This window comes from Anastrepha ludens, chromosome 2 (assembly GCF_028408465.1).
Source record: "Anastrepha ludens isolate Willacy chromosome 2, idAnaLude1.1, whole genome shotgun sequence".
NCBI lineage: Eukaryota > Metazoa > Arthropoda > Insecta > Diptera > Tephritidae > Anastrepha > Anastrepha ludens.
Genome location: NC_071498.1, coordinates 33,825,521 through 33,968,420, shown reverse-complemented (window position 1 = coordinate 33,968,420; position 142,900 = coordinate 33,825,521). Strand labels below are relative to the sequence as shown.

The 142,900-nt window shown below is 38.0% G+C and overlaps 1 protein-coding gene across 4 annotated transcripts; it reads left to right on the top strand.

The window, feature by feature from the left end:
- Positions 1–60,243: 60,243 nt before the first annotated feature.
- LOC128868159 (GATA-binding factor A) lies at positions 60,244–140,196 on the top strand. 4 transcript variants are annotated; one of them, XM_054109966.1, is made up of 4 exons: positions 60,244–60,857; positions 137,673–138,284; positions 138,395–138,626; positions 138,709–140,196. In XM_054109966.1, exons 2-4 carry the CDS (start codon positions 137,811–137,813, stop codon positions 139,710–139,712), a joined length of 1,710 nt encoding a protein of 569 aa, XP_053965941.1. In that variant the 5' UTR covers positions 60,244–60,857; positions 137,673–137,810; the 3' UTR covers positions 139,713–140,196. The 4 variants fall into 4 exon arrangements, with proteins under 4 accessions (XP_053965941.1, XP_053965930.1, XP_053965908.1 ...); XM_054109955.1 differs by lacking the exon at positions 60,244–60,857 and adding an exon at positions 109,552–110,211 and having other exon boundaries at positions 137,673–138,275; XM_054109933.1 differs by lacking the exon at positions 60,244–60,857 and adding an exon at positions 109,552–110,211 and having other exon boundaries at positions 137,673–138,275; positions 138,380–138,626.
- The last annotated feature ends 2,704 nt before the right edge of the window (positions 140,197–142,900 follow it).

Below are 142,900 nucleotides of genomic sequence, written 5' to 3'. Positions count from 1 at the left end.
CTTACGCGTTTTCTTTCTCATGCTAACCGGCGACAGCTTATTGTTCCGTCTCTAACGACATTCGCCGTCGTCAAAAAATGAAAAATCTTCCGCAGAAGTTTTCTCTAAAGCATTCCAAGTGACGCCTCATCGGATGTCGCCATCGTCCAAGCACTGCGCCATACCATATGACGAGCAAGATGAGAGCCTTACAAAGTGTTAGTTTTGTTCGTCGAGTGAAGACTTTACTACTCAATTGCCTACTTAGCCCAAAGTAGCACTTGTTGGCAAGAGAGATTTTCCGACATTGTTATCGGTGTTCATGCTGGTTCCTAAATATACGAAGTCTCTTACAACCGCGAAATCATGACTGTCAACAGTGACTTGGGTGCCGATACGCGATTGCGCCGATTGTTTGTTTGATGACAGGAGGTACTTCGTTTTGTCCTCATTCACCAAAAAAGCATCAACAACGAAATAAAGAAGAGAAAACATGGGTAGGGATATTATTATATGAATAGGGATACTATTAGAAAGGTTAGATTAGGTTAGCCTGGTTGGCAACAAGCCACGCATAGACCTTTTGGTCCCTAGCGACCTCTATGAATACCGAAAGTAGACATCATGTTGAATGTCAGCGCTTTTGGCGAATCTAAGCAGCGCTGAGAGATCCGCTTTTTAGACGTCCTCCAAACCCTCAAACAATGGAGCTCCCGGGCATTTTAAACGCGTTTTTAATAATGCCGGACAAACGCACAGAAGGTGTTCTAAAGTTTCCTTAACATCCTCTCTGCATATTATTAGAAAGCTTTATGATGAAATACCGCATACCGCCTTAACTTGGAATCCGCAAGCAACAAGATGAAGGGGCAGACCATTGATGACTTGGCAAAGGAGTTTTCGCAGTGAATCTGGAAAATCGTTTAATGAACTGAGACTATCGGCTAAAAGGAGAACTGTTTGGAAATCGTTTGTTGAATCCTTAAGCTCCTAAAGGATATGCGTCCTGTGTCCTTATGGGGACTATCCATCTCTTCTCATCATCAGATGGACAACTTTTTTATTTCTCCATTGATGTGTAACTTAGGCGAAACCACTCGGTTTCATCAGTTTGAATGTTGTCACGAGCAGCGAAGCTTGTGGTGTGGCGTGCTGTGATTAATTGCATATTGCTAAATGAACTCTTGTTGGTAATTTATGTATATTTAAAGCAACTTAGTAGGTACTTCTGAAATCTATATTTGAAAGGCAATCGGGTTTGGATTGTCAACATGTCAAATCAAATTGCAACAACAAATGCTCTACGCTATCCTGACTTAAGCTGTATGCCAGGATGTATTACATATTGTACTGGTCCAGGAGATACCGAGTAAGTTCTTGCTCATAATCGCACCCTCTTGTTTTTCCTACAATTCTTACTTTTCCTTACTTTTACTTAAAATTTCTAAAGTTAGCAACCCAGTGCCTTGCTAAGGGAGCTAATTTGTCAAGAGGGAACGAGAAAGTTGCTTACTGAGCAAACCTTTTTAGTATTGAATCATGTAGAAAAACCACATAAATGCAAATTAAAAAAATGTCAAAAAATTTTCATCGTTCGTTATATGGAGGAATTGAACTAGAATAGAAATTTTTTTAAGTCAATGCGGTTTTTTATGCATTTTTTATACCAAAATTCAATGAGCTGTAAAACTAAAAAATTTTATTAAAAAGTGTTAAACTTTGATGAAAACTTTTGGATGTTTTTTAAATTTGCAGAAAGGTTTTTACCTATATGGTATTTGTAAGAAGAAAATACTAAATTTCCATTAAAAATTAATAACATTAAAAGAGGAACAAATAAATTTTCAAAATTTATCAAAAAGTGCTGTGTTATAGTTTTTTAAAGCAATGTCTATTATGCGAAAACTTGCTTTTCCATGGCAAAAATAGTTTTGAATATTGAAAAATTGGTAATCTGGTTTATTCGTGTGTTTGCTGAGGTAATAGAAATGGACAATGAATGCGTACAGCAAATTTTATATGTAAATTTGAACATTCAAAAGATCTATGCCGAACTGGCTATCTATTAATTCCAATGCGCCGGCTCATTCCGCCTGGTTTGTCAAGAGATTTCTAGCGACATACAGGAGCTTAACCCTCTAGTGCATATAACCGCCTACAGGCGGGCAACACTTAAAAGCAAAAAAAAAATAAACTAAAAACACGAAGTGCTTTTTTGTTTGTCATGCAGCTTACACGATTCATGTTCTTCAGTTTACCCTTGATCGTGAAAGCTGCATGTGCTCATATTACAAAAATTTGCAAGTGGAATTAAAAGAAGTGATCAAATAACCGAAAAAAGTATTTTTTTGAGAAGGTGTTTTTGTGAGACTTCGTAAGAAGTGCCCTATTGGAATATTGAGTTAAAAAAATATTTGGTAAGTAGATTGAGAAATGTAGAGTGAGATAAAGTGATCTCCAAGTTTTTTTTTATGTACATTGTGCCACTGTGTGCTTCACGCTGCAACCGTCTACAGGAGGCCGTATGCAGTGCGTTCAAAAAAAATGTTCAGTTATTTTGGACTTCAAGTTCACATATTATGCTGATTTATATTTTTTATCACTAGAAAAATGTCGCGGTGGGGACGCAAACGCAAATACGACTTGTCGAAGATGTCAGATGAGGAGTTCAACGACTTTATGGACTTTTGCGAAAACAGTGATGAGGAAATTGAAGGCGATGATTTCGATAGTGACAACGACGTGAATGACCCAGATTTTGTGGTCCCCAATCAAAATGATTCCTTTCTACAAGAAACAGCAAACATCATTTCTGTATCTGATCTTTCTCTTTCCCGTGGAATTTATTCGCTTGGAACTTTTCGAGCCAACCGTGTGAAAAACTGTAAACTATCTGCCGATGAACAGCTAGTGGTGAAAAAAGCTCCTCGTGGATATTCGGAGGATTTCGTTGCCACCGCATTTGGAGTAGATATTTCTACTGTTGTTTGGAAGGACAGCAAACCAGTTCGTTTAGCGTCAACGTATGCAGGTGTGCAGCCATTTAACTCGAATAATCCGAGCGACCGAAACACATTGTCCCGTCGCTATAACCGCAATAGAAAACAGTATGAATATGTGAGCTGTCCAAACATTGTCAAAGAATACAACCGGCACATGGGCGGAGTGGACTTGATGGACAGTCTAATTGGTCGCTACAAAATTCGCATGAAGACTCGTAAATGGCCATCTCGTATATTTGAGCATGTTATCGACTTGGCAATAGTAAATGCTTACGTTTTATACCATCGCATCAATCGTGAAAAACGTCAGCGTGTCGAGCTTCCACGATTTCGGGAAGAAATCGGCGAAACTCTCCTGCTCATATCGGAAACGAAAAAATTTGGTCGCCCCACTACTGCAGAAAAACAAGCCGAAGAAGTACCAAAAGGAAGCAAGTTACTGTACCTACCACCACCCAATATAAGGTATGATTGTCTCAATCATTGGCCAAATTTCTGCGATAAAAGTAGTAAACGTCAATGTCGTAACAAGCCATGTAAATCGGAGACTCAAGTTTATTGCGAAAAATGCAACATACCACTTTGCATGTCTGTCAAAAAATCATGTTTTAAGGAATTTCATGCTGAATAAAGGACATTTTTGAAGATATGGTGGGAAGTTATTTCTAAGTAAATGTATATGTACATATATTCGTTCTTCTTAGACTTTGAACCAAACTTAACAATTTGTATACTATTTTATATAGGACTATGAATAAGTTCGTTTCGGTTTTACAACAGATGGCGTAACTTGATTATTATTCCATCGATCCACATTTCCAAACATTCATTGGAGAGCTACTGTCGTAAGGCACAAACGTCAGTATAAGTTTTTTATTTGAAGCGTAAACAACAATATTTTTACCACACTTGAAAATGTCGAATTTCGTGCCAAATAATGTGTTTTTGCGGGGAATTCTTCTTCATTATTTTAATATGAAGAAAAAAGCAGCCGAAAGTCATCGTATCTTGGTGGAAGTTTATGGTGAGCATGCTCTATCTGAGCGAACGTGCCAGAAGTGGTTTGCACGCTTTAAAAGTGGTGATTTTGGCTTGGAAGACGAAGAACGCGAGGGTGCGCCGCCAAAGTTCATGGATACCGAATTGGAGGAATTGCTCGATCAAGATCCGGCTCAAACGCAAGAAGAGGTTGCAAAAACTTTGGGAGTTGATCAATCAACCATTTCCAAACGTTTAAAAGCCATGGGAATGATCCGAAAGGTAGGCCATTGGGTGCCGTATGAATTGAAGCCAAGAGACGTTGAACGCCGTTTTATGGCATGCGAACAACTGCTTCAACGGCACAAAAGAAAGGGTTTTTTGCATCGAATTGTGACTGGCGATGAAAAGTGGGTCCATTACGACAATCCAAAACGTCGGGCAACGTATGGATACCCTGGCCATGCTTCAACATCGACGTCGGCGCAGAATATTCATGGCCTGAAGGTTATGCTGTGTATCTGGTGGGACCAGCTGGGTGTTGTGTATTATGAGCTACTGAAACCGAATGAAACGATTACGGGGGATGTCTACCGACGACAATTGATGCGTTTGAGCCGAGCACTGCGAGAAAAACGGCCGCAATACGCCGATAGACACGACAAAGTTATTTTGCAACATGACAATGCTCGGCCACATGTTGCACAAGTGGTCAAAACATACTTAGAAACGCTCAAATGGGATGTCCTACCCCACCCGCCGTATAGTCCAGACCTTGCGCCATCCGATTACTATCTCTTCCGATCGATGCAACATGGCCTGGCTGACCAGCACTTCCGTAATTACGATGAAGTCAAAAAATGGATCGATTCGTGGATTGCGGAAAAACCGACCGAATTTTTCACAAAGGGAATCCGTGAATTGCCAGAAAGATGGGAAAAAGTAGTAGTAAGCGATGGACAATATTTTGAATATTAAATTTGTAACCATTTTACGTCAATAAAGTTTCAAATTTCGAAAAAAAACCGCACGAACTTATTCATAGTCCATTATATATTACTTAAATTTTTATAAATAAACGTTTTCTGTTTACTTGTTTAAGTGGTATTGTATTTTTAGTAATTTTTTTTAAGCTACCTGCATAAGACCGTCCAGAGGCGGGGTGCTAATTTCCAGGGCCACAGAGCGAATTCGGGTCGTACAAATAAAAATAATATTATATTTATGTTTTATGGCCTCTAATTAGTACAAAACATAATTTTATTATAAAAAATCTTTTCTATGCACTAGAGGGTTAATATTAGATCATCCGCATTAATCACTCTGTCTAGCGTCCTTCGCCTGTTTTTCCTTAAAAACTAAAAACTACATTGGAAGGCACAAAATGTTAGCCCCTCCATTTCTTCGAGGGAAGATAAATTTACACGCGTTTTAAAAAAGCTGACAGAAGAAAGCTTCCACAACTGTTTCGATTAATGGAGTAAGAAAATATTTATGTATGAAATTAAAATAAGACGTGTCAGTAAATTTATTTAATAGCCGCAAATATGGAAATATCAATTAGAAGTTTGTTTGGTTGCGTCCGATTTGAAGTACAATTTTTTTTTTATTTTCCATTTTTGTTACCTTTTTTTATTTTTTTTAATGTTTAATTTTTTTTATTTAATTTGAGCATTAGTTATGCCACTCTTGGGAGTGAAATAATTTGAGAAAATCTTTGTCCTTGTTTTCCGAGCCGAATTCCTACTGAAATATTTTCATTCCTTGGATCTCGAAAGTCCATTTGGCATTAAAATATTTGGTAGACACCTTAGTTGGCATCTAAAAGTAAATAAGTTATAAGCCAAATTATCGTTAATGACATAATTTATTAATTCCCAAGTGAATGTGGAGCTCTGCGTTCAACAAATGCCAACTTCAAGTCTTCCCTCGACTTTTGCTCGTATTTCATTGTCAACAATTTGGCAGCAACCAAATTGAACCGAATTAATTTTAATGACCACGGCAAAAAGGGTCAACAAAGCAACAACGAGAACAGCCAGAACAAAAGCAAATAAGAAGGTAAAAACAATACACAATAACAACAACAACCACAGTAACAAAAGGCGCGTTGAGCGTAAACAATTGGACAGACAAGCGGATGGACAGACACACACACTTGGCGGAGTTGTGCGTAATAAAAATTGAAATTCTAAATAGCGATTTGGTGTCATCTCTTAAAAGCCTGGCGCAAACACGACCGTTCGACGAGCGGTCGTACATATTAACAGACAAACAAACGGTCGTACTTCCAATGCGTCCCTTTACTCTTCCCAGGTATACACACATGCATTTGTATGCACTGTTGTTGCAGTGGTGGCATTTCGCGATCAACATCCAAATGTATGCGTCATAACGCCACCAACGCCAATGCGAAAATCAGCACAGACACCACCAACATTGCCGATGAATTTGTGCCGACTTTGATGCCGTAATTGCTGGCACAAAGATCGTGGCGTGGAGCACAAAATCAGAAAAATACTAGTAAAGAGAGTATAAGAGTTGGTAAGCGGGGAGTTCGGCTGGCGGGTTGAAGTATGTGAAGGGTGTCAATCGCAGGACTATTGCAGCAACAAAAATATTAAGAATTCTTAACGCCATGGTGCGGTGGCGTACGCGCGATCAATTAGGCAAACTTGTTTTACGATCGTTTTAACGACCGATCTTATGCCTGCTTAGCGCGCCCTGCCGGAGTTGGGGACTTTCACGATGCTCCATTTAGCGCGTTCGCAATCGCATTCCCTTCGCTGACGTTGTGGAATGGAATGTTGGCTATGTGTGACATCAATTGTTGTATGAGGTAAATATTTTTTGTTGTTGTTTTTTTTTGTTTTTGTTTTTGTTTTACATTGTTGAATTTGTCACAAAATTTCAGGCACGAACTTTTACTTAAGAGAAGCAAATTTTGTTGTTTTTATTACTATTTATTTCTTATGCTTATTAAATGCAATAGAGGAACATTAAATTAGAGGTCGACGGAGTCAGTCACTTTTATTGTCTCAACCGCATTTGAATTCAGCATCATGAATGGAGTTGACGCAAAAATGAGAAAAAATGTATCCCAGCCGCATAGCCGCAATTAGTTCGGCAAAATAATCAGTGAATGGGTGGGGTGGATATTTGTGACCAACAAATGGGAGGCTATCGGACATTTTTTAAAACCTGAAAATGAGCACTAAAAGCAATAATACATTTCATAGACTTTTCCTGCTGTAATGGTTGGGAAATCTTTGTCGGAGAACCGCTAAAATATACGCACGATTTGTTAAGTATTCGACTTGCGCTAGCTAAGGCTTTGGTGGCATAATACGAGGAATGGTACTCTGGATCTGAATAGGATGAGGTTGATGCGATTTCACGTTTAAAACGATACCGTACAGCCGACTAACCGTGCACCAAAAAGCGACTGGATGGCTTTAGTCTCTGTTCCGAGGAAATCGACGTAAAGTCAGCCTGTATGTGTCGTATTAAGGAGAGTAAATCGCGTACACGCACACGAATTGTTTTAATCTTCGATGAAATAAAAAAATATTAAAAAAGTGTCATACGTGCCTAGATTCTTTTGAAATGAAGGTAGACTGAGATGCATCAAATGTGCTACTCCTGAAAATGTTTGAAGGATATTAAAACACCAAGGTAGGTAGGTGAGGTGGCTGTCTCAATAACACAGACCATTATATCTTTTATAGGTCCATTGTGATACCACTGGAACTTATCTTTACCCTATGGGCTCCTTTTCGAACCATCCGGTAGCTTTAATAAACGAACAAATCTTCGTTAGTCTTAGATGAGCTATGTCCGCTACATCAGTTATAAATGCCATATCAAGAGGGAGGAGCCTCCTTGTAGCTAAGCTTTCACACTCACCTAAAAGGTGTCTGATTGTTTCTTCTTCTTCTGGCTACCTATTAGACAATAACCAGTTAATACGCCTATCATTTTTCTTATAGCTTCTCTGTTAAATCTTAACAAGCTTTTTGATCGACCACCGTTCCATTTCGGCCATGTCTGTTTGCTTAGTTCGCATGATGAGAGGTTTTGCCAACTTGGATTTACCTTATTGATGGTTTCCCTATCTATAAGTAGTTTACAAGTAGCTGTAGACATGGGTATCAGCGTCTCATCCCCTTGGAGGTCGGACGTTGTACCGGTTCGAGCAAGTTCATTTGCCTTGCAGTTCCCTGCTATATTCCCGTGGCCTAGCAATCAAATAATGTCTACTTTCTAGTATTTTGATACGTCATGTAAAAGTTTAAAACATGCTATGACTATTTTTAACGAGTGTGCTTTAGATTATAGCGCTTTTATTGCTGCTTGACTGTCCGGGTATATGAAGATTTCATTCGTTTTATTATCGTACGTCCCTCCTTTATGGCAGTGACTTCCGTCTGAAATACACTGCAATGAAACTAAACTATGTCCAAAGCACAAACTAAAATTTTCTGGATATAACTTGATAAGGAAAGATAGGTCGGCCGGCATTAGAGGTGGTGGCACAGCAATACTAATCAAAGAAAACATTAAATTCACCAAAGTCTTTAACCGCAAAATTGACCAGCTGTCATGCCTTGAAACTTGCATAGTTAAAATACATATGCCCCCGAATAATATTTTATATATAATAGCAGCATATTACCCAGCAGGAAATAACAACCATGCATTTAAGACAGAGTTTAACACAGTTTTCGAAGCCTTAAATCTCGAGCAACTCAATCACTATTACATATTAGCAGGGGACCTTAACAGTAAACACATGGACTGGGGTAATGCCCAAGATAATCCTAAGGGCAGAGCTTTAAAAGATTGGCTTACTACAAATGAGTTAAAATTTAGATGCAGTATGTATGCCTCTGTATCACCCTCATACATGAGTGCAAGCTCATTTTTAGATATCTGCATTGCCGACCACAGATTAAATATACTAAAATCCAACGACACCGTCAACTGTTTCAAATGCCTTCACTATGACAGCGATCACAACGCCATAGAAATTATAGCTCGCAGAGTCGATAACTTTTTCACACTACTGGCCAACACAGAAGAAGGAACACTGGACTACAAAAAAACCAATTGGAAAAAATTCAAAAGCACCTTGACTTCTGAACTCCAAAACGCAATCCGAACACCAGAGAACAGAAACCTAGCTAATATTGAGATCGACCACCACTTGGACAAGCTAAACAATATTATACTTACTGCCATAGAAAAGAGAGTCCCGAAAACAAAAACTAATAATATTACTCACAACCTAGCCAAAATATCGGTGTTAAAAACATTACTTCTAGAAAAAAGCAAAACTCTAACTAATATAAAAAAATATAACCGGTTACAACTATAGTGCTCTCTCAGCAACATACAACAAGAAAAGACAAAACTAAAACTAATCAAGAAACTTATTCAGGAAAATATCAAAATATATATAAACAATCAATTAGAACATAAACTCTCTCACATTAATACTAGCGATCCTTCAAAAACATCCACTGTTAAAAAATCGTTTCTCAAAAATCAGGACGAAACCATCAGTCACCTTTCTATCCCTTTTGCTTCATCCGAACTGATACAAGAGTCGCGACTAGATAGCTCTTTAATCGAAAAGAATCTGACAACCAACAGCTACATTATTAAAAACAACAAAGACGTAGTTGATGTGATTGGCGTCCACTTCGAAGCAATCCACTCTTCAAAACAGAATGTGCGTACTAATCTAGTTCACTCACAAGTAGATGCATGCTTCAATGAGTTTTTAAGAACAAAAACTTTATTTGATAGCATCGAATCGCAGAAAACAACATTTAGCAACGAAAAAAGAGCTAATGACCTTCACGAGGAACAGACTGAAAGCGTTTTCATTCTACCTAATGACCTCGCTAGGGTATTCGCAAATTTAAAAAGTAAATTGTCAGCAGGTTTAGATAAAATACCAAATATCATTCTAAAAAATCTTTACTCAGAGATAATTTTAGAATATTGTACTCTATTTAACAACATGTTGAACAATGCATATTTCCCACCTTGTTGGAAAAAGGCGAAAATGATTGTTATACCCAAAAAAGACAAAGAAAAAAAATAGTATTAAAAATCTTAGGCCAATCAGCTTGCTTCCAAATATTAGCAAAGTCTTCGAAGTGGTAATAAATATGAACATCAATAGAATACTCGAAAATAACAACCTGATCAGCCAAAAACAATTTGGCTTTAAATATATTATTATTATTATTATTTATTAGAGCAATATGAAATATAACACTAATTGATAGAGCACACTAGCTACTTAGGCCTACGGTACTATTGTTTTAAATATAACTTTATGTGCTATTTTACACGTATAGAAAATTGTTAAGCTTTTTTAATTCGTCGATATTGGTTAAATGCTGTTGATTAGGTTGGTATCTTTTATGAAATTGAATATTTTAAGTACATTGTCTACGGTTATGTTTTTTAGGAGTTTGGAAGGTTGTGTGGAATTGAAGTGGAGTTGTCTTTTGGTGGACAGAGCTGGACAGTTGTCGAGGATGTGTAGTATGCTTAGGTTGTTTCTGCAATATGGACAAGCAGAAGGGGGTGTGGATGAGAGGAGGTGTTCGTGAGTTAGTTTGGAGTGGCCAATTCTTAGGCGGGTGAAGATACTGGTTTGCGTTTTCGATAGTGTAGATGGGAAAATTGACTTTTTGCATTCAGGGTTGAAGTTAGTGTAAGGGTGATTGAAATGAGTCCAGGTGTTATGTTGCTGTAAGTAGAGGTAATGAGTGATAAGCTTGCGGAAGTCTTTTTGCATGAGAGGGTTGAACGTGATGACGGGAGAGAGGTGTAAACTTTTGGCTGCAGAGTCGGCATGTTCATTTCCGGGCTTTAAATATAGACATTCGACTACTCATGCTATCAACCTTCTAGTCTCGGAAATAAACTGGAACTGGAATAAAAAATACGTCACAGGAGCTTGCTTCCTAGATATCGAAAAAGCGTTTTACCAAGTATGGATAGAAGGACTTATAACAAAACTTATCGGATACAAATTTTCCTCTCCATCTGATTATATTAATTTACAATATGCTCTGTAATAGAACATTCTCGGTATGGATAAATAATATAAAAAGCAGTCGAGATTACTATATAAAAAATGGACTACAGCAAGGAACTGTAAATGCCCCCACCCTCTTTAACATATACATACTAGACCTACTGCATAAAATCGACAATATAATAGCCTTCGCCGATGATGTTGTTATTTACCACTCAGACAATACAATTGCCAACATAAACACACATCTCCAACTTAAATACAATACTGTAGAAGAATATACAACGGACTGGCACCTCAAATTAAACACCAACAAATGTGAAAATATGCTATTCCGTCCCCCTATAAAAAAATGCAACACTAACATAAAAAAATCTTTCTCTGATACTTTTCTCTCTCCCTCCTTGACTATCTACCCCCTTTCCAGAGCTTTAAATACAATGGGCTTTTTAGCCTGAGTGTTTTAGGAGCCACCAAATCTCCTGGTGCTCCTTGGCTCGGCCTCTTCAAATTCAACATAAAAAAAAACTGGAAAAATTTCAAAATTAAATCTGAGAGCACAAATACCACAATTCAATAAACCGATAAAGTCAAATACCTCGGCATATACTTAGATAAGTTATTGTACTACAATCACCACATTAACAACCAAATAAAGAAAACAACTAGAGCATATTATGTTTATAAGAAAATGTTCTCGACGAAATTTCTGCATAACAGGCTAAAATCAATTATGTATCAGGCATTGGTAAGACCTATACTCACATATGGGTGTCCTATTTGGTATAACTTGTCACCATCTTACATGGAAAGGATAAGAAAACTGAAAAGAAGGATTCTAAGATCATGCACTTCCTTATATAGGACAGCAAAAAGCAACTACAAACCAAATATGTAACGAATGCAAAAGTATATAACACAGCCAAAGTACCCAGAATCGATTGTCATATAATAAATCTAATTAGGAGACACATAATGCGCTGTCTTCACAATAATAATAACACTCTAATAAGGGCACCTTACCATGAAAGCGATGAATATTTCCTGTCAACCATTGAAAAAGGATTTACACCACCGGAAACATTCCTCTATCTTGATAAGAACGGTTTTATACAAAATAAGGACCATATACCGATAATTTATCACATTCATAGAAGAGCCAACGTTAAAACAATCACTTCAAAAGCCCTTAACAGAGAAAACCAACGTTTTGATACATACATCTCCCCCAGAGACAAAATAGAAGCCCTTGATATTAATAAAAAATGCTGGTGGCTAAACAATACACAAACGTAAACACTATTTCATGCCGAATACCCGACATAACTTCCTTTTAAACCATTTTATCTTCTATTAAAAAAACTAAGCATGCACTGTTTTTACAGGTTTTTTTTCTCTGCAATATAATCATAAAATATTATAAAAGCTTCAAATTAAAGCAGACACACTTAAAATACCATCAATTAATAAAGTATTACTAAATATATCTATAAGAGCTCGTCATGTACTTGAGAACTCGTCTAGAGTCATTGTATAATCATATTATATACTTAAATCTATTGTTTATTTTAGTACATAACATTATTAATAACAAATAAATAAACAACTTAAAAAAAAAATGCACTGCAATGATCAGGTAGGCGAAATTATTGGCTAACTCCAAGTTTATCGAAGTAAACCCCTCCACCTACTCTGTTGTCTAGTTTTGAGCCATCATCTATGCAGTTTATATCATTATCTTTAACAAAAAGCCAATTATCCCATTTCTCTTCGGAAGTTGATATCCTTGATCTTACAGAAATCCGTTGTAACCGGAATGCAGGGGAATTCTTCTAAAATTGAAGAGTGTCCTCGCTGGTTTGTTCTGAGTAGACCGATTTCTCTTAATCTGCGAGCTGCCTTGGCAGCTGTTTGTTTGCCGAATTGCTCTGTTGGTAATAGATTAAGACAATTTTTAGTGCCTCCGTGGGTGTGGTCCTCAGGGTCCCGCAGATGCAAAGACTGGCCATTCTTTGTACATGTACCATGGTTTTTTTAATATATAACTTATCTAAAGCCAGCCACCATACTAGTATACCGTATGTTAGGATTGGTCTTACAATTGTTGTGTAAAGCCAAAATATGATAGATGGGGAAAGACCCCAACTTAATCCTATTAGCGAAGATTAGTACTTACTTAAGTACTATGAATGAACCTTTTTAATACAAATTTGTGCTTAAGACTTTTTTAGTACGAGTAGGTCATTGGAACGAAAAATAACGCTAAATGTTAAAAATATCTTTTTTTGTTTTTATGGAAGTTTTAGTTTGATTTATATATAAAGAAAATAAGTGCATTCACTTTTCCCATTAAAATATATTATTAAAAAATTACAAAGCAAATTTTTAACGCCATTTCCTTTATGCGCCATATCCACTCCATATACGCGGAGTGTTAAAAAGGTAAAGTGAATTTTCATTTTTTTCAAAAAATACTCATTTATTCACCAATTTCTATTTTATGTCCTTCAATTTATTAAAGTATTTCCCCTCTGTTATAATACACTTGTGCCAGCGCTTTTTCCAATCCTCGAATCAGTTCTGATATGCACTTTTTTGTATGTCTTTGGCGTGCTTTTTTTGGTTTTAGTTCTCCTGGACCCTTCCATTGGGACGATTGGGCTCTGGTTTCGATGTCATAACTGTATACCCATGACAATTCCTGAGCGATGCTCATGCGGCGTTATTTTTGGTCAAAATTCAGCAATTTTGGAACGAGCTTCATGCCCAAAATTTCCGAAAAGAATGCATGGCATGAACTAGCCGATAAGCCAAAATCTTCAGCTACTTCTCTAATTGTGATTCGACGATTCTCCATAACAATTTTCTTCACTTTCTCAACATTTTCATCTACTGTTGATGTGTTAGGGCGTCCAGAGCTTCTCGACCTTCTGTGAAAAACTTTTTTTTTGACTCAGAGTACTCGCACCGTATGCCACTGTCAACATTTCAATTGTTTTTGAGCACTTAATTCAATTTTTTCCAAAAAGATTGATCCATGTTTTTCGATAGCGGAAAATCGCCGAACACGCAAAACACTTGTCTTACCTATTCCTCTCACAAACAAACTAAAATTTATTTTGCTAAAACCGTGAACATACCTTGGAGACGAGTGTACCAACATAAAAAACAAAAATATTATCGAAAGTCAAATATACGAAGCCGCGAAATTTGAAAAATCAGCTTATTTTTTTAACCCACCTCGTACTCGTAAAAGGCTTCTAACCATGTGCTTTATATAAAGGAAAATTCTCAACAACGCAGACCAAAAAATTGTCAAAAATTAGCACGGCCGATGCCGTCACAGTGATGAAGTTCGCAAGTCGTTGTTGTTGTTGTAGCTGCATAAATATTCCTCATACATATACATAAAATGCTGCTGAAGTGACAGCCCTTGGCCGGACATAAATCCGGGTCGTTCCGGTTACGTAGAACCGACTGTCGTGAGAACGCAAGTCGTCGTAAAAGTCGTTGTCGGCAAGATGTCATTAAGAGGAAAGGAAAGATTTCCTGGAGATTCCGGGAAAGCTAGCCACTCTGTATGTTGCACGCGTAATTTTAAAATTAAACAAAATAAATCAGTTTCAACGAATTCTATAATTCTGTAATTCCGAAAACCTAAATTTGCTCCAACCATTTGTTACTCCTACAAGAGAAATTTGCCGATCGCAAAGGGTTACTTGGCTTTAGTCTTACATTTCATTAAAATAAAATTGAATGGGATATAAAACTGCATGCTCAGAAAATTTCAATAAACTCTTATTGAAAAGTTGGATTATAATGAAATTTTTTTTGAAATTTGTTAAAATTTTGTTGAGTTTGGAAGTTTGATTTATAAGGTTTTTGTTACACGTGAACTACATTTTTATCAAAAAAGTTAGCTTAAAAGATATTGCGATTATTGTAAAAGGATAAGGTGAATTATGTGGGCAAAAGTATGGCTTCTCTTAAAATTTGTGAGCCCGAAATTGAGTTTAGAGCCGTGCTGTTATAATTTATTTCTTATAATTTTACGAATTCTTCGATATCGAAAAACTATTTGCATACAAATCAATCCGCCCGAATATATATTTTGTGTTCTAATTTCTAAAAAAAATTATGAAATAACAAAACTATGTTAAAAATCAGCGTCTAAACGTGTAATCACCTTCAATATAACGTAATAGCATCAGCCTGCTTGCTACTGGCGCTTGTCTGCGCACTTGCATACGCGCTGCACATCCGATCGATTCGATGCGCTGATTACTTAAAATTCTTTTATCTATGCTGAGTGAAGGATTTAAAGCGAGTTTTCTTGTCGTTTGTCGATTGGTAATTTCTTGATGGAATCACGGCGATCGAAACTTGTCCAAATAATGGGAACGAAGTATGGGATGTTATGGTGGCACAGCCGCGGCGCTATTGTCGTTTAATCTTTTAAGTTGCTTAAGTGGCGCCTAAGTGCAGTTGAGTGCGCTACAGCTGTGCGCCAGCGCAGAGTTGGAGTCCAGCTTTGACGTGCGCGGCTCTGTATGTGTGCGCCAGAGTAGTAGAGCAGTAGAGGAAGGCAGTGAGTAGCCAGAAAGGGAAAGGAACGTGAAATTTACGTTTGGGGAAAAAGTGAGCGTCGCGTATAGGTCAAGAAATATTTATTGCTTCATGGTGGCCACTTAAAAGTTTAATGAAATGCAACGGCGTTGACAGTTCATTCTTTAATACGCCTTTTAATAGTTTTAATCAATTTTTTTGTTAACCAAACTCTCGCGCATGCGTACATACGCCCATACATACATACTGATAGCAGCACTGAGTTTAGCGCCATGAGTCGAGGCATTTAATCGGTCACACTCCTCCACAACAAGTAACTAATTGCTGCCGCGCTAAATCGACCATCTTTGCTCGTAGTCCATGCCGGCCAGCGTTCTGCGTCAAATGCGCCATCGAGGCTCAAATGCAATTAAGTTAAAAAGCCATTGTGGCGACAATTTAATTCAGCGACAATCCACTTTAGCGCCACTCGATGCGGTGTGCAGTAAGCCGTGAGTGCGGCAATTGAATTGATTAAAACTCGCTGACCGGCTTGCTGGTGAATGAAGAAATGAGTGAGCGCGCGTGCAAGCGCACGGGTCTCCCTGCACATGAACTGGCTGCTGCCAGGGGCGACAAGGAAATGTGGTGTGCCATGTGCTGGCCCAAAGCAACTTGTCATAATTTGCGATAAAGTTGAAATTTTTATGACAATTGGCCGTTTGAAAAATGCAATTGCAACAGGTGAGCGTGGGCAATAGTGCCGCACTCCACACAAATGCATGAACATGTGTGTACACACATATGCATATATCAATGTAACTATTTTTTCACAGAAAATTCACAAATCATGCCACGGATACGAGTTGGCAGTAGCAAGTGTGCTGCTTATAAAATGGTTGCTATCACTGATTGCCTCCATTGTGGCATCTTATTTCAGGGGAAATGTAACAGCAAGCACTTTACAGTTACATTTATGTTTAATTTAACACAAGATTTTATTGGCATCATTAAAAACCCGAAACAGGTTTCGATTCCCATTGAAGTCAAAAATATCAAGCAACTGCGTTCACCACTCAGCAAGCAAGGAGAAATATCTGCGTGTATTTTTGCTTTGAAAAAGTGTGTCATTACAATGTGGGGGAGCAAAATTAATCACCCCATCGAAAGATTTATAATATTTGCAAACGACGTCGTACCTCAATCATATTGGACACTTGTAAATTGCGGCAACTGTCTGCTGTGTACAGACAGACAAGCAAGATAGATATAGGCCCCTATTATGAGTTGCATTCGATCTTCGATATTCGTTGGTTGTCGAAGATCGAAAATCGAATGTCAATTTGGTATTATGAGCGGTTCAACGCTGTCGAAATTTTCGTTGTATACCGAATTTAGAGTCGAATGCAATTTTGCTTTCGATTGTGTAGCGTATTGTGGGAAAGCTTGTTAAAATGTAATTTGTTTGCGATTATTTATTGTTTTATAGTAACCAAATAATAAATATATACTAATTTTGTTAATTTTTTGCAGGTCGAAAGTCGTGAGTACCAAACAGCAATTAGAAAGGCTAGTTCCATTAATGGAAGAGAATCCACAATTCGCAAAAGGGATTTCCACCGAAGTATAGGGGTTTTCAGTAAGTGCGCTTCAACTTTTGAACTTTTTTGAATAAAACACAAACGGTTTGACTTTTTAAACTAATTTTTTTTAGTATCGAGTTTGAATATATACATTTAAGTATGAAATTCGATTTCTTTTGCATGACCACCGCGTGCACGTTTTACGAAGTCCAATCGTTGAACCCAATTTTCGACCACTCTTTTGCATAAATCGGCCGAAATTCCAGCAATTTCCGTTCAATATTGGCTCTGAGCTCACAAATCGTCGCCGGCTTGTTACTGTAGACCAATGACTTCACATAACCCCAAAACGGGACGGCTTGTTAAATGGACCGTAAAACGGCCGTAATGCTCTTAAAGTAGCAGCAACAGAACGATTATTTTCATAAAAAATTTGCACGATTTGCAATCGTTGCTCACGTGTGTAGCGTTCCATGATGAAATGTATACTAATGAAGTTTACAAATGACAAGCGAAAAATAAAAAATATTGCGTCGTTCGCCCTCCCTATCGGAAAACAGTTGAAGCGAACCTATTGAATAACCCTATACATTTTTTTTCGAATTGCGAATAATTGAATAAAGAAAATTTATAACAAAAATAAAACAGAAACTGTGGCGTAAAGGTTTCTATTTAATGCTTTTTAGATTTTTCTATAATATTCTAAGAATTTCATTTCTTATGTTTTCTGCTTCTCCGTTATTTGAATCCACTTCAATATCTTCAGCATCATCGTTGTGGGTCTCATCGGAAAACTGTAAGGAAATTTCTGTAATATGAAGTACGTCAACACATTTTGAAAATTCTAAACTTACTCAGTGGAAGCCATTTCTAGGGGGTTGGATGCGCCTCTCAACTGTTTTCTACTTCTAGCTAGTTCCACTAATCTTTCATCGTCCGATGAATCGTCGCACCACAACTCCGTTGTACTCATTTTCACAAAAAATACTTTTTTTAACTTTTAAAAATGTTGTTAGCAAAGAATTTCAACAAAATCGGTTTTTCTTTTATTTTGATATGCTGTATCAGCTGAGAAAAAATTATCTATTGTAAATGCGTCGAGCGATCGAAATTCACAATAGTCCTATTCTTCAACGAATGAGCACCATAATACCAAATGAAAATTCGTTCGATCAGCACTTTCGACTATAGTCGAAGATCGAATGTTGCTCATAATAGGGGCCATACAGATTTCCTTCACTCAAAATAATTTTTTTTATTTAATAAAAACTGTTTTCAAAAACAAAATTGAATGATTCATTTTGCTTTCATATCAGCATCATCATTATTTCCACTCTCAATTACGATCAACTCTAAAACTTCTTCCGGCAAATGCTGAGCTCTTTTTTGTGGCAATACTCTTTTGGTAATATAAAGAAGTCAGAAGTCTTTTGAATATGTCTTCAAGTGAATTTTTTTGCATTTTCGAGAAAAATGCTCTCTAAAACTGTGGAAAACCTTGTTTCGAGCTTCCTGAGCTTCTGTAGATAGTTATCCAATTGGTAACAAGACGAATAATATTATCTCTGGCTCAAGGAAGAAATATTTCTAAAGTGTTGGAGGCATATTATATCATACTAAGAATAACATTCAACAAAATATTTTGATTCTATTTCTGTTTTTACACGGTCTTTTTTTACACGGTTTGAAAATAAAATATTTTAAATTTTTTTACACGATTTCATTCCATTTAGCACGATTTAAAATTTTGTGTGCTTAAATTTTTTTTTTGTGAAATTTAATTTTTGCGAAATATGTTCATATCACAAATTTAGGGGAATTTACTGGTCAGAGCAATTGAAATTTGTTAATATTTTGTGAATTATCAATGCAATCAGACGTGTTTGGTAAAGACATTTTTTATTGGCAAATTTGTTTTTTCAACGTTACATTAAATTTAACGCATTAAGATAAAAGGTAAGCCAAAAAATATTTTATATTTATTCAGTTACATGAAGCAATAATTAAAGGTGATGTAAGTAGCCTAATTTTCACCCTGTGTTAGCCATCTTGAAGCTACTTAATAAATCCGTGTTGTCCTCTTGGAAAAGCTACTTTTTATTTCAGAGCAAATTCTAAAGAAAAAGTACTCAAAAGCGTAGAAATTAAAATTTTTGCTGAAAAAGTTAGCAGGCAATACTGTTTTGCCTATTCCATTTTGCTTAGACTTTCGCATCTTTCAATTCTATTGAAAGTTCTGTGGAAATTACATTGCTAAATAGCTGCCACATAGCCACATTTAGGTAAGTCTTTTGTTGCAGATTTTCAATCTGATTTTTTGTTAATTAAAAGAGTCCGTTGCTGCCACCAATACTTTGCGTTTAATAAAAAAAAAAGAACCCAGTTTTAAATAACAGGCATTTATCCACGTAAGCATGATTTCTGCGACAAAAAATAACACTGACACTTAGCATCATTTGACCACAGAAACATACGAGGGTTGCTATTAATATAATATTTCTGGTCTACAAAGTTTTTAGCCGTTTGACATTTAAAAAAAAAATTGCTTTATCGGCTTAATATATTTATTTAGTAATCATTTAAGTAAATTATAAGAAAAAAAATGCCAAAGAATAAGAAAATAAACGGAAAAAAAGATTTCTTGAAGTGCTTTATTTTTAATAGCTTAAGATTTTTCGTTAAATAACATTTGAAGTAAATTAATAAAATTGAGATTTTTAGAATACTTTGTTTTCTTTACTATTAATTTTTGGATTGAATCTTTTAACAGAAATATGCCAAAACCAAGCTGTGTTTTGTGCCACAAAACGTGGACAAAAGAGAAAGTTAAGTTTGTTCATGTTCCCAAAGGCGAAGTGAAAAGAAAAAATTGGGTAAAATCATGCAGGAACTTCGTTGAAGCCAGGCGAAAAAGTTTGCATGTATCACTTTTCGGCAAAGGATTTCGAGATCGGACCAGATCGGAAACGGGCTAAATTGTATAGTGATGCTCTTCCGATGCCTATCGAAGTTTTGAATTGTTGGAATGAGCCAGAGACAGCCCCTCATTTAGTTGACGCTTCTACGCAAACAGAGTAAATTCTTTTTTATTTGAAAAGTGTAGTTTTATTTAAACGAATTTTGATTTAGATCATTTACCGATTTTCGTGTGTCTCAACTGGAAAAAGAATCGGCCCATCTTAAGGAACGACTAGTGAAACTGGATGAATTCAAATCAAACGTCAGTCAAATACTTTCTGAGGGGCAAATTAAAAAGTTAGAAGACCCGACCAAAACAATTCATTGGGCTTGGGACGATATGGCACAGGCTATATCCTTGCATTCTGCTGGGCGAAAGGCGTATAATTATTTATACAACAAAGGATTACCGTTGCCTTGTGAGTCGACTGTCTCAAAATGGCTGCAAAAACTAAAATTTGAGGACGGTATTTTAAGTTTTTCATTGAGCATGATGCGCAGCGTAAACGATGCCCCGTTAGAAGATAGGCTGTGTATAATAAGCTTCGATGAAATGAGAGTGGAATCGGTATTTGAAAACGATTCTTTAACTGATACGGTGCGCAAACCATGTAAGAACGTGCAAGTAATGATTGTGCGAGGGTTAAAGTCTTCATGGAAGCAGCCGATATTTTGCGATTATGATTGCAAAGTTTCTAAAAGCATTTTAGAAACGGCAATCAGCAAATTATATGACGTTGGCTATACGGTTGTTGGAATTGTTTCGGATATGGGTTCCGCAAATCAAGCCCTATGGAAGGACCTAACATTTCATGTGGTACGTGAAGGTCGTTTAAAAACTAGGATTGATATTTTATAGATACTTATTTATATTTAGATCAAACATGGTTTGCCCACCCAGCGACAGACGGAAAGGTTTTCGTGTTTGCAGATGTTCCACATTTGCTGAAACTGTTAAGAAATCATTTCATCGACACCGGGTATTTATACAAAGGCACGCTCTTAACGGCAAGACCTGTCGCTCAGATTCTTGCACAAGCTAACGGAGCTGCATCTAACCGTGCATCATTCAGGCCGCCAGAAGGTGAAGTTAGCAGCACAGTTGTTTTCGCACACCACAGCAAGTGCAATCCGAAGGTGTTATGCGTTGGGGCTCGATATGTATCAGCCCATGGAAACAGCAGAGTTCATTGATACGGTGAATGATTAGTTCGATATTTTCAATACAAAGTTTTCGAATTTTCAAACTGCTGCTGCAAAAAAGGGACTTATATCGTTATGTTCAGGAAAAGTACTGCTTTCAGTACATTCTGACTTATCGATTAAATCAGGATATAATGGAGCATTTTTTCGGGGCGATGCGTGCCAAAGGCGGGTTGTATGACAATCCTAGTCCTATGGAATTTAAATATAGATTACGAAGATATTTATTAGGTGAATGAATGCATATATTACTCATTTCTGAATAACTTATAATACTTATAATACTTCAATATTAGTTGATCGTGGCAATGTTGACTTTGATAGCTTACACGAAGATGCCCTTGAATATATTGCCGGTTACATAATACGCAAATTAAAGTTGACCGATTGTTCATGCAATGAGCCTACATTTACTTGGGTTGACACTTTATCTAAGGGCGGATTAGTATAAACCAAGCACCGAGTTCTTGGACAAAATTAAAATGATGGAATCAACGTTTAACCAGTTCAACGGCAGGGAGCTTTACGGTGGGATATCATTTTTAAAAAGATTGTTCAGATTAAGTGAAAACGTGAGTTTACGCGATGACGTTAAACGATTTTTTTTAAATGCCGGATGCACTTTCGAATAAAGCATCTTAACCGGTGCAATAAACAAAAGAAGAGAAAGAACAATGAGCATTCGATAAGATAATTGTAAGTAAAGTATGCAATGCTTTGGGCGTCTACTTGTGTTTCTGCGTATATATAAATTTATCTTTTTTTAACACAGATTTTATACTTGTAACTTTGCAGGTAATCTCGTTAAAAAATCAAATGTATTATTAGCGGACGTGACGAAATAAAAGTGGTTTTTCCTCGTTAAGAGTTTCCACTATTCCCAAGTTGTTTTATTTATTAATATACTTCAGTGTAGGTTTACAAATGGCACATATAGATTCCAATCCGATGCATGGTCAAAATACATATATATATGGCACAAATCCATGGGAATAGTTAAGTTAAAAATATAAATAATTAAGTACCACTTATAAAATAACATGAAATTATTCTATGGCTTACAACGACCTTTTTCAATTTTTTACTACATTTTCAGAAAGGGGATAAACTTATGCCCTTTTTTCCCTTGCTTCCAAATTGCATCAATGGATTAAGTAGCATCCGAAATCAGTTGTCAAACTTTACTTAGCCTTGTATAATTGAATCATGATTCAGTTATTTATATTTTTTAATTTTGTGAAATATTTTATGTATCCCTAAAAGAAAATGTCAAATACAAAACTAAAACGTAAAGAATTTTCTTTAGAAACCAAAATTGAAATTTTAAATCGCCTTCGAAATGGAGAAGGCTCAACATTTCTTGGCAAAATGTTCGGTTTAAATGAAGCCACAATAAGAACTATAAAACAAAATAAAATTTCAATTAGGCAATCGGTGATTTCTGGAACGAGACTATCTGTTAAGTCTTCATAATACACTAGAGATGCTACTAGAGAAAAAATGGAGAAAGCACTCATAATACGACTTGAGGACAACGCACAAAAAAAAAATCCCTTAGAAGGAAACAATATCAAACAGCAAGCATTAAGGTTTTATAAAATGATAAAAGACGAACAACCGTCTACATCCATACAATCAACTCATGAGAAAAACTACGTATTTTCTGCAAGCACAGGATGGTTAACGGGATTTCTCCAAAACATGCGCTTTATAACATAAAAATCAAGAGCGAGATTGCTTCTGAAGATCAGATAGCCGCCAAAAAATTTCCACTAAAACTTAAAAAAATAATAGCCGATGGTGCATACAGTCCAGATCAGGTTTTTAATGCCGACGAAACTGGTCTTTTTTGGAAAAAACTGCCGAGAAGAACATAGGTATGTGACCAAATCGCAAAAAAGCGCTGGTGGTTTTAAAGTTCAAAAAGATCGAGTCATATTTTTATTTTGCAGTAACGCTACTGGAGATCGGATGTTAAAGCCCCTGCTTATCAATTGTGCACTTAAGCCTCGAGCAATGAAAGGTGTCGATTTTAGTACATTGCCGGTTAATTGGATGGCCAATAAAAAAGCATGGGTGACAACTACAGTTTTCACAGAATGGTTCATTAAATATTTTGTACCAGAAACTAGAAAATATGTGAATGAAAAAGGCTTAGAATTTAAAGTTGTGCTGTTGGTAAACAATGCACCCGGGTATAGTCAGTTGGAACACGAAAATGTACAAGTTTTGTTCCTGCCACCGAATACCACATTCCTAATCCAATCACTGGACCAAGGCACATACATACTTACGGTGTATACCAATTTCAAATGTTTATTAACAAAAAATGGTTACAAATTTAATCTTCAAAATAATAGCCATCGCTAGCGACACATTTTTCCTATCCCTCAGGCAATTTGTGGATGCCGCGCCAAAAACATTGGCCGTCTCTGGCCATAAACCAATCATCGAGCCATTTTTTTGCTTCTTCGTGAGAATTGAAGCCCTGCTCGAAAAATGTGTGGCCCATCGATGCAAACAAATAATAATCGGAAGGCGCCAAGTCTGGTGAGTAAGCCGCATGCACCAGCGGTTCCCAGTCGTACGTCTCCACCGATTCCCGGGTCGCTCTTGTTCGATGTGGCGGTGCATTGTCATCAAGAAAATCATCAAGAAAAATTACTTTGTGACGCCGATCGACATATTCTGGGCGTTTTCGTTGTATAGCGCTGTTCAAATCGGCCAATTGTCGTTGGTAGCGTGCACCGTGAACTGTTTCACCTGGGTTTAATAGCTAGTACCAAATCATACCACGCTGATCCCAGAAAACACACACCTTTGGCTTGCGGCTGAAGCGATTTGGTTTGGCCTTTGTTCTTGGCTTGTGGCCGGGCGGACCATACGATCGTGTACGCTTGGGATTTGAGAAATATACTCATTTTTCATCACTCGTAACGATTCGATGCAAAAAAGACTTCCTTTTGAACCGGGAGAGCAGCATCTCACAAGTGGTTTCACGATGTCCGCAAATCGTAGTTTGAAGGTACGAAATTCGACATTTTTAAGAGCGACACAAATGCATTGCTGTATGAAACGCAACAAACAATGAACTGAACATTGATGACAGATGACAGACGAAAAAACAAGACATTAGGGAAGGTTTAAATATACTCTTAGCGACATCTATGGACTAAAATCTGAAAGTCTCATTTCATAAGTATCTACCCGTATGTTATGTATGTGTCAGCTGGGTTTTCACGTCATCATCTTTTGCACACATATCCAGTGTTAACTTTTGATTCGGGTCAGCAGGAGTTTTTACTGGATTACAATCGAGCATACGAAATCGTCTCAAAATATTTCCAATATACTGCGATTGGTCGATTTTTATGTCACCATTCACTTTATTTCTTGTTACATGCATGCCCAAAACTGATGATACTTCGCCAAGGTCTTTCATCTTAAAGCTCTCCTTTAACTTTGCTTTAGTTTTGTTTAGCATTTGCACATCATTTGTAAATAATAACACATCATCAACGTATATTGCAACGATCATTATTTGATTCTCCTCTATTCTGAAATATATACATTGATCAACGTCGCTTCTTGTAAGTCCAATATCAACTAAAACATTATTAAGAGTTTCGTTCCGTATTCTGCTTGATTGTTTTACACCATAAATTGATTTCAAGAGTCTACATACCTTGCGAGTACCGTCTTCAAACTTACGTGGTTGTACCATATAGACCTCTTCTTCAAGTTTTCCGTTTAAAAATGCGGTGACAGCATCCATTTGGTGTATCATCAACCCATGGTTCGCAGCTAAAGCTAGTAGGAAACGAATCGATGTGTACCTGACTACCGGTGAAAACGTTTCTTCATAGTCAATGCCCTTCTTTTGACTATAACCTTTGGCGACTAATCTGGCTTTGCGGCATATCACTTCACCATCAGCATTTATTTTTGTCTTGAAAACCCATTTGGATGAAATTGCCTTTTTGCCGGCTGGCAAATCCGTTAATTCCCATGTTTTATTTAACAATAAGGAATCATACTCTTTCCTCATTGCTAGTTTCCACTCGTCAGCATGTACAGATGATAATGCCTGCTCCGGAGTATCAGGATGTTCAGTAATTTCCATTTCTTCAACATCACATGCAAAATTCGCTTGTCTATTTCTGGTGGAACGTCGAAGTTCTACTTCTGCTATGGTGACATCTTCTTCAGGAGTGTACGTAATATCATTCGCGTCATCATAATCACTGATTTCATTATCAGTACTCGTTTCATATGACTCATTTTCAGTTTCAATTTCTTCTATATTATCTTCATCCTCGTCCACTTCTATAATTGACAATTCTAAGTCTCCTTCCCTTCCTGAATTGTCTATTTTGTTTTCATTTATAACAACATTTGGGAACGATGAAACATTTTTTTTTTTATTCAAACACCCTTTCTCATTTTCGAAAAAAATAACATTTCGGCTTATTATTACTTTACTCGTTGCTATGTCAAGTAAACGATATGCTTTTGATTCTTGACTATAACCCAACATTATACATTCAATCGATTTAGCATCTAATTTCAATCGTTTCTCCTTAGGCACGTGAACCATCGCCTTGCAGCCAAATACTTTAAGATACTTCAAATTTGGCTTTCGTTTTGTCCAAATTTCTTCAGGACTTTTATTATTTTTTCTACATGGGATACGATTTAACAAATACGCAGCAGTATCAACTGCCTTTGCCCAAAAACTTTTATTTAACCCAGCATCAAATAGCATACAACGAACTTTTTCAGAAATGGTGCGATTCATTCGCTCAGCTACTCCGTTTTGTTCTGGTGTGTATGGAGAAGTCTTTTGATGAAGAATACCGTGCTGAGACATATAATTTTGAAACATATTGTTCACGTATTCTTTCCCATTGTCAGTTCTTAGCATTTTGATTTTTTTACCAGTTTGTTTTTCAGCCATATTTTTGAATTTTAAAAATTGATCAAATACTTCTGACTTTTTCTTAATTGGGAACGCGAAAATTTTCCGCGAATAGTCATCGATGAAAGTTAACAAATATCGTGCACCCGAGTACGATTCAACTTCTAATGGTCCCATTACATCCGAGTGAATAAGCTCCAATAATTCACTAGCGCGATGACCACTTTTAGGGAACGGCAAACGCGTTTGTTTCCCTTTTACACATACAATGCATTTCTCATCGGTGATGTTTTTTACATTTTCTAAGCCTTTCGACGAATTTTTAACTGCAATTAAGTTTTCACGGCTTATATGGCCTAACCTTCTATGCCACAGTGCAAAGTCATCATTATATTTACATAGCATTGTACTTTCTTGGTTAATTTTACAATTTAATTGATATAAGCCATTAACCAAATTCGCGTTTGCTATCAATTTATTTTCGTCGTTAAAAATCTTGCACACATCATTTTCGAACAATACTTTATTTCCTCTCTTTGTCATTTCACTCACTGACAATAGGTTTGCACAAATATTTGGTACATAATCTATATTATGTATAGTGACGTTGTTTTTGTTAGGCATAATCACATTAGCGGTACCTGTGTATTCAACTTTCAATTTACCATTGTTTGCAAGTGAAATTTCTTTATCGCTCTTTCGCATATTAACTAATATGTTTTTGTTATTAGTTAAATGTACAGATGCGCCTGAGTCAATGTACCAATTACTGTTTGTATTTGAACGGTACTTTTCATTGTCTGCAAAGAGAGACGCAAGAAATCCGCTACCATTAGTATTGTTGTTCTTGTTAGTACTTACTTGCGGTTTTTTATTTGGACAGTTACGACTTATGTGACCAAATAAATTACAAGAATAACAGCGAATCTTCTTCTTGTTGTTGGTTTTTTTCACATGCATTACATTATTTTCCGTATGCGTGTCAAATTTAATATCTTGCAACATCAAATTTTTAACGACGTCGACGCTCAGCTGCGTTTTAGAATTGTCTACAGCTAAAACAAGCGCCCTATATTCACTTGGCAATCCAGCCAACATTAATGATGCGACAATTTCGTCACCTATCTGCAACCCAGCATTATTCACCTTCAATGCCGTCATTACCATTGCGTTGATATAATTCTGCGTAGACTCGAAATCCTCCAACTTTATGTGAACAAGTTGTTTCAGCAATTCCACTTTTCTCGTCAACCCGGTATCCTCATAAGCAGCAACCAAAGCATCCCATGCTTCCTTTGCAGTTGTTGCTGTTGCAATATGGGAAAAATTGCACGATTCGATCATCATGGTGATCTCCGCCAAAGCTTGCTGATCCCTTTCAATCTCCGCTGCCGTCGCATTGACACCTAGACTTTGTTCGACCGGCTTCCAGCACTTCTTGATGATTAAATAAGATTTGGCCAGCCGCTTCCACGTGCCGAAATTTTCTCGACCACGCAGCTTTTCAAAAACTAAAGCTGGTGCAGCCATTTTATTTAACTTCGTTACCAAGAGATTAAAAAAAACCAAACGCACAAAACTCTAATAAAAGTGTATAATTTTCGCGTGTCAAGTGGCCCATAACCTAATAAAGCGGTCTTTCTCGTTTTAAGTCTTCTTCAGCAAAGACAATTCGCTTTATTCATAGAATTCATATTAACGTACGCTTTATGTTACTAAAGCAGGTATGTTATTATTACATGTTTCCTTATTCTAGTATTTTCCAACATATGCTACTAAGCAGGTATGTTATTATTACATGTTTCCTTATTCTAGTATTTTCCAACATATGCTACTAAGCAGGTATGTTATTATTACATGTTTCCTTATTCTAGTATTTTCCAACATATGCTACTAAGCAGGTATGTTATTATTACATGTTTCCTTATTCTAGTATTTTCCAACATATGCTACTAAGCAGGTATGTTATTATTACATGTTTCCTTATTCTAGTATTTTCCAACATATGCTACTAAGCAGGTATGTTATTATTATATTACATGGTTGCTTATTCAAGTATATTTCAACAGTACCTCAAACTTTGAACTTATTTATCTCCAAACGACTTATTTCGGCCTGGTAAAAAAAACACTATTCAACCGAATCCTCTGAAATTTTAATATGTTGTTCACAACATCAATGGCTATCGCCCGTACTACAATCATAATATTATTTCAATTATTTCGTATTTTTTTGTTAAAAAACTGAAAAACCCCGATTTTTAGAGTGTCAAATTCGAAACCGCGCCATTTCGTCAATTTTTTTTGTTTGTTTTCTAGTAGCGGGACATAGCTACAGTCATACTGATTAATAGTTATTTTGGTTTTTGTGTTTCGGATAAATAGAGGAGCCCAAAAGGGACAGCATCACCCAGGTCCAATTTTTCGGCATTTTTTAAAGTATTAAAATTCAAATTTTTTTTTTCATTTTTGAATGTAAAAGAAGTTAAAAAAAACCCTAAAAAATTTAAATAAATTGTAAAAAAAAATCCTGAAAACGCCCTAAATTTTCGAGCTCTAGACCACCGGGACCCCTTAATTCAATTATAACTCTATTTGCCAACGTCTGCGAGAGCGAGTTTTTAGATACTGATTGGTAAGAAGATTTGGCACACATTTGTGACAAGTGGTATCAAGATTGATCAAGGCCAAACAATTACTCTATGTATCGACACATGTTTTAGAGACTATCACATGCAAAATAAGCCAAAAGACGACGGTATTTTTATTTATACATAATATTTTGTGAGTTTTGTATCTCTCAATCAAACTGAGTTACATATATAAAACCCTACTGTTTGCCTCTCACATAAGAGTCACCCTGGTCTATATCAAAAAATATCTACTATAGATCAGTCCAGCAAATATGTGAGAGTATTAAAAAATTATTTCTATATCGGGTTTGGGTTTGTATTATAAGATACCCAGTGACAAGCAAAACTCACACTACTAGACAAAAATATATATATTTCTAGCTGGTCTGTGATGACCGACTGCTTAAATCCTCTTGATAGCGAACGTGTTAAATTCTTTTTGAATGCGTGTTTTATTTTTAGAAATTAATCGTTTCTAAGGCATATAAATTATTTACTAAAAAATATAAAAATTAAAATTTAACTTCAAGTATTTAAAAAATTACATATGCGTTGATATTATTTGAAATAGGAAAGCAAAATAGAACTCTAATTTGAAACAAACCAATACTAAGCCGGATCTTCTGCATTTAAAATGCTGCTTATCGTAGCGTAGGATATAAACCAAAGCAAAAGGACATTAAATCAACAACAAACACAATAACAATACTTTTTCTGTTTTTTCTTTTATTTTCTGCCTCGAGAAATCCTTTTATGTATATTTGGCCAGGCAGTTCATATTAAAGAAAGTGAAAATGAAACTAGAATGTCTAAATATTATAGAACTGAGGCCAGTTTTGAAAACAAATGCTGTTTAACTCACAACTTTAAGTCTGCATATTCATATGTCCGATAACAACATATTTTAGGGCTTTCGCTCAAATGAAAAATAAAATACTTAGAGACATGCAAAAGTGAAATATATTCACGTTTTTTTATTAAGTAAGTGAAAAGCGGCCGCTGTAACCGAATGGTTTGGTGTGTGACTACCATTCGGAAGCCATTGGTTCGACACTTCATGAAACGCCAAGTGAAGAAAAAGTTGTTTCTAATAGCGGTCGCCCCTCGGCAGGCAATGACAAACCTCCGAGTGTATTTCTGCCATAAAAAACTCCTCATAAAAACCATCTGCCTTTCGTAGTCGGCTTAAAACTGTGAGTCCCTCCATTTGTGGGACACCATCAAGACGCACGCCACAAATAAGAGGAAGAGCTCGGCCTAACACACATAAAGGGTGTAAACCCCAAGGTATATGTAGGTATATACAAGTGAAACAGATGGTTCCTTTTATTAAATTTTACCCGTAAAAAATCGAATAATGTCGAAAAATTTAAAAAATTACTTGCATATACCACTGTGTAGCCAACAGGAAAGAATAAATGTGCATTTTTTATCGAAATGAAAAATGACGTGTAAGAAAACAAATTCAAAACTTAGTACAGAATTATCCGCAATTGCTGTTTTCCTTATCGAACGTCCGGAGGAACAATGCAGTTCAATGGGTGATATCAGAGAAACTGTCTCATCATCGTGCATTTTTTTTTTAAATCTATAGCAAACTGTGAACAACAACTAAAACATAATTGATTTCATTTTTACACAGAAAAAACTTATTACATTCTTTTGGTGATACGTCTCATCAGCCACCTGCTTAATAAATTCCGAATTCTTTATTTTACTGCCTAGCGAAGCGTACTGCTGAACTTCCACCAATGAAATCTCATAATTCATGAATTCGCAGATTTACTTTCTGTCAATAAAACATACACGCGTGTGAGCGCATGAGTTCCCTATACTTTGATTCCAAACAAATTCTCCAATCGCACTGGGAAATCCTTCAACGAAGCTCTAAAAGCAAGTAGTCAACATCAACGGCATTGTAAATATCTGTCGCCAAGTTTGTATGCACTGAGTCGTACATATTATACCTTTGTTTACCAACAACATAGTAATGCTCAACGAAATAATCATTATCATCAGCTTCATTACCGCCATAGGCGACACAGCAAACAATAGCATCGACATCGGTATCGGCATCGGCATCGGCGTCAGCGTCAACGTTAGCTTCTACATTCGCCTGCTGTCAACCGAGTAAATTATCTGCCCTTTTAATTCCGAGAAATCGCAACGAAATTCTAGGAAAAATCACTAAAATTCCAAGAATTAAACAAAATCTTCTGCTGCACCAGGTACATAGCTACAAACGCATGTGTGTGAGTGTGTGTGTGAGTATGCATCCATTTGAGAGTGTTTTGCGCGTACCTAGGGTATTCCCTAGGCAAACCACGCTTCGTTATCAACGGCTGGCACGATGTTATTTCTGTGTCTCCACCAATTTCCATTATCAGTCTGTTGCTTCGCTCTCAGTTTCGGTCATTCGCTCGTTCAATTGATAGGGATTTCGGTTAAAATTTGTGTAGCTGTTGTTGTTATTATTGTGTGAGTAAGTAATGGCCACATTCCCTAACAACCAAACAACCAACCAACCAGTCAACCGGCATCCCATGGAAGCGACATCAGCGAAGATTGAAGATGCGACGCTTATCTTCGGCGTAAATAAAAGAAAATACGAAAAGAAACAGTCACAGATCAGTGAAAGAGTTCAAGCGCTGGCGGTGTCGCAGCATCTACTTGTACATATACATACATACATATGTACATATGTATGGGTATGTTAACTTGCCGCCTATGCGCAGCGCAGCGAAAAGGGTATTGCTTTTCCACTGGCGCTTATCGAAGAAATTTTAATTTTTTCGATTTTGGTTATTTGCACTCTGCTTCGCTTAAAACGGCGTTCCGCATTTTAAATTGAGTCGAAGAACAAAATGGATGGCAGCAGCCGTAGTCGTGGAAAGGAATCCCGTCTGACGCACTATCAGGGCAGCGTGAAGTGTATGAGTAGGTGAGGTGGCGCGGCTGCAGGGTAAGATTTGTGGCGCCCCTGCGAAGGTGACAGCAGCTAGCAAGCAAAAAGGTAGAGAGATAGAGTGTCAACTAAGAGACACGGAATGGCAATTGTAACGAGAAGAGGGCGACGCAGGAACGGTGATGGTTGGCGATTGCCGCTGAAACGGCACTACATCAGGCCAACAATCTGCGATGGCGATGGTGATGATGATGGTAATTTAAACGGCGCCTCGCACCATGTCCACGCTAATGTGACGGTGGGAAAAAGGGCTATATGTAGCAGTGGCAAACAAAAAAAGGCGCGCGCCGTGTTCTCATACCAAAGGCGCTGTATGAGAGTGCCAATCCATAATGCCGTATGCACATATGGAAGCTGCTATTTGGGAAATATTGTTTTTTTTTTCATTTTGCCTGCAGATACTTTTAAAATGCTGCAGATTCCTCGGAAGATGATTTCATGCCCACATACTTGCAAACTTATCAAACACACGAAAATATTCTGCCGAATTAATTATTGCACTTTTATACGATTGAAATAAATTGGTTTGCTGATCTTTGCTATCACTTTAAGGCTCATCAATCAAATATTTTAGGGAATTGTAAATTTATTAAAATTTACTTTGAGTTATAACGCTGCGGTGCAAAAAAGGATTGATTTTATATCCGCGTGCAAAAGTGTGGATCGGCTCTTATTGACATAGAGACTGTTTGTAACAACATAGCGGACTCGTGATGCATATAGACTTGAGGCATTGAGATTTGGATTTAGTCATATTTCTCAACTCATACTTCCGTTTGATGGCGTTTATTGAATAATGGAGATGGAATTTTTTACAGCAATTTTGGGTGTCATACTTACACCAAAAATGGCACTCGGAGAACTTTTGAATTCTAGAAGCAAGGCAATCATGAATTGCACCTGGAAAGACCATCTAATTAAATCGTCACTATCGCTAAAAAATATATGGAAACTTTTTCAATCTGTCTGTAGATCCATACAATCGTATGTTGTCCAAGTTTGGCATTATACTTTGCAGAATGAAGTCGACAAACAGCAAAGATAATTCTTAAAACGGATTCTAAGAATACCAGACTTCACGCCAAACTATGAAATTTTGCTGGAAACCGCAGCTAAGGCAGCCACTCTTTTTCATTGGGTCTTCACATGATAAGTTTTCGACCTTTCTTAGCCAAAGTTTCGAATTATTTATATTAAAAAATTAAATTATGTGAAGTACATATGTGCCACTGGAAGCTACAACTTTGCACCATCTCTCGGGCAGCACGGATTCCTCTGACAAAAAATTAGAGTTCTTTTGACTTGATCCAGTTTGCAATGCCCTCGTAAGAAGTGAACCGCTCTGCAATAAGAGCTGATTGCACTGATCGGTAATCGGAACAGATGGTAATCCGAAAGTGCAATGCCTGGGAAATACGACAGATGGGGCAAGATTTCCCAATTCAGTCCCTCTAAATATGGACCGATTTATCCACGTGTGGCTTGGCATTGCCGCTCATGCAGCAAAATCAGTTTGTCATGTCTACCGTCCCATTCCGGCCACTTTTCCTTGAGAGCTCGATTCAAACGCATTTGCTGCAGTCGGTAACGATCGCCAGTGATGGTTTCAGATGGTTTAAGGAGTTCATAATAGATGACACCTTTCTGATCCCATTAGATGCACAGCATAACTTTTGAAGCTTGAATATTTTTTTTTCGCTGTCGATGGACCTGGCTCACCTGGCAGACTGCAACATTTTCAACGCTCAGGGTTATCATAATAAATCCATTTTTCATCACCAGTGACGATGCAGAAACCCTTTTCTGTTCTGCCGTTTAAGGCGCATCTCACACGTCACCAAGCGTCTCTCGATATCCCTCTCCTTCAATTAATGTGGCACCCTGTTACCTGTTTTCTGGACCATTCCGATCGCGTGCAAACGTTTACCGACGGTTGATCTGTCAACATCCAACTCTTTAGACATATCCTCAAGGGTTTGACATGCGTCTTCATCCAATAGTTGTTGTACCACTTTTTACAAGTTGTATTTGATGGAGCGTAATTATCATAAATATTCATCAGTATACGCCACGTTTCAGGTGCACTTTTCTTTAAAAAGTAGTAATGAAGCATGACTTTCCGCAAATGTTGTTTTTTTGGAACAAGCGTAGACATTTTTGATCACATAAAAAGGATATTTACGCTGCAAACGAATGTCGTATACAGCAATCGAGACCTCACATATACACCTTCAAATCACCAGTACATATTTTACTAGAGCAGAGACAAAAATAGTTGCAGTAGCGACACCTCTTTTGCGAGGGCGGAAACTTTTTCCCATGCCCAATATATTTTTGAAACTTTATATGAATATACAAAAAAAGAAGACTGCCGCATGTATTGTCGCAGTATGTGATACGAAAAAACATTTTCTGGTATAAACTTTCGGCGAATGCATCAATAGTACGCAGTGACACTGCCTTTGCATACAGTTGCTGACAGAATTAAAGGTCAAACACACTAGAGAACATAGCGAAAGGCGCTTGCAATTGCATCACACATACACAAGTACTTAGACCAAACAAAGGGTTCGATCTACATGCGGAAGGAATGCCGATTGAAGATATGTATCTCAATGTGATCTGCTTGTGTTAAATGCCAATAAATTCGGAAATGGGCTAAAAATGTGCAGCCTCTGCAATTTGAACGAAGAAGAAAATGGGAAGAATTTTATTGGATGTCCTGTACTCGCTGAGTTGAGTTATATTTATTTAGAAAAACAAGAATTACCAGAAAAATAAATTATTAGCGCATTAAATGGAGAAAACGATGAAAATTGGGGAACAATTTTAGGTTTTTCCTATTCAGGTTTACGCTATAGAAATTATATAATAAATAATATATTACTACTACAGTCGAGTCCCGATAATTCGAAATGGCAAGGGGAACAGTTTTTTTTTTTGATTTACACAGAAATTCCAATTACAATTTACACAGAAATTCCAATTATCGCGATTTCCATTAAACGAGGCACAAAAAAGAAAAATTCAAACAAACGAGGCTTTCATATTTCATCATGTATACTTAATAAATTTAATTTAAAAAAATATTGAAGTAATTCAATTGTACGTTTTTCTTATTAAATCATAATTGAACAGTAAATAAAATTCATAATTTTTTAATAACGTAAAATTTGTTTTTAAAAAAATCTGTTATTTTCGATTGCTTGACACTTTTTTCTTTAAGTTTTTCTATTTCATTTTCCAAACCAATAAGGCTATCAAAGACACTGTCTTGAATATCATTTGTTGAAAGAAAATGTTTCAATCGATGAACTAACGTTATGGCTTGTGTGGTTGTTAAAGTTTAATCTCCTTCGGCGTAATCATCGTCCTCGTCCCTTTCATTACTGACATGCAAAACTTCTTCCAAAATGTCATTATCTGTTACCATACCAGTTACAGCAATGTCATTGTCAACGATAACATATTCCTCGAAAGATCCGGCATTTTCAGAGTATTCAGATATAGCTTCCCACAGATAATCTATGTTTAATTGACTGTCTTCTAAATAATCATCGTTCAATGTTTTATTGAAACCACAAGCACGGAAGCAGTTTTGAATGCACGAAATGCTTACATTTTTCCAAGCTTTGTAAGCAATTTGTGTAGCTGTTAACATTGTGCAACTAAACTTTTTCTTTTGATCAATGCTGTTAACTAGATTAATAACCATTTCCTTGTGGTATAAGGATTTAAAATCTTTTATAATGCCCATGTCAAGGGGCTGCAGCTTGGATGTGGTGTTAGATGGGAAAAACTCAATATTTACGTGGCTCAGATGAGAATTTACGCTATGCGCCGTACAGTGTTCTATAAATAACAATGTCATTCGATTCTTAGCTGCCATGGTGTCATTAATATTTGAAGCAATTCGTTAAAAATTATTGATGTCAACACTTATAAAACAACCCAGTTTCATCTGCATTAAATATATCCTGAGCTTCGTAGTTTTTAATCATGTCACTCAACTTTTCCTTCCAGTCAGAACAAACGCCTTCATTAACAAACGCACTTTCGCCGCATATTTTTTTAAAGGAGATATTGTTTCGTTGTTTAAAAGGATCTAGCCAACCCCTGCTTGCCTTAAAATCTGTTATGTTCATAGCTCTGGCAAAAAACAAAGCTTTTTCTTTTAATAGTTCTCCGCCATTACTCTCACGGCATTGCGTAAACCACAAGAGTACAGATTTTTCTACATTTGAATGTTCAGCATGTTTCTGATGTTTCAGTTTACTATGAGATGATGTTTGCAGAATAAACTCTCTTTTATGTAAAATTGAGGTGATTTTTGATGGAGCGATATTAATTTTTTTTGTTCCATGGTCTTATGCGTACGTCTATTTGCCATTTCTAAGAAATGATGTTGCGCTTAGAATAAAACTCGACAAACTAAACGAAAACAGTGCGAGAAGCGCAACTTCAACATGTGCAGCGATATTAAGGGGTCATAGCTGTATGCAAAATGCAACGCTAATTTAACGACAAAAAGTTTCAAATTGCAATACGAATTATAAGAGGTTTTGAAAACAAGATTTCAATTTATAAGAGGTTTAATATTCTATGAGTTGTCAAAAAGATTACGAATTAAAGAGGGGACCAAAATGTATGGAATTTTTAAAAATTAACGATTTTTTTTTTTCAAGGAGATAGAATTTTTTTCGATTTAATGCGATTTTCGATTTAGCGGGTCACAAATTATCGAGACGCGACTGTACTATACCAAGTTTCGAAAGCGGAAACAAGAGTGATGTGAGCAATTATGGACCTATTTCCAAGCTTTTGACTATCTCTTAGTGGTACGAATGCATTGGAAAAGATAAGATGTTTTTTGTTAATTTGTCCCAGCCACCACGTCTTCATCCCTGATCGATAGATTGACTGTTGCAAATTTCGCTGTTTTCTCAGAAGATTGCATATTAACTTTTCAGAAAGATTTGCAGGCCGATGCTGTATATATGGATTTCTCTAAGACTTTCGTTAGAATTTTACGTTCAATTCTTGTTAAGAAATTAGCATGCCTCGGTTTCCATTCCATATTTCTCCGTTGGTCGAAGTCCTATCTCTTGAATCGTATTTCTGTAGTTGTTGTTGACAATCATGAGTCATATTTTTTATTGTGCCATCTGGAGTCTCATTTGTATTGTAGTTCGACCTCTGGGTCTTTTGCGCCCTCTACTTATCACAGTACCTCATCCAGACGCAGTTCCCTTATTAAACTTAAGATAAAGCTGAGTTGGACTGAGCATCGTATGTTCTTTTCTTCTAGCTGCAAATGGCCGATATGTTCTCTTTTGTCAAATGAAAACGTTTTGAGAATATGTAGTGAATTTGTTTTTTTTTTGTTTTTGTATATCTAGATCATTCTACTATAAAAACCATTAAAAGACAAATTTTCAAATTTGTGCAAATTCAAAAATATTTAAAAAATGTCAAGAAATTTTTTTGCCAGAATTAAAAAAAAAAATTTTAAATATACAGGATTCTTCTTCTTCTTAACAAAGTGCGCTAGACATTTCTTTGAAGCCAAGTCCTTCTACACCTGATCTTTCCAACGCAGAGAGGCCTTCCTTTTCCTCTGCTACCACCAGCTGGTACCGCATCGAATACTTTCAAAGCCGAAGCGTTTGTATCAATTCGGACGACTTGACCCAGCCAACAAAGCTCGTAAAGCTCATACATGCTCTTCGTCACCAAGATACAAAGGTACAAAAATCTTCCGCAGAATCTTTCTCTCAAACACTCCAAGCGTTGCTTCATCGGATGTTGTCATCGTCCACGCTTCTGCGCCCTATGTTAGGACGGGCATGTTGAGAGTCTTGTAGAGTGCTAGATTTGTTCGTCAAGAGACGACTTTACTACTTAATGGCCTACTTAGACCAAAGTATGATAGCACTTATTGGCAAGATAAATTTATCATTGGATTTCAAGGCTGGCATTGTTATCAGTGTTAATGCTGATTTCTAAATAAACGAGGTATTTTACAACCTCGAAATCATAACTGTCAACAGTGACTTGACAGAGCGATTAAGTTCTGCGGCTAGCACGATCTTTTCAAGCGTCATGCTGAATGAAGTCTTAGGACAGCGAGTCATCCTGCCTGAAACCTAGCTTGGTATAAATTAGCTTGGAGAAGCCCTTCCCCATTCTGACGGCGCTGCAGGTGTTGAGAAACTTCAATTTTTATTGCCGTATTATTTATTGTTCTACGGGAATACCAAAAACAAACATCAGGATTATAACTCATTAAACTCCCGTTCATCGAAGATAAGTTTGAAGTGGCTAAGGACTCGCGTTGATTTTTTTAAATTCTTTTAACTGACGGTGCTGTGTGTTTTGTATTTGTTTCCATACACAAAAATTTCCATATTCGTCAATGAATATAATGGAAAGTGGCCGTTTTCACTAAGTTTTATAACTGACGCAAATATAATATAATGATCAAAAGAGCAAATTTCTTGGTCTTGGCTGAAACCGCCAGATGGTTGAAAAATAATGCATTATTTTGTGTACTCTGGGACTTTCGGTTTTAATTGTTTTAAGAAATGAACTCGCTCCCCTTTACTTTACTTTTCGTAGCTTCTCATTAAAGCTAAGATTGAACTAGGCAATTTGTTTTAGCGTTAATGCCACACAAAATGGTGATAATGTCATTTACCCAAAACATTCACAATGCAACAACAGCTACTTAAAGCCTGCAAGTGTATGGTCGCAAATGTTGCAGCTCGCGCCTCTGCAAGAATCTATTAGGAATGCTAAAACTATTAATTAGAAGCTGCGACCGGGAGATGGCCGATGGGCAAACTACTTACTTAACGAGGCATAGCGCAAACTTGTGAAGCGGTTTTTGATGCTATACCAAAACATACAGTAGATATAGAGACACACATACGTTTGTATGTATTTGTAATTCGTGTATGTACGTACGTGTGCGTGCGTGTAAATGGACTCCAACTGCAGCGAATATTTTAATGGTGTTTGATTGGTTAGAGGCGAAAATTCAGCACAGTGCGGATACTGGAAAAATACACACACACACGCAGATATATACGCACACACATACATGCACCTTTGCTACAGCCGGTACATTCAATTGCGAACGATGTTGCTGCTGTAGCTTGCCTCGAGTGGCTCTGCTGCACGATTTTGTTGCCTGTTGTTATGCGAAAATTTATACCAGCGATATGGCTAATGAACTGCAGCAGTAGCTTTGATTATGCCATTTTTGGTTAAGCCATATTGTTGTTGTCTATACATGTATATTTTTCTACAGCTACGCTGTATGGACAAGGTGGCGCAAAATTAATCACCCTATCGCAAGACTTATAATTTTTCGAAATGGCGTCATATGTCAAATATATTTACACAGCTCCAAAGTAAAGGGTGATTTTTTAAGAGCTATAGGAAAGTTAAAAAAAACACAAGTAAAATTCAGAAAAATGCAAGAAATTTATATTTAAATCGATAGTACAGTCCATATAATTTAATGTTTGAAGATTATTTCATGCAAATGAAATCCGCTTAGTCCAATTTTGGCATACTCTTTCCAATGTTTCGGCCGGTATGTCACATATAAATGCTTTAATGTTGTCTTCCAATACGTTAATTGAAGCAGGCTTGTCTGAATAGACATGAGCTTTCACATAGCCCCACAAAAAATTATCTAAAGGCGTTATATCGGACGATCTGGGTGGCCAATTGACAGGTCCCGAACGTGAAATAAAACGTTCACCGAACTCGCCTTTCAACAAGTCCATTGTTACGCGTGCTGTGGGGCATGTGGCACCGTCTTGCTGAAACCACATGTCATGCAAGTCAAGCTCTTTCATTTTGGGCAAAAAAAAAAGTTGGATATCATTTCAGGGTAGCGCTCACCATTCACAGTTACGTTACGATTCGCAGCATCTTTGAAGAAGTACGGTCCAATGATACCTCCAGCCCATAAACCGCCCCAAACTGTAACCTTTCTGGATACATTGGTAGCTCTTGTAATTCTTCTGGCTGATCTTCACTCCAAAATCGACAATTCTGCTTATTTACGTACCCATTGATCCAAAAATGAGCTTCGTCGCTGAAAACAATTTTTCGATAAAAAAGTGGATCTTAAACTTTCTTAACAGAACACGCATTTTTATAATAAAATTTAATGATTTGCAAGCGTTGTTCATTTGTTAGACGTTTCATGGTTAAATTATAGACCAAACTGAAAATGTTTGACAGTGAAACAAAACACGAAACGTGCGTCAGCTGTTTAAACCAACTGTTTGAAAAGATAGTCGCTAAAAAACCACCCTTTACAAGCATACACGCGAAGGAGTGTGTAAAGAAAGATAAAAATAAAGCTTTCCATTACTCAAAATTATTATTTTTATGTTATTTAGTATAAAAGTTATTCACAAACAAAATTAGATGATTAATTTTGCCCCACCTTGTACTCTGTTTGTCAACTATAGCTGCTGTTCGCGATTGCTTTTGATTTGTTTTTGCTTATATTTTTATGTGATATGTCAGTTTGTTGTTGTTTAAATTTATGAATATTTGTTCGCCATAATCAGCCGCCGTCGGAATTTAAGTCACGTGAAAATTCATTTATCAACATCAGCGAAATCACATTCGAGACTAAATGTGTACAAACATACAAACGCATATTTTATTGCACTTTCTTTAGCTTTATACGAGGGTTGTTTTTATAGGTTGCGCTCAATAATGAAAACACAATAAAATAATAATAAAAATGACTTCATAGTTTTTCAGAATATTCTTCTTGGAAGGCAATAAACATCTGCTTTCGCTTAAATCAATTTTCAAAGCACTTTTGCGACTCAGAAGTGGGTTCTTCTAAAACGAGCTGCTTAAAGGCTTCAACAGATTATTCAGGCATTGAAAAACGTTGACCTTGGATTTTATTTCTGATGATCGGAAGCAAAAGAAAAATAATTATAATTAATTTTAAGGTGGCTGACCCATTGATTCGATCTTTTAAGTGCTCAAAACCTCTCTTGTGTGAACCGATACTTGAGAGCACGCATTGTTTTTGGTGAAGGAAGATTCGTCTTCAGCGGTTGGCTTGCCTTAATTCTCCGAAAACTTCAGGCAAAGAAATGGTTGCATACCACTCAGAATTAACTGTTTGAAGATACTCAAGTCATACAGTTGCGATATGACCATTTCAGATTTTCCGAGCACGTTCGAAGCAGATGACTTTCTGTTTTGAGGTGCTTTCTCCGCGAACAACTTTTGTTGGATTAAGCTCGTCTTGCAACACCCATGCCGTCGATTGGTGTTTTGTTACCGATTCATATGCATAGGTCGAAAATCCGCCACCTGTTACAATGTCATAGACGTGCTTTGAACCAACGCGTCTGGATTTCTTTAACATTTCTTTACATCAACACACGCGATTTAGACTTTGGGGTATTTGGGTAATTGTCAAATATGAGGTATTTAACGAGAGCAAATTTTCTGAACCAATTGTTCATGCAATATTGAGTGTATTCTGGTCCCACTAATGCCCAAGGGTGCTGCGATCTCGCGATATGTCATACGACAATCTTGCATTATCAATTGACGCACGATGACCACACGCTGGAACTCATTGTACCAGCGCTTCATAGTGGCTAAGTGTGGTGCTTCAACGCCAAAATTCAAAGTAATTTGTTCAATGCACTCCTGTCTCGATAATTCACGTTAAAAACCGTAATAAATCATCGCACGAAAATTTTCGTAAGTTAATTCCATCTTTTGGGCAAAGATCAACGTCTTGCTAGGATAGGTACTTGGACATCAAGGTCATGACGCCAATGAACAGGCGCACTGATTAGCGAAATTGGATGCTACATTGAAATTTCATGGACCAGAATGCTTTTACAAGCTTGCCAAAGTAAACATAAAGGAAATTATAAGCCACTGAGAAGACAATGAATTAATGCAATACTGGGCTGAACGTCCAGAGCAGAGGCAGGCTAAAAAGTGTACAGAATAGACACCTAAACTTAGATGGAGTGGCTCTCACCAGGACAAACTCTCACTCGATACTGTACTGGGCATAGCAGTGTTCCTTATCGTTTCAAAAAGCTAGGATTAACAGAAACAAGCGTCTGCCATTTTTACGAGCTGGACGATGAATTGCCAGAGCGACTCCGTTGAGAATGTGTGGCTCTCGCAAGAAGCCTCCACTTATAGGCTTAGTGGCAAGCGCAATAAGCCACATTATATTTATGGCGCAGTGTATGAACATATGTATAAATGCGTATACCATACTTGTATCGGGTGTATCAATACCGATAACTACGGTTTGGCAGCTAAGAATGACAAACTCTGCTGACATTTCTGTTTAGTAAAGTTTGGCAAGCCATCATGAATCGTTTAACCCCAGAACAACGCTTTGAATTGTGGAAATCTTCTTTGAAAAAAAATTATTCTGCTCGTGAAGATCATGGATCATTGGCGGCATCATCGGTCCTTATTTCTTTCGACGTGAGGAAAAAGCTGCCGTTATGGTGAATGGCGGGTGCTATGCACCATTCTGACTGAATTTTCGATTCCAAAAATTATTCAGCTATGCATCGACGACATTTGGTTCCACCAAAACTGCGCAACTTGCCATGCCGCGCGCTTAACAATCCATTAGTTGCAGTATTCAGGCCACCATTGACGCCATACGGCCAGATTTATTGAAAAAAGTAATCAAACATTAGGCGGATGAATGGACCATGTAAATCGTGGTAGCGGTGGACATATGCCGAATTTCAAAAATGAAATGCCATCAAATTATCTACCAGATTATAATAAAAAAATTCATGCCAACAACATTTCTGTTTTGTATTATCATTTTAAATTTAGCTCTTAAAAAAATGCCCCAATTTTTGTTTTTTTGTTTTTGTTTTTTCATTGTCCACTCTTCATAGGGCTTTGACAAGACTCAGTCTTGCGTTGGTTTCGTTAATCTATTTTGATTTCTGGCAGAGTAGGGGATTAGCCTGCCGCTACAAGTCCTAAATAGTGGGAATGCCGACCTGTCGTTGCTTAGGAACAACGGTTTCTTATTGCTTTGGAGCGCCATCTGTGTTTCACATTTTTCTGCCAGAAGGATCGCACAGATGGTTGAGGACTTTGCTAAATTTGGTGTGCCTGCGCTATTACCGCGGTTGTCCGCTTCCTCTTGCTGATGCCACTGATGCAATCAATATATATGTAGATGTAAAATCATATATCCAAGATTATCGCATCGAAATAAGAAGAAAATCTTAGCCTATATGACTCACGTGCTTTTTTGCGGAATTATGCCCATGAAACTAAAGTGAGCACTGCACGACTTGTAAAGGCATTAGCTTACGGAGTTGGTTAGCTCATAGGCTGTTAGTTATTGGTTACGTCTTTGAGGCTCCCCGCGCCTTAGATCATTACGAATATGTTTCACATGCACACAGACTCTATTCCATTTCAGCTGATTGCATAAGATTTACAATGTTTTCTAAGTTTTTATGATGTTAAAGCATCCGGGAGCATAGCGTCGGCATTGGGACAAGAAGTGAGCGAAATCTTCTTCACTCTTCGTGCAGATTGGGAAGTTTGGTGATCTGTCATTTTCAAATTTATGAAGATATTTTCGAAATATCTCATACCCTGAAGGGAATTGAGTTAGATGGTAGTTTTCCCACATGGTTTCCTTCCCTTTCTAGTTAAGCCGTAACGATGGGTATTCATTCATGCGCCCATCTACGTTTAGCTAATCTGTTCCACCTTTCTTGTGCTGCAATATTTTTACGCTTTGCTTTACCGTCGTGTTCGGGTGTCTACCAAAATGTCTACTAAGATTAGTCCTGCAAGGTCGAAGAAAGGGTCGTTAGAAATTGTACGGAAGCCGCAGATAGTCGCCAAAGCGCTTAGCCGTTAGATGGATATCAGTTTTTTTTTCCTGCTTGGTATTGCGTACAAATGAGCCAAGCAGATTATTTTAATCTACAAGACTATTTGTCTGTGGGTAGGACCAGCATTTTTTGGTACTACTTATAAAAAATAGAACTGCACATTCGATGCCTTCTCGAAGCATGCTCTTGGCGCGTTTTAAAGTTTAAACGACTATCACTCATCACCCTTATGTATTTCCAATTCATTTCAAAATTTTCATTTTCAATTGATAGTTACTGTCCATACCTTTGCATTCGCAAATGCTACTGGTTTCCTGTTTTATGCTCAGCTAATGCAAAGTTCATAGACCTCAACCAAGCATTGGTTCTGATTACTGTCCAACTCATGTCCAACTTTTAAACGCCGTCATACATCGGCTCTATATTAATGTACCTAAGACCATACCTTGGGAACTCTTCATACCGTGTACTACTCAAGGTATTTCTATGACTCATACGGTATAGCCTAAGATATGATTCATAATTCTGGCAAGTTTCGTTAGAACGTTTTCAGGGGTTTTGGTGGAAGGAGTCTACATAAAAATTTAAGATGGCCACCACTACATACTATATATGGAGGCAACCATGATTTTTTATTGAATACCTCTTAAATTTATTTGATAAAAACAAGATATTTTTAAGCTCATCCCCTCAAATGGATTTTTTCATATGAAATTTAATTCGTCTAAGATCAAACATAAATCAGATATACTTCGCATGCAATACCTTAGTTAGGTTAGGTTAGGGTGTAGCGGTTTTCCACTATGGGACGCACTCAGGCTCATAGTCCACTGTAACGCCGCGTGGAGCACTTGTCCCTATGTCTCCTAAAACCAGTGCGAACTCTTCAAAAATTTTAGAAGGTCCCCGATTTCCACAATACTGAGATCTTTTAGCACATTAAAAAATTGTTTACCTAAAATGGTGAATCTTCGTCTGAATAGATCAAGAATATATGTACCTCCTCTGCCGAAATCATGTGATTCCACTAGGAGGTTCTAAGCGTGTCTGACTATGATACAGTACCCAGTTATTGTAGAAATCAGTTTGCTGAGAGTCGGCCATACTTATTGAGCGATTCTGCAAGTGGAATTGCTACGCCATCTATCGCTTGCTATTCTTAAAAATGTCTGAAAAAGAAGGAGCTTACTTGTCTGTGCCATTGTCTGAGTACTCAACAGTCAGTTTGGTGCCGCGTCCCGCTAGGCTAGAAACCCACATTATCTTTAGGTGACGTTACTCAGCAATCTCGTCAAGAGATGTGCGGCATTTCTTGGCTACCTTGGTTGTTGTCTGTTGGCTGCTTTGTGGGACATTTCATCGCCGTCTGATTATCAGTGAAAATATAGGCCTCTTTTTGTTGCTAAGGCTTAGCAAGTGGCGAATAGATGAAGCAAAGGAATATATGTCGACAACACGGCAAGAGAACTGTCTTAAATTATATGTGCTGGTAGGGCAGTGCGGTCTAATGAGCTATAGCCATACTCGCTAGTGGCGAATCTTACTCGATAACTTTGTTGTTGTTAATCGAGCATAGAAATAGCGAGCGGGGAAATGGCTAATAGAAGAGGCCTTATATTTATCAACTCTAGGTATCACATCACACTGCACGAGTTATCATCACAGTTCGGGGGGAACCATTGCTTTCGTTACAATTCGCCTCCACATTACTCGTTCCTTAGCTTTTTTTTTCATATCAGATATGCTCTTAGTTCTTATGTCGTCTTATATGTCATCTCTCTAACATTTTCTCTAAGCTTTTAGTATTGTCATCAGTTCAACCTGAAAGACACTGCAGTAAGAGGAAAACTAACTGCAGGGAAGGGGAAAACTAAAGGAGATTATCAGATGTTTAGAATATACACCCCCCGCCCACCTTGACCTCGAACTGTGAGGCATCTGTGTAAGCAGGGATGAACTGAAACTGATTTACATCGTCCTGTTCGTACTCTTTTCTTGAGGATAGAATGGTTGTGAACGTTGTAATGAATGCCAAAGGCAACCATATGGGCGTGTCGATATACTGTGAGCCATTTAAAATTTACAATAATAAAGATGATTCGACTTCAAAATACAGTATATATAATATGTTCATACATATATACCACAGGTAGTCTCTGCCTAATTAAAACAACTTTTGATGGCGCTAGATGCCGTGTGCTGCACAAGGGTAAGCTATCGGAGCCATTCGGAGTTCGAAGCGAAGCTCGCTAGGGATGTGGTATTCCTCTTAATAAAAGGAGACGTCCTCGAAACAGCCCTCTTCCCAACTGGAGTCTTAAATGGAAGATGACACTTCGATTATGCTGCCGACATATAAGTATACGGCTTGGCACACCGCCTAACCGAACTGAAGGAAATGGGTTCCGCGCTTCATAGGGAAGCTAGGTCTGCAGGCCTTAAAATAAATTTTAACAAGACGAAGGTGGTGACAAGACGATGGCAAATAAAATGGGTGCATGTGTGGAGATTACAGGTAACTCTATCGAAATAGTGAATGGATTTACTTACCTCGGCAGCAAAGTTGCTCGTGGTGGTGGTACGGATGTGAGACATATGCTCCCGAATCGGAAAAACCAGAGCGTTTTCGGGATGTTGTACTCTGTATGGCGAAACAACAACCTGAGCTCCAGCTTAAAGGTGAGGTTCTTCAAGTCGAATGTGCTGTCGGCATTGCTCTGCAGTAGCTTACAAGATTTTGTCAACCGCTGTCTATGGATTATATTCCGAATTTTCTGGCCAAAGAGAATGCTAAACAAGGAAGTGGTCGAAAAAGCAAACATGGAGCCATTAGACATTTGGATTAGAGAACATCAATGGAAGTTGATGGGTTACACTTTACGCAAGCAAAACGGTAACATAGCGAAGAAGGCATTGGAATAGAACCAACTCACAGTGAGAGGAAGACCGCCTGGTAGGCCAAGGGAAACCTGGAGAAGAACTATGGCTCGCGATAAGGCTCAGCTTGGGTTAAGCTGGAAGCAGGTGAAGAAGTTATCCAGCAATTGGATTGATGCCCTATGTCCCGCTAGGGATTCAAGGGATCAATGATAGTGATGACATATAAACATATATATGTACTCACAGCTACACTAAAATATCATTAAAACTTACTTCCACAATTTAGTGCAATTAAACATTTAATTCAATTAATATATTGGATTTTTTATAAAGGAAAAAAAAAAACAACAATGGCTCCCACAATTCAACCCTCTGTCACCCTATGTTTTTTGTTTTGCACATCATTGCATTGGTAAAGTATCCTCCATTAAATATTGGTGAAGGCAATTTACCTGGGTTCGCGATTGCGACCGCGACTGTTTGTGCCATAAGATGCGTATCGACAGGCCCACAATAACGATCAACAATGCCACATACATACATACATACAAGCATATCAAGCATAGATCCATACACACATTTGTACATACATTCAATATTTATAGGCCATGCAATCGCAAAACATCTGTCTGTACGATGGTGTGCCTCTCATGAAGTACATCATCCGTCTGTCCGCTCCACTGGTATGTGCTCGTATTTCTTTATGCCAACTGAAGACAAAGTGCTGTGGCGAATGATTGTTGTTGTTTTGGTGCAACTTGGTTACGACATGTTGCCACAAACTCGTTTCGTGTTGCATGGCAATTTTCATTGCTGTCCAATATTGCTGAGCTGCCTTCTAAGGCATTTAAAAGGTGGAGTTACCAACAAACACAGCTGCACTCACGAACGCTGATTGGTGGATTTGATGCTATTAAAAGAGTCTTTTTCGTGTTGTTTTATTATTATTACTTTTTATTCGATTTCATTAGATGGCAAAGTTGTTCGTGTTTCTGTTTTTGTTGTTCGGTTTTTCTTGTTTTTTGTATTCTTACAGCCTTTTAAGGGATTATTAATGAAGTTGGGCGATGGCTGCCACAGGCATACATTTTATTGCATGCCGTTGTCACGAGGTGGCACTGGTATTGGTAAGTGGTGGGTTTGTAGTGATGGTGCATTGCGTTCTACGCGTATTACGCACATTATTTCCTTATTTTATTTTCATTTTATTAAATTTTATTACATCGTTAGTGGGCAAAAAAAATTTCTTTAATTAAATGACTTTCATGTATATATGTTTGTATGTATGTATGTATTATGTATATATGCATGTTTTTTATGTATGAGTGTAAAATACTTTGGTTATACTGCAAACAGCTATTCAATTCCTCTAGCCATTTTATTTGAAGGTATTATGAGAGTAAAAACAAAGCACCTTAGCATTTTTTAGGGTTTCTAAACAAGTAATTCTCAGTGGTAATTTTCACAGGGTTTAGACAAATTTATGTTTACTTAATCCGATATTCTATGGGACTGCTGTAGCTGAGATTTCGGAACCGTCAATATAACTTCTTTTTTATTAAATAAAATTTCAAATTTAAGCTCTGGCGTCAGAGCCGAAATATTAAAGAAGCAACATTAATACATTTGTGGACGCGAATGATATAGGAAACCATTTTAGTGTAGTGCTAAATGGCGTAAATATTATAGCTTTCAAGTTCTAAGACCATTTACCACCAATTTCAATTTATAGCACCAAAAGTCGCGTCCCAGGTGGTGGATAGGGAAGCCCTGACATCACACGAGTAGGGATGGGTTCAACACTCGTGTGATGACTCAAAGTTGGCATAGAATCAGGGTGCCATCCGCGAACCAAACAGGCTAGGGAGGAGTCCCGAATATTACTCCAAGTGGAATCCACACAAGTGGCAATCCACTTGCTTCGGTCACAGGCGCATGGATTCTGGAGGCCCAAACCATTACCCAAGTCTCTCAGCTCTATGAGCGAGAGCGCATGCAATCCTCATGTGGCTCTGCCGGCCCTTCTGCGTCTGTGTCTTCCAAAAGACCTCGGTCGGCGAAAGTGACACCCACGGAAGCTACCGAAACCTCGGTGGGCACGAGCGCTCCCAAGCTGTCTCGCTCTCAAGGTAAGCGGAGAAGGACGGTGGCTGAAAGCAGTACATCACCCTGCCCTGCAGCTGCCGCTAATGACTGAGCCACGACCCCCCAAGATACGAGCGCGGCCTTAGCGCCCTATCGGCGAGTCGACAAAAAGTCCGAACAGCTGTCTGCCCGGCTAAATTTTCGTTAATGGAGGAAGAGGAGCTGGACCTTTGCCCAAGCACATCCAAGGGTGCGGCCAAGCCATCCTAGAGCGGGAAGACTGCTGGCCCACGACCTGTGGCTGTGATTGGTAAACTGGAGGCCGACCATCAGCTGATGGATGCAGAAATCAAATACTGCAAAAGTCGGCTGATGCGTCGAGTTATTGCCTTCGGTCCTGAAGCCAACGCGAAGAGCTATGAGACAAGGGACGGCACCACAAAAGTGACGTGCGCGTCTCTGGCCAACTTCAAGTGGATCGGGACCGTGGTCAATAACGTGCCCCCATGGGACCACTCGCTTCGCAGTCCACGGCGAAGAGAGTGTACCCTTCAGGAAAGCCATCTGCTGGATTCCGGATCCAGATCTGTCTACGGCGGATGTCCTATCCTGTCTACGTGCCCAGAATCCGGGCATCCGCGCGAGGCTTTGGAGAGTCCTCTCGTACACCAAGAGCAAAAACCTGGAAGGAAAGGAAGTGGCTGGTCTTGTGGTGCGAGAGGATGAAGCCAGTGTTGATGTCATGGGCTCCCGGTACGGGAACTATCTGAGTCTCTTCTTTGGGATGGTACGTTTTCACGTCTTTCTCAAATGATTGGCTCGGACGGTTCCTGTAGCTTCCGTCCTTTGACGGTGACGCAGATTAACTTGCAGCATTCCAAAGCCGCTACCGCACTACTAAGTAGTAGACTTACCCAGCTGCACACATTACCCCACAAAGCCGCCTCTGTGGCTTAAGCGCGTTGAAAGGGACCACGTTATTATATGACAGGAGTTCTAGTAGACCTAGGACCGGTCTTATAGTTCCATCCCATCTCACTTTGAAGGGTCTTGAGCAATTCTGTTGCCAAGACCTGGTAGCGGCTGAGGTGTGTTACAGAGGTAGACGCGGATGGTCGATGTTTGGAAGGGTCACCACCAGGAAAGGCCACTAGTCTCGTGACAAACAAAAAAAAAAACAAAAAAAAAAACAAAGCAATTTGCCACAGCTCACAAACAGCTTACTTCGGCTGAATACTTCTCAAAGACGTTTAAAACGCAGAACGGTAGCAGACCTTATGGAGAGCGAGTAGTGATTACTTTGTAAAATGCTTCTTGAAACAAGTTAGTTTATCAAATGAAAATTGCTTATTAGTATCCTTTGCTATCGGCAAATTTCTTTGATGGGAAGACCAGCTAGTCGGAGAAAATTTAGCTTCTTTCTATTTGTGCCTTAGTGATTTAAAGAAAATATATGGCTATTAGAAAGCACATAATTCGTTGAAACTGATTATTTATATTTAATAGTATAGTTTTCTGTTGATCACAACTCTACTGATCCCGGAAATCTTTCTTTTCTTCTTAATCCCATCTTGCCGCCAAACTCTAAGCACCGACTTTTACGATGACTTGCGAATGCAACTAGTTAAATTATGAACGTATACGCGAACGAACTTGTAATAAATTAGTTGAACTCACTGCACCACAAATCCAAAGTTAATATGGAAGATATGCTTTATGACCGATGATGTTGACAGTAAAATTACATAAATTTTTCAAAACGGCCAACGGCCTGACCAGATTTTGTTGCTCTTTCCTTTTTAACACTTTGAAATATAGTTTTTAAGTTGGGCAACTTTGTTTTGGAAACCTTTCTGCTGTACTCTGCTATGACTTTTCTCTGGTTTTATTGTATTTACCCCCAAATGCTTCCCAAATAATCACAGGCTCCAAAAGACTAAATTAAATCGTGCATTGACTCAGTTGTGCAGGACGAGGCAATATGTGGGTTTTTCTATTTTTAGAGGAGGTTGCAGGAGGCTTAATTGAGCATCGCATTTGACATAGCAGCAGAAACTTCATAGTCAGAATCCATTTTAATATTAAAATGATAAAAATCACCCCATTTGTTACAATCTGATTTTCGACCATGAACAAAAGAGTTAGTCTTGCCATAAATTGCTGTGATGGTATTACAAAAGAGCAAGTGAGATTTACGAATTGCTGAAAAAACTGAATATTTCGAGAAGGTTTGTTTACTGCACTACAGAAAAAGAAGTGGTGTGTTTGAAACCAGTGCAGCCATAAATGTCGTTGACAAAGAATTCGCAGAAATCCCCTTAGAAAGCAGAAAATCATGTCCAAAGAAATGACTAATTAGAGATGATCTTCACATGAAAACCTTCTGTCGCTCAAGTGGTCAACCTTTGAAAAAACAACGCGCTTGAAAAAACTTAGACTCGACAGATGCAAGCAGGTTCTTCGGTGGCACGCGGTCAACGGCCATGAAAATATTCTTTTCACAGATGAGAAAAGTTCACTGTTGAAGAAGTTTTTAGAAAGCAAAACAACACAATCTATGCTAGAACTTCTAAAGACGCAAAAAATATTGTTCCAAGGGTGCAGCGAGGCCACCATCTAGCCTCCGCAATGGTTTGGGATGGGGTGTCTTGTAAAGGCGTTACATCTCTTCAGTTCTGCGAAAAAGTGGTTAAGACCGGAGCAAAAGTATATAACAGAAGGTTGTCTTTGAAGATGCGGTGAAGCAGTTGAGCAGTACTTTTTTTCTGTGAAGAGCGTTCGATCTTCCAGCAAGATTCCGTTCCAACCCATAAGGCAAAAACCACCCAGCATTGGCAAAAGAACCACATTCCTGGTTTCATAACCGCAAAAGATTGTCCGGTATGGAAGACCATATGTGAATCCATTGGACTATAGTTTGTGGTCAGAATTGGCCTGTAGACGGCCTCACAAAAATTTGGAGAGTCTCAAACAATCTTCGGTTCGAGCAGCGACGTCAATAACCATGGAAACCATGCATGCTGCAATAGCTGAATGACCTAATGATTTGAAGGCTTGTGTAAAAGCAAATGGTGACCATTTCGAATGAAAATTTAGATTTTTTGATATTTACATAATTAAATAAAACTAACTTCATTAAAAAAAGTATTATAATTTCATATCAATAGCGGACCTAACTTGCAACAGAACTTATGGCAGGGCCAAGTACTTATATATTGGTTTGGGGAAAAATAAATCCATTGTTATGTGTTCCAGGGTGAGTTCCAGGGTGTTATTAATGGCATTCTTGATGTTAAAGAATAGATGGCTAATGTGAAAAATGTCGATAAGATCACAGAAATAATCGAACTTCAGCGGCATCGCCCAGGAGCTAAAGATCGAGAGCTGGGATAAACTTTCGCCATATGCGCAATTAGCATTAAATACGAGTAAAAAAGGTATTTTACTGGGAAATTATAAACGAACAAGAAATTACAAGAATCACATTCCCGTTATTTTAATGGAGCTCTTTCAGCGGTGAGTGCAGGTGCAATAGTTGAAAAGTGGGACTTTGCTGGGCGTTATTATTCTAAAACGATGGCCAATTGCACCATTGAATCGGAACTTTGCAACCAAATACGGAAAGACGACAACGTAGAAACTTGTTGAATTAAGGGCGATAAGGAAGAAAACAAAGAAGGCCACTTTCTGCTATTAGTACGCTTCTATGCGACAGCTTTCCGACGAATATCTGCAAGAGCACAAACTATTTGCGCAAATGCTGCAAATTGTGAAAACCGTTATGGAAAGCCCACAGCTTTTCGCTGATGCATGTTGTGGTCAACGCCGGTTACGTCGATGTTGTTTGAATGGCTGTGCTTCCAAAACTGGGTGAAGCTTAAATTGCTTTTGGCGCCGCTTGGCGATGCAACATTTCTCCTACAGTATTTCCTATAGCCAATTCATTGTGTGTAGAGAGAAAAGAAGAGGCTTTGATGCTAAACCTTAAATTTTTTCAACGTGTTTGAATACTCGTAATGGTTTACCGAAAACTCGTCATCTTACTCGTGACAACGCCGGACAATTGAAAAGTTAGTGAAAAGCAGTTTCCTTCTCTACAAGTAAGGCATAAATTGTTGTGTGTTTAACCTCGTCGCGTGCTCACCTAACTTCTGTGAGTACCGCGGCTAGTGTAAAAATGTCGAGTCGACCATACCCAGGCAGTTGTATGACGCCGGTTATAGATGGAGATTTTAAGCAAGCACTTCCAGTTGTGCCTCATTCTGGCCGCGCTATGACAATTAAATATTGTAATATATTAAAACCCATGCTTTGATTGCTTTATGAATGCGAATGGAATAGTTAAGTATGAAATACAATTTTGCCATTCTTCTTCTTCTTTATTATAGGATTAAATCTTGTTCTCCAACCACTTTCGTACAAGGGATGCAATTTGTTTGGATTATTTTGTATGCAAAATAGTATTAGGTATCGATAGAGCTGCATGTCCAACACTTATTCTAGCGTTTGGGAGAGCGTCCGGGTGACCTCTTAATTATCGGCTTTCTCGTCATTACTGATTTGGCCAACCTATTGTCGGACATGCGTAGCACGTGATTTTTCCATTCCCTTCTTCGCCTTCGGCGCCACTTAACATTGTTTTGCGTTTCGCATATCCCTCTAATCTTTGTCCTGTGATTGTGGTACCGAATTCCATGACTTGTTCGATACTCTTTCCATATACCACGAGCTTATACCTGAGCGGCTATTTATATATTGTCATGTTCTTCGCCGTGGCTCCCGATATCTGCATTAAATGCAGAAGCAGAATTCTATAAGGCATACAACATCCGCTGAAGGTCATCTTCGTTGTCCGTTGTTATAACTGCGTCATCGGGTAGCACATTATCTTGGCTTCATTTCCGTTTTTTCGGGTAGATTTTACAGTAGGTATTATCTCGTCCATAATCAGATTGGATAGGATAGGATTTAAGCTGTCACCTCGCCTTATCTCTGTTGCCACCGGTATTAGGGCCGGTATTCCATTATTAATTTTGACGAAAGTGGTGTTTCCGGTGTTGAGATTTCTAATTACTGCCAGAACATTGTTGTCAATATTGAGTTTTTCGAGAATTTTAATTACATCATTAAGCAAAACTTTATAAAATGCGTTTGTCAGGTCAATAAAACATATAAAGCGGTTTCTTTTATATTCCAAAGCTTTTTCGACGAATTGACGCAAGATAAAGATGGCATCTACTATCGATCTGTTCCATTTGAATCTTTGTTGCTCTTCTGCAATGCCAGTTTCTGCAATATAGTCAGCTGATATTTTAGTAAAAAGTTTTAGCTCGGAGCTAAGCAAGGTTATTCGCCACGTAGTTATCTAACAGTTTCTTATCGCATTTTTTTGAAGATAGGAATCGTGTAGCTATGTTTCCAGGCCAATGGGATTGTGTGGTTTTGCAGAAAGAGGTTAAAAAAATTAGTACTTTATCATTCCCCACACTTACGACCACAATGGCCATAGGCTTTCGATGCTTTCCTCCTCCACAAAAGAAAAAAAGAGAAAAAGTACTATCCAATGCTTGTGTGGTAATTGCATTGACACCTTGAGCCTTTCGCCTTAAATTTTTCTGCCAAATGGCGACCTGACCTCCTTACAAGCCGTTGCAAATAACCATTAGTTAAGCACTTTGCGAAGATTTTCATTAGGTGGGGCGCCCCAAATTTCATATCAGAATTGCAGCTCGGCTGGAATTACACCATATAATACTGCAGATCTGAAAATATCGACTAATTTTAAGCAAAGTCGAATGGTTGATTTGCCCGTCATATTTCTTCGCTGATGGTGGCATCATTCATTCGTTCTTTTACAAGCAGTCCAAATGCAAAGGACGAACATTTTCATTACTCTAAAATCATATTAAAGTAACTGCAAACCTGCAAATTTTTCCCCCGAACCAGACCACTTTTTTCCTTGTTCACTCATCTAGCGCCTCGAAAAGACTCAGTCTTACGTTGGTTTCGTTAGCCTGTTTTGATTTCTGGCAGAGTAGGTGATTAGCCTGCGCTACCAGTCCTAAGTAATGGGAATACCCACCTGTCGTTGCATAGGAGCAACGCCTTCTTACTGCTTTGGAGCGCCATCTGTGGTTCACATTTTTCAGGCAGAAGGATCGCACAGATGGTTGAGGGCTTCGCTAAATTTTGAGTGTCTGCGCTTTTATCGCGGTTGCCTGCTTCCTCTTGCTGGCGCCACTGATGCAATGAGTAACTGTGTGTTTTTATTTTGTTTTTTGCTTGTTTAGCAGCCGCAGTGCAAATAATGCGCAGACTATTGTGCGGGAGTAAGGATGGGAAGGGTAAGTTTTTGGGGTTGAGTAATGGAATTGCAGGAATATTTTTTATATTTCTTTATTTTTTACAAACAGGGAATGTGGATAAGTTTGAAAAAGTGCGAGGACCGTGCTTTACGTGGGATTCGAACACACAACCTATGGGTTGGCACTAGGCACTTACAGTCCAATGGGCATTCTTTTAATATGTTATAATTTATGCAACGTGGACAGATATTTCAAAAAGTGTTCCTCCCATTGCTCTTGAGGCGCAATAACTTCACCCCCACTTACTTTTTTTCAGAGTCTGAAATAATTGCCATATTTAACAATTTCTATCCCTCAGAACTTACAACCTTTGGCAAGAAATATTAAAATTTCACCAGGTATCCGTGAATGGATTCAAACTAATATGCAAAACAAGCTGATTTTAATAAGTATAAACTGATTTTCATACTTGTCTCGCACAAAACCCATTTTCTTAACATTCAATAGCAATATTTAAATTTTTTTTATAAATATATCTTGAAATTTCTATTGTTTTATTTCAATTTTTGATGTTAGGGCTATTAAATAATAATTTGATTTATTTTTACTTAATTTATGTAAAATTTGAGATAGCATACAATGCCCCAACGACATGGTAAACTGGAGCTATCTTCCACAAATAGACAAGTTCTACTGTATATCTAACATCAAACAGATTTAACTTACCGTGTAATTTGAATGTAATAGTTGCTCTGTGTGATATCATTTCACATTAGTGTTATTTCACACGCCAACTTCGAAGTTTGTTCCGTACCATCCATGAAATGCACCTGTTGTTGAACGCAAAATTCACTTGGAACTAAAAATGCAACTAGCAACAATTTACCACATATCAGCATATGCATAGTATGCCCTCAAACACATAAATTATGAAGGCTGCGTACAAAATATTGAATAAAAATCCATATACATTTTTTCTTTAGCCACATTTAACATATTTACCCTATCAATGATACTCAGTAGCATTCACAGAACCACACACTATCAGCCTAACTAAAGTGGGCAGTCCCCAGCGAGATATGAGCGCCACACTCGCACTCACATATTCTCCCCATCACGCAGTGACGCCTCACACACACACATCCATTTCGATTCTCAAAACCTCATATCTAAACGAAAAATCTCACTAAATATGGCTAACGAGTGATATAAAAAAATACTCAACTAAAAAAGACATCCTGAGAGTGAGCCAACCAAAAACGCAAAGCGTCGTGCGAGAGAAAAGTGGAAAGCGAATGCGGCAACACCCACTTCGCTTTGCATACACATACATATGCTATGCATATTTGATGCTATGCTCTTAATGTATGTGTGCGCATTTATATTTGTTTTGTGAGTTTAATTTAATCTGCGTGAGCGCGAACGGGTCTGACGGCAACACCAATGCCGGCAGCTGGTTGGCTCAACCGGAAGGGCTGCAAAGACGTGGTCTCTTTTGGGGGAACCCGTAAAGAAAAGCGAAGTAGTTGTTGTTATTCTTTTGTTCTTTGCCAGTGTGGACTTTTCTTAAGGGGCTTCTCGTTTTATAAGTCGTTTTTTTTTGTTGTTGTTGTTTTATGTTAACCTTACATATTATTCTTCGGCTCCATCTTGGATGACGAAGACTACGGTCGCAATACTAACAACACCACAAACCCCATCGATAACCGGCGGTTGTGGTTGCTTTTCGTGTGGTTGGTTCGGTAGAAAACTTGTTCAATACATTGCGTGTAGTTGTTTTTTATACTGTTTTTTTTTTTTTTTATTTGTATTACTATTATTTATTTCTTTTGCGGTTAGCGTGCGTGTTAGCGTCTTAACTCCAAACAATTTTTTGTTCGTTCAAATGATTGCGGCAAACGGTGCGGCGCTCTCAATTCACATTTGTGTATACATACATACATAGATAGGTTCGTATTGTTTTAATTCTTTTATTCAATGCGAACCGCCAACTGCTTTCGCTAGCCAACAGCAAACGACCAGTGGCAGCAAAAGCAGTTCGAGTTCGAGTTTGTCGATAACAGAATGCGGAGGAGCCGCGCGCTTGAATAAATATACAATTAGCCGACGCAAATTGAAAAAACGTGTGTGTATGTGTGTGTGTGCGTGGAAAACAATAAAAATCGTTTTATTGATCACTCAGAATTTTAAATGATATTTTAACAATAAAAAGTTATTGATATTTGACCATATCAGATTTTCCGGTAGGCTTGTTTAATATTAAAACAGCAACAACAAGAACCAATTTAAAATGTACATTATTCGTAAATATGTATAATTGATACATTTTTGACAAAATCGGCGGTGAAATAAAAAAAACACAAAATAATAGAAAAAAATTAAAAAAATATATAAATACGTCAGTAACAACACATTTAAATATGTATATGTATGTCTTCTTAAGTGTTGGTGATAAGATCGGAACAACTGCCACTGATATATAGACTTTACGAACTTGTAAAATACATACACACGTATGTATGTACATATACGTAAATATTCAGATAAAAACAATACTCAGTCAAAAGCGATAGCGCAAAGCAGAGTCTACTTTTTTAAATTCTGGCGCACTACAAGAAAAATCTGAGAAGCCAACGAAAAGTTTTTACTACAAAATACTTAAAAAGAATGGATAAAACCACATTAAACTATTTTCGATAAACTGCCAATTAATCCACATGAAATTCGTATTGGCTGAAGGATATACATATTTAAATGTTATATTTAATAACAATACAAATAGTAGCAAATAAATTTTCTAAAAGTAATTCTAAATACGTAAATATAATTAATTAAAATTATTTTCAATATGACAACAAATGCATACAACAAAACTAAAACTAATTATATTCATAGAGGGAGTACCTTTTTTGGATGTTTCGCCGAGCTCCTCCTCCTATTCGTGACTAGCGTCTTGATGCTGTTCCATCAGGAGGGACCTAAAGTTTTATGCCGCTTCCGAGCAGCAGATGGTCGTTTTAGTAGAAGGAGTTTTTTAATGGCAGACATACGCATAAAATTGGTGTTTCGTGCCCGGAATTTCCAACCCGCGCACTTCCGATTGGTAGACACGCATCAACCCATTCCCCTACGGCGACCTAAAAACTAAACTAAAAAATCATTTAAACTGATTAATCAACATCTCCATGTATTCTTCACGCTTTAGTCAACTCGACAAACAGAAAGTTGTGAAATATAGACATAGACAGTTTCAAAAATTGTTTAATAAAAAAATTTAAAGCAGAAACTTAATAAAAGTAATTGCAACTGCCGTGCACAAGAGCGGCCACAAACATCCAAGAAATGGAAACTGATTTGTGAAATAGAAATTAAGCCCCTGCAAAACATCAGATTGGAGGGCAATCTCATTCTACACCCGCTACGATTATTTCTGTCTTTCTTTCATTATTTTTGTAAAAAACAAACTGACACTACGATCTGCGTTTTAACTAAGAAATGTTTTAAATTATTCGACTTACTACTTAAGAAATTATTAGACGCCACAAAATGGATTACATGCATACATATGCATATATCAGGCAAATATTATGCAAATACATATTAAGGAATCAAAATCATCAACAAAAACTTTTCATAAAATTCCAGCGCAGTAGCTCAAAAATCGTTTATAGGTATATGTATGTATAAAAACTTAAAAACAAACTTGATTAGACAAAGTGTTATTAAGATACAAAAAAACAGTAATTTGTCTGAAAACTTAGTCATTTGAAAACAACATTCTTGAAAACAAAAATTTGAGAAAAATCAAGTTATAAAACAAAATCATAATTTCTTAATGACCAGTAAACAAAAAACTTTCTTTTTTGATAAATGCAAGTAGTGAGCGGCTGCCATAGCCGAATGGATTGGTGCGTGACTACCATTCGGAAGTCCGTGGGTTCGCATGAAATACCAAAATTAAAGTTTTTTTTAACAGCAGTCGCTCCACGGCAGGCAAGAGCTAATCTCTGAGTGATTTTTGCCATGAAAAAGCTCTTCATGAAAAATATCTGGCGTTCGGGGTCGACTTGAAATTCCCTTCATTGGTGAAACACCATCAAAACACCCACCACAAATAGGAGAAAGAGCTCGGCCAAACTTCTAACAGAAGTATACGCACCACTTATTTTTTTATATATAAGCAGTGAGCAGTGGGCAAATGAGCAGCAAGTTTTTTAAAATAAATAATTTTATAAGGTAGCGCAAAGTTAATATCCCTTTCGGAAGATTTATAATTTTTGCAACTTGCGTCGTACGTCAATTATATTTGACATTTGTGAACTAGCCACCTGCAGTATTCAAACAGACAAGCAATGGAGAGCGCAAAGGTCTAAATAAAGACTTGCATAACCCAAAATGATTTTTGTTCTTTTATTTAGTAAAAAGAAATTATTAAAAAAAGAAAAAAAAAATTAGATGATTAATTTTGCGCCAAAATAATAATTTCCATCATCCAAAATAATTTTTGTATTTTTAGTTAGTGAGAAAATTAGACAAATTATTAAATAAAAAGGATGATTAATTTTGCACCACCTTAAACAACTCCGATTTTACTACACATATTTATGCACATCGAAAATAGCTATAAAGTAATATTTCCTTATCATAACTGCCTCAGCTCATAAATACGCCATCGCTAGAACTATAGAACAGTACACGCCTATTGCGCTGGGAGTGACACTGAGTCTCACTCTACTAATGACTAACTGCAATACATTGTATTAAATATCAATAAAAAATCACACACTGAACTTGCCTTATCTTAAACGGTTTCTCCACCCACACAACGCAAAGTAGTACTCACTATATGTGTGTTGTGTGCTCTTTTAGCAATGTGCGTCCCTAAGTAATTAATCATCATCAACGTCAAACTCCTGCTGCACAGCAGAAAATAGCAACAAAGTCACAGCGACAGCAACACGAGCAGCCATCGCTATCTTCATCACTAACAACACTCTCATAATTACGCAGAAAACGAGTCAACGAGCATAATTGTACTTACGAGTATTCGTCTCTTACTTATCTACTTAATAACTCGGGTCTAGCTTCTTCCCAATTGTGGTTGTCCTACGGTTCATTGTATTGGTGTATTTTTTGTTTTGGATTTCATATTGATTGTTTTTGCTCTTTCTTCGAACGTTGCGCTCGTGCTCTCGACGAATTGATTAATTGCATTTGCTACTAACAGCGCCGCCGCGTGAGTGAACTCTGACGGTTAGCCTATCGGAGTTTGGTGATAATCACCCATTCGTCTCGCGCGTGGTATAGCTGCATACTTACATATACTTCTACATTGTTGACTAACAATAAGTGCTTAAATAATATTAACGGGATTTGCTTGTATTTAAATACAATTCTTCATCTTTTCACTAGCAAATATACAGACATACAATTTGCTTAGTTATTCCCAGACAATGAAAATGAAAAATAGAAACTTAATTACTTCGTTTTCCGCCATTTAATATTTCCTTTATTTGGTCAATGTAGCAGTGTGTGGTGTCTTGCAGCGATCAATAAAAGTGATTTTTGAAATAATAGAGAACTTCGAAATAACAGTGATCATACAAAAACAATTATATACAACTTTGTGTTTGATTAAGGCTAAAAAAAAAGCAAAATTGTCTGCACATGTTTGGTGAAGACTTCGGCATAAATTAAGACTCCGCAAATATTAAATAAAATCATAAGTGAGTCATGTCAACGCAATAAAGTAACAAAGGAATTAATCATCGCGCACAATAAAAGGAAAGCAAACAACTTTAAGTAGTACAAGAATATTTATCAAAGCAATTTGATATCGACTGACTTTGTTTGTGGTAAGTTGCATAATCACTGAATTTAAACATTTATTTGCTAGATGCGTACAAACTAAATGTAGGGTGCGCGTCTCATGCTGGCTAATGGAATTATTGAGTAACTTTGACAATTATCAACCAAACGGAGTTATTAAATATTTATTTTATATATGAATTCAGAGGAATAGATTCAACGTACCGACAAATTGCATACGGAAAAAATGCGACCTGTTGCTTTTGGGTCTTGATAATCCTAAAATTATTTACAACTGCCATTCAAAAGCCATTATTGTGCCATTCCTTCTCAGAAGCATAGTCAATATTGGAGAAAACTAGAGCTCTTTTTGTTATCGTAAATGCGCGAAAAAGGTATGGACAATTTCATTTCCCAAAAGACGGTGCGAAATGGCAAAATGCGCGCGGAGTAATGTACTTAGATATATAAGGTGTTAGAGGTTCCCGGCACGTGTGGTTGTAATTTTGACTGATAACCACAATCTCTTCAATAACAGATTTGACTCAACCAGACCACTTTTTCTAAGGCCTTTATGAATAAAAAATATTACAAAAAAAGCGAGTGCCATTCAAAAGCAATCGAAGAGCTAAATCCCAATAAAGGTATCGATATTGTTTTTCGGAAATTGTTTAAGAAAAGTTATAAAAGGGCAAGCTTAGTTAAAGAACAAAGTTTCTAAATCGATTGTCAAAGTTATTCGATAATTCCATGCAGCATAAAAAAATGGTGCACCCTGTACTTTGCCAAAATTTATTTTATTTTATTTCTTTGTTTGTATTACTTCATTTTTCTTTGCCTAAAACAATTTTTACTGATACTCTGAACTCGATGCCCTAATTTAAGTAAAATTGCTAATTTGTCTGTAAGAAGTTATTATAAATAAATGTATACTTTTAAATGACAATTTTAAGAAGAACTAGGTTAGGTTAGATTAGGTTGAAGCGGTTGTCCTGTGGGACACACTCATGCTCATAGCCCATTGTGATGCCGCGTGGGGAGCTTGCCCCTATCTCTCATTAAAAAATTGTCTACCCAGAATAGTAAACCTGCGTCGGTATCAGTGTAGCCGCTTTATTATTGCCATCAGTTCAGCCTGAACGACACTACAGTAGTCGGGGAGCCGAAAACTGAAGGAGATCCCCAGATGTTCGGAATATACACCTCCGCCCACTCTGTCCTCGAGCTTTGAGCCATCTGTGTATACATGGATGGACTTGCCCTGTCTCACATTGTCCCGATCCCACTCTTCACTTGAGGGTAGGAGGGTTGTAAACGCTGTAATGGCAAGTATAGGCGGGAGTGCATAGTCCACCAGTCCACCGGGAAGCCCCAAAGTGCCAGCCAGGATTTTACCCTGACCATAATCCGTGTTTGACCACTTGTTTAGAGTGTTCAGCCTTATTGCCGCACTGCGTGCATTATATTATATATTGCCTGCAGATCTACCGGAAGGAGGTTTAATGTCGCATATAATGATTTCGATGGTGTGGTTGACATGGCGCATCAGAACAGATGCTAGTCTTTGCACCTTGTCAAGTTTCTTGATGTTCACACCCTTCTGAAGGGCATCGCACCATATTACAATACCATAGTAGAGAATTGGCCTAACTACTGCTGTGTAGAGCCAATGTATTATTCTGGATTCCAATCCCCATTTCTTCCCAATAAGCCTTCCGCAGGAGTACATTGCGGTCATAGCTTTACATGCTCTGTCTGCAACTGTGAGCTCCCAATTTAGCTTCCTATCTAGTATAAGTCCTAGATATTTTGCCCTTTCTATTACTCTAACTGGTTTCCCTCTTAGGAATATTTGTTGAAGAGCAGGTGTTTTGTGTTTCCTACTAAAAAGTATCAGATCCGTTTTTTCCGGATTTACTTCTAGTCCTCGACTTTTACACCAAAGTAATAATCTGTTGAGAGATCTTTTTTGGAGGTCACATAATGTTGGAAGGTGTTTCCCCGAGATTGCTATTACAATATCATCGGCATATGATATTATTTTACCTCCAATTTTTTCAAGTTCTTGTAGAAGATTATTGACAGTTAGGTTCCACAGAAGTGGAGATATTACCCCACCTTGGGGTGTACCCCTGATCGGAAACTTTTTAATAAATGTGTCACCCAAATTTGCGCTTATCGTTCGCCCAGTTAGCATTCGTTCTATAAACGAGACTATTGCATTGCTTAGTCCCATTTCCGCTAGCGAAGAGGTAATTGCTTCCGGATATACATTATTGAAGGCACCCTCGATGTCTATAAAGGAAGCGAGGGTATATTCTTTGTAGTGAAGTGATTTCTCGACTGTGTGAATTAGCTCATGGAGCGCTGTTTCCACTGATTTGCCTTTGCAGTATGCATGTTGGGAAGGTGATAGTTCGTCGCTAGTCCTTCCTTTGATATGCACATCTAGCAACTGCTCTAAAGATTTTAACAAAAAGGATGATAGGCCAATTGGCCTGAAGTCCTTCGGTTTCGTATGTGTGGTTTTCCCTCCTTTGGGAATGAATACCACTTTTACTTCTGCCCATTTCTTGGGGATATAGTTAAGACGTATCGCTGCCTCAAAAATTAAGGCGAGTGTAGGTGCAATCATATCTTTTGTGTGTTGCAAATCAGCGGGAATGATTCCATCAGGTCCCGGTGATTTGTAAGGTTTGAAGCTTCCAATGGCAAATTTTACTAAATACGTAATACAAAAACATTTTTCTGCACATATTATCGCTTCTAGTCGGAGCATAGGCGAAAACAGCGCCTCTTCAAGGATTCCTGTCAGCCGCTATATGGCTAATTTCGTTCCCGATAGCTCTCAATTAGGATTGTGCGCTTCTAAGTTTGTCGTGAGCGTCCTCAGCGCTGACTTTCTTGGGCGTTCAGCCAGGTCTTCTCTACGGAGAGTATGTCCAATCCAGTTCAAATCGGCATATAATCCTAACATCCTGGCAAACGTTTCAAGGGATCTGCTTATGTGCTCAGAGGTGAGCCAGGTCTCAGATCCATCTGGTATTGAAAATTCTAAGTTTTGTTTTTAGTGGCAGGATACGAGAGCGCCACAGTCGGTTTAGCTTATGGAACGCAGTAAGTGCTACCACATCAGACACTACGCCACCATATTTTATTATTTAGCTACCGAGGTAACAGAACTCATCCGCATCTCCAATAATGATGGCATTTTCGCTTGAAATAAGTTCAAGAAGGAATGTGGTTGTTGTTTGTATTCTCAAGAGCTTTGTTTTGAGAAGTCTATTTTAAGGCCGACTGCACGTAAATTTTCTCGAGTTGCCAAAGTTCTTATAAGTTCTTTCAATTGTGTGCAGAAACTCACAATTTACAGACTACAAAGGTGGCGCCCAGCTCGTACTGCTATTCCGCTTTCAGTGAACTTGAAAGAACCCGTGTTTGTGTGACGTCACATTGGGGGAATCGGTGATTTTAAATAATGCAATTCACTCTATAATTTGTGGCATTTCTTTTTCTTCCTACATTCCTGGTCGCATTTTAATATTTCTGCATTTTCATTTTCTGAAAAGATGAAGTCAGTCATCAAATAAGTTGGTACGCACTTTAATGTGTAGTTTGACCAACATAACCGAATAAAAATTCCAACTTGTTGGAAGCTGTTATCAAACTGCCAAGAGTCCGTTAAGTTATTATGCTTTTATCAATTTTCAGGGAGTGAATATTGTGATTTTCTGGGGAAACTTTAGTGCGGAATGAAATGCTTCGAAAATACTTAATAAAAATTTAACCAGTTTGTTTAGGACCAAGATGATTTTTTTTCTCGGTACATAAATAAATAATTGGCGTACACACTTCTGTTAGGTATCTGGCTGAGCTCCTGGTGTGCGTCTTGATGTTGTTCCACAAATGGAGGGACCTACAGTTTTAAGCCGACTCCGAACGGCAAATGGTTTTTATGAGAAACTTTTTCAGGGCAGAAATACATTCGGAGGTTTGCCATTGCCTGCCCAGGGACGCCCGCTATTAAAATACACTTTTTCTTGATTTTGGTTTTTTCATGCACGGAATCTCGCACCTACGTACTCCGAATGGTAGTTACACACCAACCCATTCGGCTACGGCAGCCGCTCAATTAGAGCTTCAAATATTGAAACCACGAGAATAGTAGAGGCCGCCCACTCGGATAATCCGAAAAGTTTTTTGTCTTTGCACTTTTTTGTTCATCAAATGCAGTACTAGTAAAAATTTGCTTTGGCCGAAGAATCGTAGAAATTATTAATGGATTCATCACTTATGGTAACAATATTTTAAGACTAGAATTCTTCGCTATTCGTATATATGCAAAATGAGGCATCTAATTTATAATAAATAAATTTTATTCGAAATAAAAAAGATATCTAAATTGTTTACTAAATACGGAAATATTAATTTTTACTAAATAAAAAATATATTTTAAGTGAGGAAAATCTTTATCCTGACCTTTACGCAAAGTCATGATAATTATAAAAATAAAGTGGACTTTATGTTTTTGGTCTTTCGCTTTTTAAAACTGATTTTCTGTGTTCGACCATGATTTCCGCATAATAGGGTTTTCCAATAGGAGGTCTTATTTTGATATTCAAAGAAAAATGCTATTTTTTAATATAAATGATCGGATGTTTATTTCTTTATAAAGAGGAAGGTATGCCGTTAATAGTGGAAAATAACATCAGGCAAATGACCACCGCGACCACGTTTACAGGACAATATCCCTTTCATGAAATTTCCATAACCGAATTGCAAAGGGGCTGCCCTATGTCCACGATAGCCTCACGAATTTCATCTTTGAGGTCTTGAATCGACCCTGTGCTGTTGGCGTAGACCTTCTCTTTCACGTGACCTCAAAGAAAAAAGTCACAAGGTGTTAAATCACAAGATCTCGGTGGCCAATTGTGATCACCTCTTCGAGAGATAACATAGTCAGGAAATTTTTCCCGTAAAAGATCAATGGTTTCTTTGCTTGTGTGGCACGATGCCATCCGATTCCGCTCATAAAAAATCGTGAATCATCTCTCGATAGCGCAATACATTCATCTGTAACACCTGTTATTGGAAAACCCTTTATATTGTATGTATGTATATATATTAGCAACAACTCTTTGGATGATGCTGAGTGTAAACAAAGTATCTCTGCGAATTGCTATCTGAGATCAATATCAATTGCGCCTACCTAAATCCCATCAATCTTCTCCATTACATCAACAGGTCTAGTTGACTGTAGATATCTGCCTGTTGAAGGTCTCAAATCGGGGCTTTAGTGCAACTTAAGGAGTGTCAGAGTGGCACTCCAACCATTTCACCTTCTTATTCTTCTTCTTAATTGGCGCGATAACCGCTTACGCGATTTTGGCCGAGCTTAACAAAGCGCGCCAGTCGTTTCTTTCTCGTGCTAACCGGCGCCAGTTGGACACACCAAGTGAAGCCAAGTCCTTCTCCACCTGATCTTTCCAACGCAGAGGAGGCCTTCCTCTTCCTCTGCTACCACCAGCTGGTACCACATCGAATACTTTCAAAGCCGGAGCGTTTGTATCCATTCGGACGACATGACCCAGCCAACGAAGCCGCTGGATCTTTATTCGCTGCGCTATGTCTGTGTCGTCGTAAAGCTCATACAGCTCATCGTTCCATCGCCTGCGATATTCGCCGTTGCCAACGTGCAAAGGTCCAAAAATCTTACGCAGAATCTTTCTCTCGAACACTCCAAGCGTCGCTTCATCGGATGTTGTCATCGTCCACGCTTCTGCGCCATACGTTAGGACGGGCATGATGAGAGTCTTGTAGAGTGTTAGTTTTGTTCGTCGAGAGAGGACTTTACTGCTCAGTTGCCTACTTAGTCCAAAGTAGCACTTGTTGGCAAGAGAGATTCTACGTTGGATTTCAAGGCTGACATTGTTATCGGTGTTAATGCTGGTTCCTAAATAAACGAAGTCTTTTACAACCTCGAAATTATAACTGTCTACAGTGACGTGAGTGCCGATACGCGAGTGCGCCGACTGTTTGTTTGAAGACAGGAGGTACTTCGTTTTGTCCTCGTTCACCACCAAACCCATTCGCTTTGCCTCTTTATCCAGTTTGGAGAAGGCAGAACTAACAGCGCGGTTGTTAAGGCCGATGATATCAATATCATCGGCATACGCCAACAATTGTACGCTCTTATAAAAAATTGTGCCTGAGCGATTAAGTTCTGCGGCACGTACGATGCTCTCCACCATTTCACCTACCTAACTATTATAGAACATCCATCCAAATTAAGCCTGCAGAAAAATTAACTAAAATTGCATTATTTTGCAGTTTTTCCTTTATTGATATTAAGCATCATATTGCAGGTCGTCTGTAAAACTAATGTATCATAAAACAAGAATCTGAAATTTTCTGTTAATAAAGGTAAAGCGTTTTTCTTCTTAAAAAAATATAGTATTGTTTGCTTTTATCGATTGCTCTCAATTTTTAGAGCTGTAACAACTCTTCTCTTTGCTAACACATAAGTCTAAGTTGTCATTGGCAAAGTCTATGCACCTTATAAAGGAATGAGCAAGATGAGAGTATTATAAAAAGGTTGTTTTTGTTTTTTCTCAGAGCGTATTAGAGTAACGGTGATTAAGCAAATATAGCTCTTGCTCTTCTAATGCTTCCTTGTTCTTTTCCTCCAACTTACACTTTTTACAGCCTACTATTTCCCTTTGTCAAATCATTTTCCCTAAACACCTCCATTTTTAATGTTATTTTTAATCTTTTAGAATTAAGCACAAACATTGTAAAATAACTTAAATAATCAAACACACAAGATTAATAAATAAATAAAATAATTTGAAAATCATTTTCTTTTACGGCCTTCTATTTTACTTCGCATCTTTCAGACTCATGCACCGTTTTTGTCAATTTTCACGAGAGTGAGATGCTCTTCTCTAACTCGGGACACAGTGCGATGAACAAGGAATGTATATACTTCTCACACTAAGCTACATTTTGTGTATTATTTCCATTAACATACATATTTAAGTATGTGTGTAATCTTGGAAGCAAGGATTGGAAGCCTTATATATGTATATATATATATATATATATATATAATTGGCGCGTACACCTTTTTGGATGTTTGCCCGAGCTCCTCCTCCTATTTGTGGCCACTCTAGCAGTGGAAATATTAGCACTTTGTAATATTTTTTAAGGAATATCAAATAATCATTATGCTCCAGCGAAAAAATAAGAATAAGAATCATAATCATTACCCCTGATCAGAAACACTAAAATCAACAAGAAATCATGAGCGGAAATGCAAAACTCAATTTTAATATTAATATTTAATTTTGAGTTAAAAAAAAAATCAAATTTTAAAAATAATTTACAAATTTTAATAGAAAAACTCGAAAAATGAAATTCATTGTAGAAATCAGAATAGCGTACGAAAACAAATATGCGATTATAGTTAAAATTATTTGACGGCTTTTAAGTTAAAAAAATAATTTTATTTTTCATCCCTGGTTAGAGAAAAGATGCGGAAGTTTTGAAAAAATTATATGTACAATGCACCTGGGGATTGTGGTATTACAGGGAACGAGTTGGCTGATGAACTGGCTAATTAAGGATCTGTAAGCACAGGCCCCGAAACCTTTTTAGGTGTCGTTTCTGCATCGATTCAACTATGGATTGACGAGTTCATGAGGTCTACCCATAAAAGAAGTTGGTTTGAGTTGGACTTCTGCAGAGTAGCCAACTGTTTTATGATAGAACCAAATTGGAAATTATCGACCTTCCCCCTAAAATTTAGTAGAAAAGACCTGAGTGTACTGGGGGGTGTCATCGCAGGGCACAACACCTGTGGTCAGCATATGGCTACCATGTGGACAGCTGGAACGCGGTAATGAAATACATCGAGAACGCATTACAAAAACAAAAAGATTGACCTCGACACAGTGCAACAAAGTGAAGCCGCACAGATGGAGACACAAGAAGACGAGCTTATAGCATGAAAGCTATGTACAATTATGGTGGACCCAGACGTGGGTGTATAGAATTGGTCCTTTATGGATGCTATTCTGGGCCCTCCCGAAGTAGTATAAAAAACAGTTCCGGGAAGGGTATCTCCCTAGAAGGAGAGGAGGGATCGTTTTAGCGGTCACACCACACGACGCAGAGGACGACGGTCGCTGTAAGTGCGAAGCCATTTTGAACCCTTCCTCACCCATCAACAAGAAACAAAAAAAAGGGAATCATTGGCGGCCAAATATGCCTATCCTGTCTTGGAAATGAGGAGCAATGAGCAGCATTTTCTCCGTAGATGTCCGCCTTTTTCTAGAATCAGACTTAGACTATTGGGTTGTGATGTACAGAGTAAGGATTAAGTTCATAATTTTGCTCTTCCGGATCTATTAAGATGCATCAATGAATACACAAGACTTGCGGAAGAGTGACCTCAAAGCAATTTTTTTGTCCATATTTTCCATCCATATTAGATCTCTCGTGTCTCTCTATTCTTGCATTGTAATCTATCCGGGTGTAGGGCAATGTTCTTCTTCACTGTTTGCTTGGACTTGTCCAACCCCCCCCCACAAATCTAATTTAATCTAATCTAACACGGCGGCCGCCGTAGCCGAATGGGTTGGTGCGTGATTACCATTCGGAATTCACAGAGAGAACGTTGGTTCGAATCTCGGTGAAACACCAAAATTAAGAAAAACATTTTTCTAATAGCGGTCGCCCCTCGGCAGGCAATGACAAACCTCCGAGTGTATTTCTGCCATGAAAAAGCTCCTCATAAAAATATCTGCCGTTCTGTGTCTGCTTGAAACTGTAGGTCGCTCCATTTGTCTAACAACATCAAGACGCACCCCACAAATAGGAGGAGGAGCTCGGCCAAATACCCAAAAAGGGTGTACGTGCCAATTATATACCTATATGTATATAGTACCAGTACACTGAAGACTTAAAACGCATGAGTCTCTGGCAAAGAATTCAATTTGACTCAGCGACAAAAAATCAAAAAGCAATAAAAAGCGGAAAAATAAGAGTAATCTGTATTAAATAAAAAAATTATATATGTATTATAAAAAAATAAAATTTATTTAAAACTAAATTCAATATAAAAAACATTCATTGTAATTCACATTTTTCACAAAAAATTCCAGTAAAAATATTGTTTTGCTGATTGCTGGATCCGGTCAAACTGACACAAGGGATTAATGCTTGTTAAAACACACTGGCGAAATTTCACTTGCCCTTTACCCAAACAAAAAATCAATAAATCTGGCTTTTATTATTACAAACCGATTCTTGTGCTCTCCGGTTTAAAACTCAGTTCCTCATTTAGAAACACATTTATTATGAACAATAAATTCAAATAAATTAACTTGCGATGTCTGGCCAATAAATACAAAATTTGATTATACTTTTGCTTTCTGCCAATAAATGGTAACCACAATAAAGTAATATAGTTTTCGGAAACTTCACGCCATTTGAAGCGCTTTTATGCATCTAATCGGTGGAGATAATAAAATACGCATAAACACGACAAATCATTGAGTAATCTGATTTATTAGCGCAATATAATTAAAATTGCACATTGAAAAAAAAATCTCAAAAAAACAAAGAAGTATGAAAAAACAAAGCAAATAAAACATCACACTAATTTGCATATTCGTATGTATGTATGTATGCATGTATTTCGCATTGGCAAGCGGTCCCCCACTCTGCTGCGGTCAGAAAAAATAGCATAAGCCAGAATAACGGCGGCCAGCTGTGGTTGAATGCAAATTATTGTTGTTGTATTGTTATTGTATTATTGTTACTTATTTGTTATTGTTATTACTTATTTTACTTCTTCACACATCTTTGTTATTGCATCATCGTTTTAAAAGCAATGAAAATACCTCGCAAAACTCATGAATTTTTAATAATTCTTGTTTGTTTTCATTCGTTTCGCAATCTAATCGACGTCATTACATCTAAAACAAAAGAACTTAACACCCAGCGACCTGCGTGTGTGATGATGTGAGCGAGAGGGAAAGAGCAAAGTGAATGGCGGAGAAATGAGCAGGAGAATGGGGAGATGGGCTTTAATGATAATTTTCACTTTTCGCTCATAAATTTTGCGTTTTACAAGTACATATTTCATCTAATCATCATTCAAGCACACAAATGCACACACGCAAACATGCACACATAGATACGAATAACAAGCAAACAATTCCATTGTCTCACGCACGCTTTGTTTGCTTTGAGCATCCAGCTTACTGTGAGGCTATTGCTAAGTTTTTCGGCTTTTCTCTAAGAGGGTAAGCCAAACACATAAAAAAAAAAGAAGAGGAATAGGAAAAAGAAAAAAAAAAGAACGAAAGACTTAGGCGGAAAACTTCTTTGCGCGCTTAAAACGTAAAAAGATATGCAAAATAAGGAGTGAAAATCGAAAAAATAAACCAACTGCAAAGCAAAAATTCGAGTTTTGAACCGGCACAAAGTATGACAGGCGCTGCAATGCGAACGCATGCATTTCGAAAATTTATGATTGCTGCGCTAGCGCCAAGTCGTCATAATTTAATAAATTCACCGCGTAATCCGGTAAAAGCAATTTACAATTCAAACATGCACACATACACAGGCATACAGAATGACTAAGCTACATACAGATGTGTGTGTATACATGCAATGTACCAAACGCATACCAATGCGTTAATTTCCATGTGCACCAGTACCGCTTGGTCTCGCTCCCCTTCTACCCCTACTTCGCGCTCTGTGTATGGTAGTTGCGCTCAATTGCTGGGGGAAATTGATAATTTGCATTAATATTTGCGTGCTTCCAAAGGCTCACATAGGTGTGTATGTATGTGTGTATGTATGCACATTAGCATGCGCGCCACACCTACTCTCAAACTACAAACCAAGTTTCGAGCTATTTTCTTTCTTATTGTTTGTAAGTATGCATGCATGTGCGTGTATGTGTGTGTTTGTATGTATTACTACTGCAAAACAGTCTATCATCGTTGAGTAATTGAAGTGTTAATGTATTTATGACAACCGCTGTATTCACAGTTGCACGAGCATGCGAGGTTGGTGGCAAATAGCAAGTGGCAAGTGGCAGCGGGTTGCATGTGGCATGTAGCATAAGTCGCATGTCTTTCATTGGCATTTACAGTAGCCATTAGCGTTATGAAATATGGAAATTTATGGTCACAAATTCTGGTTAAGGAAAGGAGGTTATCCATTAGCTGTGGATATTCTGCAAATAGATGCAAAAATAGGAAGCATTTTTAGTTGCAATGTTAATCTATATTACGCGAATATTACAATAACAAAAACTCCAAAAAAAACTCTAAAAAAATATAAGTGATTAATAAAGCATATGCAACCATATTCCCGTGTAATGGTGTAAATGTGTAATGGGCATTTCAAAAAGAAAGTGGACAAATAAAATAAGTGCGCTATGATTTCAAAAGAAAGGATTTTGAAGTGCTTATAACACCATGCAGCAGTAAAATAAAAAGGTTTTAAAAGGCTTTAAGGGGTTAGGGGTAGTCAGAGGCCCGAAAAAATGATGATTTTCACGAATTTTTTTTTGCTACTTAATTAATTTATTTAACAAAAATAAAAACATAGCATAAAAACATCATATTTTAACTTGACTTCACCAAAATTTCAAAAAAAAAAATTAATAATTGCAAAAGTTATCGCTGTTTGTGTGAAGCCCGTTTCTCCAGAAGTCCCTTGCGGTGAACATCACAAGTCCTTGCAGATTCATCTAAAACCAATCGGATGAGAAAAATTATTTTATTGATAGATAATCTCGAGCCGGATCGAAGCTTTTTTTTTTTTTTTTAAATGAACAAAATGGCGGCCTCAGGAAATATTGTTAAAAAAAAATCGAAATTTTTGAAAAAAAAAAATCCTTCGATCAGGCACAAGTTTTTTATGTTTTTCAAAAGCTGTATAAATTTTATTGAAATCTACGTAGCGGTTTTTAAGTTACAGTGTTCACCAGTTTGAAAAACATAGTTTTGAGAAAAACGCATTTAAAGTTTTGCTATCGGCTCCGGAGCAGCCGAGCGCCCTTTGTTAATTGTTGAATAACTTGAAAAGTATTTGTCGGATTCACTTCAAATTTTTACACAATATTTTTAAAACATTATACTTTAAGAAAATGCAAAAAAAAAAACTCGATTTTTTGAAAATTCTGACTACCCCTAACCCCTTAAAGCTTCAACGGAGTAAATTAAAAAAAAATGATTTTAATCACTAATACTCGCTCAATGTTATTAGTATTAATAAAGCCAGCTATTAAAAAAAGATTTGCTCTTTACTTTTCGCTAATGCAAATATAGACTTTTGATGGTATGCCTTAGGTTAGGTTAGGTTTTTGCCGCAGTCGGTTTTAAAATTGCCAACTCACTTAGACCAGGTAAGTCCGTTGTGGTACCACTCTGTAACACCGGAGCCTCAGCGCTTCTTCAACATAGAACCATTTAGATGCTCTTATGAAGCGAAGGATAGGATCTATCCCAACAAAGAATAGCTTTATAAGAGAATCAAAGCAGTATTTGCCAGGTTGCTAGGCCCTACTCCTAGCTAAGGCTGGACAATAACAGAGGATGTGTTCTTATATTTATCCCTCTTCCTCGTCTCTACTGCTGCTGCAGTATTCATGAGAAACTGCTCCTAGCCTAGAAGAATGCGCTTACCTAACAGCCAATGACCGGTGACACAAGCCACGACCTTCGAGATGTTCTCTCTAGAGAGGTTGAGCAATCCTCTTGACTTTTTCTTATCGATTTGCCGATAAATTAGCCTGGTTGCCTTGGAGTTTTTTTCAATATCTCTATATCCCAGAGCGCATATAAGACTGATCTTGAATATGCTGCTGATTTAAAATTGCCAGGTATTCCTGAGCAACCTTTGATATTAGTATAACTTCCTCCATTGATTTGATGGCTGCCTGGCTGTCTGAGAAGATACTTATCGTAGTTTTGTTACGGCGCACACTGGGGATTTTTGTACAGAGATGCGGAAAAAAGTATACATCCCAAAAAATATTTACATTTTTACTACTAACGAAGTTGTATATATTTGTGTATGAAAAGAACATGTTTAAAAACTATTTTTTAAAAAAATGTTTTTTAAAATTCATAAATTTTATTTTTAAAAATATATGGAAAGAACATGATTTAAAACAATATTTAAAAACTGTTTTGAAAAAAAAAGTTGAAAATCAATGTTTTTTCCATATAGAAATATATACTACTGCGTTATTTGTAAAAATTTGAAAATTTTTATATGGACTGCCGATAAGTGAATAAATAATGAACAAATATTTATTTTTAATGATGTCATACATACACAAATTATACACATTACATATTCATATAAAACATATTTTTTTGCAAATTTTATTCTTGTAAAAGCGCAATTACTTCCTTGCTTAAATCATTGTGCTTTTTCTTATTGAAAGAAGGTGTCAAATGTGATATCAACGGGTCTGATGTCACCATCATTCGGTGCATGATGTCTTGATTCGTGGCAATTCTGCTGCATTTTCTGGAGTGTCTGAGTCTATACTTTTTGTAGTCTTTGTTTCGACATTCCTGAGCCTCTTCAGACAATATACCCACAGGGAAAATACACTTTTCCATTATATCCTTACTGTGTATGAGAATTTTATGGAGAGTAGTTGGCATATTGACCACTCATACAAAGTAACAAACTATTTTGCTGTCTCCATACAAAAATCTCCAAATTTTGTTGGGCTCACTGGCTCACGTATGGTTATGGCTTCAAGAATAACAGCAAATCTTTTAATTAAATCTTCGTCCAAACCTGTTATTTCAGAAACTAAGGTTGGATTGGCAAAGAATCTTCGTGACGTGTTTCCGGAATTTGTTGTGCCGGATCCTTGCTTGACAGTATCAACCTGTATCCCAATTTTATCTTTTAGCTCTCGTTTTATCAATTGTTTTTTGGCTTCTTTAATTGAGCGAGTATGTGAGTCGACTCGTCCTCGTTTAAATTCCATATTATATTCTACATGCAGAAGACACTCCATCAGCTTGATACGAGCATGGAGAGGTGACATTCCGAATTTCAGTGCTTCTTCATTTACGGGCCTGGATTGAACTTCTTCAATTTTATTCATTTTTGAGGTTGTTGCTCCACAAATAAAACAAGAAGATGCTGCTAATGTTTCTGTCACAAACTGCGCTGTTTTACCGTCGATCATCGAAAAATATAATTCATGTTTTACTTTAAATTCACGATTATTTACTGTAACTTCGGTTTCTCTGAGCTTCGATATTTCCTAATCTACTTTTCTCTTTCCGTTTCGTATAACTTCAGAAGTCTCTTTAACATATGAAAACTATAATGTTCTACAATACTGTATGGAGGAAGCTTTATCATTAATCCACACTGATTGATTTAACTTGTCACTTCGTGATAATTTTAGTGGTACTACAGATGTCATATATAAATGAGAGTCAGACACTTCTTCCGTTGGAAAACTTTGGAGATACTCACTTTGCCCCGAGGCTCCATCAGAACCCCATTTAGAGTATAACGTGAGATTTTCGCTTGTAATTTGGCTTATCTCGTTTATTGATTTAGTCTCTAAAATTCCTTTAGTAGTGTGATCCAAAAGCTTTTGTAAGGGTACACTTGCTGAACTTTCAGTAATAAATATGCCTTCTGGATAACTTTTAGTCTTTTCTTCCGAGAGTGTTTTGTAAGATACAAGTATGTTATATCCTTCACGTTGTAACCAGTGCATAAGATACTCATATTTTTCTTTTGTGAGTTCTAGCTTTGTAAACAAACCAACTGTTTTTTTGGGGCAAAGTTTCTGATCAGCTTTCGAAATATTAAATGTAGAAGCAAAATCAATCACTTTTTGGGAAAACATAGCACGTACTTCATCCCTTTTATATCGCTTAGCACGATCACAACACTCGTCAAAGGATTTTCGTGGACGACCAGTTTTAGAGCTGGTAGAAGGTTCACACTCATTATTACTTAAGTCAATTTCAAAAGTTCCTTCAAGCCAACTTGCGTTCTCACTTTCAAATCGCAATTTTGTGCGCTTAGAATCCAACCACCTTCGTTTGAATTGAGAGTAAAAACGTTTGTATACTGCATCCACAATACGGTCAATTTTATGTTCACTTATGACAATGTATGATTGTTCCAAAAATAATTTTAATTTTCTCCTATCGTTGTCATATTCCAGAAGCTTCGTGCATAAATCCGAGTATGAAATGGTGAAAATTTCCATTATATATTTGTTTACATTGACAAACTCAGTAAACAGTATAATTATTACGATTCACAGATTATTATTAATATAAGCCAGCAAATATTTACGCACAGGATGCATGTAAGTTCATAATTCTGAATTACCCTCAAATGTCAAAACAAAATTAAAAGTGTATCGTTATCATTATGCACACACTAGAAAGCGTTTAGTTATTATTATTGCCAAAAAATAATCAGTGGCGCCTGGTGGCACCTGCAATTGATTAAGGGGGTAGTATGGTTAATTCGGTGTAAAACAAGCATATTTTTCGAAATGTTTTTTGTCGACACAGTTGATTTATTCAAAATTTTAAAATTACTTCATTATAAAGTCATATTTAAAGAATATTGTGTGAAATTTTCATTGATTTTTATGAAGAAATGAGTTGGTGGCAGCGAATCTTCGCGGACGTCTCATAAAAAAGTTTTATTGCGGTGTCCCTCAGAACTCATTACTGGATCAACTAAAATCAAAAAACCAAATTGATTTCATCAGCTAATAAAGTTTCGCAGGTAACAACGTCGAATTTTTATTTTTTTTTTTTAATTTTTTAAAGCGCTTTGAAGTCAAAACACCGATTTATTGTTTTAAAATATGACAAAATTTAAAAAAAAAAAAACTCGACGTCATTACCTCGTGAATAAAGTAAAGAAACAAAAAAATCAAATTTGAAAAGAATCGGTGCAGTAGATATGAATCTACAGTGGACACCGACCGTAAAAAAGGCAAGTGTGAGAAAAACGCGTTTAAAGATTTTCGGCAGCGTGAAATCCGGTTGGAGAGGTAGATACTTAATCCTTTGTGTCTTTGTCAATTTTACTCTAATGCACTTCAAACTTTCACACAATAATCTTAAGATGTTATAGAATAATTTAAAAAAAAAAAAAAAAAAAGTGAAAAAAAAAAAAAATACCATACTACCCCCTTAAAACTGAAAGAGACGCTATTAAGCAACACGTTGATACTAGTTTCTGACCGTAGGTAAATGTAGCTCAACTTGCAGATCCAAGAATATGAAGGAATAAGATTTTTTTTTTTTCGTAAAATTAATTATAAATAGATAATCAAATGCTTCACGGCCTTTGTTCTTCCGGCTAAAATATATAAAAATATCGTACCCTAAATGAAAAATAAAAAATTGGAAGTCGGCTCAAGCAAAAAGAAAAAAACCACCTCGGGTTTTGAAGTTTTTCTTAGTCAGTTCAATACTATAAAAAAATTATACTTTTGACATATCTATAAAAAAAAAACTGTAAGTCGGAGTTTAGTAATTCTTTTTTGATTTTATTGTTGGTTCTATTCTGGAATTTAGAAATACCATTAAACATTGCGTAGGTGGTATGTTGCAAATTTGACTTTCTTCCGCTAAATCCCCAGTGTGCGGCGTGTGTGTTAAAGTACACAGTTACCCCCTTTATTGCCAAGACTTCTACCTGGTAGACGCTACAGTAGTCCGAAAGTCGGACAGATAATTCTTATCCTAATTCTTTTGAAAAACTCTATAGTCTACTTTGTTTTCTAGCTTGGACCCATTCGTATAGAAATTAATTTCTCCTCTTCTCCATGGCCTTTGAGTTTGCCACGCTCTTCTTGACGGGATGTTAGTCTTGAACAGCCTGTAGAAGGTAAGTTTAGGGAAATAGTGCGAGGTGCTAATCTTCATTTAATACCGACCGCTTTTTTCATGTATGCCCCTTAATGTTTGCCTCTTGAGCCTTAGTCCTAATATTAGGTTTTGCACATAAGTTTCCAGGTAAATATACACCTAATAAAACAAAACAATCAAAGCTTGATAACTACTGGCTAGCAACGCCATCTGCAAGCAACTCAAATCGATTCGCAGTACTCGACCAAGAGGAAATCAATCGTAGTACCCCGTCACCTCAAACGCGCAAGGAACCTAGGCCCCCACCGATATTTGTATCTGGAGTGAGCAACATCCAGCCATTTCAAGACCTACTCTTAAATGTTGCCGTAGATGGCTTCGTATTAAAAGTTACTGGAGGAAGTGAGGTTAATCTCCGGCAGTCAGCAAAACAATACACTGCAATAACTGCGGCCCTAGCGGAAAAGAAAACTGAGTTCCATACATATAAATTAAAACAAGAACGTAACTTTAATATAGTCCTTAAGGGGTTAGGGGTAGTCAGAATTTTCAAAAGATCGATTTTGTTTTTTTTTGCATTTTCTTATAGTATAATGTTTTAAAAATATTGTGTAAAAATTTGAAGTGAATCCGACAAATACTTTTCAAGTTATTCAACAATTAACAAAGGGCGCTCGGCCGCTCCGGAGCCGATAGCAAAACTTTAAATGCGTTTTTCTCAAAACTATGTTTTTCAAACTGGTGAACACTGTAACTTAAAAACCCCTCCGTAGATTTCAATAAAATTTATACAGCTTTTGAAAAGCATAAAAAACTTTTGCCTGATCGAAGGATTTGTTTTTTTTTTTCAAAAATTTCGATTTTTTTTTGACAATGAACTGTTGGTTTTTTCCCGAAAATCTGAAAAATATTTCCTGAGGCCGCCATTTTGTTCATTTTGAAAAAAAAAAAGCTTCGATCCGGCTCGAGATTATCTATCAATAAAAATAATTTTTCTCATCCGATTGGTTTTAGATGAATCTGCAAGGACTTGTGATGTTCACCGCAAGGGACTTCTGGAGAAACGGGCTTCACACAAACAGCGATAACTTTTGCAATTATTAATTTTTTTTTTTGAAATTTTGGTGAAGTCAAGTTAAAACATGATGTTTTTATGCTATGTTTTTATTTTTGTTAAATAAATTAATTAAGTAGCAAAAAAAAATTCGTGAAAATCATCATTTTTTCGGGCCTCTGACTACCCCTAACCCCTTAAAGGTATGCATTCATCGACGCCCACAGACGACATTCGTGAAGCAATAGAAAACCTCTGCCACCAAGTGGTAAATATTTGCAATATGCGTCAATGGAAAACAAAAAAAACCGCTTCCAATGTTCTACATTAGCTTCAAAGTAGGCAACAAAAATAAAGAGTTATATGCGATAATCTGCTTTATACAAAAATTAAATTTGAAGCACCAAGAAAACGCCGCGAAATTCCACAATGCACAACATGTCAACGCTACGGGCATACAATGCACTTTTGCAATCATAGTCCAAGATGCGTTAAATGCGTTGGTAATCACTTAACCATTGACTGTCCAAAAAGGGGTATTTCAAAGGAAGTTAAATGCGTGCTATGTGATGGTAACCATCCCGCTAATTACAAGGGTTGCACTATTTCCAAAGACCTGCAACGAAGAACGTACCCAACGCTGCGAAAAACAGAGCTGCCAAATGTTGTGCCTAACTCCGAAATCTCGCAACCCGCAATAACAAAAAACACGCTGTCCTACGCGGAAGCTCCGAAAATCAATAATCGAGCACAAGAAAAACCACAACCAACTACTGAAAAAGGTCCTGTTCAGAAAGAAACTAATAATGAAATAGAAGAACTGAAAAGAATGGTCAGAACTCTAGTCGAACAGATGGGTACTGTACTCAATCTGCTTACAGCCATGCTTCCGAATGTTCCAAAATGAATAGGCCGCTGCTGCTTGCAATTTGGAATGCCAATGGGCTCATCCAACATCGCTATGAAGTGGAAGTATTTCTAGCAGATAAAAATATTGACATAATGTTAATATCTGAAACACACTTGGCAGACAAATGTTACGTAAAAATTCCAAAATATGATTTATACCACACAAATCATCCTGCTGGTACAGCAAGAGGAGGCACAGCCATCTTAATCAAAAATAATATTGCGCATATGGTTCATGGAAACACTAAAAATTACAATCTACAGTCGACTGCTATAACAGTCACAGATGGAAAGAGCTCTCTTGTGATTGCTTCTGTGTTCTGCACTCCAAATCAATCAATAAAAAGCGTTGAATACCAAAGGTATTTCAAATCGTTGGGACCTAGATTTATAGCAGGTGGCGACTAGAATGCGAAACATCCGCAATGGGGCTCACGCTTAATAACTCCAAGAGGGCGCGAACTCCTCAAAGCAATGCAGGTCAATAAATTATTCCACGTCTCAACAGGACAACCCACTTACTGGCCTAGTGACCCAAATAAAACACCAGATCTTATAGATTTTTGCTTATGCAAAGGTGTATCTAAAAATGAGGTCTCCATAGACACATGTCTAGATCTCTCATCAGACCACTCACCTTTGCTGTTAACAATAAACTCTTATTTTCAAAAAAAAGGAAATGACACCAAAGCTACACAATAAAATGACAAACTGGGAATACTTTAAAGAACTAGTCGAGGATACACTGTGCCTAAATATTCCACTAAAATCCAACTCTGATCTGGACACGGCCGTTGATATTTTCAACAACTGCATTCAAAGAGCTGCGTGGACCGCTACGCCGGAAATTAAGCACACTCAAGCTGAAGCGCACATTAACGATCACGTCAAAATTTTAATATCAGAAAAACGCAAGCTTCGGCGCATATGGCAAAGCACCAGAAACAGGAACGACAAAAAAAAACTAAATAAGCTGACAAAACAATTAAAAAACACTATAAGAGACGCAAAAAACTCAGAACTGCATGAATACTTATCCAACTTGTCACCTACGGAAGCTACTGACTACTCACTCTGGAAGGCAACGAAAAAGATCTCACAACCAACGCCTCACAACGCAGCGATAAAAACGTGTAATGGAGATTGGGCAAAAACTGATAAACAAAAAGCAATAGAGTTTGAGTCTATCAAATGTTTTCCAACCATTCCCGAGTCAAAGTGCGGAGGTAGACTCAGAAGTTAACGAATTTCTCTCAGCTCCGTTTCAAATGGATTTTCCGACTGTACGATTTACCTGGAAAGAAGTTAGATACGCAGCAACCAAAACTCTCAAAACCAAAAAGGCGCCAGGTTACGATCTAATAACTAGTAAGGTTTTAAAAGAACTGCCCAAATGTGGATACAAATTCCTCATCATTATATTTAGCGCGATGATAAAACAAGAGTATTTCCCAACTCAATGGAAAGTTGCTGAAATCATCCTTATACAAAAGCCAGGGAAGACCCCGAGCGTGGTATCCAATTACAGGCCAATAAGTATATTGCCTGTTGTCTCCAAGCTCTTCGAAAAGCTGCTTTTAAAAAGGATAAATCCAATAATTGCGCAAAGAAATCTCATTCCAGCCCACCAATTTGGTTTTCGTAAGTATCACTCCACCATAGAGCAAGTTAATTGTGTGTATGATTTCGCTAGACAAGCACTTGAGAGGCGGCAATTCTGTACAGCGGCATTTTTAGATATAACGCAAGCCTTCGATAAAGTCTGACATGAAGGCCTGCTATACAAGCTTAAGCAGGGCTTACCGCACAACTGTTATATGCTCATAAAATCATATTTGCAAAATAGACATTTTCTTGTTAAAGTAAACAACGAAACCACTAAACTTCACGCAATCAGAGCAGGTGTACCACAAGGAAGTGTTCTAGGCCCCGTCTTGTACACTTTGTTCACGGCAGATCTTCCACTATCAAAGAACACATATACAGCCACGTATGCAGATGATACTGTCGTCATGGCCAGGAGTACCCTTCCCTCAATTGCTTCTGATTACATACAAGAAAACCTTAACAGTGTTAGCGGCTGGATGAAAAAATGGCGCATAAAAGCTAACGAAAGCAAATCGACGCAGATAACATTCACTCTTCGAAATGGCTCATGTCCTGCCGTATCTCTTAACAGCGTTCCAATACCACAAACAGATAATGCCAAATATTTAGGTGTTCTATTAGACCGGCGTCTTACTTGGCGATCGCATATATTTTTAAAGCGAAAGCAACTTGGACTGAAATTGCGATCACTACACTGGTTAATCGGCTACAATTCAGCACTTACACTAGACAATATGGTGCTTATCTACAAAGCTATTCTGAAACCGATATGGACGTATGGAAATCTAGAAATCATGCAAAGATTTCAGTCAAAGGTGCTCCGCATGTGTGCCAATGCGCCATGGTTTGTACGAAACGAGATATTGCACCGTGACCTAAAAGTTACGACAGTTTTCGAAGAAATAAACAACCTCAGCCAGAGATACAACAACCGACTTGCCACTCATCCGAATAATCGAGCAAATAACCTTTCCAAGATAAGCTACTCCTCAAGATTAAAAAAATGTCAGCCTAACGATTTAATGCAAAGATTTAAACCGTAATATACGTAAATGCAAAAGTTGTAAAATTGTATAATATATGTATATGTTATATGTTGTTCATTATTAAGTAACGAATTCCACTGGGAATTCTTACTCTAAGCTATTATTATTTAAATTGTAGGTAAAAATAGTACTTATTGTTATTGTTATGACAGATTGTATGGAATAAATGGAGTTTGAAAAAAAAAAAAAAAAGTTTCCTGTCTAATATCAGCTCCAAGTATTTAGCATACCCCTTCAAATGAAGCTCCACGCCCTTGAAAATTAGTGGGGAACATGTAGGCAGGCTATGTGTCCTTGTAAAGAGACTTGGTTCAGTTTCATCGGGGTTTATTCCGAGTCTCCTACTCCTTGTCCAGTTACTAAGCGTGGCCATGTTAGAGCGCAGAATATCCATTTATGCATTTGTTATGCGTTATTTGATAGCCGAAAAATTCCACAAATTATTTATGCATAAAATACAATTGATTCGACTGCAAAAACCACATATATACGAGGTGTGTTGAAAAAGTATCGCGAATTTTGTGTTTTTTCAAAAATTATTTATCTATTCATTAATATTTTTTTTCTCCCCTTCAAAGTAATCTCCATAAGATATTATGCACTTGTGCCAACGTTTTTTCCAATCCTCGAAGCACTTTAAAAAATAATTTTTTTTTATCTTGTTCAGCTCCTCCTTCGATGCCATTCTTATCTCGTCAATCGCCGAATTCATCGGCATCGGTTATCGCTGTCTGTGTGGAGCCCATATCTCACCAGAAGTTCCTTGCGGTGATCATCACAAGTCCTTGCAAATTCATCTAAAATCGTTTATTAATATATAATCTTGCGCCTGATCGAAGCTTTTTTTTTTAAATTAACAATATGGCGACCTCAGGAAATATTTTTTCGGATTTTCGGGAGAAATCGACAACTAATTATTTAAAAAACAAATTTTTGAAAAAAAATCTTGCGATCAGGCACGAGTTTTCTATGTTCTTCAAAAGCAGCATACATTTTATTGAAATCTATGAAGCGGTTTTCAAGTTACAGTGATCAGCAGTTCAAAAAACGTAGTTTTGAGAAAAACGCATTTAAAGTTTTGCTATCTGCTCTGGAACGCCCGAGCGCCCTTTATTAATTGTTGAATAATTCGAAAAGTATTTGTCGGATGCACTTCAAATTTTCACACAATATTTTAAAGATATTATGCTTTAAGAATATGCAAAAATATAAAATTTTTAGAGAATTCTGACTACCCCTAACCCCTTAACACAGCCGGAACACAGCCGTCTTCCTAATCCACATATACTGAAACCATCCTCCCACCGTAATCTAACTTAATCTAATCTTAATATTTGATACTCCTCCCAGTAGCTGGTGAAGAGTAGACAGAGCTGCTTGTCATGATAATTACTTAGTTAACCGAGAGCTCACCTATAAAAATATGATCCAATTTAAACTACTCGCCCCAAGCACTACACCACTCACATTCGCCTCTTCTACCCTATATCTCACATCAGGTTTTGATAAACCTGTAGGTATGTATGTATATACATAAAATTAATGATATGCCAGGTTTAGTCTCATAAACTACATATGTACGTCAGTAATGAAGACTGCAACCTGGCATTCGGTGGCTCATAACTGACGCATGTTCGGTGCGACATCTACTAATAATTTGAGCTTATCTCTACTAAAGTTAAAATTTTAATGCTTGCTCTTCATTATTACAGTTAGAAACTAAATTTGTTAGAAATGACTTGTGCACATATTTTGAAATTTTTACAAAAGCGATTGCGATTTAATACTTCCTTAACATTTTTCTGACAACTGATTAGTTAGACCTCCTTTTCACAACAAGAATGCGATAAAAGATTTACTTTGTATCAACACCACCGACATTCATTCTGATATTCGTACAAGTACACACATACATACACACATATATTTATTTATTTACAAAGCATTTGTGTCGTTTAAGAGATTTCGCTGTAAATAAGACTGCATTCACATCAGCAAAGGCTTCCGCTCCAAGCGATAAATAAATGAGTTATATTAAATAGCAGCGATAAAATGCTATAAATACCGAATATCTTTACAAAAAAATCGCTAACCGAGTAAAAATGTTTTAAAATCATTGATAAAATAATTCTCTAAACCTCCATTGCGAATATATGTAAATATTTTTTAACAAGGAAAAATTAATCAACATCCGCTTTAAGTTTTGGATACAAAAATTGTATATTTCTAAAACATTAAGAGAGAGTGCGAAAACAACGAAATGTCCATAGCCAAGGCGATTTTCAAGCCAAATTCATAGTCAGTTTTTAACATGAATAAAAAACAAAAAAAAATTCTTAAATAGCCAGAGAAAAATTACTTTTGCACCATCTCGTGAAAATGCGAAACGACCGCACGGGCTGTGTTGCAAGAACACAGCAAGTGACCGGAACAGTGTCGCCAAGTGCTCGTGCACAAGACGGGGATGAACGGCAAGAATTTTGCCTGATGCATTGCGGGCGATGCATTTCAGCCAGTTTTCCACCGTTATTTCTATGTGAGATCCAGCGAGGTGCACTCAAGTGACATAAAACATTTATTACATACATACATACATATATACATGTGCATGTGTATGCACATATGTACATTTGTGTAGGTAGGTCAGCGGAGCATAAAATATTAATGTCGCTAGAAATTAGGCTTGAGACTCACAAATATTTACTTACATGCAATTTTGACTACTTCTTTGGCACCTGAACATGCAATTGCCTTGTAGCGCACGACATGAGGTCAATGCGAGTCAAGCGGCGGTGGCGGTCAGAGGTTGGGTCTCGGTCGACGGCAGACGGCAGACGACTGACGGAATTTTTCGCAGTACGCACCGCATAGACTCATAACTCGCCACGTGACATATGGCATTTATTCGGAGAAAAATGGCATTTATTCGGTTTGTTCATATGTATTTATATATAAGTAAGTACAGTACTTCAGCAAGTATTTTAGAAAGGAGAGAAAATTGTGTATGATAAAAAAAATCGTTATGCCTGGTTTATTGGCGAATCGGCTGGAAGGATGTGGGGTCGATACGTACCTGACAGACGAGGAGTATAAAAATTTAAATAACAAGTATTTTATAGAATAACTTACCTGCGAGTGTTTTTATGTCAGGGAAAAAGTTCTCCCTAGGAAAAATTACGAAAATTATGAAGGATTACCGCTTTTCGTGTTGCATAAAATTAGTATTTTCTGAGCAGTAACTATCAGAATTTAGAATCTATGTGAGTATAATACACTAAGCTCTAAATTATCACAATTGTGGCGCAAAAATAATCATCCAATATTGTTCCTGTATATGTTTTTTATTAAATAAATATGATTTTGCTTTATTTGATATTTACGAGCTCAATCATTTGTCTGTTTATAAACTGCAGTAGACTAGTTCTTTTTGATTTGGACAATCCAAAAAGGTATAGACAACTCATAACCTTCTTCTTCTTCTTGGCGCGATAAGCACTTACACGATTTTGGCCGAGTTTAACAAAGCGCGCCAGTCGTTTCTTTCTCGTGCTAACCGGCGCCAATTGGACACACCAAGTGAAGCCAAGTCCTTCTCCACCTGATCTTTCCAACGCAGAGGAGGCCTTCCTCTTCCTCTGCTACCACCAGCTGGTACCACATCGAATACTTTCAAAGCCGGAGCGTTTGTATCCATTCGGACGACATGACCCAGCCAGCGTAGCCGCTGGTTTTTTAATCGCAGCGCTAATGTGCAAAGGTCCAAAAATCTGGCGCAGAATCTTTCTCTCAAACACTACAAGCGTCGCTTCATCGGATGTTGTCATCGTCCACGCTTCTGCGCCATACGTTAGGACGGGCATGATGAGAGTCTTGTAGAGTGTTAGTTTTGTTCGTCGAGAGAGGACTTTACTGCTCAATTGCTTACTTAGTCCAAAGTAGCACTTGTTGGCAAGAGATATTCTACACTGGATTTCAAGGCTGACGTTCTTATCGGTGTTAATGCTGGTTCCTAAGTATACGAAGTCCTTTACAAGCTCGAAATCATAACTGTCAACAGTGACGTGGGTGCCGATAGGCGAGTACGCCGACTGTTTGTTTGAAGACAGAAGGTACTTCGTTTTGTCCTCGTTCACCACCAGACCCATTCGCTTTGCCTCTTTATCCAGTTTGGAGAAGGCAGAACTAACAGCGCGGTTGTTAAGGCCGATGATGTCAATATCAACAACGCCAACAATTGTACGCTCTTATAAAAAATTGTGCCTGAGCGATTAAGCTCAGCGGCTCGTACGATGATCTCCAACATCAGGTTAAAGAAGTCACACGACAGCGAGTCACCTTGCCTGAAACCTCGTTTGTTATTAAACGGCTAGGAGAGGTCCTTACCAATTCTGACGGCGCTGCTGGTGTTGAGCAACGTCATCTTGCATAGCCGTATTAGTTTTGTGGGGATACCAAATTCAGACATCGCGGCATACAGGAAACTCTTTTTCGTACTGTCGAATGCAGCTTTGAAGTCGACGAAAAGATGGTGTGTGTCGATTCTCCTTTCATGGGTCTTTTCCAAGATTTGGCATATTGTTAATATTTGGTCGATGATAGACTTTCCAGGTCTAAAGCCACACTGATAAGGTCCAATCAGTTGGTTGACGGTGGGCTTCAGCCTTTCACACAATACGCTCGCTAGAACCTTATAGGCGATATTTAGAAGACTAATCACGCGGTAATTGGCACAGATTGTAGGATCGCCCTTCTTATGAATTGGGCAGAGCACACTTAAAATCCAATCGGCAGGTATGCTTTCATCCGACCATATTTTGCATAGAAGCTCCTCGCCGTCATGTTTGAATATCCATGCTGGTAGTCCGTCGGCGCCCGCGGCTTTGTTGTTCTTAAGACTCATAACCTTGCCTAACTGAGAATGCTCACATTGTGTTAGCGACCAATTCCCGTAGGCTCCAATGCGCCTTCTCATTGAATGCAGCGCCATAGCGCGAAGGAGGTCGAGACATCTTGGGCAATTACTGCCAGAACAAAAGCACATACGATCAGTAGATGTGATGCTGCGAGGAGTAGAGGGTACAAAATATCATGAGGTGGAAGTGCAAACCTCAAATCAAATTCTATTTCCCGGATATAAGCGCCGTCTAAAACGTACGATACCCGACGCTTATGAGCGGAAACTGCTCAGTAAAATACAAATAACAGTACAATAACAGAGATAATGGCAAAGGTAATGCCGTATATGATTCTACATGCAATAATATTTATTTTTAAGCCATCTGTAAAAGGTTTGATCTCCCTAGCCCATACTTGAGAATGAGAAGTTGGCTTATCCCAGTGTTTTAGATAAGAAAACTATAAAAAAAAACTTAGCATAAAAACCCACTTGGAACTATTTATATAAGGTACTTAAATGGCAGTTGTTGTCAAGCCTTTTACTTTTTTTTTGTCATACACGCATACATGTATACCTACCTATACATATATACTTATATTCTTTAGCAGCAACAGCTGCAGCAGGTATTACTTGCTCTTGAAAAAATAAGATTTATGCGTAATTGCTATCGGAGCGTAATAGCATTTCATTTGCTGTACAAAATTAAAGAAAAAATGTTATTTTCATTTCAATGACTATTATAGTGTCATAAAATTATCATAAATCAAAGGCGCTTAAAGTGCACACACACACACACCTCCTAGCAGAGAGCCGAGTAAAACCCTGTAGGGAAAAGCGAAACGAGTATAGAAAAATTCTAGTTCAGATGCAGTTATGTTAGGTTAGGTTAGGTTGAAGCGGTTGTCCGGTGGGACACACTCAGGCTCATAGCCCATTGTGATGCCGCGTGGGGAGCTTGTCCCTATCTCTTCTAAAACCAGTGTGTGCTTTTCAAAAATTTTAAAATATCTCTGATTTCTATAGATCTGAGGTCTTCCAACTCATTAAAAAATTGTCTACCCAGAATAGTAAACCTGCGTCTGAATATAGCAGAACAGTGGCATAGTAGGTGCGAGATTGTCTCTTCCTCGTCCTCATCTAGACAACTTCTACAGAAGTCATATGTTTGCACACCCATCATTTAGGCGTGTCTACCTATTAGGCAGTGCCCCGTTATGACTAAGATCAATGTGCTAAGTCTGTGTTTATTTTAGCTTAGCAGAGATTCTGTGCGTTTAGCATTTAGAGTCGGCCACAGTTAACGGGCGATTTTGCAGGTGGCTTCATTTCGCCATCTTTCGTTTGCTTTACAATTTCTTCAAGGATGAGTTTACATGTTTGTAAGGGTATCCCTATGTCATTATCTATGCACTCATCAGACAATTCAGTGCCGAGTCTCGCTAGTTCATCGGCTTTACAGTTGCCCTCAATCTCGCAATGTCCAGGAACCCATGTTACCTTTAGGTGAAATGACTAAGCCATCGCGTTAAGAGATGTGCGGCATTTCATGGCTACCTTGGAGGTTGCAGTTATTTTATAGGAAAAATCATACTGGTTCGTCTTGACTAGAATAATACCAGTGGTAAAGGTTGAAAAGGTTCGGCGGTTGGCGGCCGCCGTAGCCGAATGGGTGGGTGGGTGATTACCATTCGGAATTCACAGAGAGAACGTTGGTTCGAATCTCGGTGAAAGCAAAATTAATAAAAAAAAAAAAGAAAACAAAAACATTTTTCTAATAGCGGTCGCTCCTCGGCAGGCAATGGCAAAGCTCCGAGTGTATTTCTGCCATGAAAAAGCTCCTCATAAAAAATACCTGCCGTTCGGAGTCGGCTTGAAACTGTAGGTCCCTCCATTTGTGGAACAACATCAAGACGCACACCACAAATAGGAGGAGGAGCTCGGCCATATATATATTTTTTTTTTTTTTAAGTTCGAGCAGCAATACAAAGCGATACAAAATACTTTGGTAATGTAGGCGATTGTTGAGCAAATAATAACTATAAAAAAATTAGTTTATAATGCCGCCTAAATCATGTTTTCCTCTGAACTTTACAGAAGATTTAATTAAGATGAACGAAAAGGAAATTCGGAAATTCGTACTACATATGATGACAAAAAACAAAAATTCAGAGTGTAAAATGATAAGTTCACTTTCGACACATTTCTGCAATAAGGAGTTTTCTTCTGCATTCTATCAGTAAATGTGTTGGCACCGATATTACAGTGGAGTGCAACTTAGATGGGGCACACGGAAAAAATTGCCCAAGGAACACAAAAATTTCTATGCGTTTTTTTTTGGGGTAATGAACTTTGGCATATTATCGTGATTATCGATATCGATATTATCGTGATTTCCATCAAGAACAACTCAATCATTCCAGCGCCGCTCTAATATTTCAATACCGCTTTTGTAGAACGAACTTCATTCGGTCGAAATATCTTACTGAACTGAACCTTAAAGACATTTAATTTAATTTCAATAAAAACCCTAATTTTGTAGTACACTCGTACACTTTCAATATGAAATAGAAAATTTTAAAATATTGAAATGGAACGTATGTTTTCTTTTATATATTGTATTTCAATTCGTCTCAAACTGGTTATTTTAGAAACATTGGTTAGCTTAGGTTAAGTGGCTACCTTACGACGCACCTAGGCTTAATATAGGCTCTTTGGAGAACAACTGGCACTATCCCATCCTTACTCCCTGCTAAATCTTGTCAGTCTATTCAATTTTATACATGCAACAGCCGCGATGCTGTGCATAAAAGCGTTTCCGGGTAAATTCAACCTTCAACTTCTACACAGATCCCTACACACGCATAGAAGGTGTTTGTCGCTTCCTTTTCTATAGCCTGACAGCCTCTGCAAAACTCAAAATGTGGTGTCTCAATTATACTGACATGCCTAGGAAGAAGGAAGACAGTGTCCAGATAGGACTCCTACTAATATTCTGAAGTCTTTCCTATTAAATTTAAATAGACTGTTAGTGTGACCCATAATCCATTCTGGTCATGTCTGTCTACTAATGCTGCAGGTATGTAACTTTCTCCAGCGATTACAGGCACTACTTAAGGAGTGTCTATTGCAGCTTACATGTTGCCAAGGGCATAGGTGTATCACCTTTGTCTCTTGAGTAATTTGGAACGTAGTACTCAATCTAGCTAATTCATTCGCCCTAAAGATACCCTCAATGTTACTGTGGACCGGCACCCAGAGTAGAGGTATAGAGAAAAACTGTGCGAGAATTCTTGTTCACTGTTTTTGAAGTGTGTTCCCATGATTGAAGCGATTTCAGAGCTGCCTGACTATCGGAATATATGTAGATATTTGAGACATTTTAGAAACATATGCGACTAGAATATTTTTCGGCTAGTAGGAACTGGTATTTTGCCGATACAAGACCCGAAAATAAAAATTTCGAGGGGCATCACCGTGTTGAAAACACTACTTTTTAACATAGAAAAAATGTAAAACCCAAACTGAGTGAGCTGGAAAGTGAAATGCATTTTAGTTCACCATTAATATTTTTGCCTACAGGGACACACACTTAGCCATATGCCATGTTCTGCAACAGCTAAAGTCTGGCCAACCAAATATTGAACATTTTTATATATACGAGTATTGAGTAGTTGGTGTTTTTGGCCGAAACACACCTACTGGGCACAGCGTGCACGAGCAGCGCAGGAGGAGGGCTTAAGTGAGTCCATTGTTGCCTTCATTTACTTTTCAATTTCAGTTTCACTTTACGCTGTTATTGCCGTTTTGTAGTTGTATTACACAAATATTTGAGGGTAATTATTAAAATTTAACTGGTTTGGCAGAACTATTGGTAGTGATTGTACGCCTTATGCCTTATATATGTATGTATATATAAGATTTTACCTTTTATGGTTTTTCTTGTTTATATTTTAAGTTCCATTTATTTTGCGTCTTTAGTCGCCAAAGGTTTAGGCACTTAGTTTTTAGCTGATGAGTAACACGAAATGTAAGCAAAAGTGAAAGTGAAAATGAAAATGGAAAGAAATACTTCGCTTAGCCAGAAGCTTGAATGCAGAAATTCACAAATTTTTTAGTCAGAGATCGATTTGAATAACCTTTGAATGTTCTTTGTTATACTACGAGGACCGTTTGAAAAGGCCGTGCAAAGTCAGTGAGATGGCACTACTGGCGCGCATCGAGGCTAAGTTTAGTTAGTAGCATCTCTTGGAAGAACACACACAAAGTTTCAGCCAGATCGGTTTATTTCTTTGTGTTTGGCATTCGTCTGAATTGAGGAAGTCGAGTGATTTTCCTTTTCCATCACGACAACGCACGAAAATTAATATAAATAGGGTTCCAACACATTTCACATTCCCCTTATCCTCAGATTTAACTACTTCGGATCCCTCGGGCTACAATTTGTTCCCTAATTTAAAGAAATGGCAGATGATATTCAACCAAGAAGGTGATTGCAGCAATGAATGACTATTTTTCAGACTTGGAGAAACTCTATTATTCGGAAGCGAGCAACAAACTAGAGCAGCGTTTGACGTTACGTATAAGTCTAAAAGGAGACTAAGTTGAAAATAAAAGGGGCCAACTCCAAACAATTAAGTAGTTAGGTATTAATTTTTCGAGGCCCTCATGTATGGAAAACTACGCGTCATAGAATACTACGCGTACAAGGAAGCGCTATGTCATCTCTTGAGTTATTTTATGCGACCAACAATTCCCATTAGACAATTTGCGAATTTCAATTATTTTTAAAGTATTGCTAATGTTACAATATACGAAGTAGTAGCTTATAAAAAATTTTCCTTGGAAGAAAAAAATCTCTTCGTGAGCAAACCTTTCAAGAAGACGCTGGTATGTCGATTCGATGTCATTCTCAACTTGTTGGCCTTTGTCCTTCGACTAAGCGGAAAATTTTACGCAAGGATCTTGACTTACCTGCCCATAAAATACAGCTCATGCAAGAATTGAAGCCAAATGAGCAACGGTTGCGTCTCATTTTTGCGCTTTGGACTCTTCTAGATTTATTATTCAAATTTACTGAAAAAAGTAATCAAAACTTGGACGAATGAATGGTCCATGTAACTCGTAACCGCGGCGGATATATGCCGGACATCATATTCAAAAAATAAATGCCAAGAAATTATCTACCAGATTATAATAAAAAAAAATTCATTCCAATAATACTGCTGTTTTGTATTATCATTTTAAGTTCTCACGCTTTATATAATTTTATTTGTCTTCCTGCACTTCGTTTGAAGGGCTTACAGGGTTTGTTAGGTATTTAGCTGAACTCCTCCACCTATTTGTGGTGTGCGTCTTGATGTCTTTCCACAAATGTAGGAACCTACTGTTTTATGCCGTTTCCGAACGGCAGATAATTTTTTATGAGGAGCTTCTTCATGACAGAAATGCGGACGAAAGTTTTTTATTGCCTGCTATTAGAAAACACTTTTTCAATCGTTTGGTGTTCCATGCCCGCACACTAGCGAACGACAAGCACACACCAACCCGTTCGACTACGGCACAAAGTTACGCAAGACGTAGAGAATCTCCCTACTGCTATATAATTACAAGTATTTTTATATACTTCTACGTTAGCTCCAGTTCTATTCCTACTAGACATGTGGAACTATCCCAAGCAAGAAGTCTGCAACTACTGATAGTCGCAATACTACAAGTATTAACAAGATCGATTTTATTCAATGTGTATTATTCAGTCATTATTAGCTCTAATTGTTGTTTAAAAGCCAAGGCTTTTGCAATCAACTTAAAAGCACTAAGGGAGTTTGTCATTGCACTTTTACACTCTCGAAAACCATCAATATTTCAATCCATATTTATATAATTAACTAACGGTCATTTTCCATGGTGTCGACTATCGATTGTTACTGACCTTTACCAAAGCTTAATCAAATGCTTACAACTTGAGCTTAGTTTTTTTGTTTTTGTATTAGTCTCAGGTGAGTTAGTCATTGCTTGGTTAGAGAATTTTTCCGAATTTTTTTCATTCGAAAAAAATTACTCCCTAGAACATTAAGATAGCGATACACATAATTTCGTATACAGAACTTTACATAATTTTAACTCCCATTAAAACCACTAATGCACAACCACACGCGCTACACATTGACGCAGAAGGACAGTCAAGTAATACAAAAAACAAAAAATAAAACAATTCTTAAAAGCTTTGCTCTACCTTTTTCGTGCCAGTTTTCGAAACCATCCATTGGACGCTTGTAGGAATTAGTGCGACACACAGCAAATGTATGCGTGCCGCTAACACGGCGTACAACAACTACAGTGACAACGACGGTAACTACGCTGAGGCAGAGCCGATAAATATTGCAGCGGGTCCCTACTGACCACCACCACGTGTGTGGGACAGGGCAAAGAAATTTGTATGCCCGCGTGCCGAAATGTTGTCACAACAGTGTGGTCACATTTTTATTATTCCACTGCGGCACACTGGGCTGCGTCACACAAATCGATGCTCAAAGTAATTTAACAAATTAGGGAAGAGAAAATTTTGTGATATTTTTATAATTATAATTTTCTTTGTTTTTATAAATTCAAAAAATTATTATTACTATTTTTATATATTGTAGAATTCAAATTAAAAAAGTTTTGGGTATTTATGTAATAGAAATGACCACGAAAATTAAGCATTCACGTTCCTCTTTATTACATCAGAATCTTAAGTAGAACAAAAGCGAACACAAAAAAACTTGGTGAACCAAATTTATTATAAAGGGTATTCCAATAAGAGGCGTTATTTTGATATTCAAAGAAAAATGTAATTTTTTAATATAAATGATCGGATTTAATAGTGGAAAATAACATCAGGCAAATGACCACCACGACCACGCTTACAGGACAATATCCTTTTCATGAAATTTTCCATAACAGAATTGCAAAGTGGCTGCCTTATGTCCTCGATAGCCTCACGAATTCCATCTTTGAGGTTTTGAGCCGAACCTGGGCTGTTGGCGAGACCTTTTCTTTCACGTGGCTCCAAAGAAAAAAGTTACAAGGTGTTAAATTATAAGATCTCGGTGGCCAATTGTGATCACCTCTTCGGTCCGGAAAATGTTTCCCGTAAAAGATCAATGGTTTCGTTGCTTGTGTGGCACGTAGCGCTGTCTTGATGAAAATAAACGTTGTCCAGATCAATACCAGCCTATTCCGGCCATAAAAAATCGTTAATCATCTCTCGACAGCGCAATCCATTCACCGTAACTGCTGATCCAGCTTCATTTTCGAAAAAGTAAGGTCCAATGTCTACGCCGGACCACAAAACGCACCAAACAGTCAAACGTTGAGGATAGAGAGGCTTTTCAACAATAACTCTTGGATTTTCTGAACCCCAGATCCGACAATTTTGCTTGTTGACGAAGCCACCGAGGTGGAAATGGACCTCATCACATCACTCCGTCTATGCCAAATTTTCACTAGTGAATTTTGATAATTTGAATGAGTTGTTTAAGCGAGTATCGTTCCATTTTTATTAATGGCGTAATTTCTACTTGTCAAATATCAAAAAATGACAGCTTCAACAGTGACATCTACTGAAACAGCGGGCTATTTAAAATAACTCTTGTTATTGTAAAACCCTTTATTTAAATCGATTTCCATTGAATTATTATTCTTTAGTGCTATTAGACTTTAGGTTTTTGATTAGATTTGGCTCGTCTGAGTAGTTATGAAATCGAAGATGTGACAAAAGGCGCTCCATTACTTACCGTTATTCGATAAGTTCATTAAAAAGCATCCGTAAACAGAAACTCAAGTACAAAGTGGTGCAAAATTAATCATCCAATTTTGAATAACTTTTTTTCTAAATAAAAAATTAAATGCTTTGAGTGATGGAAATTTTTATTTTGACCTTCACACACCCCATTTACTGTTTGTTTGCCGGATATAAATCGATCGTCTGGAACTCGTATTTACATAGATAAGCTAGAATACATTGAAAAACAGTTTTTACTTTGCACTGCCTCAGGCTGTCGAAAAAGGGAGCACTCAGTCACCTTAATCATCTAGCTGCCAAGACTGGACATTTACAAGGAAAATTCTCAATAATCTCCTTCTCTAAAAAGTCCCCACAGCTTCTATACTGGGGATCAAATAGTCAACCCAGCTTTTCTGCGTGAGTGAGGATCGTCCAATGACCGATAAGCGCAGCTACAAGTTTGCAAATTGAGGGGCGTGGAGTTCCCAGAACTATCTGTATCCAGCGGGTATTGTGCTGGGCCCAAAGCGTTTTCGGAATAGCACACGAAGAAATGGAGCCCCATCTGTTCTGCGCTTTCCTGTGAAATAAGTTGTGCACTTCCTTTTTAACAGCAATCAGTGGGACGCCAATGACCGCGTAGGCGACCCCTGAGACCAATTCCCATGGCAGCCGGTTCTACGTTACCGGAATGACTCGGGTTTTTCCCGACCAAGGGCTGCCGGCCCAGTAAACTAGTCCTGTCTAGTGAACCGTTTATAATCACCAATTTAGTCGACCACTGCCTGGCAAGCTCAGCAGCAATTCTACTTCCCTCTATTTACCTATGTCCTACAACTCATATCACAGAGATGTTACCGGCACACTCAAGAGATTTCATCTCCTCGAATTTGAGTCCGCACCATGGCATCGACAGTGCCTTGATTGCAGCTTAACTATCAGGAAAAATGTTAATATCTCCCTCGCTTCCGCATTCCCTAGGCATTATACAGGCGTGCAGGTTCGCAAACACTTCTTTGATATTGAACCCACCTTTTATCATCAAGAAAGGGATACTATCCCATCGCAGTAAATGGCTAACAAAGGTGTATCTCTAACTTTCTATTCACCTGCTGATTTTTTTCTGTAGTTGAAGATATTTGCTTCTGAACGCTTGAAAAAACCCCTGCCTTTCAAGGCCCAGCGCTAAAATTAAAATAATCCGTCCGTCAGCGAGCTGCGCCTCTCGCGTCAGTTGAGCAGGAGCAGGGCAAAAGGAAAACAACACTAATTAAAATCATGGAGGCATTTCTGCCGGCTTTCATGGCTTACCCAACCACTCGATTTACCTAAGTTGGCATCAGGTTTTTTTTAAGAGTTTGAGAACTTAAAATGATCAGAAATATTGTTGGAGTGATTCTTTTTATTATAATCGGTAGATAATTTCATGGCATTTATTTTTTTAATATAATATCCGGCATATGTCCGCCGTGGCTACGAGTTACCTGGTCCATTCGATCAGTCTAATTTTTTACTCATTTTTCCAATGAATTTCCCTGTATGGCGTCAATGGCGGCTTGAATATTGGAATTACTTTTCTTTCCTTTGTTCAAAACTTAGTTTCAAAAACGGCTTTTGTGCACTCATTTCTACAGGACGTTCCCATTGTGCATAGTTTTGTTGTTCTCCTGGTTTTTATTCTACCTTTCCCCTGCTTTTAATGCTACAACAATAATAAGCGCAACAATACCAACAACCACAAATGTGGCGTATATTAGCGGTCAAGTTCAAAGCGCCGCCACAGACGCCAGTCGGTTTTAGTGGCAAGCGCGACAAGTAAGTGACTACTCACAGATATATCGATATGTCTGTATGCATATTTTGATTATATGAAATTTTGGGGAAAATTGTGTAAGTGACTTGAAGGAATGGTCAATTGAAAGAAAAGCAATGTACTTTGACAAATTGAAACACATTTGTGCGGCATTTGGGGCCTTTGAGAGAATATTGACAATATTGGTATTTCAATTTATTATTAGTCGTCTATTTGTATTGCCTAAGTGAATAGGAAAATGAAAAATTAGAAAAAGTGTAAAACTGTAATAAAAGCCCTTCGTATCGTTGACCTGATAAAACGAGTTCGCTGCTGCAGTCTTTTATTTCCCTCCCAGCCACGCGTTATTAGCGTACCCGCATTATTTTTCAATGATAATTGTCAACAATTTTATTTCAAAAAGGCAAAAAAAAAAAACAAGAAATTATAAAAAATAACTACCTTACCCACCTTCGTACAAAAAAGAAACAGTCGAGGCAATGCGGAAAATTAATTAACTGCCAAGGCGAAATTGTGTACGTAATAAAAATTTTAATGTCCACATATGGACGCCCCACACTCGTAATGGTAATGACAAAATGCGAGCAGGCGCGCATAACGTACAATTTCCGCCATCATTACTTGGGAAAAAAACAGCGAATGATAACAAAAAGCAAAGGCGCAAACACAGGCAGGGAATGGTAAATGAGCGTCGGAGATATTAAAATGTGGAGTAAAGTAAAGCACTTGACTGCAGCAGAGTTGACTTGAAAGCGCGCCTTTCTGCCACACGTGCATATCCGCTGGCTGCCAGTTGTTTTTGCATTTGCAAGCAGCGTGAAAGTGCGTGCTCGAATTTCCCAAATCCCAAAGTTGCCTGTCAACACTTGCGGTGCTGAAATTCTACAATTCATAGCTGCGTTATTTTTCTATGTACAATTCTTACTATTCCTTTTTTTGTTGTTTTCTTTATCTTAAACGTAAATGTCTAATATTTGAATTCGGTGGACTTGCCATGCGCAGTAAATGGTCACCATTGCCAACACCCGCTGTTTATTTAAATTCCCTCATGACTTGGCTCTTGTCGTCGTCATCGTCGCGCTCGATAGGCGTTTTCATGATAATGAATTAGTGAGTCAACGTTCGAGTTGTCAGCAATCAGTCAATGTTGCCACTTCAACAACTCTATTCTCAATTTCATTGTTTCTAAGCTCCATTGTACGTGCACATTTTCTCGTATCCACTTTTTGCTCTATTTTCCGTCCTTTAAAATACATTTTTTGAACTTTATTTCTTTTAGCTTTTTCACAAGCCTCGCTACAGTTTGGCGACGGCAACCAGTAGTCTTACCAGCGGTGGGAGTAGCAGCAGTTGTATGTAAATATCTAACCATATCGCTACAAAGTATTTCTATTTTTGCTTGGGGGGTTTTCCATGCGATAACTTTTTATCGCTTGGTTGTACGAGTTTTACTGTTAGGTTATCGCTTGGTTCCCACTGTACTCGTATTGTAATGTATGGCGCAGGTTTATATAAAAGGCAAATTTTCGAGACGTATGCTAAACATGAAAATATTGCTTATGTATGTATGTATGTATTAATTTTTTATTATTGATTGGCTATTTGTGCACTGCGACCTTAATAAATCCGAAAACTGCTGTAGGCTTAATTTCTACCAGGAGGTTTGGATCTATAGTCCCATTTCCAAGGTAATTTTTTTTTTTTTTTTTGTCGGGACAACTAGCAAGCGCAGCACTCAGGCATTAATTAAGTCCATTGTACTACACTTGGATTCCCTTTTAATTTTCTTTAAATCTACTCGATCTCCGAGGAAATCTGAGTAGATCTTGTGGTGGCAAGGAGCCAAGGTGGTCGCTTCTTAACACATCAGTGCCAAAGACCTGATTCGAGCGAAGGCGGGGCAGACGCACAGGAAGTGGTCCACCGTCTCATCCTCCTCTTCACAAGCTGGGCAAAGTACACTGTCTCAGATGCCCACCCTTTCCATGTGCTTCGCCCACAGAAAGTGGCCCGTCATCAGTCCAACCAGCTATCTGCACTCCCTTCTGACAGAAGGGTTTGCGACAGTCGATCGGACATGACAAGTAGCATCAGTTTAGTCCATCTGCAGCCCCTCTCAGCCTGCCAAGCTCGCTTGTGGGTTGTAGTAACCCATTTGCTAACCATGGCTTTGATGGCCGCAGAAGGGAGTGGAAAAATGGGCTCTGGGCCAAAGAAGTTGACCTCAGAGCCCATCTTAGCTAAGGAGTGAGAGGTCTCGTTACCCGCGATACCCACGTGTCCGGGGACCCATGTTAGCATCAGGCTAGTATGTCTACCGACATAGTTCAACCTGGATTTACCGGACTCGACTACCCCTGATGTGGTTGGGGGCTGTCTAAGGCCATAAGCGTAGCTTGGGTGTCGCTGCAGATACATATATGTAGATCTGCCTCTTCATCTGTTTTCCACAACAAAGTTCATGCCTTCTTGAACTGCATACACATCCGCTTTAAACACAGATGCATGCATTCCAAGAGCAAAGTGCAGATTTGTCCTGCTGGATTCCACGTAGACCCCAGAGCCGGAGCCAAGCTCGGTCCTAGAGCCATCCGTGAAAATGCGAAAACAGTGTTTGCCGAGCTAATTTTTAGAGTTTGACCACAACTGAGCCTACTGAGCAACACTACACTGTATCTCTTTTTAAGTACGACTCTTGATGGCAAGGAGTCAAGAGGCATGTAGAGAATCGTTGGATCGAAGTCCATACCTTCTCTGTTCCCTTGTGGGTTCCAGTACAGTGCCATTCTCGTAATGCTGTCTGGTGGTTTTCTCAGTGCCATTCTCGTAATGCATGTCTGGTTTACCCATCGCCGTTTTCTGCGTTTGTTTTGCCTAAGGATGGGTTCCTCATTCGTTAATCTCCACAGTGCGTCGTTACTGATGGTGTTTGGCCAGAATATTTTGCACATGATGCGGAGGCATTTGTGGACGAAGGATCGTAGCCTCTGTGTGATGGTGTTAGAGATCAGCCATGTTTCGTACAACAATACGAACTTCACGCATGAGCCGAATAATTGTAGTTTAGTGCGCCTGGAGATTTTTGAGCTCCGTCGCACTGTATGCCTTCGCCAGAATGCCGCCCTTGCTTTGTGTAGCCTGCAGTTGACATCTTCATCTGCTCCACCATCTACCGTGATGATACAGCCGAAGTAGCAGAAACTTTCGACAAATTCCATCGGGCATCCGTCAACCAATATCTGCCTTGCGTTATTGTGCTTAACTCTCACATCCTTGGTCTTGGCGATGTTGACCGTCAGTCCGACAGTGCGTGCAAGCGCGACTAGTCTGTCCACCTTCGCTTGGATGTCAGAGAATTTGTGAGAGAGGAGGCAGATGTCATCGGCGAAGTCCAGGTCCTCAGGATGTCTGGTGACAAGATGTCTCATGACGTAATCAATGACGATGGTGAAGAGAAGGGGCGACAGGGGACAACTTTGTCTTATGCCTACGTTAGTAGTGAATGGATCGCTGATATCGCCTTTGTGCAGCACTACCAGTTCGAAGTTCTCGCATGAAGCATGAATATTTTTTTTCACTGTCCATGGGCCTGGTTCACCTAGCAGGCTCCAACATTTTCGATGGTTAGAGTTATCCATTTTTCATCGCTAGTGACGATGTGATGCAGAAAACCTTTTCTTTTCTGCCGTTCAAGAAGGGTTTGACATGCGTCTTCATCCAATAATTGTTGTAGTTGAGAATCTTCGAATGGAAGCGTCGAAACCACTCTTTAGAAGTAGTATTTGATGGAGCGTGATTACCGTAAATATTGATCAATATACGACACGTTTCACCTTTTCTTTAAAAGGTAGTAATGAAGCATGACTTCCCGCCAATGCTGTTTTTTCGGTACGAACGTAGACATTTTTGACGTCAGATAAAAGAGGACCTTTGCGCTTCAAACGAATGTCAACTACTGTGATCGAGACCTCACATATACAAGTTCAAATGACCAGTATATTACTAGAGCGAACACAAAAGTAGTTAGAGTATCGACACCTCTTTTGCGAGGGCGTAAACTTATTCCTATACCCAATACATTTTTTCCTTTTCTAGGCTGCTGCACAGTGTTTTTTATGGGAATAGTCACATGCAATAGCTCATTAAGACCTACTCAATGAGTTTAAATTGATCTGCCAATCGAAGTAAGAATTGAGTATGGAAGGCTGGCGATATATCCAAGTTGAAACCTGCGATCTCTTACCCGCATTTGCTTCTTCTTTCTCTCCTCTTCCTAAAGTTGCTACCCAGTAAAATGCCTTTAAAAAACCTTATTTTTATCCATAAATATCTGTTAAGAAACTGTTTAACGATAATTTTGTTTATAACCTCATCCCTTTCATTGAAGGCAAAAAACTACTAATTTAATAAACCTATCAATTTGTTTCACAATCCGCCCAGCTTCTGTTTACTCTGTTCGATAAAAATCTCTTCGTCAACGCCTTCTTGGAAGGCGCGTGCCCAGACCAACTCCGGCCAACTGCACGGTGGCTCTCGCACAGGTACCGGTCGACTCACATGCGAGTGCGTGTATTTGATTACTCGCTTTTGATTGCTCACCTGCGGCGACTATTTATCGCTGTGCGCTCACGCTGATCAGCGCTTTATGTGGCGGATCTCATTTCAATTGGGGTATACATACATTCACACATGCACACAGGCGTACGAGTATATGCACATACATATATTTGCCGCATTAATTTCTATCAGCGTTAAAAATGAAATTAACACCTATTAACACAGCAGGATGCAGCAATCAACATAAAATTAATAATTCCCATAATGAAGTGTTGAATTGCAGTGGACGCGGAATGAATTTTTTTAATATCCTATAAAGAGATACATATTCCATAAATTTTTGAATGCTTGCATGAAGAATAGAAAGATTTTTTATTTTCACTTCATGTTTAATTGATGTGAGAATTATGTATGAAAATATGTATATAGAAATAGATTTGAAATAAATTAGGTTTAAGTATAGAATTTCTTCTTCTTCTTGACTGACTTAGTGACTACTTAAACAAACAGTACAACGTTAGGGTACTAACAAGCATACAGATGTGAATTCGGTAGTCAAAGAGAATACAATTGCACTTTATTCTGACGGATCCAAGATGGATTGCGGCGTTGGCACCGATGTATATTCGAGAGGCCTCGAAACTTCCAAGTATTTTCGCCTGGGGAATTGATATAGTATTTTTCAAGCAGAAGTTCTCGGGATTGAGAAGGAAAGGAGGATAATTAAAAACCAACCACAACAGCTACAGGAAGGATGTATTTTTTCAGATAGTCAAGCAGCCATCTTAGCTTTAAAGTCACCTAAAACCAATTCAAAAATCGTCAGGCAAAGTAAAGAAGAACTTAATGCTTTAGCGTGCACGACAGACATCACTTTCATCTGGGTACCGGGTAGGAACATTGAAGGAAATAAGAAAGCTGAAGAGCTGACACGACAGGAGGTTTTTATAACGAATCCACGCAGTAGAAATAGGCTTTCCCCAAGGCGCGTGCAAAAGGGAGATCTTCTCGCTATTCCAGAAGCAAGCCGTTGACAAATGGACCAACACGGATACCTGCAAAATAACTAAACAAACGTAAGCCAATTTCAACAAATCAAATTGCTATGAAAGTCATGAACAGACATATTCAGAATAACGCTAACACTAACCGGCCACTGGACTTTGGGAGGCCATGCCAGGAATATGGGGTGGCCCTACAAAGATAGATGTAGAAGCTGCAATCAAGAAGAATCTAACGAAACAGTCTTTCACTATCTGTGTGAGTGCCCGAGTCTGGATGCTCTACGACCTAGAATGCTGAGGGAGTTCTCGATGGTTAAATTGAAAGAAATTGCAGAAAAGAAATTAGACGACATAGGCAGATTCATAGTCAAATTAAGATGATTCGACTAAGAAAAAGCAGTAGTCCTACCAGTGGTGCGTCAAAATGGAATGTTTTGTGATAATTGGATCTGAGCTGTGTAACTCAGACAACACCTCCAATCTCACCAAATAACGCCAAGTCTTTCACTAAGTGAGTCCAAGCCATTCTCTCTTCTATCGAATACCTCAAGGCTGCACGTGCTAACCTTAAAAACTGCCTGATCTTCTTTACCTCTTCTTGGTTGAGGATTTTTGGCTGATTACACCTTTAGGTTTTTTCTTGGAATCAGTTCCAGCGGTCAAAAGTTCTTATTGTTATAGTGAGTCGCTCTCTCATTGAAACCCTGTGTTCGTGGACGATATTTTTAATAGAATTTCCATGGGTTAGTATCTCAAGTTCTTCGCAGTCATGTAAACGTATCGCTGCCTTCCTCAACTCTGGGTTCGTCACCATATGAGAATAGGATTCAAAAGGGTTCAAAAGACCAACATTGCATTGCACTCGTGCAATGATATTTTCATATTTACAGCTGCACATCTGGTATAAACTGTTCGAACATTGAAAGTAAAGTGAATTTTACTTCAAATATTTCCCGGTTATTTGAATAATTATTTCAGTGATTTTCATCAGCTGCTGGTCGTAGAAGCTTTTCTCTTACAATCATAATTTTAATAAATTGTCAAATGGCTATCAATACATTATCGATCATCTGTTCTCACTAAACAGCCAACCAGCTTGCCAGCGAGTCAATAAGCGTGGGCCAAGTACACACTCCACTGTTGAAGGTGCAGCCGTCTATTACGTGCATACATAGAAACACACATACATATCGCGCACAGCATCTAAGCGCACAACTCATTGTCAGACAATCGATAATTGCTTTGGCTCCAATTAGTTTTTTTCCTTTAATTTCCTTTCCTCAACAATTGAATGGGGCACGAAGAAATTAGTTATAGAAAGAACAAAAAAACAACAAAAAAAATACGTTGGGCGGCAGTAACAATTAGTTAAAAAACAAACAAATGTCATGCCACAACTAATTTCAATTAATCCCAACTCGAGAGTTACGCTGCGCGGCGAGAAGGGTACGAGCTATGCGTCTAAGTGCTACTCCACTCACGACTGCTTCATTATAATATAAAAATGTTTGTATGTTTGTATGAAAAGTATCTGAATTCGGTTGGTTTGTGGGTTTGGCGGTTTGCCGCATACGGATTGCGGCTTGCTGTCTACGTTTTTCGAGCACTTGTTGTTGTTGTCTCCACTGTATTCATTGCGGTGACGGCGCTTACCACTTCCAGTTCATTTCGCTGTCAAGTGGATTGGGATGCTATGAAGTGCGTGCATTTGTGTGGTTGTGTGTTTGTATGCATGCATGAGTGCATATGTATGTGTGTGTGTAGAACCTCTCTACCGCAAGTGACATCCTACCCGTTATAGCGCCGCTTACTTTCTTCTCCGCCTCTTACTTACCCCATGTAATGGGGTAGACATTTAACTTTCCTCTCATACGCAGCATTACCTTTGCGGCGTCTTTCGGCTTTCAGAAATTTAGCCGATTATTTGTGTGTGAGTATGTACGAATATATAATGCACTCCATTACCGCTCCACGCTGACTAAGTAGGTGGATAATGCGATCGGTTCATTACCTCTATTAAAAAAAAACAAAAAAAAGAGACACAACAAAAAAAGAACAATGAGCACAGCAACAAAAAGGGTTTGGACGGGGCCAAAAACAACTCGATTCAACCTCAGCGCCAGCCGCCAGCAATCGCATTGGCACCTCTTAATCTGTGCTCTTCTCTACTTTCTGCATTCTACACTCTGTCGTCTGTCGATCTTGATTTGTATCCATGAATTAGTTAATCTCCGTGGAAGTGTAGCTGAGTTGTTGCTTTACTCTGTGCATTTTGCCCAGGCCAGTTCAGCGCTCGGTTCGTCGGCAACTACAAAAATAAAATTGATTTGATTTTTGAGATGATTTTAAGTGGATGCTGTGACCCGATCATAGTCTATTTAAGTTGCCTTTTAGCGTATTTATACGAAAGTGTGTGTGCATGCAAATATGTATGCATGTATTTTATTGCTTGAAGGCGTAAAGTGCGTAAAAGCGCTTTATTGAGTTTTTATTGGGATTTTATTAACTTTACTGTGACTTGATAGTTTACGAGTAATACAAGTTTTATTTTTTGAGCAATTAAATATTCGAAACCAATGTTTCAAAACTAAGATCAGAATTATGCATCTTAGTGTTTATTAACCGCCGTTTAATGCTATTTTTGACTTTGTTTGGAAGACAGGCTTAAGGAAAACTTAAATAACTCAGTCAAATACTGACCGATTTAGACTCTTAAGGTATCGTTGGAGAGATATTTTTCTCCCTTTGAATTTTTTGGTCTCTGGAAAAATTAAGCTTTTTACATTCAAAATCAAAAGTCAAAAATTGCATTATTTAATATTAGTTGGTACAATTTTGAAACATTTTTGTGCGGATCACTTAAGCTAAAACTCTATCACCATCAGCGGTGCTTTTTTGGAAAAAATATTTTCATAACTAATTTTATTTAAAAAAAATCGATCTTTGGAGATGTTTTCAAATTGATCCGGTTGATGTAAATTGTAACATTTTTCCGAAAGTCTTAAAATATAATACATTTTATCATACCAAAAAAAAACAGTACCGAATTTTCTTGCATGATGAGTGTGAAACACCCTGATGTCGCCATCTATCTCGATAAATAAAAACAACAAACAATAAAATAAATAATTGAATAAAAAAATAAATAATTTGGAAAATTAAGAATGAAGAAATAAATTATTAAATAAAAAAAAAAAAAATAAATAAAATATGTATAAAAAAATTAATAAATAAAAAATTAATTAAATAATTAAAAGAATAAAAAAACAACAAATATTAATAAAAAAATTAATAAATTCACTTTATTACTCCAAGGGATGCCTAACCGAATATTTGCATTGCCCAAGCTTCTGCACCTTGAAATAAGACGGGAAGTAATCAAGTATTAAATTATAAAGGGTGGTTAAATTTCAAGGGTCGATGTCGAATGTGAACCACACCTAAACGTCAACGGCACCGTTGGACTTCTTTATTTAGGGTTATTTGAAAGAAAAGGTGTATGTCAATAAGCCAGCAACAATTCAAGAGGATGAAATAATTCGGCACATTAATGACATAGAACCTCAATTATGCCTCAGCGTCATCGAAAATTTTGACCATCGGGTGGAGGTGTGCCGCCGAGGCCGCGGCGGCCATTTGGCCAATATTTTGTTCTATACGTAATTGAGCCATACCAATATTATCATAGTAAAGAGAAATAATAATAATTTATTAAAAAAATTGTATTTTATTCAAAATCAGCACCGACCCTTAAAACTTAACCACCCTTTAGAAAAAAGAAAAAAAAAGAAAAAAATCAACTTTTATAAAATAAATCACTTACATCTCTTTAGTGTTTCCTTAATTAAAAATGTCCCTTCCTAGACTCTTTCCATTAAAATTCTTATCTCCGTAAGTTTCTCTCCGATTTGCTTGAAATTTTGACATTGGCGTCATTGGTAGCGATAAAATAAAAATTTTAAAAGAAGAATACAAACATTTTCTTTAACATAAATTAAAAGAGATATGAACTAGATCTGAGTTAAATTTTCCTTTTATTTAATTTAAGGCCTCCTTATAAGCAATACTTTTAGTTTTGCTGAATGGTGAATAAAGATAAATGTTATACGGATTTCCCACTCGTGAGCATGCGACATAAAATTCACTGTGAGTAAAGCAGGTTTCTTCCAACTGAAAGCGAGTTCCCGTGGCTCCTAGGTTCCAACAGATTGATTAAAATTTGATTTGTTTAAAGATAGAAATTTAATTTGCCTCCAGGAATGACCTGCTCTCTGCGCTTCTGCTTCAACCTGTCGCCTCCAAGTGCCTACGGCTCGCTTGAGGATTCCAGTATAACTCAGCTCTTGTGATATTCTCCTGTGGCTTACGTAACGTATGACCGTTCCAATTCCATTCGCAACGGGATAGGTGTTTGTTTAGTAGCAGCCCAAAGGTCAGCGTTACTTATGATGCTGAGCCAAAATATCTGCATACACTTGCAAAGACAAATTTAAGAAGCATTGCAGCGTTTGAAGGACACAGGCAGTCAAGTTCAAAACCATATATAATATCTACTACTACTGGCTCCACATTGGATACATCGGGATATGTGCCCCTATAAGATTATGCAGGTTCTGCTGTGATGAAGAGGAGTCTATGGAACACTTAATCACCAACTGTGAGGCATTAGGTCTCATGAGACACAGAATCCTAGGGTCTTACCTAATAGAGCAGGAAGACCTACAATTGCTCCCTCCTAAGGAGTGGGTTCGATTCCTCGGTATACTAAATAATTTCAATTAAGTAATTAGGGGCGCACAATAGATCAATCTAGTCGCAGTGCATAGCCTAACCCGTACAACCATTACCATTACCATGTGCGCCTATCTCCAAACTTTATCTAGCAGCTTGTCCTTTTGCTATGCAATTTTATATGTCTGTTACTGACCCGCCATTTTTTGTAACGATGCTGTCACGATACTCATCTACTTCATCTAGGGGACTGCCGCCAATACGGAAAGCTTGCATTTGATGAGCGTTTGATCTTGCGACTTGTTTATCGCCCTGGTGAAGTGGAGCCTCAGAGGAAATGTCAGCCTTCTAAATTGAAATTGAAAACGTTTAGAAATGTATGGGATTCTTGGCTGAAAAACGGCTTGCCTTAGACCGTATGCAATAATAATTTTAGCTATTATATTGGTCATTATTTTCTTTACTTCCAGTCTTGTTCCATTACAACATTTTGTGGATGAAGGTAACCTTCAAAGAGAAATACGCACTCCAATTTTTATATTTAAACTACGAGCGTTGTTTGAAAAGACCATGCGAAGTCAGAGAGATTGCACTACTGGCGCGCATCGAGGCAAAGTTTAGTTAGTAGCACGCACCTCTTGGAAGAACACACACAAAGTTTCTGCCAGATCGGTCTGGCTTCTTTGTGTTGGGCATTCGTTTGAATCGAGGAAGTCGAGTGATTTTCCTTTCCATCACGACAACGCACCAGTTCACGCCTCAGCAGTTGTGGTCGCAAAATGAATGGAAATAGGGGACCAACCCCTTTCACTTCCCGCCCTGTTCTCCAGACCTGGTTCCCTCGTGCACCTCGGACTAGTATTAGTTCCACAATTTGAAGAAAAGATTGGCGGAAAAAGATTTTATTCAAACGAGGAGATGATTTCAGAAACGAATGGCTATTTTTCAGACTTGGATAAATCCTATTATTCGGAAGGGATCAACAAACTAGATTAGCATTGGACGAAGGTTGTAAGCCTAAAAGGAGACTATGTCGCAAAAAAAAGGTTTATCACAAACTATTAAGTACTTTTTATCTTTGCACGTACTTTTCAGACGACGGTCGTATGGAGGAAGCTCCTGAGGAGCTCCCCAGGGTAATGTACACTTTCTGCCAGACGAGTTTATGGGAGTTAAAAGGCTGGATCCCGAATATGGCATTAGACGCTTGAGCTGCGAATGATTTTACACGTATGCAGTTCTACTTAGTTTTCGCTTGCAATTCATTCGCTGGAAAACCATTACGGGAGAACAATCATTAAAAGGGAGAGTAACTCAAGGCAGTTATACCTGAAACCCTTTAAAATTTGACACTCGTAAGACTTAAAGTGGTAGAGAATCCCTGCGAAACTACTTAAAGGAAAAGCAGCTCTAGTTAATTCCATGAAATACTTTCAATTTTTTCTTCTATAGCAACCACTCAGTCAGTCTGTCACATACACAAACCGTACCCAAAAACAAATAAACTAATCAGATGATAGAGAAATAGAGGCGAATCCTTAATTGTTTGTAAGTACCAGCCTACTTTCATACCTTTTGTATTACTTTGCTTTACCTACATACATACATGCATACATACATATGACTTCGCTACCGTTAATCCCTTTTTAGCAGGCACTCCAGATTTAAGTATCCTTAAGTGCCTGTATAATGACCCAATATCCTAAATCATGTATGTATGTATGTGTGTAGCAGTTATGATCGTTTGCAAGTGGCCTTCACAGCGGCTTGTCATCAGGCAAGAAGAGTTCACTTAGTGGTATGGGAAACGAAGTTGTGTTTTGAGCAACTTGTGACTTCACTTGAATCGCACCAAACAAAGACGGAAGAACCTGTTTCGATTTCAACAAACATTAGTTCCAGCGATAGGAATGAAACAAAGTACTTTTGCACTCTCAATTGTATGTATGTGTGTCTGTTTGTTTCCTTGTATGCACCTTATATATGTGACTGCTAAGTGGCAGCCTGTGCCCTATGTGTGATTGCACAATTTTGTGTAAGCGGCGTTCGTTGTTATTGTCAGTTGCTGTGTGACGCGCCACAGGCAATACTCAATACGATCCTTTTTTGCGTGTTTTCCCCTCCTATATCAGTGTTACGGATTGTATGTACATACTTACCTACAAGTATATACTCGTACCTGTCGGTTGAGCCGCTCACAGCAAGAGATACTCAGGGTGAGTATGTGACTGCCTATACGTGCATCTCACTCGCTCTCAATCTAGCCGCAAGCTAGCGGTGGTGCGTAAGATAAAGCGCATTGTTGTCTCTTTGGTTAAAGGCGCTGCGGCTGGCGTCGCTGCTACGGCTGTGCTGACTTTGCTGCTCATGCAGTTGGACCATTGATGAAATTGACTTTTTATGTTGACTTTTACACAGGGAAGTGGTGGCGGTGCGCTGCCGCTTCGATTGCCAGTTTATCTGGCTGTTCGTCTGCTTGTCCGTCCAGATACGCGTCCATTAAGGTGTAGCTGTCGTTTTTGTATTTGGCCTGCTGCTTGCTAGCCTCTTCCGGACTGGATTTTCGGATTAAGTTTTTGTTTACTTTAAGAGATTTTTTAGTTTGTTTGCACACCTCAGAGCTATCAGTTCGTCGTTATCCAATTCGTCGTATTCGTTCGATTTGTGCACCAGAAATTAACCGCTGAGCCTTTGTTTCCAAATTTCAACACCCAGCATTTGTTTTAATTGTTTAATTTCAATTTGTAAAATTGTGCACTTTGATCGTTAGTGATTTTCGTTGGTAAACAAGAATATTTGAAACCAATCACTTCACTTGTTTGTGTGTTTGTAAAATACTGTGGTTTTTATTGCGGTTATAAAATCATTTCTATAAAAATTTGTCTCGCACTTTTCACACCACGCGCCAGTGAATATTTTTAAATACATTTGTGTGTGTAGTGTGAACGAATTCAAAAAATTAATTAAACCAAATGAAATAAATTAAGAAGGCAGTAGCAAAACAATAAACCTGCAAAGAGTAAAGTTTATTACCCTAAAACGATTTAAGTAAAATATCGCATGCGACAATGGGCATATTAATGATTGCAAATGACGACAACAACGTAAGTGAAAACAAAACAAAGCAAATTAAATCATTTCAACAGACAACAAAAACGTAATGAAGATCGCATGAAGTTTTTCCTATTCAGAAATGGATGGAAATGCGGAAATGTTGTTGTATATATAGAAGCAATACAAAAATTTGCGTAGACAACATAAGAAAATTGTATTCATCTATTTAAACAAACAAAAAACAAAAACGGTTACATAGCATAAGAAAATTTTCTTTATACAATATGTTAACAAAAAAGAAGAACAAAAACAAAAAAACAAATACACAATTATGAGAGAATGAATTTTCGAATTTCGCTAAGCGGTTTTAAGGGCAATTTTTATAAAGTCGAGAATTGTATATATAAATAAATAATTATGTACAAGTTGGCGCAAAATTAATCACCCTATCTCAAGATTTATATTTAAGGGGTCTTTCAAAAGTGACGCATAGATGTCAGTAGTGAATAATTTCTAGACGTTACTTCAAACTTATTATAAAAGTGGTCGCTCTTTAAGAACAACATAACGCAAAATTCGTGAGTTTTTGTTTTGGTGGAAATAATAGTTCGAAGGAGTCTACAATTCAAATTATATAGCTCAATTTTTTCCCCTTGTTCACTCCTCTCGGGAGCATAGGAAGACTCAGCCTTGCGTGACAGGGTGGTGGTTGATTTGTAACAGGGTAGGTGGTCAGCCTGCCGCTAGCTCAATTATTTGGTTATAAAAATATAGTTTATACCAATAGAACGCAAAGTTTCAAACTTTATACAAAATTTATAAAAATTCGACAAATCTCCATTAAAATTTCCAACTTTTTATTCAGTATCTTTAGTTGAAATCTGTGTATACACTTTTATAGCTGATTGAATTTTAATAATGCAGTGCAAGTTTCAAGTGGATCAAAAATCTCATTGATTTTTGATAATCTTTTTTGTTTTGTTTGCTGGCGATCTTGTGCATTTTCTCCATTTAACACATGCTCGACATTTCTCTTTTATGGCTTACGACCCAAACTAGTAGTAATATGTAAGCTTCGCTGTGGTGCATAATCTATATTGCTCCTCAACAGATCTTTCAGAACAATATTTAGATATAAATTCCATTTTCCAAAGTCTTAAAAATAATAGCTCATCTACCGATCATGAAGGTTCTGCCCCGTATTTTTTAAACTCGTCTCCACCTCAATAGCGAAACCGATCTCAATTCTCTTCAATAAATGTCTAAACAAATCGACTTTCTTAGATGCTTGGAAAATATGCTCAATCACGCCAATTTATAAGTCAGGAAGCCGAAATGACGTATGCAACTATCGCCCAATAGTTAAACAAAGCACCATTTCGAAATTATTTGATTCTATTCTCAAAGTTAAAATGTTAAGTCGTATTAGTGATCTTATCTGCGAGTACCAGCATGGCTTAGTCACAAACAATATTATTAACGCTTTTGTAAATCGCGCACAACTAGATGTAGTTTACACGGATTTCTCAAAGGCATTCGATAAAGTCGACCAATCTATCCTCATTAAAAAGCTGAGTGCATGCGGTATTAAGGGAACACTTTTAAAATTCTTTTTAAGCTACCTTACGGGAAGGAAATTATTTGTTAAAATAGCACCGTCTAAATCTACATTATTAATTAATGCTTGGTCTGGAATACCCCAAGGGACTCACTGTGGGCCAATTCTTTTCCTAATATTCATTAAACGACTTACCTAAAATATTTCAATATGTAAAATGCTTAATGTTTGCAGATGATGTTAAGTTATTTTTACAAATCAGCTGTATTGAAGATTGTTCCAATCTTCAAAGGATCTCAAACATCTTCAAGATTGGTGTACCATGAACCACCTACACATGAATACCGACAAATGCTGCGTGGTTTCATACAGGAAGAAACCTAATCCATTCATCTATACTTACTTTTTGAACAATATTACACTTAGTAGGAAAGAGGAAATCAAAGACTTGGGCATAATCTTCAATTCAGGACTTACGTTCTCGAAACATATTGATTATATTATCTCTAAAGCTTTATCTATGTTTGGATTTTTACGTCGTAATACGCAAGACTTTTCAGATTCCTTGACTTTGAAAGCACTCTACGTCTCCTTAATTCGAAGCCGATAGGTTATTGTTCTCTAATATGGAACCCATTCTACCAATGTCATATAAATAAGATTGAAAGAGTCCAAAAAGTCTTTACCAAATATGCGTTATGTAAGCTGCGCTGGCCTAAAGGGCTCCCTAGTTATATAGGCAGACGCAAATTGATTGGACTGCAAAGCCTTGAGGACAGACGAATCTACTTTTCGATTCTCTTCGTGTATAATCTTTTAAATTTCAATATAAATTGCTGTGAGTTGCAGAGTTTAATTACATATCAAACAAAGCACCATGATTTAAGGCAGGTTCGTTTATTTGTAGAGCAACGGTATAGAACTAACTATGCCCTCAATGAACCAATGGTGAGATGCATTCGATTCTGCAACAATTATCCTAGCCTCGACTTTAGACTAAGTTTATATAATTTTAAGCAACAATTGTTTATAATCTTTAAATAATAATTAAAAATTGTCTAATATAGTCTGTAAGAATTATTTGTAGACGAATAAACGAAATAAATAAAAAAAAAAAGTACAAAGGGGTTAAATCGGACAGTCTTGGTGTACGAATTGCTGCAAAAATTCATGAAATGATTCTTTAATTGCATTAAATAAATTGCATCGTGGCCTGTGTGACATGCCGCGTCGTCTTGTTGAAATCGCATATCGCCAATATCCGTAATCTCAACAATAGACAAATAAAAAAAGTTGTTGACATATCTCAGTATCAGAGTCCGTTCCGTAAGCTGCGTGTTTCCAGCTGCATTTTAGAAAAAAAATTGCTCAATAACTCCACCAAACCAAATTTTGAAATGAATAGCTGGAATGAGCGGACACTGCCTTATTTATGCTTAATGTCTTGCCCAGCAACTTAAATTATACGATTAACTATTTTATTTCAGGCCTTTTTGGTTGATCAAAACCACCGAAAATAATTTAAAAGAAAAACTGTTTTTAGAAGGGATAACAATAGAAATAAATATACAAAAATGTATGCATTGTTTATTAGTACTTAAGTTTTATAAAAAAAATTATTTTCATTTTTCTTTACAAAAATTAATATATAAAAAATCACGTGACCCAAAGTGCAATGAAAAAACAGTTGCTTCACAGTCTGCATCATTTCTCCTGGATGGATCTGTAAAAATTAAAAAAAAAATCTTTTAAAATAAGTTGTTGTCGAGCCGAAGCTTTGAATGTCAACAAATTTTGCAATTTACGGCATTTAAAAAAAAGTATACGTTCTACGTCATAAATGCCACATTTTAATTATGTTTATAAATTTTTTAATAAAAATATAAAAAATCAAATCTATAGAGAATATTTAGAAAAAAACCGCATCAAAAATATTAAAAACTGTATGAGTTATCATGCAGACCGCGTCGGAAAAAGAGTTTCGAGATAAATGAGTTTAAAGTTTGAGTTACAGGAGCGCGCGGACCGCTCTCTACCTAGTTAATAGGCTGTAGAAGCTACAATATTGCGATTTTTTAAATAAATTTTTAGTTGCGATTTCTATAAAGATTTTTGGTATGCAGCTGTATGATCTAATAAATTTTTTTATAAAAAATGCAAGTTTGAAATTGAACCATCTAGTTTATGGAATTGAATTTTACTAGGCAAAGAGGTATGAATATTTTTTGCATTTTTTTTATTGGAAATAGAAAACTTTGCCATTAAATACGGACAAAAATTATTATGCCAAAACGGAAATGTGAAAAGTTTGTTAATATTGCTTTAGCGCTTATATGGGCATTGGGAGAAAAACACGCAATAAAAGTTAAAAGAATTTACATCTTTTTTTTTTGAATTTTTTCATATTAAAAATTAATAAGAATACAAATTTAAAGATTGGAGATTCGTGAATGCGAAATTATGAAATTATAATTTATATTAGGTGGCGCAAAATTAATCACCCGATCGGAAGATGCTTATTTTTTGACACATTTGACAGACTAGACAGCTGCAATATACAAACAGCCAAGCAATGAGCGCGCAAAGGTCAAAACAAAGATTTCCATCACTCAAAATAAATGTTTATATTTAGTTAAAAAGTTATTCGAAAACCAAAAAAAATATTAATATAATTTTAAAATAATAATAAAAAACCTCATAAAACTACTTTGGTTGGTGTATTATTGAGTAAAAATTCACCTTTAAATAGTAGCATTTCTGGTTTTTTGCATACCTACACCTACACCTACATACATGCATATATGTGTATGTATGTACTTTTGTTTGTTTGTATGAATGTATGTTTGTGCGTATTTTTGATATACTTTATTTAATGCCAATAAACATTTTATGAGCACACCTAAGCAAGCGTGTAAGCTAAATCTACTTAAAATGCAGCGAAGCACAAACTTATTAGTCATCCGGTTGCACGCACAAGCGATCGCGTGAATGTAGCCATTGCGACCGCGGCGCAGCCAGCAATCAGCAGCCAACAACCAGCAACCATCAACACAATAAAAACACATCCTTCAACAAGATCACCCAAATAGCTGCACTTCCTTTGCAGGCTTTCATTTGTACTTTGAGCCACTCATACAAACACACAAACACACACGCACTCACATGCATGAGGCGCAATAATCGACGGCAACGGCATCAGCAACACCACCTCATCGTCGGCGACGGCAATAAATAAATCCCCGCGCAATGCGAATGCAAATACAAACCCATACGACCAGTCACCAGACAAATTGATCCACTCGAAAATGCATTAAAAGTGCTTTCAAAGCGAAAGCCCGCCACTACGTTGCCTTCCCCTGACGCTTTGCCCTGCGCTGAGAAAGGATGCAATGGCAGGGCGTTGTATGCGATCAGAGAGGCAGTACACAGCATTGGCTTCGTCAGCGGCAAACGTCTTTGAGTGCTACGAAGATGGCGGCGGCGACGACGGCGGCATCTTTGTTCGCTCGCCGAACGGAAAGGTGTTGTGGTGCGTGTGGTTGTTGGGCTTGTTGCACGCGCAACAATAACGTTCATCATGAGCGTATTGATCGCCACCGATTGTTTTATTATAATAATTATGTGCCATGCTTTGTGTTAGTTACTAAGTTCGACCGGTTTTACTAGCAGATATTTTTCTTAATTATGTTGATTGTTGTGCGAAGCTTTGCTAGACATTTGCGGCTACCTCATTACTCGGGGCTTATCTACAGTTAGAACTAAAACTGCATAATCAACTGCATTTCAATCAGCACATCTAATAATCTGTGAAATAAGTTAATTGTTGTATTATACTCAGCTTCTGCTTGGTGATCATCAGCAATGCTCCTTCCTTTCTCTGTTGCTCGCCATTCCACGCACACACGCCACTTCAGCACTTCACCGCAACGGCTAAGACTGTGCGCGCTACCTCTCGAAACATGCACCACTCAACATTTGATTTCATACTTAAGTGTTCTGGCGCTGTGGTGTGTGATTTTTCAACTGCCAGTTCGGAGCAGCACCCTCATCAGCATCATGATCGCCGATCACACACTCCTCGCCCGCCGCTCTGTGCACCCACACTTCGCTCACAAAAGATCACTTACTTGATCCTGCATTAAAACCTCTTCACCGCCGCACCCGCAAAGTGATGATCCTTTGTTTGTTTTTATTTGGCGCGGCTGTGTGACAAATTATTAACGATCACCACTGGCACCGGCTCCGGCACCACTTTAGTCCCTTTTTTATTGAAATTTTATTGCTGTTTGCTTAAGACTCTTTTTTGCTCAGTTTTAAATCTTCGACGTTTTTTTTTTTTGTTTTTATTTCGTCTCATTTGTATATTTTCGTTTTTGTTTTTTCATGCCTTATTTTTTCATACCTCATTTTCTCTTTTTTGCTGTTGCTGTTGCTGTGGTACGTCGGTACGTCCTTCTCCTTCGGCTCTTGCGCGCGCAGCGCCTATTGATCGGAAATTCTTCTTCAATTCCGTGTCCCTTTTCCACCTCTGCATGTTGACAATTTTGTTGTGCAGTTGATCCCCTCCTCTCTCCATACTCTTTCGCGTACACGCTGCGCCATCCGGCACTTTCGAGTTTTGAAGTGACCGCCACTGATCTTGCGCCTTGTAGGCAAGTTGGGCGCTCACTTTGATCAAGTGATCTCGCTGGCGGCTGACGGCTGGCGTCATTATGCACGCGTGGTTAATGCGTGTATTTGTGCTGTGCCGTGTAAGGTGTTGTTGGTATGCTGCAGCAAGCAGCTGATAGAGCTGTTATTACACACAAAACAACTTATTAAAATATTATATCGCACAAAAATATTAGTTATAAGTAAGTATTTATTAAAATATTTATATGAGAAATTATGAAGATCACGTTTTATTCCATTTCTGATTTACTTTTTGTTACACTCGCAAAACTCTCAGCTTGCATATCTCCTGAGTATTCACCTCATTTATGCGCTACTATTTTCCCATCGTTTTGCCGAAAGATCAAAGCCTTCGCCGCCGCACTAATTAACATCATTTTGATGAATATCAGCTGTGAGAGGTGTTGAAAAGGTCCACACCGGTACGGCATGCCACGACGTGGATGATCGACTTTTGCAGCACAAACCGCTGCCTTATTGAAACGGGTTTTGTACTAAGATCTGATTTCATCAAAACAAGTTTGGTGCGCGCGCAGATGTTTGCCGACGGGATTTCAAAACAGTGCGTCGAGGAGAAATTGAGAATAGGCATTTTATTTTTATCACAGTTTTTATGTACAGTAACTTCCAAAAACTGAAATCAGAGTATTATTCCAACTTTATATAAAATTAAAAATCGGAGAGGTTTGTGCGCGGCCGTAGACAGGCAAAAAGTTGTTGCGCGCTCCGGAAAATTTCTCTTTGAATTAAATTTATTATCCATCACCTTCAACAAAAAGTTCCCGGAATATATTAAAAAAAACTAAAATACAAGTGTGTTCCTCAAAAGTGAATTTATTGTCTTCAAAGTACTGCCCATCAACTGCAACGCACTTTGATACGCTCTCGAAACATATCTGGTACTTTATTTTTGCCGTCTTCAGCTGTTTAATTTCTTCCTTTTGGCTGTTAAAACGCGTTCTCCGTAAAGGCTTTTTAACTCCGTCGTACAGAAAAAAATAACAGGGAGCCATATTAGGTATACCCGATAGCTGGTGGAGGGTAGTCGCTTCATTCTTGGTCAAAAATTCATGGATATTGATGGCTCTGTGCGTTATCAAAGTGCAAAATCCACGAGTGGTTTTCCCCCAAATATTTTTGTTTTTTGGCGAATTATTATACCTACTTCACGTAAATATCACATAACGCCCACGTAACCTTATTCACTGTCTGATCTTCAGGCAAAAATTCATGGTGTGCAATACCGTAATCTCGAACGGGCGTTCGGTAGCGACCCAGAGAATATTTGTGTGTTATGAGCTTTTTGAACTGCATATAGAAGAGCTGTTCTGTCCACTCCCAGGTGCAAGGCGATCAGCGACTTTCCTTCCTTATGAGGACTTCTACACTCAGAGCAATCCTCCAGCCCCGTGGAGCAAGCTGCTTCAATCGAATGATTTAATAAAAAATTTTCCCGAAGTTATATATCATATTAGTTTGGGGAAAAAGAGATCCATTATTTTCTCGATAGATGGCTGTAGTGATCGATATCTCGTAAAGTATCGATCAAGTCATTTAAAGTTTATGCTCATTAGAATGATGACATTTCACATTAAAAAAATTATTTTGCTGTTTTATGTTTGTTTCATTCAGTTGTGAGTTACAGGGTGTTAACAATGGAAGTCAACAAAGAGAAAGTTTGGTCCTTTTTACAGTTTTTCCTTGATAAAGGCGAAAATGCATACCAAGCCGCTGAAATGCTACTGTAACAGCTAATTACGTGCAATTTCGATTTAGTCGATTCGGACCAGCCATTTTTGATGTTGTCGATAATGTCGAAAATGTCAATATAATCACAGAAATAATCAAAGTTGACCCGCATGTTAGTAGTCGTAGCATCCACCAGGAGCTAAATGTCGACGATAAGTCAATTTTAAACCAAAAATTTTACGCAAATAATAATGGATTTCTTTTTCTTCAAACTATTTGGTTGGAGAATAAGTTCGTAGCGTTTTTACCGAAGACTTTTATTTAACCAAAAAACAATAATTTTATCAATCTTCCCATCTCTCAACCAATTTCTTGATGTCGTTCCGCCAAAAGCCGCCTAGTCTGGTGTCAAAGAAATTGTTGAGCCAGTTTTTAAGAACCTCTTTGTTATCGAAGATAACGCTCTTCATATAGTTTGATGGTTTGACTGGGAGCGGAAAAGATGGTAATCGGTAGGTGCATCCGGAGAATACGGCGGATGATGAAGGGCCTCCCATTCGAGTTCTTGGAGTGCCGCTTTGACGACTTGTGAAGCATGGGGCCTGGCGTTGTCGTGAAGGAGTATGGTTCGAGCAGGTCTTTTCAGTCGAATAGCCTCATTCACGCGATGTAGCTGGGTAACGTAGAGCTCCTTGTTGACCGTGACATTCTTCTCGGGCATTTCCCATTTCCACCAAACACATATCTTGATCTTTTTTGGATGGAGTTCCGGCTTGAATCTCCCTTTGGCATATCTCCTGAAGTCACCCACTTCTTTCTTCACCTCATATTGATGCATAGGCACTATTTCTCATCTCTCGTGACGATTCGGTACAAAAAGTGCTGTTTGTGACCGCGTGTGGCTCGATGGCGGGCAAGATAAGCAATTTGAAGGGGACTTTCTTGGTTTTTTTCGTTGAGCTCGTGAGTCACCTAGGTTTCCAATTTTTTGATAAATTCCATTGAAGGAAGGTGATCGAGAATCGCTTTATGATCGCAGTTCATTTGTTTTGCCAGTTCACGACTGGTTTGACAAACGTTCTCCTTCAAAAGTGATTTCAGACGTTCTTCATCGAATTCAGAAGGTTCTGCGCTGCGGGACGTGTCATCGATGTCAAAGTCGCAATTTTTGAACCCTTTCACTGCTGTAGACACGTCTATGATACCTTCTCCATACGCGTTGCAAATATCGTGGGCTGCTTCGGCAGCTTTTTCACCTCGAAGCAAAGAAGAGCAGGTGTCGAAAATGGAATACCCGATTTCTAACCCTCAAAACTAATAAATCATTAAATAACTCAAAAATGCAATTAACATAGTTTTGTACAAGGGGCATTCATTAAAGATGGTGCCACTAGATATACAACGCTGTTCTGTACGTTTGATTGTCAAAGCAAAGTATTGAGAAACTAGAAAACAAATAATGAATTCGCCTTGTTTCATTCTGAGCTGACAGCCATATGGACGCGGCGAAAAAAAACAGCTCAGCTGATTTACCAACACCACCTTTTATATATTCGCCTTGGTTTTGTAGAGCAGAAAGAGTTCTATCAAATGAATACTTACTGTTTGCCAAACAGCAAAGCAAGTCGTTGTAAAATAAAAAAATATATAAAAACGCTATGAACTTATTCCGCAACCCAATAATATATTCGGTAGTGTATATTTCCGGCACAGTTCGATGTCTTTGATGGTCTTTCCTTCTCATATTTCAAATTATTTGATGGCACAGATTTAATCTAAGTCAACTTCCTCAAACCTCCTTCTAACTCATCGCTATAAGAAATATGATTTTTATTAAATTTATTACAGCGCTATTGTCACGACTCGGGAAAGTCAAGACGTATATTTTTATGTTTTAAACATCCATTTTTAGGTTGCGAATAAACGAATCTAGGGATGGTACATACAATTCCAGACTGAGATACGACAGCGAGCTTCAACGCTTAATGTCTTAGAAATCGTAAGCTTTTTTTTCAAATCCCAAAACTCCTCTTTAGTTCCGCGTATGATCCTGGCATGACCTAGGTACATCCGGACGAGACAAGCGCACGCATTTAGCTAAGCTTCATATAGGAAAGGCATTCATTATTTAATTATTGAAAAATACTGCAGGAGTGATATATACAACCGAAGCGTTTAGAAGGGTAAACAATCATGATAGGTGGCGCAAAATTAATCACCCAATTTTGTTTTTGAATAAAATTTTACAAAAAAAAAAACATTACTTTAAGCGATGGAAATCTTTATTTTGTAAAACATGCTTTTATCTAATTTAGTGCATAAAAATTTATTTATCAAAGTAATCAACGCTTTTTTATTAAATACACTTTGATCATTATGATGACCTTTGGCGAAATTTTCTTAGCACCCAACAGTTTCCCCTCAGCTTGCCGACTCTTAGGTCAACTCAATTTAATTACTAAAATACGACAGCAAATTCAAGTTCATTTACAGCGAGGCTGGTGCGCTCCTAACCGCAGTTCCTTTGCCCCTCCACAAGCATAGAGTTTGATTTAAGCCCATCAGCAGCATAACAAAGGCCAACAGCGTCATGCGAGTTGGGGTTAACAAATCGGCGTAGTCGTTGCACATGTGAGTTGACAGTCCATCTACACGTCCAAGACGTGGTTCTATTTTCACTTTTTTTGAAAAAGCTGCTGTAATTATTAGCAGCAGTAGAAATGCAATTGACCGCATGTTGCAGAATCAGTTTTATTTTTCTTCTTCTATATGTATTTAAATTAACTGCGCTTATATGTGTGCGTATGTGCGTAAGTATGTATGTACATATATAATCCTTAAGCAGCACCTTCTTCTGGCTTAACAATTTTAGTCGTTCCGTTTCGTGAGCACACCGCTGCGTGAATCTTTTAGAGTCCGTATTTTGTATGCGTGCATGAAAATTTGCGAAATAGATTTTTTACAATAATATTTAGAAAAATTTTGTTAATTCGTTAGATAAAATTTTGACATTACAGCTTTGTAAAAAATATTTTCAAACTGATTTCGGATTGAGAGAAGACTTTTACATTTTTTTATTTATTACTGTTTTTTTTTGTATGAAAAGTGGAAAGTTTTCTTGGTTTGCTTCAAAACCAAGGCGATTCTATTAAAGATGGTGTTAGTAAATCAGCTGATTGGCTTTTCTCTTTCGCCGTATCCATGTGGCTGTCAGCACAGAATTAAACAAGGCGAATTCGTTCTTTGTTTTCTACTTTGCCAATATTTTGTTGCTCTAGTGCCACCACCTTTAATGAATGCGCCTTGTCCAAAACCGATTTTACAAATGTAAAATTGAACAAAATATAAAAATCTCTTAAATCATCAATTTTTTGCAATTGAAACTGATGCAAATTCAGATTTTTCGATTTTTCAACTCCTCATTTCAAAGTTTACGAAATTTCGTGGCCATCGATCCTAGCCAGATGAATTTCGTCAAGGCCATCCAAGAACGATTGTTGTACCAGAAACAAGTGATGCTACGCGGCACTTGATGGCACAAGATCATCATGCGACATATTACGAAATAAAGGCATTCTTGGGCATTAGTGCGTCTAGCATACATTCAATATAGACGTCAAGAAGATTTGACAACTGCCCGCATACCCAAAAAAGGACTCCTGTCGATTGGTAAAAAGAAATGTTGAAGAAATTCAGCCTCGTTGGTTCAAAGCACTTCTACGACATCGTAACAGCTGATGGATCTTGGATCTCTGCATATGAGTCGGAAACTAAACAGCTATCGACAGTATGGGTGTTCCAAGGTGAACTTAATCTAACAAAAGTTGTTCGCGAAAGAAGCACCTCAGAGCAAATGATCGCCTGATTCGGAAGTGTTCGGAAAATCTGGTATACAGTCATGTCGCCACTTTACTACTAGAGAAACTTAAGGTAGTGAATTCTAACCATTTGTTTCCGTAGAATTAAAGAAAACTAACCGCCGAAGGTGAATCATCCTTCACAAAGGCAATGCGAGATCTCCGTATTGACTCACACTAGAGAATTTTAAGCACTCCAAAAGATCGAATTAATGGGTGATCCGCCTTACTGCGCTGATTTGGCACCTAATGATTTGTTGTTGTTCCCGTACATCAAACTTGAAATGCAAGGTCAACGTTTTTCGACGCCTAAAGAAGCTTTTGAAGCTTTTAAAAAACTCGTTTTAGAGCTATCGACTTCTGAGTGGAAAAAATGCTTTGAAATTTGGTTCAAGTGAATGCAGAAGTGTGTTGACTTCCAAGAAGAATATTTTGAAAAACGCTAAAGCCATTTTCATCATTATTTTACTGTGTTTTCATTATTGACAATGAAAAGACAATCAGCGGAAAATATAAAAAGGCTATCTGCGGCCGCCGTAGCCGAATGGGTTGGTGCGTGATTACCATTCGGAATTCACAGAGAGGTCGTTGGTTCGAATCTCGGTGAAAGCAAAATTAATAAAAACATTTTTCTAATAGCGGTCGCCCCTCGGCAGGCAATGGCAAACCTCCGAGTGTATTTCTGCCATGAAAAAGCTCCTCATAAAAATATCTGCCGTTCGGAGTCGGCTTAAAACTGTAGGTCCCTCCATTTGTGGAACAACATCAAGACGCACACCACAAATAGGAGGAGGAGCTCGGCCAAACACCTAACAGAAGTGTACGCGCCAATTATTTTTTTTTTTTATTTTTAATCTGCGTATAAGAAAAAAAGATAGAAAATATTTGAATAACATTTTCACCACTTTCTTCTTCGTCATCCTCGTAATCATCAGATTTACCTGCAAATGCGTCTTCTATAGCTTTGAATAGCGATTTAATTGTTTCAGTGGGAAGCGAGTTAGTTCTTCATGGCTGAGCTGTACTGTAGCTGGATAATAATGAGTCTGACGATATTAGAAATTCAGTATTCAGGACACCTTTATTGGAATTTATTTCAGTAACCGCTTTCGCATTGCTTCAGAGTGGTGTTCCATCTTCCTCATTACCAGATCTATACTTGTGTGCTTGCGTCCAGGTCCCGGTTTTTTATCTGGTGATTTTTTCCGCCCTACCACTGATGATTTACCACGTTTCCTCGCTGCTTAGCATCTTTTTGATTACATTTTCAGTAGTAATCTGACCGATTGCATTCTCCAGCGTTCGACGTTCTTGTTCCCAACGCGTCATCTTCGACTGCGTCACCGTAAAAGTATGGGGAGTGTTGACATTTCCCTATTTAGAACAGGTATTTCTGGAAATATCCGTTCATAGAACCTTACTTCAAGGGTTAGGGGTAGTCAGCGTTTTCAAAAAATTGGATTTTTTTACATTTTCTTAAAGTACATATAATATCTTAAAAATATTGCATGAAAATTTGAAGTGAATCCGCGAAATACTTTTTGAGTTATTCAACAATTAACAAAGGTCGCTCGGGCGCTCCGGAACGTTCGTATGCTGAAAAAATGAATGCTGGACGTATGAAAGTGGCAGATAAGCGCGCTAACGATAACACTCGAGAAGGTACAATGCTACGTAGGCAACAGCAAATCGATATTTTGGAAGCTGCTATGAAACAATAAAATTTATACTGCTTTTGAAAAACATAAAAAATTCGTGTCTGGTCGAAGGAATTTTTTTCTCAAAAACTTCGTTTTTTTAATTGTCGGTTTTTTTCGAAAATGTGAAAAATATTTCATATTGTTAATTTTGAAAAAAAAGCTTCGGCTCAAGAACATCTATTAATAAAACTAATTTCTCTTGTCCGATTGATTGTAGAAGAATTTCCAAGGACTTGTGATGATCACCACCGCAAGGGTATTCTGGAGAAACGGGCTCCACATAAACACCGATAACTTTTACAAATATTAATTCTTTTTTTTGAAAATTTGCTAAATCAAGTCGAAACATGATGTATCAATGTTATGTTTTTATTTTTATAAAATAAAGCAACTGACTAGCAAAACATTGAAAATCATAATTTTTTCGGGCATCTGACTACCCCTAACCCCTTCACCGAAGTTCCTGTGTTTAATAGAGGCGAATTGATTTACAAGTTGATATAAAAACAACAAATTGGAAGAAGAGGTGAGAATATACAAACACTCCCACTTTGACTATCAGCCACCAGTCAGCTGGTGGAACAACATCGCCTTAGCCTTTCATATTTCTTCGCCATTAACAATTTTTATTCATTCGAAAATTATTCAGTGAAGTGAAAATTCCTTTCAATGAAATAAATAAAGAATTAAAAACGAAAAATATTCCAAACCCATTTGCACACTCTGTCTGGTCAGTTGGGCATCTGTTTTCCGTTTTCCGTTTTCTCTGCTCTGCTTTCAGTCATTTCAACCGGTCGCTCTTCAATTCAATATCAATGAATTTTCATACATCATCGTTATTTATTTTGGATAAGATAAAAGCATTTCGTCATTTTGGTCGATTTTTATTTTACAATTTATGGATAAATTGCCGAGACACAAATATACTGATTCACTCACATGCCTACATGCAGACATATATAGATATAACTGTACGCGCATATTGCGCTGCAAAGACACTTAATCACTTGAAATCGATGAACGGTCCGAAATGATTTGCATGTAAATGAATTGTTTTTGTGTTTTATGCGAGAATGATAGAATGCAAGATTGTGGCCATCAGAGTGGTGTGACGTCACATTGGTGTACGTTCGTGAGAGCAATGTGAAAATGCAAGAAGGAAAATGCAAGAAGAAAAATAAATACAAAACAAACAACACACGAGTAAATTGCACAAGTGTGACGTCACACACAATTAGTGAGAGCGGATGAACGGTACGAGATGGACGCCACCTTTGTATTCTCTGCATTGTTTATTATATGTGTATGTATCCATTAGGTATGTAGGGATTGCTCGATTTTTAAAATCACGTTCGTGTCTTGCGCACGCTTATGTTCCACAATTGTGGCGTTTGGTGAAAGTTGTATATGTCCCAAAGCCAGGCAAGGACAGCTACGCTTTACCAAAAAGTTTCAGACGTATAAGCCTGACATCGTTTATGCTTAAGGGTCTGGAACGTATGGTGGAGAAGCACATTAGGTCGAGGGTTATAAGTCGAAACCCTCTCAACGTCAGACAACATGTTTATCAAAGTGGGAAATCTTGCGAATCGGCTCTGCACGAGTGCGTTAGCATAATCGAAAAAGGGCTGGAAACAAGAGAGTACACTCTTGGTGTGTTTGTGGACATTGAAGGAGCTTTCGGCAATGCTACCTTTGACTCTATGTGCTCTTCTATCAGAAGCCATGGATTGGAAGAAATCATTGTCAGATGGATCCACTCTATGCTATCCTAAAGATTGCTTACCATGTATAGAGAAAGCGATGAAGGAGTCAGGGTTGGTGTGAAGAACGGTTGCCCACAAGGCGGTGTACTCTCTCCCCTACTTTGGTGCTTCGTGAGAGAGTCCACTCTTTTTACTGATCTGCAGGAAACTGGACACATCCAAGCCTACGCAGACGTTGTGTGTATTAATCTCAGGACGATCACTTGAAGTTATATGCAATAAAATGCAGGTAGCTCTAAATAACATTGAGTATTGGTGCGAATTGCATGGCTTTTCGATGAATCCTACAAAAAGTGCCTTATTGCTTTTCACTAGGAAACGCAATATGGAAGGCCTGTTACTACCCACATTGAAAGGGGTAACACTGCAACTGTCTTCTGAGGTTAAATATTTAGGAGTAATCCTAGATAGTAAGCTTAACTGGAAGAAGCACGTCAAGCAGAAGGTGTCTCGAACACTTAAAGTCTTCTGGCACTGTAAGAGAACCTTTGGCAAGACATGGGGTCTAAGACCGGCGATAGTACACTGGCTGTACATCACCCTGATTAGACCCGTTATTATATACGCCTCCAGAGTAATGTGGAGCCCGTTTCTCCAGAAGTCCCTTGCGGTGATCATCACAAGTCCTTGGAGATTCATCTAAAATCAATCGGACAAGAGAAATTAGTTTTATTAATAGATCATCTTGAGCCTGATTGAAGCTTTTTTTACTAAATATTTCTCAGATTTTCGAAAAAAACCGACAATTAAAAATCGAAGTTTTTGAAAAAACAAATCCTTCGACCAGGCACGAATTTTTTATGTTTTTCAAAAGCAGTATATATTTTATTGCTTCATAGCAGCTTCCAAAATATCGATTTGCTGTTGCCTACGTAACATTCTACCTTCTCGATTGTTATCGTTAGCTCACTTATCTGCCACTTTCATAGGTGCAGCATTCATTTTTTCAGCATACGAACGTTCCGGAGCGCCCGAGCGACCTTTGTTAATTGTTGAATAACTCAAAAAGTATTTCGCGCATTCACTTTCATTATATATTTTTAATATTTATATGTTTCACACAATATTTTTAAGATATTATACTTTAAGAAAACGAAAAATCCAATTTTTTAAAAACTCTGAGTACCCCTAACCACATAAGCCAGCAGTATGCAACTCTTGTGGAAGATAGTACCAGTGCGGTTTAGCTCGGCAGCGCGAACAATTTTTTCAAGTAGGAGGTTAAAAAAGTCACAGGAAGAACTACCATATAACATATGAGCTGAAAAGTCCCGAGACTAACACGTATTTGTTTGCTCAAAATTAGCTTTATTCATCAACGTAATTTCCATCATGGACAAAGCAATCATTCCATGGCTCAAACGCCACTCTAACATTTCAATGCCACTTTTGTAGAACGATTTATCTTATATCTCAAAATAAGCCTCAGTTTCAGCGATAACCTCTTCCTTCGAGGCAATTTCTTACAGCATTTTTTTAGGTCTGCGAACAGCCAGTCGCTGGGAACCAAGTCTGGCGCATACGGTGACGGTGGTTGAGGGAGCAATTAGAAGTTCAATTTACGTGATTTTGACATTGTTTTGATTGACTTATGACCACCCACTTTGAACAGAGCTTTCAAATCAAAGGTGGTCAAATGCTCATGCAATATACCCTATGATCTGAAAGTACCGGGAATGATTAAATAAAACAAAACAGAGTTAAATTTCAGCAAATTTATTTCATCTCCTTCAATATATGACCCATCTGAAGCAACACACATGAGCGAACGTTTAACCCAGTCCTCCATGCACCCCTGGTAGACCGACGAAGGGATGACCTTCAGAACCTTCGTCGCATTCTCTTTGATCTCCTCTATCGAGTGGTAGCCTCAACTTGAGAAACAAAAAGAAGTCGCACGGGGCCATATCAGGTGAATACGATGCCTGGACGGTGGTATTTACGTGGTGCTTGGTCAAATAATCCAGCACAATTTAGGCTCCGTGCGATGGCGAGTTATCATCATGCAAAATCCAAGAATTGTTTGCCCACATTTCTGGCCGGCCAGACAGACACTAATGGTCCGATGACGCTAAAAAGTGGCAGATGTGTGTCTTATAGTCGTACAAACATAAGACAAAAATACAAACATTCCCGGTACTTTCTCACACAACTTCACTTTTCGATCTTTCAAAACGATTTTGTGGATTTTTTTGATGTTTCCTGGTGTAGCCACCTCATTTGGACGTCCACTGCGTTGTGCATCAAGAGTGTCTCCACGACCACCTTTGAAACCATCGTTTTATTGTGTTCCTGATGGAGAGCAGTCTCCATAACACTTTTGAAGCCATAGCTTCGCTTGAACGGTATTTTTCCCATCAAGAAGCTGAGTAAAACTAAAACATGAAATTCTTTTTGATCCATTGTTTCGAAACTAACAAAAGTAGCGTCACTCTTAGCACAATATCTCACGAACTAATGAATAGAATCTCATGAAATTTTAACAGCTGTCTTTCTAAGGTTACTTCTAACTGGAAAAGCGGTGAATGTAATAAAACTAGTGCAATCTTGTTAAACTTGCGGCTATAGGGTTATTACGTCATTATAGTTAGTTTAACTAATCTTTTTGAACATATAGACAATCCTAGTCACTACGCACTGTAATTTCGTTTTTTTATCACTTATTTAGTTTACTATAAAATTCTTAATTTCACTTCAATTAACTTTTATGCCAATCGCTTTATGTTGTGTGTGCTTACCTCCTCCTCGCTACGTCACGGATAATCAGCTGTTTGTTCAATTTTGTGAGAGAAAAATAACGAGCATATAAGCCTTCCAATCTGGCTAATTGTAACCTTGTGAATGCAACTTAATTATTTAATAAGCTTTTCATACATCTGCACATACGAGTTTTTAATAAAGCCCAATTGATACGAGCGGACTCAGCGCTGTGTTCCCATAATATTATCCGTCGGTGTCGTTATTTAACTGTATTGGAATGAAGAGGTATTTATGTAGTGCCAATCAAACGACTCTGTTACTCTTCGCATAGTAAAAACCATAATGGGATTCCAATTTGCCGAAATGGACAAAAAATGCATAGTTCATTAAGTGTTGAAAGCTTTTTTGCAAAAAAAAAAACAAACAAGATGCTAAACAATGCGCCCCCCGCAAAGTCGTGAAGCCAAATAATGTTGGAAATTTAATTGACATTCAACTGAGTGAATCGTAGGAGCTGAATTTATTAATAAATCTCATGCATATCGATTAGTGCTAAAGTTGGAAGCCGATTAGTTGGCCTACTGAGAATTACATCAGTTCAACTGCATTAGAATTGAGAAGAGAGATAGAAGAGATAGATGGAAGGAAATCCTAAATTAAGAACTGTAATAGCCTAGAAAGATGGTGGCGTTAATCGGGATTATAGACTTAATTCGAAATTCTCTCAGGTATGAAATGCAACTAATGCGGATTGACAACTGGACTTAATTCTCATAATTTAAGCGGATTAGGTAAATTTTTTATGTCAACATTGCCGAAAAATTACAGTTAATATCTAGTGGGAATGAAAAATAATAGAACTTTTGAAGAGAAGAACAAGAATAACATTAATTGGTTTGATATTTCGGAGCAGTTTGAGAAATTGCAATTTAAGATTGAAAAAAAAAAATATTTTTAGTATCAGGGCAGTTAATACCCGTATTTGATGCCTGAGGTCCAAAAAATCGCTATTGCAAAAAGTATCTCCAATCTGATCACCCTTTATATCTGCCATTTTCTATGCGTTAAAAAGAAAAATTCAGTAATTCGGATTAGTGTTAACTTTTTTCAATAGGATTTAACTTCTAATCCCTATCAAGTGAGGCAGAAATTTGTAATGCTTTAATAAAACCGGGGAACTCGGAATTACTGCTTCCCTGATGTATATATATGTATATAAACTTGAGTAGGGTGATTACTTTTGCGCCACCTATATACCACACCTATATACATATATGTGGTTATTTACTTACATAGTACAAGGTGGCACAAAAGTAGGGTAGTACAAGGGTGGCACAAAATCGAAAGATTTATAATTTTGACAAATGGCGTCGTACGTCAGTCGTATTCGACACTTGTGAATTAAACAGCTGCAGTATACGAGCACAAGCAGGCAAGCAGTGGAGCGCGTAAAGATCAAAATAATGATTTGCATCGACCGAAATCATTGTTTTTTTAGTAAAGAAGTTAATCAAAAACAAAATTGGATGATTATTTTTGCGCCACCTTGTACATTTCGGAGATGCCAAAATATGCCATGTAGCGATTGTTTGTTGATTTGTTATGATTTCGGACTATTTTCGACATAACTCCGAAAACGCGGAGCTCAAGCTCAATAATTCGCCATTCTTTATTTTTGTTAAAAACTATAAATATTTTTAAGTAAGATCAAGGCGAATCTATCAAAGGTGATGTTGATAAATCAGTTGAGTTGTTCTTTTCCTTTCGCCGTGTCCATGTGGCTGTCAGCTCAGAATGAAATAAGGCGAATTCATTATTTGTTTTCTAGTTTCCCAATACTTTGCTTTGACAATCAAACGTACAAAACATTGTTGTTGCTCTGGTGCCACCACCTTTAATGAATGCGCCTTGAATAAGATGTTATGATATAAAAAAGGACCAGTTGAGAAATAAATATGTGTTTAATGCCATTTATTTTCTGCAGAAAAACACAACACGTCACTTGGCTACCACAGTTCACATATTAATAAATTTGTTGACCTTACTTATTCAAGTTTAGCACCTTAGCACACCAACAACCTTGGGGCGGAAAATCTTGCAGCAAAATCCGCAGGAAGATTATTGGCTGCTGAAGTATTTACTTAAAGAACCTTCGGGCATAGATCAATAGGAAAGAGGAGAAGAGGTTGCACAGACTACAAGAGGGAAGGCACAAAGCCATGAAGCCTGGCCGTTGGACTTTTCATTTTTACACCGACGGTTCTAAGGCTTTGACCGGAGTGGGAGCGGGAGCACTTACGCTCTTGCGAAAAGACTGCAGAACTATTATACGTACGCTGACAGGTCATAGTCTATTGGTTGCATATTGCACAAAAATAGGAATTGCTACAGGGTGGGCCATATAGCGTTTACTTTTTGAACATGTCAAATGTGTTCATAATTTACTTAAAGGTTTGACATTTACAAAATGGGACCCTATACGCTTGAACAAAATTTGGAAATATTGAAAACCAAGTCTTCTTCTTCTTTTCTGATTTTCACATCGGTGGCTACGTCAAAATTGTCGGATTTGGGGCTCAGAAAATCCCCACTTTACTGTAGAGAAGCAAATGCATCCACAACGAGTCACTGCTTGGTGTGGTTTTTGGTCTGGCGGCATCATCGGGCCATTTTTTTCGAAAATGAGCGAGGAGCCGCGGTTACACTAAATAGCGCGCTTTACCGAAACATGCTCAACGAATTGTTTCCAAAAATTGAAGAGGATGACATGGACGACATTTGGCTTCAACAGGACGGTGCAACTTGTCACACTGCCAAAGTTACACTCGAACTTTTGGTTACCGTTTTTGAAAATCGAATAATCAGCCGAAATTCCGATATCAATTGGCCGCCTCGGAGCTGTGATTTAAGCCCGTTGGACTATTTTTTGTAGGGAGCCGTAAAGGACAAATGTTATGCGAACCATTCAGAGACGATTGATGCTTTAAAACACGAAATCGAAGTTACCATTCATGAAATTGGAGCCCAAACAATCGAAAATGTGCTTAAAAATTGGGTTGATCGAATGGCCTACTGTAAAGCCAGTCGTGGCATTCATTCATAAATGACAATGTTCAATCTTCAAAATAAAAAAAAAGTTTGAAAAAATATTGATTAGTTTTTTTTTTATAGCCGATTCAAAAAGCAAATTTTACATGGCCCACCCTATAGAAACGACAAGTGCACGAAGTGCAGATAGGATATAGAAGGGAATTTAGAGCACCGGCGCTGTGTCTTTATTAAAAACGCGCTCGAAATGCCTGGGAGCCCCACAGTTTGAGGGTCTGAAAAATATCTTAAAAATAGATGCTGCTTAGATTTGCCAAAAGCGTTGATGTCAACGTTAAGTCAAGTTATGTCTACTTTAAATCTTAATAGAGGTCAGTCTCCATCTGGTAGCGTTAGGGACCAAAAGATCTATGCGTGGTATAATGCCAGTCGGGTTAACCTACTCAAGTTTAGGCTAAAAATCATCGGCCGGGGAAGCATTTTCTATTATTTCCACTCAATTTCTCTTTGAGCTAAAAACTCTATTACGAGAAATCATAGACTTACGGTGAGTTAGTTTTAAAAAGTGTTTGTAAGCATAATAGAACAATACAGTGTTGGACCTTCTAATCGCAATCTTAGTTTATTACTTTACTTTGTAAATAAAAATTAGGCACTTGACAAAAAAAAAAAGAAAAAAATTACTGTTGAAACATTCAATTTCTCTTAAAGACCTTTTAGTAGGGAGCCAATGTGCGTGCAAATGAAAATATTGACACAAGTTTTTCTATTTTATGATAAGTATTTCCAGTCCGATTATTTCGATTCGATATATAAATGAATCTATTTGTGGTACCTGGAAATTTATTTAATTAACAAAATTAATGAAAATCAAAATTAAAAATTATAAGAAAATATTTAATACATAAAGTGCGTATAAATATTTGGGTGTTTTTCTTTATGGAGGTGGCAAAAAGCATTGAAAGCCGAATAGTGTGAGAGTTGTCTTTCGACTCACCCACCAAAAGCCCACCCCAGCTCCGGTGTGTACACGAGAAAATTATTGTTTTTGGCCAATACTTTTCGCCCAAATTTTGCCCACTTTCGCGTTCTTGGTTCAAGGTAGCTTTTCAGACTCTACACTGCCGTCCACTGGCACGGGCTTAACACACACACACACACGCTTTTTTGCGCCAAGTAGCAGCAGAGAACGTTGATTCCATTTACACATCAATGTTCTCTGGTAGCAGCACTAGAAAGCATACAAGGTAACCGCCATTGTGGCCATAAATACGTGAACATATATATGTATGCATGTATGTATGGCTTTCTGTACATTACTTTTTGGCAGAAGGGAATACGTCAGGAGCAAATTACTCGTTTTTGGTTACGTAAACACACATAAACAAGTACTCACTCACTCACACACACACACACACACTTATGCTACGAAGCAGACGCAGTCAACGGGTAAAGCAGAAGTGGCAGAAATGAACAAAATACAAAAATGGTGTAGGTATTCTGGTACTTGCCTTGACTTTTGGGGTGGTTCTTTCCGTCAGCGAGGCTTAAACCAATCACAGCCAAGTATTTCGTTTCCATTTTATTTCACATGGGTCTGTGCAGGCGAGTAGTGCAGCCAAGAAATACACTGAAAAAATAGTGGTTAGCTTTTGAAGTTGAGTGGTTTAATACAACTTTTTAGGTATTTTAAATATTTTTAATAAAATGCATTAAATAAAATAAAAGATAATAAAATAAAAAATTCTTGCACGATTAAATTTGAAAGTCTTTACTGCTCTCAGCGCCGTTTTCTTGTCTCTTATTATATGTTTTATATATAAAAAAATATGTATAGTTAACACAGAATACATTTTAATAAATAAAAAATTCTGTGCTGAAAATGTTTGGAACCCAAAAACATGACTTTTTGGTTTGTTTAAGAAGAATTGCGATTGCAGCTGAGTGGAATATTGCTTCTAAAAATATGCAGCTTCCTGAGGTTTCAGAACAGCCAACAAGCACATGGCCGAAGACATGAACGACGTCACCAACTAAAATTTTATCGTATATTTTCTATGAACATCCCAAACTTCATGAATTTTCGTGGAAAAATATTCTCGGTAATTTTTGAAAAACACTCTCTAAGATGTTTTTTTCATTTTCGTTTTTAATTAAAGTAATCTCTACAAGTTTCATAATGGGATTCCCATAACTTTTGGAGTTATATTCAAATACATCAGTAAAAAATTCCGCTCCGGCGAGGCATTGACTTACCTGTGGTACTACAGGTACTATATGTACCTGTGGCCACGGTAAAGTAGGCAATTCTAGCGGTTCTCTGATTCCCTACGACTTTTAAAATATATTAGTTTAAAATCTAACCTATTTTTGTTGCGAAAATGAAGAAAAGTCGTAACTAAGTATTTTATATTATTTGATCTTACTTCAAAATTTACTAATTTTTCAAACGAGTTCCAGGCTCAAGTAGGAACCTCTAAATTTCATCCAATTACCTTAATATTGGATATTTGGTAGTATTTTTGATGGATTTCTTGATCAACCATTTCAGAAATAACGGCCACCCTCATGGACATACATACGAGGAGTGTTTAAAAAGTATCGCGAATTTTGTGTTTTTTTTTTTTCAAAAATTATTTATTTGTTCATTAATATCTATTTTGTCCCCTTCAGAGTAATCCACATGAAATATTATGCACTTGTGCCATCGTTTTTTCCAATCTTCGAAGCACTTCAAAAAATAATTTTTTTATCTTGTTCAGCTCCTCCTTCGATGCCGTCTTTATCGCGTCAATCGTAGAGTAGCGTCGTCCTTTCATAGGCCTTTTCAGTTACGGGAACAAGAAAAAGTCACAGGGGGACAGATCTGGTGAATACGGTGGCTGTGGCATCATTAGTGTGCTGTTTTTGGCCAAAAGTCGCGCACAAGCAACGATGTGTGAGCAGGGGCGTTATCGTGATGCAAGAGCCAATTTTTGTTCTTCCACAAATCCGGGCGTTTCTGACGGATTGCTTCTCACTCATGATGCACAACGCCTCTGCAATCGAAGAAAACGGTAAGCAAAACGTTTACATTCGACCGAACTTGGCGCGCTTTTTTCGGTCTTGGTTCGTGCGGCAGCTTCCATTGAGATGATTGAGCTTTGATGTCCACGACATAACCATAAGCCCACGATTCGTCACCAGTTATGACCCTCTGGAGCACATTTGGGTCGTCGCGGACAGAGTCCAACATCTCATTAGGAATGTTCATGCGATGCTGGTTTTGGTCGAAATTGAGTAGTTTTGGTACGAATTTTCAGCAACTTCTCTAACGGTGATTCGACGATTTGCTAATACCATTTTTTTCACTTCATCAATTTTTTCGTCTGTTGATGAAGTGCTCGGGCGTCCGGCATGCTTTTCGTCGTCCACATCTTCTCGCACTTCTGAGAACATTTTGTACCACCGATAAACGTTGCTTTGGTCCAAAGTAGTTTCTTCGTATGACACAGTCAACATTCGGAATGCATCCGCGCACTTAATTTCGTTTATCACACAAAATTTGATACTGGTTCTTTGATCCATCTTTTTGAATAGGTAAAAATCGAAGACGAACCGAAACACGTACAAGCAAAGCAGCTGTCAACAATTAACTGATCATTCAAAATGAACGTACTCGTCGACATGAGTGAGAGACATGAGTACCAAAATATCGCCACAAAAAAATCGAAATTCGAATATACATAACCTGCGAAAATTCAAAATTCACGATACTTTTTGAACACACCTCGTACATGTAACTCATATGCTGTAAGAGCGTCATAATCCAAAAAGCTAAAATGTCGTGAAAAACGATTGCAAAAATTTTCAATTTACTGTGCCTCCCTAGATACAGTACAAACTCGATACTTGCGTACCCAGTACTTGTGACATTAGAAAATTTTTACCTCGATACTTGCAACATTTTTCGTTTTGTATTTCTATTCAGCTCTTTTTGCGTTGTGTTTTTGAGAATACAGCTCGGGGTAATGCCATTTTAGGAATTGCATTTTGCGTTAACTTTTGCATGGTGAATCATAATGGCAAAGACAAAATTTACACTGTTTACAATAAAAGAACAAGCTGGCATTCTGAGCGAATTTGCATTACTGCGTTAGCTAAAAACTTTCTCGCATAGAGCAACCATTCGTATTAAAAAATGAACAGTTAATAAAGAAGTTTGTTACGCGATCTAAATCTGGTACAGGTTATGAACTCCCAAAAATATAAAAAGCGTTCTAGAACTGATTTGCGTATCAAGGGCCAAAAACTTACCAGTTACAAGGGATATGCTAAACAAGAAATCCAAGTTATTATATGCTATTTAGGAAAAGCCTGGAGGCTTCCACGCTAGCAATGGTTGTGTTGCAAACTTGAAGAAGACGCATCGGATATGATGGCAAAAAAATTGCGGAGACAAATTATCATTACAATTATGGATTTAAGTTTGATAAAAGAGCAGATGCACAATGGCGATGAGTCTGGCTTGTTTTGGAAGCTTTTACCCGATAAAACTCTTGTGTGCTCAAAAGAAAACACGGTTCCGAGGCATAAAATCAGCAAGGAGAGAATAATGGAAATCATAAAGTAAAAATAATGGTTATTGGGAAATACGAATCCGCGTTCATTCTGATTTACTGATATTTTTACTGAAATGCCTGTTGTTTCCAAAGAAATAAAAGTGCTTGGATGACCTTAGCTTTATTTGATCAGATCAAAGCGTTACAAATTGAACTACAAAAGAGCCTCTTAAGCCACTTTATTGCTCGTGGAGAAACTATCCTGAAACCACCTCATCATCATCATTCACAGCATTACAACGCGGGGTGCGTCAAAGCTTCCTTCACAAGATTCCTCCAAAGTATTCTATCGCTTGCTTTTCCTTCGTAGTTGCGAATTCCCATTGCTGTGAGATCGCTTCCTACTGCATCTATCCATCAGTTTTTCGGTCTTCCCTTCGCCTTCGCACCAATTATCTTTCCAGTCATGGCTTTCCTTACAGAAGATTCAGCAGGCATACGGAGCACTTGTCCTAGCCACCGCATACACTGCGCCACACAAAACGCGCAGCTGTCTTGTCTTGGATAAGTTCGTTCAATTCCGAGTTGTACCTAATTCTGTAGCTGCCATCTTCATTTTTAATGGGTCCGAACACTTTCCTTAAAATTTCCTTTCGAAGTTAACAATAAGCACACTGTCATTAATTTTCATAGTCCACACCTCGCAATCATACCTGTATGTCAAAATTGGTCGTATAAGAGTTTTATACATGGTCAGCTTCGTAGATCTAGATAAAAGACGAGGCCTAAACAAACTAAGGCTCTATTGGCGGCGTTGACGCGATATTTGATTGCGGGTGTTGAGTTACCGCTACAAGTGAACATAACACCTAGATATTTAAATTGTTGCACCGCTTCAAAAGTATATGGAGCTACATGAAGATTCTGTGCATTTGTGTGCCGTTTTGATTTCAGCATGTAATTCGTTTTACACTCGTTAACGAAGAGGCCAATATCGTTGGCAATTTTGTCAATTTTTAAAAAGGTTTCATATAAGTCGTTCGTGTTCCTCGAAAGAATGGCGATATCGTCTGCATAGGCACATATTTGCGTTGCTTTAATTAGTAATGTACCACCTTTGTTGACTTCTTTTATAACAAAATGCAGCGTCAAAATGAATATGGCAGAGGATAGTGCATCACCTTATTTGACACCAGATTTAATTGCGACTGACTTTGTGAGCTTCCCTTGGATGATTACTTTTGCTTTTGTATCCGTGAGCGTAACGATTATTAGCCTTGTAAGTTTTGCTTGAATTCCTAGGCTAACCTGAAACCACCTGGAAAATACAATATGCCTATGAGTAGTGCATGGGATGCTCTTACTATAACTTCAATTCATTCAAGTCATCGTTTCAAAAACTGTTTGAAAAAGTATCTGACTGGGATTGAGACGACATCATTCCTATTACGGAGTTGCGATTACAGGTAGCTGATGGTGAATTCAATATTCAATTCATTGCAACTTTGCTTGTGGAAGTAGTAGCATTGCAGCAAGTATTGAAATCGAACAATGGATTGTTGAACTTCATTCGGAAGCCACAGCTTTAAATGAAGACGACGAAGCATGGATTGCTGTCAGTAAAAAAAACGATTTTAATTTGTATGGAAAATAAACTTCAGTACTTGAGACACCGAAATTTGCACCGAGCCCGGCCATCACCATCATCGTGCTGGCCATCATCGAGTTTCTACTGCAAATATTTTTATCTAATCGGTTACTGTTAACCGATATCGTTGTACAGCATAAAAGAAGAGCGGGTGATGTTTTTATGTAATTGTTGTTTTTGTTTTGCTTGAGGCATTATCACACTTTTTTACTAAATGAGGGATTTCTATGCATATGTTAGAACTAAAGCTCTGAAAAATTTATTTGTTTTACTTTACCTACATATTTTCATCATTTTAATTTACAGAATTTTTCTATTTTATTTTCCTTGAAGGCTTCTCCCATAACACCACAATCTTCGCGCAGTGGCCATCACTCCCAATTGCACTGCCAATTGCCACCACGTCAAGCCTACAGTAACCATTTGCCATTTGGCCAGTCAACGGCGACACAACAACAACTGCCTACAAAAATGTATCACTCCAGTGCCGGCTATCCAGACCTGACGGGCGGTGCGGCTGGTAACGGCGGCTACCACCACCAACAGGCCATGAATGCGCCCGTTTATGTGCCCTCCAACCGCGCACTTACCCAAAGCCAATACAATCACGTGGCCACACACTTTGGCACCGCCGCTGCACAGAACGCCTGGACAACAGATAGTTTTGGTACTGCCCATGCCCAACTACCAGCGCAATTCTACACTATGGGCTCTTGGCGCGCCGCCTACGATCCCACCGGCTTTCAGCGCTCGTCGCCCTATGAGAGTGCAATCGATTTTCAATTTGGCGAAGGGCGCGAGTGCGTCAATTGTGGCGCGATTAGTACACCACTGTGGCGACGTGATGGCACCGGCCATTATCTGTGCAACGCTTGCGGTCTCTATCATAAAATGAACGGCATGAATCGACCGCTGATCAAGCCGAGCAAGCGATTGGTGAGTGCAGTGAGTGTTCAGTTTGTTTGTTTTGCTAAAACTTACTTTCGATTTCGTCTTTTCTTTCTTGTTTTTTCTATTGCTGGTGTATTTTTTTAAACTAGATTTTATCCTTGCAGACGGCCACAAGACGGCTGGGACTGTGCTGCACCAATTGCGGCACGCGCACCACAACGCTTTGGCGTCGCAATAATGAGGGTGAGCCGGTGTGCAATGCTTGCGGACTGTATTTCAAGTTGCATGGCGTTAATCGACCATTGGCTATGCGAAAGGATGGCATCCAAACGCGCAAGCGGAAACCGAAAAAGTCCAACAGTTCGACGGACGTCTCGAAAGACGGTAAAGACGAAGGTGAGTTGAAAGATAATACGTCAAGTAACAATAAATTGAAGCTCAAGTGGTAATTAAGAAAATTTTTCTGCGCTCTTTATAGATTTGAAATCTTCTCTTGCATTGGAACGACACAGTTTACCTTCTTCCGTTGCGCTCTCCGCCAAACTGCAGACCGATCTGGCACTTAAAAGCAATAGCAGTCTCAACACCGCACTAGCCAGCGGCAGTGGCAGTGTTAGCAACAACAACTCCTTACACAATCTCAGCCTCAGCGCCATATCTGCTACGCCAACCTCCGGTGGTGGGTCGTTCAGTCATCACATGCATTTGCCGTCCGCTGCCACGCAACAATCCCGCCATTCCGCCATCTCACACACACATTCGCATGCGCATGCGCTCTCTTCTGCCGGCAGCACCTCCACCGTGCACTCAGCCTCTACTGCCTCGTCGCTCAGCTCCAATCTGTATTCGCCGCAAAGTAATGCGAGCAGCTCGCAACTCTCTGCCTCCACATTCGGCTCGCACGGCATCTCAAAGTATGAGCATCTGCTTTCCTCCAGTGGCAGTGGTGGCGGCGGTGGCGGTGCCGGTGGCAATATTGGAAATCTCAACAACTCCCCCGCCAACGCTGTATCACTATCGAATGGCATATCGGCCAGCACGCCCAGCCCCAGTTATCATCATCACACAGCCGCAGCGGCGGCGCATCTTCATCACCATCATCATCATCATCATGCTGCGGCGGCGGCACACCATGCAGCCTCACACCACACAGCAGCCGCGTTGGGCCAACACAGCGGCAGTTCTCACATCGGCAGCGGCTCTGGTGATGGCAGCGTAGGTGTGGGTGGTTACAGCGTCAAATCGGAAGCGAACGCCACCAACTACGACTATGTGAGTAACTGTTACTTTAGCGGCTCGTTTCCGCCGCTGAGCGCTTCTTCGGCCGCAGCTGCTACCGGTGGCAGCATGGGCATGGGTATGGGCGTGGGTGTGGGTATGGGTGTTGGAATGCATGGCATGCACGGTTCGGCCAGCGAACTGGCTGGTTATCACCATCAGCACAACGTCATACAGGCGGCTAAGCTGATGGCCACTTCGTAAATGTAAATATCGACTGACTGGCTTCTCAGCAGAGAAGACTCTCCAAAGTGTTCAACAAAGAATACTTTGTAATTAAATGTTCGTTGAATATCATTGCACGAAAATCATTTAACGAACCAAAATCATTTATGTATGTGCGTGTAAAAATTTACTAACTAAAAACAAAGCGATCTACAAACTGTAAAGATATTAGCGTTGTGCTTTAAAATAAAATTTGCCTGTGTGGTATTCAAGTGTCTCATTCCAACGAGCTTTTTATCGTAGTAAGATATGTAAATGTTTTCAAATATTTACTCAGCATCTCTTTAGTTATAATTTTAAAAGTCTGTAATCAAAATGTATTCAGGAAAGGTCTGTAGGGGCTTTTCTTAAATGGAATAAATGCATAACTAAAATAAATATAAATAAATATAAGTAGAGTTTAAAATGCAAATTAGATGTCAGTAGATTAATTTAAGAATATGAAACTATGTAACAAATAGCATAAGTGCAATAAATTCTATTGAAAGTTATAAAGTAAAAGAGGCAATTTATTTAAAACCTTGGAATATGCCATTAATATTCGTTAAATTCCTTTGCTTTGGTTTTTGTAAGCACTACTCAATTTTGAATTAAGCGGCAGCCGTATTCCGAAATGCACAGACTCGAAACTTCTTCTTTTTAATTGGTGCGATAACCGCTTACGCGATTTTGGCTGAGTTTAACAAAGCGCGTCAGTCGTTTCTTTCTCGTGCTAACCGGCGCCAATTGGACACACCAAGTGAAGCCAAGTCATTCTCCACCTGATCTTTCCAACGCAAAGGAGGCCTTCCTCTTCCTCTGCTACCACCAGCTGGTACCACATCGAATACTTTCAAAGCCGGAGCGTTTGTATCCATTCGGACGACATGACCCAGCCAGCGTAGTCGCTGAATTTTTATTCGCTGCGCTATGTCTATGTCGTCGTAAAGCTCATCGTTCCATCGCCTGCGATATTCGCCATTGCCAACGTGCAAAGGTCCAAAAATCTTACGCAAACTCTTTCTCTCAAACACTCCAAGCGTCGCTTCATCGGATGTTGTCATCGTCCACGCTTCTGCGCCATACGTAAGGACGGGCATGATAAGAGACTTGTATAGTGTTAGTTTTGTTCGTCGAGAGAGGACTTTACTGCTCAGTTGCCCACTTAGTCCAAAGTAGCACGTGTTGGCAAGAGATATTCCACACTGGATTTCAAGGCTGACGTTGTTATCGGTGTTAATGCTGGTTCCTAAATGCACGAAGTTATACTGTCTACAGAGACGTGGGTGCCGATACGAGAGTGCGTCGACTGTTTGTTTGAAGACAGGAGGTATTTCGGTTTGTCATCGTTCACCACCAGACCCATTCGCTTTGCCTCTTTATCCAGTTTGGAGAAGGATAGACTCGAAAAACTCCGGGCATGAAAACCAAATAATAGAAAAAATTTTATCTACAAATAGCTTTCGCCTCTTGGCAAACAATGGCAAACTTCGAGACTATTTCTGCCGTGAAAAAGCATCTCATAAAAAAGCATTTGCCGTACAGGGGCGGCATAAAACTATACGTGCCTTCCTTTGTAGAAAAATATCTAGAGCTACAAATTCAAAACTTTATTTAAGGCCGGCGGGCCAATTAGATGTCCTAAATTCAGTAGTTTTCGCGAAGCGTTGTAGGATGAGAAAAAAAACAATTAGCCAAATGAAGTTTTGGGGATAGTTTAATATATATTTGAACTAAAAAAAAAAAAATTTGTACAATCTTCAACAATACATTGTAAGCCGAGTTATCAATAGATTCCCAGAGCGCCTGTATCCAACTTCTGTACAAGATACAACTTGCAATTTTCATCTGAAAACAAAAAAAAAAAGATTATTAATTTTGATGTAATTATCTTCTATGTGAACTAGAAAACATCCAAAAACTTTTTTAAGCGACTTTTTTACCCAGTTGAAGAGTTTTTTTTTCCTTGAAAAACCACTTTTTTTTCTACCTTCCCCAAAAATTCGAATTTTACGTGTTTTCTAGTTCACATAGAAGATAATTACATCAAAATTAATAATCTTTTTTTTTTTTTGTTTTCAGATGAAAATTGCAAGTTGTATCTTGTACAGAAGTTGGATATAGGCACTCTGGGAATCTATTGATAACTCGGCTTACAATATATTCTTGGAGATTGTACAATTTTGTTTTTTAGTTCAAATATATATTAAACTATCCCCAAAACTTCATTTGGCTAATTGTTTTTTTTCTCATCCTACAACGCTTCGCGAAAACTACTGAATTTAGGACATCTAATTGGCCCGCCGGCCTTAAGACGTTTCGCATTGTCCGATTTAGGTCAAATATGGACTGTTTTGTTGTGCCAGGTCCAGACTATATGGTGGACGCATTCCCAACCAACCTCCGGGAGTAGTTGGCAAGTCATTAAAGATGTGTGTGGCCTTGTGTAATCCTGATGGAACACAACACTTCTTTTGTTGGCCAATTGTGGCCGTTTCTTGTCAATCTCTAGCTTCAAAAGCTCCAGTTGTTAACAGTAGAGATCTGAATTTAGTGTTTGCACATACCAAAGCAACTCATAATAAATGATTCCTTTCAAGTTCCACCAAATACCCAGTATAACCTTCCTGGCCGTTAGTACTGGTTTGGTCACCATTTAAGCTGCTCCATCCCGCTTTAACCACGAAAGTTTTCGCACAATATTCTCGTATGTGACCCATTTCTCATCCCCATTGAAGAAATGGGGCGATTTCATTCCGTTTGGCCACGACTTCGAGCTTCCTTTTGAATCCAGCTTTGCGCATATGGCTTCGAACTGTTTTATGATCGCTCTTTAGCTTCTGGGCGATGCTACGACTACTAAACGTCGGTCACGTCGTTTCGATTATTTCCGTGACTTTACCGACATTTTCTGTAACATCAAAAATGCCTGAACGGAATTGTCGTGGATCCAAAATTGCTCGGAATTAGCTGTTACAGCATCGGTGCCATGTCAGCCATTATGTCTGAAAAACTGTAAAATGTACCGAAATTTCTCTTTGCTGATTTCTTTTGTTAGCGCCCTGCAACTCACAACTGCATGGAATAAACAAAAAACAGCAAAATAATTTTTTAGTGTGAAATGTCACTTTGACAACGAGCATAAACTTCAAATTAGTTGATCGATACTTTACAAGAAATCGATTCCG

Coding starts and splice junctions, on each gene's coding strand:
- LOC128868159 (XM_054109933.1), top strand. CDS start 110,176: ATGGGCATATTAATGATTGCAAATGACGACAACAAC. Junction 110,212..137,672: donor TTGCAAATGACGACAACAAC/GTAAGTGAAAAC, acceptor TTTTCCTTGAAG/GCTTCTCCCATAACACCACA. Junction 138,276..138,379: donor TCAAGCCGAGCAAGCGATTG/GTGAGTGCAGTG, acceptor TTTTTAAACTAG/ATTTTATCCTTGCAGACGGC.